Source organism: Metopolophium dirhodum, chromosome 2 (assembly GCF_019925205.1).
Source record: "Metopolophium dirhodum isolate CAU chromosome 2, ASM1992520v1, whole genome shotgun sequence".
In the NCBI taxonomy this organism is placed as follows: Eukaryota; Metazoa; Arthropoda; class Insecta; order Hemiptera; family Aphididae; genus Metopolophium; species Metopolophium dirhodum.
The window spans coordinates 15,179,868-15,305,820 of NC_083561.1; the positions used below are offsets into that span (position 1 = coordinate 15,179,868).

General features: G+C 28.6%; 5 protein-coding genes and 1 long non-coding RNA gene across 10 annotated transcripts; all 6 read left to right on the forward strand.

Moving 5' to 3' along the window:
- The first annotated feature begins 19,159 nt into the window (after positions 1-19,159).
- LOC132939624 (keratin, type II cytoskeletal 1-like) lies at positions 19,160-27,707 on the forward strand. The gene is made up of 3 exons (XM_061006895.1): positions 19,160-19,309; positions 24,329-25,007; positions 26,963-27,707. The coding sequence occupies exons 1-2, from the start codon at positions 19,298-19,300 to the stop codon at positions 24,965-24,967; spliced, it is 651 nt and encodes a 216-aa protein (XP_060862878.1). The 5' UTR covers positions 19,160-19,297; the 3' UTR covers positions 24,968-25,007; positions 26,963-27,707.
- A 21,706-nt stretch (positions 27,708-49,413) lies between these two features.
- Positions 49,414-59,092, forward strand: LOC132939254 (vacuolar protein-sorting-associated protein 36-like). Its single transcript, XM_061006331.1, has 3 exons — positions 49,414-49,680; positions 50,776-50,976; positions 57,868-59,092. The coding sequence occupies exons 1-3, from the start codon at positions 49,660-49,662 to the stop codon at positions 58,306-58,308; spliced, it is 663 nt and encodes a 220-aa protein (XP_060862314.1). The 5' UTR covers positions 49,414-49,659; the 3' UTR covers positions 58,309-59,092.
- Positions 59,093-67,238: 8,146 nt separating this feature from the next.
- Positions 67,239-81,066, forward strand: LOC132939633 (neprilysin-2-like). Of its 2 annotated transcripts, XM_061006907.1 has the most exons (19): positions 67,239-67,328; positions 70,124-70,184; positions 70,601-70,698; positions 70,951-71,001; positions 72,114-72,275; positions 72,345-72,434; positions 72,508-72,745; positions 72,810-72,990; positions 73,254-73,352; positions 73,425-73,590; positions 73,674-73,746; positions 73,821-73,908; positions 73,985-74,155; positions 74,239-74,345; positions 74,448-74,506; positions 75,087-75,135; positions 76,101-76,299; positions 76,379-76,549; positions 79,953-81,065. In XM_061006907.1, exons 1-19 carry the CDS (start codon positions 67,325-67,327, stop codon positions 80,124-80,126), a joined length of 2,241 nt encoding a protein of 746 aa, XP_060862890.1. In that variant the 5' UTR covers positions 67,239-67,324; the 3' UTR covers positions 80,127-81,065. The 2 variants fall into 2 exon arrangements, with proteins under 2 accessions (XP_060862890.1, XP_060862892.1); XM_061006909.1 differs by lacking the exons at positions 67,239-67,328; positions 70,601-70,698 and having other exon boundaries at positions 68,025-70,184; positions 79,953-81,066.
- Positions 81,067-87,083: 6,017 nt separating this feature from the next.
- LOC132937979 (uncharacterized) lies at positions 87,084-88,150 on the forward strand. The gene is made up of 3 exons (XR_009663861.1): positions 87,084-87,222; positions 87,391-87,611; positions 87,699-88,150. It is a non-coding gene; the product is annotated as an uncharacterized LOC132937979 (long non-coding RNA).
- A 5,928-nt stretch (positions 88,151-94,078) lies between these two features.
- LOC132939312 (neprilysin-1-like) lies at positions 94,079-108,680 on the forward strand. Of its 4 annotated transcripts, none has more exons than XM_061006403.1 (18): positions 94,079-94,262; positions 100,563-100,638; positions 101,217-101,323; positions 101,848-101,907; positions 102,025-102,186; positions 102,277-102,360; positions 102,448-102,685; positions 102,751-103,003; positions 103,075-103,191; positions 104,928-105,072; positions 105,848-106,062; positions 106,123-106,299; positions 106,371-106,480; positions 106,539-106,597; positions 106,677-106,725; positions 106,790-106,988; positions 107,741-107,905; positions 107,996-108,680. In XM_061006403.1, exons 1-18 carry the CDS (start codon positions 94,259-94,261, stop codon positions 108,170-108,172), a joined length of 2,397 nt encoding a protein of 798 aa, XP_060862386.1. In that variant the 5' UTR covers positions 94,079-94,258; the 3' UTR covers positions 108,173-108,680. The 4 variants fall into 4 exon arrangements, with proteins under 4 accessions (XP_060862386.1, XP_060862388.1, XP_060862387.1 ...); XM_061006405.1 differs by having other exon boundaries at positions 101,288-101,323; XM_061006404.1 differs by lacking the exon at positions 94,079-94,262 and adding an exon at positions 100,371-100,416.
- An 8,874-nt stretch (positions 108,681-117,554) lies between these two features.
- On the forward strand, positions 117,555-124,608 carry LOC132938707 (uncharacterized). The gene is made up of 5 exons (XM_061005701.1): positions 117,555-117,845; positions 122,155-122,332; positions 122,446-122,537; positions 122,633-122,794; positions 124,118-124,608. The coding sequence occupies exons 1-5, from the start codon at positions 117,780-117,782 to the stop codon at positions 124,358-124,360; spliced, it is 741 nt and encodes a 246-aa protein (XP_060861684.1). The 5' UTR covers positions 117,555-117,779; the 3' UTR covers positions 124,361-124,608.
- Positions 124,609-125,953: the final 1,345 nt, after the last annotated feature.

A 125,953-nucleotide genomic window follows, 5' to 3' on the forward strand; every position in this document is an offset into this window, starting at 1 on the left:
TCCAACGGCGCTAAAATATAAATCACGAGTGACACAGTCACGCCATGTACATTTTGTACATCATAAAAAAGGATAATCAATGCCTAAACTAAAAGCATAGGCATTATAGACAATAATTATAGTTGAACTATCTATATTTATTTTTAAAAAAAAAGTGAAGTATAGCTAAACAAATGAGTTATTTTTCAATATCTATCTAGTACTCACATAAATTATAGGTTATACACAGTAAAGTTCATGATGAAATAATAATTAATAAAAGAAAATAGAAATATAACTTACTCAATTTTAGATTCTGAGTGAAACGATGAATGTATTGATTTTACAATGATGTGTGTTGTTTTAATTTTTGTTGTTGTTTCTGTCATCACCTTTTAGGACAGTAAAAATGCTTGGATTTTCTTCAACAGTATTTTTTGTGATAGGAAAGTGAATCTAGTTGGTAATTTGTGGGGTCAAAAGTAAAAAGTATTTTTCAAAAGCGCCGTGAAAAACAAAAGAAAAATTAAGGAAAAATGGGAATTTTTACGCAAAATCTGGTGCAACTATTAAACAAATGACCGCAGGTTTATGAAATTTTGACTGAATGTTTATATTTAAATTGTCTATACACCATATCATTTTCCAAATATTTTGGCTTATTTTGAGCTGTTTACGGACATTTTCAGATTTGATTTTTTTTAGTTTTTTTTTCTATAAATATCAATAAAATTTTATTTGTTGGGTAAAAAAAGCGTGAAAAATTAATGCAAAGCTCCTGATATATTGTTATAATAGCAGTTGAAAAATATTAAAAATACATGGGCACAATTTTTTTTATAAGCATTTAAAGTTCGGATTTCAACAACATTTATCAAATTTTAATTTTAATAATTATTTTGTAGTTATAGCTAAGGATTGAAAATTTATATAAAGCTTCCACGTAAATAGGTTATAATATATAAATTACTTTATTCATAATAATGTCATCAAAAATATTTAAGAAGATACAAATCATTGAATTTGTTATGATTTATTTTCTTATTTTTTAACATATCAATAGTTATTGCGCAATAACAAACCTTACACATTATTTTTTTTGTAATGTTAAGATAGTTAAATGTTATTATTGTTAAAGATAATTATTGTATTATATTTACAATATATACACGATATACAGGGATATCTCACTATGATTGTCCCCGTCAATCGCTTTTTTTAAATTAATAAGTTGTAAATATGAATTTGAAAAATGATAGATGCAAAATATTTTTATCTTTACTAGTTTTTGGAATACTTAAAGTCAAAATTCATTAGGTAATTAAAATATTTTATTCATGTTTATTAAAGGTCTGTAGAGATGGCTACTTACAGAGCTAATGAATGTAAATATTTTATAAGTAACTGTATATTAATTCCTATTCAGTATTCAAATAGTTGGTATATAGGTAATGTAAGTTTTAAATTGTACGGGTACCTAGATCATGATCTGTTGGTAAGTACTGGGTATATAAATATATAATATATTAATATTAGACATACTAGGACAGACATGGGTAGAAATTTTGTTTAAAAATAATTTAAAATTTTCTAATATTTTTTTACCTTATAATTTTTTTTAGTTATATAGGAATATAGGTTCCATTATTATCTGCATTGGTATAAATAAAAATTGATTTTTAAAAAATGACCTGATTGGTCATGTTTTTTGACGATATGTCAATGAATAATAATATTTTTTTTTGTTATTATTTGTTTGTGTAAAGATTTATTAATTAACAATAAAAATAAATTAGTTTATAATTCATCTCATGTGTTACAGATCTATACCATCATATACATACAAAGTTATATTCGTGTGAATAACTTGCATTATAATTCAATGTTCTAATCAACTATGGATATAATTTATTCTAAAATTTGAATTCGTTATATTCCACACTGTTCGCCTATTCGATTGCGATAAGTCATTTTTAAAATACAATTGCTATTGGAATTAATTTCACAAATCATAGTATCGTAGTATTATTCTTATGTATACTTTACTGTACATTTTTATCGATACTATATTATTAATTAAATATGAAATTTACGTATTTAATAACTTATTTTTTATAACTTTTTAATAACTATCAATATTATTATAATATTATACGAAGACCGTGTAAAAATGTTAGATTATATTAAATATAAATATAAATATAATATGTGGTTTGTTCCAGTGTTGGGAAAGTTCCTTTTAAAAAGGAACTCGTTCCCGTTCCTCGTTCCTACTGTAAGAAAGGAACTCGTTCCCGTTCCTCTTTCCTGTCCCGAAAAAAGAACGCGTTCCCGTTCCTTTTTAAAAAGGAACGCGTTCCCGTTCCTTCATGTTCCTTTTTTTGCAATTTGAGTGGTGGTCAATGGTGTATTTTGCGAACAATTTTTAAGTCAGAAATAATCGAACCGAGAGAGTTAACCGATTATTTCTGACTTAAAAATTTTTCGCAAAAAACACCATTGACCACCACTGAAATCGGTTAACTCACTCCTTTCTAGGAGCACCGATTTTTAACAAAAATGATTTGTCTTAGATTTTTTTTGTTATAATTCAAAAGTTGTATAGCGTAGACTTGAAACTTTATATATATACATTCATATTGCATAATTGCATAATATTATACATGTATATTACTATAGTAGTATAGTATACAGTGTATAGTGTGTACTATACACGATACACCACACATAGAGACATGCTATAGGTTATAGGCTTATAGCCCATAGGAGTATAGGACATAGTATGATACAACAATCTGTTTTTTTTTTAATTCAATTTATTTGAAAAAATATTTTTATACTGACATTTTGTTTTGTTTGAGAAGAACTAATTTGGCGCGCGGAACCGGAAACGACCTGGAACACGACACGCAGTCGACCGACGGCGTCGCGGCTCAGTTTTGGCGCGGAAACACACTATATGCGCTTCATAAAATATACTGTGGCACTCAACGTGTTAAAATTTTTTCATTATTTGAGGAACGGAAATTTTCGTTCAAGTTCCTTCAAAATAGGAACTCGTTCCCGTTCCTCGTTCCTATATTTTAAATGGAACGCGTTCCGAGCTTCGTTCCTATAAAAGGAACGCGTTCCAGGAACGCGTTCCTCAAGGAACGCGTTCCTTCCCAACACTGGTTTGTTCATATAAATAGTATGATATAGATACCTATATTATTCAAAAATGAAGTATATAATATAATCATATTTAATTATTTTCTAGTTATTTTTACGAAGGTATTATATTATTAAGGTCCAAGTAAAATTTGTCAGTCCTTAGAAATTATCAGTTATTATTGAGCTATTCATTTGAAAACGCAAATTGTTTTCGTCAAGGCATATCTGTTGCAAACATTTATCGGCGTGTAATAAGTATAAAAAATCAAACCAAAATAAATTCTGATCTCAAACATATAATATTTGCATGGTTCTTCAAGTAAAATTACTTTTTTTTCCCTACAGACCATAAGCAACAGTACCTGCTTAAACAATTACCGCAATATTTTAATATCGTGACTACCCGCATTACGGATACTTGTATGATTAAGTCAATGCGTATAATATAATAGTCGTTAGTTATTATACACAGTGTTAAAATGTGTTGACTTGAAATAATTAATATATATTATTGTGTTTTCTCGTTTGTTATAACTATAAGCCATCCAGTCAATTTTGGACATCGGCGTCCTTTAATTATTATCGTATAATAATATCTAAAATTATACCGACTGTAACGCGTCAGCCGATGGACGGGTTATATTAATGTTGTTATCTAACCGTTTAATATTAATATATTATTAATTATATATTTCATACGCGTCCGATTTAGAAAAGTGACAGTATTTCAGCTACAAACAAACACCACGAAGAGGTTCTACCTTTTTTATTCGAAAAATGTGTTCAGAAATTCAGAGTCGTTTTCTTTATTACCTCCTCCAGATTTTTCTAAATCCTGTTTACGAATGTATAACGACTAAAATGATACATAAAAAAACGAAAATGAAGTAACTCGCAATTTTTTTTTTTTAATTCTAGTAACGAAATAATATATGGTATAACAAAACATTATAAGCGCCGGGAAAAACAACATAAAAATTAAGAAAAAAGGGAATTTTTACGCAAAATTTATTTATAAGCATTTAAAGTTCAAATCTTGACAAAATACGGAAAAATCACGAAAATTAGCAAATTATTTTGAATTGAGTATTCATAAAAATTTTTCTTTTTTAATCTAAGATTTGAAAATAGAATACAAGATTCCTCATAAGTTTGTCTACCTATACAAAAAAAAAAAATGTCTACACACAAATCAAATTAAATTTTTATGAGTGTTTGAAGTTTATATTTTGACAAGATTGGATATTCACTCATGTAGCGATATTGTTATTTTGTTGTAATTCTAAAACGAATAACTTTAATCAAGGGCGTCCGCAGGAATTTGTCAAGGGGAGGGCAAAATATTTTCTTTTTTACATTTTTTGTCTCACTATCCTATTAGTTATAAAGTATTTTTGTGGCATATTTTCTTTCATATAGACAAGGAATGTAAAAATATTTATGAATTATACGTACGTATAGTTAGTTAAAACTTAATCTTGCAGCATTAATTGTAATTAATTGTTATGTAATTTTAAATTATCAAATACATTTTTTTTTAATAGACAAAATGTTACCGTTGGTTTTATAATTTTATGTAATTTATAAAATTTAATATTTCTAGCTTATTCAGTCATTGATACTACAAACTTGAAAAGTTGTAGCTATTGTAGGTGGTATGCCATCTATGAACTTTTAATTTTTTTATCAAAAAAGAAAAAACTTGATTGACACTGCAGTATTGGCGTATTGCACTTAGTCCCACTACTACATCTAATAATCTATAAAAGCAACGTTCTTATTTCTGACTCTGAATCGAGTGTAATAAAATTCACTCTGTAGAAAAAAAGAAAATGTTTTTATTTTTAATTTAAAAATAGTTTATTTTATGATATTTTATATTAAAACGGTAATGATTGAGGTTGGGATTATAATGAACTTTGCATTGTTTTTCCAATTCAAGCGATACTCGTTTTATAACATACCTACATTGAATTTTTTGACGATTTTAAATTTAAGGCCATTTTTTGCATTTAAAGATTTTTAGAACATTTTGAAGTTAATTCTAAATTTAAATTTAAAATTTTATTTTAAAATTTGCACATGTTTTTATATGGTTTTATAGTAAATATATGATCTAAAGTTTAAACATATAGCTACAGAAAAAAAAAATTAATTTTCAGATTAAATAAGAAGTCTAAATGATAAGTTCTATCTATTAAACTTTTTTACAATCATTTAAAAGTTTAAAATGTATATAAGAATTTATATCTTTAATATTAAAAAGGTGGGTAAGTGGATATCGCTCTGCTGTACAGTAGGTTGCAAGTGGGTCACTATAATGGATGGTATTAAATTTGAATTCAATGATATAATATCATTGTATAAGAAAAACGATTCTGAGCGAAAACGGTCAGTCAGCCTATGATATTACCAAGTATATTTGATGATATTATTGTGAATTAAGTAATTTATATATTACCTATTTATGTGGAGCCTTGTTTTCAATTTTCAATCCTTAGCTGTAAAAGTTGAACATTTTATAAATTTTTAACTAGGTACAAAATAATTATAAAATTATAAATTTGATAAATTATGTCGAAATTTGAACTTTAAATGCTTATAAAAATATATTGTATCTATGTATTTTTAATATTTTTCAACTGCTATTGTAACAATATATCAGGAGCCTTGCATTAAATTTTCACGCTTTTATACCCAACAAATACAATTTTAATGATATTTATATAAAAAAAAACTAAAAAAATTGAAAATAGACAATGTCCGTAAACAGCTCAAAAAGTGTTAAATTATTTTAAAAATTTTACCGTGTATAGAAAATGCTAATATAAACGTTTAGTCAAAATGTCATGTACCTATACGGTCATTTGTTTTAGAGTTACACCAAAAACCAAAATCGATTTTCTCGTAAACAGATTTTGCGTAAAAATTCCCGTTTTTCCTTGATTTTTCTTTTGTTTTTCACGTCGCGTTCGAAAACTACTGAGACATTTTTACTTTTGACCCCCCTAAAGTACCAACTAGATTCACTTTCCTATCAGAAAAGTTACTGTTTTGAAGAAAATCCAAGCACTTTTACTGACCTAAAAAGTGATAACAGACACACACAAAAAAAAAAAAAAAACACACATCATTGTAAAATCAATACATTCATCACTTCGCTCAGAATCTTAAATAAAAATAATTTAGTCCACTATTTAGAATTGTTAGGTCAGTTTTAGTTTTTTTAAAACATTAAAATCATCAATGATAATATATGAAAATCAACCCAGAAAAAGCCAAGGGAGGGGCAACTACCCTTACTTGCCCCCCCTGCGGACGCCCTTGACTAACATTGTACGCAGACAGCAATTTTTTGATTTATAATATTATTATAACATTGTAATAACGAATAATATTAGTATAACGTTATTATAATACTATTATAATATTATCATTACAAAATACTGTCTGGTACCAAGATAATACATTACAAAAGATTTTGTAAATGAACTGCCGTTGCTTCTATGTAACAAGATTCAATGCAGATTGTAAAATAATACTAAATATTACAAATATTATTTAGTTATAACTAGAATAATTAGTATAATATTAATATTATAGTATTATTTTTAATTTAACTAGTTGTTTATTACATTGAACTAGGTTTAAACTGTTTTGAATGCATAAATATTGCATTATACATAATTATAATGATATAAGTTATAATGTGTATATTGTTTACACATATTTTAACGTTTAAGTATAACTCTGGACGCTAGTAAGAATTTAAGTATTTAACTTTGACTTTGAAAAACAAATAAACTACGATGCACTATATAATTAGTATACCCGCACGCATATACAATTGATATTATAATATTATGTTGGCTATAGTAAATAAATATAAGTGTAATACCTACGGTGCTGGCTAAAAACGAGACTTTATTGTTTTGTATGCGTAAATGTTTAACCGAATAGAATTTATTTGTTTATTTATAACGGAATATTTTCAACAGTGAATTGTTTTAAATGTATCCAATAATTATTAGTTTTATTATTTTGGTTTTTTTGATTTTTTTGAATTTTAGATTGAATATTGAGTGTTTAAACTTAAAAGTAAAGTTATAAATTAATTTAATTGTTTTTCCTCTACTTGAACCAATCAACATTCAACACTGCAGCCCGTACGAAAGTTGTAGAAGTAATTCGCAAGAAATTCCTGCAACGTCGTCGGTACCGAAAATAAGAAAAGGTTGTACGGAAGTCCTTATCTCTCTCCCATCTCGCTGGTTATGATTAGAAAATGCATGAGTGAGAATTTTAATTTTTAATTTTTTACGCATTATTAGTAGTTCTCAAAGGGAATGAAATTAATAATAATGCACTAATGATTTAAAAATATTTCATAATAATTCACATAAATGAAAATAGTGGGTGACGAGGATAGTATTTTAAATGTTATAATTAGGGCTCGGAAGTTGTAGGACTGTAGGAGTTGTATATTATTCTATATTATGCTCTCGATTTATAGAATACTAAGCTAAAAAAAATCGAAGCTTTACAATGGTCAGTTTAAAAATTGAATATGGAAAATGCATATTTCGTCAATTTTAGGGGAAAACTGCATATTTCTAGATCCCTTATGCATTTTATATATTTTAAAAAAAATTATCGATCTTTCTCTTTTTTAAGCTGTGTATTTTAATAATAATATTGAATGGGTATTATATAACTCCATATTAATGTAGTTAGGTATTTATTGTTATCACCTCAATCGACTATTCATTTAAGTTTTAACGAAAACTGTGCGATACGCTTTTAATCTCTATCGCACCTATATTCCGATGTACTATCTTTTCGAATATATTTTTTTAACTATTTTTTTCAATTCAATAAAATGTCAAAATGCCATACAGTTTTTCGCCATATTTTAAATATTATAAATTTATTTTTTCAAATTTTACATTTTTATTAGTACAATTTAGTAACAACAGAAAATGGCTTTTTTGGAGTTTAAAATTGCTATCAATCTATTTTGAATATTTGACATTTTTTTCATGCAATTACAATTTTTTTGTACATATTTCATGAATTTTTTTCATTTTTTAGCTCCTATAGCTTCCGATCACCATAGTTATAACTCGCATAACTTATAATATAAATATTTGTACAGATAAGTCTGGTAAGTAACTTACAAGAGTTTAAGTGCAAATGAAGTGTCAATTTAATTTATTTAAAATTACTTGAATGGTTTATATATTTATTGCCACTATTCTAACGTTGGTTTATTGTTACTGTTACATTTTTCACCAATATCCATATGGGAGTATTAGAAAAAGTAAAGTTCCTAATAATGAACCCTTGTAACTTATAACTGTATGGGTGTTGGCAGAAAATATTAACAGTAAGTACCTATTGAAATAAATTATTTTGAATAATAATTCACTAGTGCGTGCGTTTAATAATTTAAATAATTAAAGCCTTAACATATTTCCTATTGATTTAAAATTAAATCCTCAAATTCGCCATACAAAAAAAAAAACTCAAGCTGCATCAGCGAATTCCATAATGTTCCACCCAATCATGTGGGCAGACTTTTGCTAATGTTACCATCATTACATTATTATTTTTCTAATTATTGTCAACCGTGACGGTCCTTCGTCAAAACACATACCTATTAAACAATTCTTATATAGATACAATAAAAACAAAAACGTATCCACCATTGGTCATTAACAGTAAATTACTTTGTGGTGAAAGTGTGGATAAAATTGACGCTTTATTTGTACGTGTGGATTAGGCCTTAACGGGGATACCACAATAAAAAAAAACGCGCCATGTATAATACCTCATGCATTTAAACGGACTTCATTATTCCAATGTTGTCGTTTTTCGCAAAGGTGGTGTGGAAATTTATACACAACTACCTGTTGAATAAAGGAATTACGAGGATAATAAGGATAATACTGGAGTCTATAAAGTCCCCTTAAAATTACCGTCACCATCAGTTACGACGTTTATACCTATGTTGGGACAATATTATTCTCTCATATAGTTCAATATAATATAATATGTGATTGGCTCTTTCCAGACCTAAACGCCGTACCTTGAGTGGTTTATGGGGAATGTGGAGCTGAAAACTTTTGGTTTCTATTGTTCCGAATCAAATGTATGTGGATGATTATAATAATAATTTTTACATTTTAGAGGCATAATGGAGGAAGGACTCCACACGTCCATACTTCTAAAGTCAAAATACCACAGGAACCTAGAACAGACACAATTCAGTATATTATGTACATTTATTTTAGTAGAAAATTCAAATTTGCATCATTCATAAATTAGAATTTTATATTTTTATGTATGATTTAGTTTTATTTTTTCAATAGTTTACCTACATACAATAATTATACTATAAAGTATAAACTATTAATCTGCCAAAAATGAATGATTTTATAGTTTTTGGGGTTCTATATGGTAAAACGGTACTAAAGTTCCGCTGTCCGTCCGTCCGTCTGTCACATATTTTTAATTTTAATTTAAAATATTAATAATTATGACAAACAAGTAATTCCTTTGGAATCACATTTAGAGACCTTAATCCAATTTGTATGAATGACATTAATGATTTTTTGGTATAAACGAATGATATTTCAAGATTTTTTTTCTGAAGTTATACATTTATACATTAAATAAATTATTTTTGAAAATAAAACATATTGCTTGTTTTTTGTATAGATTGTCTAAATCAATTACTTTTAACATTTTAAATAAATCACACGAAAGGAAGGTTTTTAGCTTGTTCAATTTAATTTTTATTAAGTTCTTCTATCTAATTGATAAGCTAGTTTTTAAGCTGGAATTCACCCCAAGCTATTATGCCGTATTGGATTAGTGATTGCGCCATTGCAAAATATGTTATTCTGATATAGTTTTTATTTGGTATATTTTTTGCTTTAATGAAAAAGTATGCTGGCTGTCTTATTTTAATATTAAGTTTTCTATATGAATATTCCATTTTAAATTTTGGTCTATTGTTATGCCAAGGTATTTAATGAAAGGGTGTTTAATTAATTTTTGACAGGTGCATATGTTGTGGTGTTTCAATTTGTATAGTAAAAATGTATAGTAATCTCATTTTTCCGTGGTGCGGTTCTTGTTCTTATGTCATTAGAAAAAGCTATATATTTTAAAAGTGTATAATATTATGTTATTAAAATACAAAATATTATGTTCATTATGAAATCGTTTAATATTGGCTGCGGTCTAACAGAAATATATATTATTATTTTTATCGGAGGACATGGGAAAATATTATTATAAGTACCTATATATCAATCGAACGTCCGACCCTGCTCCATTTTTCTATGCGTGCGGACTGTGTCGTCGTTATTATGATTATTTTTTCATCATCACTACCATCGCTTTTATTATTATCCTTTATCATTGCGCTCTCCTGCACGTCTACTGTGCAAAGACTTGCATAGCCGTGTAGGTAGTCGTAGGTATATGAAGTGTGGGTATACAGTTATAATTGCGTCGAAAAGTCCTAAACTCATACACACACACACACACACACACACACACACACACAAACACACTATATAATATCAATTATTATTATAAATGTATTAAATATTTTATAGGCACAGCAATTATGTACAGCTGGATATAAGTGTAGGCACAAGACGCGTCAACGTAGATATTTCAATGTTTTTCGTTCGACCGCGCGCGCAATAAATAATTTTTTTCCACTTAGCATAATAATTATTATGTACATACCTGCATTATACACGCGAACGTCCTTTCGATATTATGTGCAAGGACGCCAATTATTTACACGTACACAATGCGTTCATTGTTATCGTATAATAAGTACGCTCGTATATAATATAGCGGTACTAAATCCGAAATTATATTGCTTTGGGGAGTCACGTTTTCATTTCGTTTGTTAAATTTTTTTTTTATTTCAAATTTCGGATTACAAACGTTTTTCTTATCATACGCATTGTAGCTGGAAATACGAAACATCATATAGGAACGCTGATAATAATAATAATACCCAATAATAATAACGACGACTTTGTGCAACGCCGAGCCGTCAGTATTGTGACAATCCTATCGTCAGCGGGGCCGTGAGTCGTGACCGACTATCAAAATATAAACGCTGTAGATCCTAGGGAACCTGTAAAATATTATTAACAGTGCTGCAGTACTCCAATTACCGCAGAGAGCTGCTGCAGAAGAGTGCGGAACGCGTTCGCCAATGATATTACGATGGCATTGTGTAACAATTTTATTGCCCTTGTGTAGTAGTAGTATTGAAACAGTTTGGAGCGTGTGATACTTATAAGTATGCATCATAATATTGAACATAATATGCAGACAGTATTTGCAAGAAGTTCACCAAGCATAATATACTATATATAATATTTTAAATCCATTAATTACGTTAATTATGTATTTATTTTAATTTCGATTTTTTTTTTTTTAATCTTCAAGGCACTTTACTTAAATATCATATTTCAAATATTTCTACATTTCTTATGCTATTGTGATGAGTAATAAGGGATCTGTGACGGTGATGCAAACTTATTTTTCTCTTATGTAAACCACTCTTTTAATCAGAAAGTCTTTTCAAATATTGATGTTTTTAAATCGAAATTTAACCAAGTAGGTGAATTATAACAAACTCGTGTCAAAAGGTTATAACTTTTACATTAAGTTCGATCAACAAATTTAGGTGATTGCACCTTTGTTCTTTGATGAATTTTAACTCTGTATAATTCGTCTAACGAGAAAATCGGTACTCGTGTAGACGTGTAGTATGTTAATATGTTACCTAACGCTACTTCGTTGGTGTAGTATTCTACCTACTGTAAAATGCTACTTGGCAAAAAACTTGATTGGTGTTTACCATATTTTACCTAGGTACTGATTATTTCTTAATACGTAATAACAATACATTAAACTAAAATTTACCTACTTAATGTATTGCTGACGATCATCAAGTGTTTTAATTTTTAATACGTTATAAATTTATTGTTATGTTCTTACGTTATCCCACAAAACTTCAAATTAATAAACTGTCGCATTGGACCACCACCATTCCTATTTTAGTTGAAAAATATTTTGCTTAATACAGCGAGCTAAAATGACACAACACAGACTAAAACAATATAATATCTAAAAATAAATTAATCGTTGGGCTTGGTACATATTTACAAGTTATCACGATGGCTATTTAGCTATATTATAGTATTGTATCACTATTATAATATGTCGTTTATCTTAATAACTCAAGTCACAGGTACATTCCCGTAATAAAATGAAATATATTTAAGAGTAACAATTGACAGGTAGGTATGTCGTATTTTCCGGTAGGTAGCATACTGCACGAATACCAAAAAAATCTAAAAGTAACACTTTTTCAAAACAGTATTTGAGGTGGTGAATGATGCCACTGCCGCAAATAGGGGAGGGGGTGGCTGGGGGTGCTGAGCACCGTCAAGGGGCCTCAGTTTATAGAAATTGAGGCCTCGACATTTTTAGAGTTTTTTTTAGACATTTGTAGTGTGTACATTTGACAGTAGGCAGTAAATACAAAAGACATAAGGTAAAATAAAGTATATAGTGTTAAAACCACAAAGTAACAAAAACAAGTTCAGTTATATGGGCTGGTTCCTACGGATCACGTAGAAACAATAGAGTACAAAAACTTATATCTATGATTATATTATGCAAATGGCAAGTGCAGGGGCCCCATAACATTTTCTGAACCATGGCCCCACAAAACCTAAATTATGGTACTGACGTATTAAACTATAATATTATAATATATACCTAATAAATCGACCAGGTGCAATGCAATGTGACAATTATTATAGGCTCTTTGTCGGCAGAGTATAATATATACTTATTATAATATAATATATTTAACGAAAATATTATATTATTATACTATACACGTAGCTCAGTCAGTGGCGTATACATAAATTCTGTATGAGGAGGGAGGTAAGATATATGGAAAAAACCTAACTTATTATCTATTATTCATTCAAACGATGTACTTATGAGTTATGTTATTAATTTAGGAACGTCGAAAATATATATACCTGGATATTTTAGAAACTATAGGCAGTAATACATATTTAAAAATTAATATTATACATGTGTTGGCACTTGGCGGTCATCACAAACTTCCGATTTATATTGTCTAATGTACTTACTACTAAGTGTTAGTATAGAATATAATATTATGTATATAAATAATAAAACACTTATTAGGGAGGTACTTTGTTGTGTATGTGTACCCAGTGCCGTGCTAACTCTCATTGGTGCCCCAGGGCAATAATATTTGGCGCCCCTAATAAACATATATTATAGCATACATTTGCCGCCCTTTAAAATGTTACAAGTTTGGCCGCCCTAGAGCACTGCCCCATTTGCCACCCCCTTAGCACGGCTCTGTGTCTACCTATATAAGTCACAGAAACTGCTTATTGAAATATCTGATTTACATATAATAATTAGTGATTACACTAAACCTATATTTGGTCGACTGTTAGTTATAATAGGTATATCCTTGTCTTATATAGTTATATAACATTGTAATCGCTCCATCTTAACTTGTCATACAATATATATACATATATAGTATGTATATATAACAATAATTATCTATTGAGAAAAAACATTTAAGTACATGTTAATAGTGTATAATATATTATAAGACGTGTATAATTATGTATAAAAAAAATATTATAATATAGTCTATAATGAATACTAAGAAGAATGACCATTGACCATGTTTTAATGATTGGAGAATTTAAGTCTTATTATATTATATAATATAATATGTGTTGCATGTAACCGTCATATTACAATTACCTACCTAAATATGTTCTAACTATTTCTGGAAATAATATTATACCAATATTATAAACATTTTGTAATAATTTTAATTATATTTCGTCATTAGATAGTTATACATAAAACTTGAAATGTAACAATACGGATAAACAGGCAAACTAGCCATTTATCACAATATTATGATAACCTTTACTTAATATATTTCCATCCACAGACGTAAAAAAACAAATTAATCGAAAACGTGCAAGCATGTGGATAACCGCTCTACTGTAAAGTAGATTTCCAGTGTACTTCGTCATTGAATTTGTCACTGTAATGGATGTGTTAAAAACTTAAATTTGATTCTGATAATAAATGATTATCATATTATACTCTCAGTCTAATAATCAGCCTATATTACATTCTAGGAATATCATATTATTTATTATTATACAATTTTATCTTACTTTTAGTAAATATCTCCTGAGTACTTCGCACAACAATTTCCTCTCTGAGGGTTCCGACCTCGTGACACAATACAATCACCCCTTAAAATGTAATAACTGTAATTTAAAATATTAAAAACAAAATATGTGTAAGATAAAATATTATACAAATCATTTATATATAATAGATAAATTATAAATGTAGTTACTTATACCAGTTTATATCGTATATTATTGTAATTCAATTTTGAGTCAATACTGATATAACATAGATCACTTTGTAGTATGATTTATTGTATAAATAGGCAAAGGCAATCACTTAAAATCGATCTAAATATTTTGAAAATGTAATTGTGTATAGTAAAATATAAATCCTTACGAATAATAACAAAATTGATTTTGTCAAAAAGTAGTTGTACGTAAAATATTTACATTTTAGATTCTGAGCGGAGCGATGAATGTATATGTATTGATTTTACAATGATGTGTGTTTTTTGTGTCTTTCATCACCTTTTAGGACAGTAAAAATACTTAGATTTTCTTCAACAGCACCTTTTCTAATACAATGCTCTAAATATATTGTTACAAAAGCAGATGAAAAATATTAAAAATACATAGTCACAATTTTTTTTTATAAGCATTTAAAGTTCGAATTTTGACAAAATACGTAAGAATAACGAAAATGTGTAAATTATTTTGAGTTAGAAATTCATAAAAATGTTTCTTTTTTTAATCTAAGATTTTAAAATTTAACACAAGTTTCCTCAAAAGTTTGTCTACTTTTATCAAAAAATAAATGTCTATAAGAATGTCAAATTAAATTTTTATGAGCGTTTGAAGTTCAAATTTTTACAACATTGGATATTCGCTCGATTTCTCATGTATCGATTTTAGTTGTAATACGAATAACCGTAACTACTTGAAATTTACACCTAATGTTCATTTTATCAAATCCCTATACTTGATAAAATTTTCAAAATATTTTGACTTGTTTTGACCTGTTTACGGACATTTAAAATTTTTTTTAGTGTTTTTTTTTCTATAAATATCAATAAAATTTTATTTGTTGTGTCAAAAAGCGTGAAAAAATAATACAAGGTTCCTGATATATTGTTACAATTGCAGTTAAAAAATATTAAAAATATTAAAAATACCTAAGCACACATTTTTTTTATAATCATTAAAAGTTCGAATTTCGACAACATTTAAAAACAATTTTGTAGCTTAAATATTATGAAATTTATAACAACAGATGAATATATATTCTAATAAATAATACAATTATTGCTATTATTTATATCAGTTATCACTATTATTATAGTAATTTTTTATTACTTATTAATAGATACTATGTGAGTGCGTTACACAAATCACAAAGTAAAATTTTATCAACTTTTGTTTACCACTCAAAATGTTACGTGACTCTTAGTTGTAATTGATTATTATTTATGTTACGTGTCATCAATTTTTGGCGGCTGTCTCTGTATTGTTATTAGCTGCCACCAAACTAAATTGTTATTTGTGATTATATTTTGATTATTTCGATAGCAGTTTTACTTTTTCTGTTTTATACCAAGAAATTAGTATAAGGTAGACGTTCCCAAACTTTTTATGGTACGGCCTGTTTTGGAAATTTTTTAAATTGTTGCGACCTATAATATACTAATGACCGTTTTAGATTTTGAAGTGAGCAATGATGTTTCTTTGTTTTTATTTTTATTTTATTTTTTGTGCCTGTGTAGGTACAAGGCAAGTAGTCAAAATAATGCTTCAATTTTCAACTTCAGTATCTTTTCCGGTGCAAAAGTGAATCTAGTTGGTGCTTCTGAAAGGTCAATATATAAGTATATATATATATCAGTTGTTTTCAAAAGCGTCAGGAAAAACAAAAAAAAAACGAAATTTTTACGCAAAATCAGTTTTCGACAAAATGGTTATTTGTGTAACTATTTATTACAGTAAAAAAATTTGAAAAGTAATACAAGCCACAAGGTTCCTCATAAGTTGTTGCAAGTGGAAATTAAAAAAATTTTTTTTTTTATATCTAAGATTTGAAAATGTAATATAATGCTCCGCACGCATTGTTACAATATTAGTTTAAAAATATTAAAAATACATAGGCGAGATTTTTTTTTATAAGCATTTAAAGTTCCAATTTTGAATCAAGATTGAAAATCTTATCAGATTGAAAATGTACAAATTATTTTGTAGTTAAACATTTTATAAATTGTTCAACTTTTATAGCTAAGGATTTAAAAATTAAAACATGGTTTCACGTTAGTAGTTTTTTATGTAAACAAAAAAAATTAAAAAATATATTAACACAGTTTTTTTAATATAGTTAGCTTAAGTTAAAATTTGAACGAAATTAGGTACATATTAAATAACCAAGAATAACTATTTTAGTTATTTTCTTATAATTTAAAAATATTATTCGCGGGTACTTGAAACTTCTTAAGTATAATATTATACTTATACAAATATGATAATATGCAAATAATATTAATTCAACTTACTGGCCACCATATTAATAATAACAATATAAATATAATATCAAATATCCTAGGCTGATAAACCGTCTCCGTCTCAGAATCGTTTTTCTTATATAACGATATATTATATAATTTAGTTCAAATTTAACACCATCTATTACAGTGAAACCCACTTGAAATCTATACTGTACAGCATACCGTCACTTACTTACCAGCTTTTCTTTGTTGTTTCATTGATGATTGATATCTTTAAAATAACTTCTATTAGTGCAGCGTGGTGGTGACACGTCACTCCGTCATTTGCAAGTGGTTACACTCGTAATCTTCATGGTTAATGATAAAATAATTCAATAATCAGATAGGTATGGGAACTTACAAAATTGCATTCATACCAAAGTAATAAAATATGACGTATAGTATAATTACACGGAAAATAGTTTGGGAATCTTTAGTAGAAGCATTGAGTATATACACTCAATGGTATAAGGTATCATTCATAACAAGTTACAGCCATTTTAACCCAATTTATTTTTACGTAAATTCTACATTTTTTACTTATTAAACACTCTGGTAATCAATACATTTATAAAGCTGAATAAATGTTCAAATATCCATGTAAAATTGGAAATAATATGTAATTTAAGTTTGTTCGTACGTAAGTTTAACGTACCCTTGCAGTAGTTAGGGGAGATTGGCTTAATATGACATATTAGGGTAATATGACACATTGATGTTTTGATTAGAATTATTGAAATTTACAAATCAAATCCGTTTTAAATACGTGACATATAACCTCCTACCTACGATTGTATACAGTGACCACAGGTTTTGACCTTATCAGAGAATTTGATAACAAAAATGTGTTTTGTGTCATATCAACTTTTTTTTTTAATCATTTTTAAAAATTAGTTTTAAAATATAACTTTATGTTCCTTCAATTTTTTTTATTCAAAGTTGAACATAAAAAGGCAAACTACACTACAATAATTTTATAAATAAGCTTATTATAATACTTTTGCCATAAAAACTTTGAAAAAAACTTGTATGATATCAGGCAAAATGACATAGCAGTGTTTATTATTATATTATTTTCATATTTATATTATAACATTAATTATGTAAAAATATATTTCTAAAGTATTGTTATTTATAATAAAAAAAATTGATTAAACTATTAAATTGCAAACATTTTATAATTTATTGCCATTGCCAAGTATACAATGGTTGCTTATACAAATTACATAGTGGGTACATTTAAAAAAAAGTAAATTAAAATTATTTGTTTGTATTAAATGTACCTAAAATTACTGTCAATTAGACTTCAGAAATATGCGTATAATATAAATAAAAATATGCTGCCCAAGTTTAAGCCCATGTGTTAATTAACATTATTTTTTTAAATTAAAAAGTGGTATGTCATATTAAGCCAGTCTCTCCTACTATCATAATACTGGCCACGTATGTTATCGGAAGTTGGAAGTTTTGAGTTGGAAAATCAGTAATCAAGGTAAACAAAGTTAGGTAATTAGTTAATCATGTATCAAAAACCTTAAAAACTGTTCAATTACATCTAATTAATCATCGACAATGCATCGATACATAACGATACTTGCTCTATACACGAATTGTCTGTTGTTTTATAAATTTATTAAATTTATTCGTTGAATAGAAAACCTTTTATGAATTAACTAATTTTTCTTCTTAAGAATTACCTAGATGTAATTACCTACCTACTGACAAAATTTGATCACAATTTGTACGTGATGCTCAACACCCCAAACAAATTTCAATGGGTGTTCAAACAACTGTGCTGCCACTGGGTGTCTACGTGACAACATACATTACCCCTTCAGTACGTGTCTACATGGCGCCTATGAATTAATAACAACGGCTAAATTCCGTACGATTTGTTACTATTTATTAAACTTGTATGGTGACATTTTTTCGTTAATTTATTTTATTCGTGCGTGCGCTATGCAAACCGGTAAACCACGGGCAATGCCACGCTACAGGACAAAACATGACGTATAAACATGATAGGATATATATTTTATATTGTTGTACACGGGAACAGAAATGGAATACGTAAAATCATAAATATTTACAATCTAACCTATGGGTGGGAAATAATTTCGTATAGGTACCTGCGTATATGGGTGTATGTATCGTATATATTATTATTATTATGTGTATCGCTTCTGCATTTCTGCCAAGGCGCGATCGTTGTTTCGCACGTGGTGGGGCCACGGCTTCTGTTTTCTCGTATAAATAAACCTCTTGAGCCGTCCGTTGGTTATAGGTACGCTGTTTACGCCAAAGGGTTGTACACGTGTGTATTGTTCGTTTTTAAATCTCAGCTGCACAGTGTTTTCCGTCCTAATTAAAAAAAACGCGATGAATCACGCGGTAAGTAACCGATTTATTAGACGAATATTATTCTGTTAATATACATATTATTATTATTGTTATTGTTGTTATTATTGTTATGATAAATAGTTATTATATTCACCTTACACCTCCAACGTACATCGGTATATAAGCAAAAACAGTTTATTCGCTATTGACACAGTGAGATATTATAGCCACGAATTCACCACATTTCGTTTATTAACAGACAGCAGTTATACTGTTATTATAGTAATCAATAATCGTGTGCAGGGCCCCCGCAAGGGATGTACTGTCTTAGAGGCCCGTTGAAATGTATTTGTAATTTTTGAAAATTTTATGGGAATACTTATTTTATAGTAATTTTGTTATTTTAACCATTTATTACCTAGACATCGTGTATAGGACACCCATATCGCTTTAATGGCTTGTATTTTTTTGAAAGTTTTGTATTGGGCCCTCAAAACATTTAGTACAGGGACCCAAAATTTGATGTGGGGGCCTGATCGTGTGTAAATATTGTGTATATAATATACTACAATAGTACTTCCTATATTATGATCTGTAGATATACACATTTTGAATATTTTAATGACGAATTGGTACAATGTTGGTAGTAATGGATTATTCAAAATATTTGATGTTCTACCAAACCCAAAAATACAAAGCATTTCATTCTGTAGGAAGGTATAGGTAATAAGTATCATTGTAAAGTTTCATTGGTGACTTAATTTGATAAACTTAACTTTGTAAAAAAAAAAACACACAAACACAACCACACTTACTCTATCGAATATAATATAATACTCATAAAAAATTTAAAAAAAGTATATATTATGAATATATGATTGCTTTTTTTCATGCAATATAGTTTACTTTAATTATTATTTCCGCGTTAAAAATAAAATAAGAAAATAGTTATTTTACAAACATTTGACTGAAATCCATCAATATAATATTTCAATAGGAATTAGACAAAATAAAGATAAATTCTTAAAATCAGCAGAATTAATTTCACCATATTAATTTTCAAGTATCAAACAAACATTTAACATTTAACATTTAAAAAATGATTATCATAATTATTAATTAACTTAATATTCTCTAACAAAGAAATACTGCACCTACACTGAGAAAATCTTGTTTGGAGACCCAGGGTAAACTATATATTGCATAATAAATAATAGATTTACCAAACAGAAATAATGAAGTAAAATAAAAGTTTTTTTTTTATCATACATAATTAATTTTATACTCCCAGATTAGCACAATCATTGTTTTGAGGTGCAATGTAAATAATATTATCTATGGATCTTAGAGAAGAAAAACCGGTTTTCTGTCAACAGTAGCTAGGTCGTTATTAATTTAAAGGTGTACTGTTATTGCTCTATTGTTAAGCCAAAACACGTCTATCAAAATAGTATTTTAATTAAAATTTTATGATTAATTAATTGCACATGCACGATGAGCTACCGTAATAACGTCATTCCATTAATTTTATTTTGAATTTTCGCACAACATCTTATTAACTGAGCGAATTCATATTGTGTTAATCAACCGGCTATTATTTTAAAGATAAAAAAGGAATTTTACCAATTTAATTTAGTATTTATTTAATAAAACATCTAGTAAATTACGCCTGTACCTAGCTACTGCGTATAATATATCATAGCCCATAGGTATACAATACTTTTTAATTCGATTAAATAGAATTTATTAAAATATATAATTTATCTATTTGAAAAGCTTGAATGATTTTACAATAAGCAATTTTTTTAAATAAATTGTTTGATATATATATTATTGTTTATTTCGAAAAAAAAAATGTTAAAAATGTGTTCCTACACTATTATTACCAAATACTTAATACATATTATATGAAGTATAAACAATCATGGTTTTTCGAGGGTGGATTAACACACTGATAATGAGTGATTAAAAATACTACATAGAGTATATAGATGGCAGAGAAGAAATTTCTGCATGCATTACTCTGCATAGTAAATATTAGTCTAGTGATGATACATCAACGAGATCACTTACTAAATGTAAAATATTACATTATTGTAGCTAAAATAGTAATTGTTATCGACTTTCTTTTTTGTATATTATTATATTGTTAAGATAAAGATAAACACTCGCGCTTTCAAAAATTATCCAAAACACGTCATGTTTTTTAGACAAAGTATTTGAATATACCTATTTATACTCACATAATATCATATTTTTTAAACTTACCGTCGAAGATATTGCTCATGTTTTTAGTTTTTTGTTGTTGTTGTAATAAACATAATCGAATAATATTGTTTAATATGTATAAAACACATCGTACTATACCCATAAAAATATTTTTTGCTATGTACTATTTCGGTCACAAAACGTTACACCGAATATCATATTATTATACTATTGTTATTATCTGCATTTTTATGATTAATATTAAGCGCGTACGCATAAACGAGGAATCTGTTGCGTGCGCCTAAATCCGATGTCCGAAATATAATACCTAGATATACTACGTGATTCCTTGTCGCAACCATAATATACATAATTCGGGTGTGAAACTTGGTTGGTGTCCAAGAAGCGTTTGCATGTTACGATTCGGTCATCAGGAAATCGGTTACACAACGTCAATTTAGATTAGTATTCATCGCCGGAATCGCACATACTTTTACTACGAAAATTCCATACGGTTTCATTTCTCTAAATTATAATAATATTATACCTAATAATAATAATATTGTATCGGTCTTGCACACTTATATAGGTATATATAGCTCGATATTTTTTTCCAGACACACGATTGTACATAATATTATGGAATTGTTCGACACATAATTTTATTATTATACTATCGAACTCCGGACCACATATACGACATACGTATAAATTATAATATGGCGTGACGGTGTCTATAATAGTATTTTGCATAAACAAATGTTATATAACACGCTCTATGGCTGCGCGGGACTGGAATGTTCGCGTAGGTCAATGCCATTTATTGAGCAATATCGATTTTTCTACGAATACTAATACAATAATAAAATGTATTAATATTTGAGTTTTAAAATAAAACGATCGAAAAAATGTTGTATTTCGTAATATTGACTAAATCTGATAACCTACATCAATATTATACTGATATTTTAGCCGCCATCCGGAGACATTTTAAAGTGCCAGTATAAAAATATATAACAATATAATATAAAATTACAATTCGTACCTAAACTACATTATATACCTAACCGATATTGGCTTCTTACAAATGATGACAGGCGGGAAAAACGTGTTAAAAAACTACATCATAAATAATATTTTCTTCTAATAAAGATCTACGTATTTTGACTATATATTTGATATACATAGTAAGCGTATAACGGCATACCAATGTATCATAAAGAAGTTTACATAATGTTTGCAATATTACGAAACTACAAAATAAAGAAATACCATATTTATTATATAAATCTCAATTGAAGACAAACAATTAAGGCGCCTGATTTTTTATGAATGATGGTAATATTTTACAGGCCACATTAAACTCCGTTTATCGATATTTTAATCTCAAACTTTATAAGGTGTCTTAAAAAATAAGACAATTTTAAGCTTTTTTTCACAAATTATTACATGTATACTAGTACTTGAAATAAATTTAAAAAATAGGATTTCAATGCGGCTTGTAGGATGCCTTCTTCTCTCAGATAAAAAATACCTAGAATATCCGATAATTCGGTAAAGCCTTAGAATTTTTCTTGTGAAGTTATTTTTGTTAATATAATACACTATATGAACCCCTTTTCAAAAAGTATCGGGTAGTACATTAGTAGAAGAGTATTATAAAATTAAGGTGTCAACTAAAAAATAAAATATAATTTTTCAATTTTATAGAATTGCGGAAAATTTAAAACAACTAATTCCTATTGGCCCCTCAAGTATTCTAAGGTTGCACGACATACAACAATACGATACATTTAGTTTGCTTGTTAAAGTGTTAATTATAGTCAAAATGAAAAAAACTAATTTTGCCATAACAATATGTTAAAACGTTACATACGTTATATATTATAAATAAAACAGAGAAGTCACATTGCTATATATCATAGGCTTTGAGTGTATCTCGTTATTAAGTAGTTCACTGTAACGGATGTGTTGAATTTGAGTTCATAAATCATTGCATAGGTACGAAATATGATTCAGAGTGGGACAATATTTTGTCAGCTACAATTAGTAATTTATTATGGATATTATACTTAGTTATTGTTAACTACTTAGAATTACTATTAGTAATTTATTTTCTATTAGAAATATGGTAGGTTGAACTAATTTTTGTTAAAAACAAATTGCATATTATACTATATAAAATATAACGTCATATACTATTACTTAGCTGTTACCTTATATAAATCAATACCAACTTACCGTAAAACTATAGGTTCACGGTAAATCTAAAATTTTTCTAAATATTTTGAAAATGTCATTGTATGTATAAATAATAATATCAAAAAGTTTTAAGTTCCAACGATTAATATATTTTGAATAATTACAACAAAATAATTAAAATCGTTTTTGTTAACATTTTAACTTCAAATATCCCTAAAAAAACCTCTGCATCTTATATTTTTTAATTATTTTAAATTTCTAAAACAGCAACTTATGAGGAACCTTTTAGGTATGTATTATAAGTATTCAATTATTAACAACTAAAATTGAAAATGCTGTTACATATTCCACTACAAAATAATTTGCGTGATTTTTTCGAGCTTTGTTAAAATGTATAAATATAAAATTATACAGATACTTAATTTTTTTTGACTTTATCTTGCTTTGTTTTAAATTTTTGTATAGGTAATATCATTGGTTATAAATACTTTTATTAGTTTATTTAAATAATTTTATAGACGGCGTATTGTATAGGCAATTCAAGTACAGTTCCGTTGCATACGTTTAATATAAGGATACAACTAATATTAAAATATTATTTTATCTGATAATAATTTATTATTGTGTTATTATGTGATACTCACTGCCGGAATATTTCAGATTGCTTTGTTGTTGGCCGTTTCGGTGACGTTGGCCACGTGCACCACCGAGTCGTCGATCGACAAGTCTCGGGCCGGCGACAAGGACCACAAGGCGGACGGCAAGCAGAAACGCGGCGCATGGGGCCTGGGATACGGCGGTGGCGGTGGATTCTACGACGAGGGCCTGAGCTACGGCACGCTTGGTGGTTACGGGCTGGGTAGCGCCATCGGGGCCGGTTACGGAGGGTATGGTTACGGAGGGGCCAGTTACGGCGGCTATGGTTATGCACCACGCCACTACCCCACGCACGTGCACACTGCCACTACAATTACCAAGAGCGTGCCTGTACCACAACCATACCCGGTGACCGTCGAGAAGCACGTCCCGTATCCGGTGGCCGCACCGTACCCGGTCGAGGTGCCAAGACCGTACCCGGTGGCCGTGCCCAAGCCGTATCCCGTGTCTGTCGATAGGCCTTACCCCGTGCACGTGGACAGGCCGTACCCGGTGCCCGTGCCCCAGCCGTATGCCGTACCACTAATCAAGCACGTCGGCGTCCCAGTACCACACCCATACCCGGTCGCGGTCCGCCGGCCGTATCCCGCCCTGCCTTTACCCTACCACAAGCCGCTGTATTCCGATCACGACCTGTGGTGAACAGAGCCGTCCAGTTACTTGCACTCCGTTTGTTGTATATGTGAGTATAAAACCACATCCATAATGGAATGGGGAAAGGGGGGAGGCCTAGAACCTGTCTAAAAGCCAAAGCTCACACCACACATGTATACATCCATTTAACGTAAAACACACATATTTCAGAAGATACTAACATTTGTGAAAATATTTCTCCAACATAATTTTAACTTGTTGCCAAAAATACATAAGGTATTTTCATATCCCAAAGCAGAATATTATTCGGAGTATTTCGATATAAAAAAATATAGACAAGTAGTTTCTTAAAATATTATAAGTATTGAAATTTATGACGACCGGAGTAGTTGACTATAGCATTTTTCGTTTAGCTAAAATTTAAATACTCATAACCTATTATCTACTCATCCAAATTCGATTTTTATGTATCAAAGTACCCAAAAAAACATTATGGCTCAAAAAAAGAATTAAAACTGCATTTTGTTACATAACGATAAAAATATATATAGTATAAAAAAATATTATTTGATTAAATAATAATATAGTAGGTAAAGTAAATAATTGTTAAGCGACTTACGTTAAATTGATCACTCCGTATACTTGGTACACATGAGTAAGTGGTAAAACCGCATGAATAATAAAAACAATTAAATATATTTTGCATCCTACGCAATTTTAACCTACAAAACGACTGACGAAAATATCTTCGTCGCAAAATGTCGATATGATATTATTCCAATAGTCGTAAAATAATAAGCGCCGAATTTGTTAATGTATTAATTATGTAGACACTATTATTATTACGTCAATTACAACGCTTGGTGATGATGTAAATAATATATTGTGATTCGTCGCCCATCGTCATAATAAATTCACAGTATGTACCATTCGTCCATTTCCTTTTTTAGTGTCCTCCGTAAAGTACGACACATAATTATTGTGCCACGGAGTAGTGTGAAAATGTAAATGTGTAGCCAATAGACATTGCAAGTTCCCAAAAAGAGTTCATAACTTTGCCACTCGATTACGGCTCGACAGGCCTTGAAATTAAAGTAAAATTTCCCAATTTTTATAATAGGTATTTTTTTTATTTCAATTTAATAAAAATGTTATATTTATTATAATTTTATGATTTTATATCATTTCACAGCATCGATCTAATTGTGTCCTGTTATTTTTTTTATTTTTATTTTATTTTAGTTTCAGTTTTAAATACCACTTTTACATTTATTTTCTTATATAATATTGACATATTGTTATATTATTTTCAATTTTGATTAGCTAGATTTGAACTAATAAATTAGTATAATCATTCTATATTGCTTTATATTTCAAAAAATAACATATTAGGTACCTAGCAATGTATCATCGGACCTGTTGGCTGTTGAATAATTTTAGATTTTAATTTGATTTAAAATCAATCTATTTACAAAAATTATAAAACGATTAATACTTTGATAATATTACGTATTATATCGATTAAAATTGTTTTCAATTTCAATATGAACTTTGAATAATATCATTCACAAACATTTTCGATTTTAATATTACTTTTGATTCTTTAAAATATTGTAAATGATTTTTAGTCCTCGCCCGCCCTACCTATATGTTTGACTAAACATAAAATAATATATATATATAGAATACAAATAAAACGTGTGCAAACTGCAAATGACTTCTCATCAATAATATATAATATAGCTGCCCGTCATCCTATCTATATTATGTACGTTCGCATGGTAAAAAGTGAATATATTAATATAAACGCTTAGGCATACACAATACACCTACCTAACCTATTCGTCTATAATATTCTCGGGTCCAGTATAATCTATATTATACACAGAGTAGCCGGCTTGAAAATATAAACCAGATGCTCGGCTACCGTAGAGCAATCAATTTGTGTTCTGTTTATATCGTGTCTTTGGTGATTTATATTATTTTATTTACTGTGCGATATTTATATTATACAACTGTTAAGTTATACATCATACGTTTCAGATACGCGTCTACACACGTCATCTACGAAATTGGCGCCTTATTGCCATATGTACCTACACAATATGCCATTGGACTTAAATACGCATGTGGATGTTCAGATCATTAACCGCGTACGACTACCATTCATATTATAATATATTATTATATTGTACACATATAACACATCGCGTACACTATTCCCACACACTGACCACGTATATGGTAACATCAGACGTCGGAATACACCGGTGCACCCCACACATTTTCTTTCTGGATTTTTTCTTTTCATCCAAAATACGTGTGTGTCTTAAAGTGGTAAACGCGTAGTGTCATATGGTATTATAGACTGTACCTATAATATTATTATACAATTATACAAAAATGTCGTTTTTTCATTCAAATTTTTATACTATGAATTGTGATTTATAATACGCGAATCTATACAATAATTTTATGTTATGTTATTAGTAAGATATTAGTTATTATAGTCATTACCGTACAGTATGAAAACACCGATGCAGTATGTAAACGAAAAACCGAAATCATATATTTTGTGACGAGCATTATTTCAAAATGTAAAACCATACCGATTATTATAATTTAATTACTATCGTATTTTACTATTATATTGTGTTATTACCGTTTGAGAAATGTTTTCACATCTGTAATAAAATGTTTTTATTTGTTATGTTAATTTATTATTCACGTGAACTGCGTACATATTTTATTTAAATAAAATACATGTCCACTGCAATGCTACTTGTAATGAATTATTACTTGTTTCTCAGACTCGCAGCCTCTAACTAAAACACATTCAGAACAAAAATAACTCGTTTGTGCTTCTGAATAAATATTTTTATTATTACAGCACTATATATAGGTAATATTAAGGTTTACATAATTTTATTGGTTACCACACATTACACAACTACGTTTTTCTACGAATTTTTCACTCCATGCATAGGTAACATTGAATGATAGTATTATAACATGTGATTAGTTATTGTTTTTTTTTTGAAACGATTAAAATAGTCAAAAGAAATTAATTATAATATTTTGAAGGATGAAAATACCATTCAAATTTAAAATAACAAAGTTGTCATACTGACAAAATATGTAAAATCGTATATTTATATATACCTATAATAGACGACAAATTCTCAGAAAACATTACTTATGTGGTTTAAAAAAATATGAGGTTTATATTATGTAATATAGTTACATTATTCGAGTTAGACATTGACAAATAATGACCAAAACCGAAATTTTTAGAATAGAATTTATTTAATATATAATTTAAAAATGTATCAAATATTATAAAATATGTGGTGGGATCTGATAAAAGATACAAAAGCCAAAAACAATGAATACTAAAATAAAATATATTTTAAAATATAGCTTAAATTTCAATACGAATTGAGAGATCGGTAGGATATATTTTATGTGTATAATATTATACGATGTCACTCAATTCAAATTAGCTGTACCACCAGATAAATTAAATTCAAACATAGTTTACCAACTTATCTATTGTTATTTCAATAAAACCATAATATCATGTAAATACAAATTACAAATTCCAAGTAACGGCAATGTTCAATGAGAAAATTTCTAAATATTCATGCGCAGACGTAATATATATTGTACACACATGACATATTTATGTCCCTAATTGAATGTACACCCACCTAAAACAGTCGTCAATAACGACCATGAAAATATTCGTGTCTGGATAGCTAAGAAAAGTGGCTGGCAACATATTACACTCTGCACATTTCGGAAACATGACGTCATCGGCATAAACGATTACGCATAGTATTTAAGTGTACATAATATATACAGGATGAATCATCGACTATGCTCTCCCCCATCGTTTCCTTAAGTAATATATTTATTTAAATTCTGATTTTTGGATATTTAAAATATACTCAAATATCATTATTTCAAATTCTTGATTTTTTTTTTTTTGTACCACTTAAGGAGTGTCCTTTACATATAATACAATCTTCTGTTTTTCAAATAATATATATATCCCATTCACCTTTGTACTGTTTAATATTCAGTTGATAATTTTTTTGAAATATTTATGTAACCTAATTAAAAATTCGAATGAGAAGTCCTTATTAGTTATTATAATTTTGATATTAAGTCTTTAAAAATGGATTTACAAAAATATATAAAAATAGATGAAATATTATATGAAAATAGTTAAACTATAAAATAAAATAAAAAAGCACTTGAAAATAATTAGTAAGTATTTGGTTTTTAATACAGATACGTACCTACTATGAGAGTAATAAAATATGTATTTGAGTACCAACTTGAAAATTATTTTAACAGTTTTACTAAATACTTTTACTTTATTACTTAACATAACTGTCTATGTGTATAGGTATAACTACCTAACAAAACCAACTAACTTTGTAATTAACTTATTTAATGAATTATTTTTAATTGTGGCGATAAATGGTACACAGAATTTTTTTTATTGTATTAAGACGTATTTTGTTAGTTATGTGTAGCTTTTTTAAGTATCGACTATCGTATTAACTCTGTGATCATGATCGTAGATCTACTTAAAAGATTTTAATAACGTTTAAATGGTAGGCACCTCACAGTATAACTCCTTTATTGACAAAAAAAAAAAATAAAAACTTAAATTTGAATATTTTTAGCGATATTACATAATGACTTTTAATCAGACAATATAAGGTATAGATGCATTTTCATTTTTAAAATCAGCCTTGTGAATTTATACAATAACAATGTGTGTTGCTTATGATCTGACAGAAAGAAAATCGTGATTCAACTGGTCAACTAAAGAAATTTCGACTCCTAAAGGTTAGGTTAGGTTAGGTGATCATAGGAACACAATTACCTCGATTAAACCAGTCGATAATAAGCTAAAACTATTATTTTGAATGCTTGAGTTGGCCATTTTTAAATCGTTCTATTGAATCTATAAATTATAATACATATTATTATTATTATAGTTATACATCGTGCTGGAACTTCACAAGTAAAAGTAAAACATAATAAAATAGTAGTCGGTAATCTACGGGAACGATAAATTCATAGTAATATATTTTTCAATGGAAAATGAATGAGAGAATTTGTTGTAGAGTAATCATGTGTTGTAAGTGTAAACAATAATAAATCATAAATATTATTGTGCAATATTGGAATGAATAGTTCACTGCAATAAGTATAATCTTATATATAGTTGTGTAAATATTATTATTGTAAAAAAAATAATAATAGTAAAAGGAGTTGAAAATACGTCTTCAAATGTGACACCGCACAAGGGCAAGGTCAATTTTCAAAAGGCAAAGAAATATAGATAGTGCGTTAACTGATAATAATATTATATTTATATATATTTATCTATATTTATATTATATTAATTTGATTATTAGTCATTACCTACCTAATTGATATCATTGCAGTAAAACAAAACAACCGATCCCACTAGAAAACCAATGACAATACATGGACATGATACTCTGGTCTCTGAGTGTGATGTTTTGTATAACTATCTATATTATAGATTCTATAATGTAATAGATATAGATTATAACTAATTTATAATGACTATATTATAGACTATATAGAGTAGGTAATCACAACTATCTAATGTATAAAAGCAGCATGATAACGGTGTCTTTTTTTTTTTGGGTAACCCACGGCAACATAGGCCATTGGGTGTGGGGGAGGGCACTGTAGGTTTTTATATTGGGTAGGTTGGTACACGTGTGTGTTGTGTTTTGGCAGAATTTCTAATGGGGCACCCGTAGGTTTCTGCCGTGCCCCGGGTGGGGGGATGGCGGCACTTGTTCCCCGGAAACCGTGACTTGCACGGAGAAAAATGCCGTCCGGTGGTTGAGGATCGAACTCGGACCGGCTGTGCCGAATCCGTCGCGTTAGACCGCTCGGCCACCTCGTCCCCCCCGTCTTACCTTTTGTTTTTGAGCTGCGGCGACTCATTTTATAATAATAAAAACTGTTGTGTATATAGAGTGATTATTTTATTAGTTTACCTCATAAGTTTTTTGGAAATTGTATTTTACTATTTTGTATCTAATTTAAAGTTATTAAAAACAGTGGATTTCAAAAAAAAAAATATTTATTTTTATTATTTTTTTAAACTTTTCAACATTTTGATCAAATTATATTAATGACAAGTCAACAGAATATTTTTATTGAGAATTTAAAATGGAATAAGTATAGTTAATTAGTTATATTGTACTGTATATACAGAAACAGATTTTTAATTATATTTTTTATTACCTATATAACTATTTTGTCTCCATAAATAATAATTGGCTCAAAAATTGAATACTTTCAAAATTAATAATAATGTAACCTTAACGAAGTGCACAATTAATTACTCTATTTATGCACTAACAATGTACTACCGATTATATCATTTTTAACATAATAATATACGATGATATTATACTCGTAGAACGTGAAAGTGAGCAATTATATTTTTTTTATTTATTAAAAGAATAGTCAGATACGTTTACATGTTTATATTATGATCATTAACCATATACCTATTGACTATACTTAATTGTTAAGGACTATTTTATCTGTTTCATAAAATTCAAAAATTTAAATTATATTCTACTAATTTAAAATATTATATTATTTATTTAGGTTTTCTAATTTGTCGTATTGTTTTGTGTGAAACTATTATTAGGTACTGTATTTTAATTTTTAAAGCTAACAAAACATTTATTGGCTTGAAAACGTTTAGTTTAGTTTGATTAAATATATTTTAAATCTATTGAGCTTATTAAAGTGATAACAAAACAATGTTGTAAAAATGTTCACGAAGTTGGCCCCCAACTATGTTTAATCGACATCAGACCAATTTAAACATCTAGTAACCTTTTAGAAACTAATTGTAACATAGGTACATCAAACAATTTGTAACCAAACAGTTTCCGAGAAAACTCAATTTCTATTTCGGGGGCTAACTTTATGCAGCCCCCAACCTTTTCCTACTGTTGTAAACCGATGTTTTCATCCGATGTCAAAATTACAACCTGGGAGAAGTAAAAAAATTATTTTTGATTCAGTGTCGTCCTTGATAGGTAGTCAAATACGACAAAAGAATCGGTTAAGGAGTTCTCTATTAGAACTGAAGTACTCCATACGAATTAACATTTAACACACGCGTTAACGATAGATAAAGAAGCAACCGAAGCTAATATAATAGCACACACGGTGCATAATAAGTTAATAACACACATTACCCATAACCCAGGAACACACACATAACGTGTTTTCCAATAAATTTATAAAAAATGAATTTAAATTATTAACTGACAGTGGTTCTGAAATGAACATAATTAAAATATCAAGTTTAAAACTGGAACATAATCAAATGAAAAAGAAAAAAAATATTAAAGGTATTCAGGCAAGTCTAGTAGAAACAGTAGGATCGGTAGTAATTCCGATTTATATTAAACAACAACCTTTTGTGGTTAAATTCGATATTGTACAAGATAATTTCCCAATACCCGAAGCAGGTATAATAGGCATGCAAATAATAATGCATTAATTATTCTACCGAGAAGTAATTGTGTATTAGAGCCGATGAAAAAATCGATCATGAAATAATAACGATAAAGAAATACGAAATCAATGAAGACGTAATTATAGCTATTTCAAGCCTAATTGTATGAGTCCGGTCAAAGGTGATAACATAATTAGTAATGTCATAAATATAGCTGAAAATTTTTTTATAATTGAACTATATTAACAACGAGTAATTTTAAATGGGAACTATACAATGATAATGTTTTTATTGCTAGCGAAGAGAATAAATTGTTTAATAAAATCAAAATGATTTAAGAAACTATTTATACAAACATCTTGATGAAGAGAAACGCGATAATATATTAGATCTATGAAGTCGGTTTTCAGATTTATTTTTCTTTGAAGGTGACCGATTAAGTGCTACTGATATAGTTACGTATGCAATCAATACACCTAGGTGCGCTAAACCGGTTACAAATTAGTTTATGTTGGTTACAATTAGTTTCTAAAAGGTTACTAAATTTGAGAATAGGTCCGGATTCTATAGGAAAAAATCGGGGGCTACGTAAATTTTGCCTCCCCACAAAGGAAATTGACTTTTCTCAGAAACTGTTTGGTTACAAATTGTTTGATGTCGGTTACAATTAGTTACTTAAAGGTAACTAAATGTTGAAATTGGTCTGATGTCGATTGAACATAGTCGAGAAGCCAACTTTGTGAACGTGTTTTAAATACTTACAAATATTTATATAACATTAATAATATATTTTTGTTCACACGGTATTTTCATAATATATTTTACCGTTCCTGAAACGAAGCCAAAAAGAGTCATAAACTCATGACCCTACAACACTGTAAGTTAATATCTGTGAAAAATAGTTAAAATTTTTGCTCCCAGAATACTGATGCACCATAACATAATGTCTTAAATCTATATTATAGATTTAAACTAATTATAATTCTATTTGTTTATTATATATTTTATATTCTGAGTGGAGTGAATGCCAATGAAGTGGGTGTTTTTTGTGTATGTTATGGATCAGATATGGAGCAGATTATTTTCTTATAAATTCAACATCGATGGTAATTTATGGTAGAAAGTTATTTGATCTAGTCGGGAATAACATTGTGGTTAGGTTAGGTTTAAAGTCGAAAAATGCACAGTTATTTTATTAAAATCGGTAAAACTATTTAAAAACCATGGAAAATGGGAAAATTTATGCAACACCACTATGTAGTCGTCTAAATTTATTTTGATTTTACTTGTAACTCAAAAAGAAAAAATCGTATAGACTTGATATCTGTAAAAAAATCTTAAATTAGCATAATATTTCAAACACGATGACATTTTCAAAACATTGTTGATATTTTTGAACTATTGTCTATTTATAATATACATCACTTCGTTTTCAATTTATGGTGACAGAATTATTAGTTCCCCGGTCGAAAAGCTTGACATAATTAGTCCTTAAAATAGTTAAAATATTTGGGATAATTAGTCACAGTTTTAATTCATAAAAACTTGAAATTCTTCATAAAAATTCACCCAAATATGTACAAATTATTTTGTAGTTTAACATTCGTAAATGTATGAATGTTTATACTTAATACGTTTTTGTAAGCGTTTAAAGTTCATATTTTATTAAAAATTGATACCTACCTAAACAACAAAAAAAAACAAGTTTTCCTTGATAGATTTTTGTTTTTTTACTATAATTCAAAAAATAAATAAATACAACTTAAAGATTTGGAGTTCTTCACCATTACTTATATAATTTGTTTACACAGTAAATATTTAAGCTAATTTTAAGCTATTTATAGTTTATACAATTAATACCAATATAGTTATACTTATTATCATGATGTTCTACTGTTCGTCGGTAATGACTTATTAGCTATATAATAATATGTGTTATTTTTATATAAATCAGTCAAACATACTGAGTCAAGAAAATAATCATAATAATATAAAATAAACTCTCCTTAAAAATAGGCGCTGATACAATAGCGTCTTCTTCGCCCAGTAACTTTTTTCGTATACAATTTATTTAATATTTTTTTTTCAATTTAATACATCTAAAATGGATTTTTTTTGCTATTACCTGATTTTTGAAAATAGTGATTTGTGCACAATGACCAGGTACACTAGTTGAAACTTATTCTAGATCAGAGTAACTTTACTATTTTTTTTTCTATGTTCTTTTTTCACCAACATTTTGAAATTAAAATATTATTATGTTGATTTTAAAAGTAGGTTCAATTAAATTATTTTCAGTAAATCTCGCAAGTTCAATCCCGTGTAAAAGGGTTTACTTATAATTTATAACACACCGAGTGTTCTACAGTACACAGTGACAAAGTCTTTTGAATTTACACTTAAATTACATTTTATTTACTAAATACTAAAAAATGCACTGAGTGCATGGCAACGCGTATAAAGCCATAATTAAAGTAGCTGGAAATTATGAATACACTAATAAGCAAATAAATCAACAGTCAATTTGGTTGTCGGATATATATAAAGAGTATAATATAATCGTATACGTATTTATGCGTGAGACATACACACGTTGAAAACTTAAATTGATATTACACAACCAGAATAGCGTATTACGTAATTGTTGAAATAGGTACATGACTATACTTACTACGAATGATGTCGAACACATTGTGAAAAAAAAACTGTAACATATTTTGCTATTGATGATAATAGAAGTATAAAAATCGGGATAATTAAATTTCTACGTAAGTTATAAACTGGTTTTTTAATGCGATAGCTAACGAAACTTTTAATGATAAAAAAAACATATGTACCGTCTCGCGCGGTTCGCTGGTGCACAAGTCTATGTTTTAGTCATCGAATGTTATAAAATAATGAGACACACACACACTTATAACTGTTTGAAGTGTATGTAATCATATTTAACTATGAGAAAAAAAACAGCTAAACCTAACCTACTGCGCTGTAACCCAAAAGCATATTATGTGTATCGATGTAAGTTCCGTAAAACTGTATTGATGGCTAGTAATATATTTGTAATATTTAAACCGGATAATTTCGATTCAAAATATATAATATAATATCAATGCGCTATTATATTATATTGTTATGATGTAATTAATAACAACATGTAACGCCCGAGAATTAAAAAACCAGACTACTAAACAAACACGTTTTCTATTATAATATTAATATTGATTTTAAAAATACCTCAATACAATATTACACAAATACATAGACATCTTATATATATATAATATAATACCTTACAATGTACAGACTACAGAAAGTTTTCATTTTGTTTATCACCAATTATTTACAGATGAAAATGTTTTTTTTTTAATAGGTATAGACTATATAGGTACCTAATATTATTATGTGCTCGTATAACGCGGCAATATAATTTTCCCTAAGATGCATATATTATAAATATTATAATTATAATACATAATTTTAATCTATGGATCATGTTAGCCATATCTATATGTTCGAAATAATTGTTGGTCTTATATAAATCTGCTACGTAGGTAGGTATATAATCCAGAAGCAAAATATTAAATTGCATCATATAACCAACATTGTGTTAACAATTTTAACCGTATTTAACAATTAGTGAACACAAAAATGTAAAATTATTCAATAAATCGACTTGTTTATACCTCTTAAACACATTGATCCTCGATTATTATGACCATATAAGGAAATTAATTTATTTTGTTTTCATCAATCTTTATTTTGCTTTGACGACTTGCAGTCTTTAGCGGTATACATACACCGGTGTTGGGAATCATCTAGATAAAACTATTTCATTAATTATTATTTTATTTAGATAAAAATAATTAAATCATCTAATTATCTCATTTAGATAAATGAAATGGTTATCTGTGGTAATTTATCTAAATAAAATAAAATAATATAAAATAGCCAATAATTTACGAGAACTGAGTAGTTATTCCAAATTCCAATATTATTATAGTTAAAAAAAGAAATGTTTACTGAAATATTGTCAGTTTTATTTTGTTATTTAATTTTTATTCAAGTTGTATTAAAAATTTAAATTGTATATTATTTTAGTTGAGAAATGACATTAAGGATTTATTAATTAACAAATATTATCTAATTAGTAATTACTAATAAATTACATTATTTATAATATAATTTTAAAAAAATTATCTATTATTTTATCTAGATAAAAAAATGATGTTATATTTTATCTTATCTAGATAAATTTTGAATGAATTATCTGTTATCTTATCCAGATGATTTTTTGGTTATCTTTTCCCAGCATTGCATACTACATACATTTATACCATTATTGTAAATCGTAATTAAATATTTATATTGTAAACAAATTAGACATAATAATATGAATAAAAATTATAAAATTGCTCTGCTGTATAGGTAGTGGATTTCGACTTTCGATTGTACCACATCATTGCGAGTATAACGCTGTAATGTATAATATATTAAATTTGAATTCGATGATACATCGTTTTACATCAAAACTATTCTGAGTGTAAACGGTGTATTTTTGAGGAAACTTATTCTAATTATCTAGTAACATGGTATATATAAATTTAACTAATATAGGTACCTATACCCAGTAATTAAGATAGTTATGCAACGACAATCGTAATATTTATATAATGAGAATATTGTAGATATTTCCATTTTTATAGCACTTTTATCTATAATTTATCAAATATTATGAATTTAGATCCTTTTCAAAATCGGTGTATTGAATTACTTATATATATTCACTGGGTGGAGACTTAGACTGCCAAGACTTTCCTTAGTATGATGATTAATTTTTAGTATACAAGTTATAAGTAGGTACTTGTTATACCATATTTGTTTTGGTTTTGACTTTATTTTTATTTTATATTTTCTGGATAAAAATAGGTTTTTAAAAAAATTATAAAATACTATAGTATAATATTTAGGAATGCCAAAAAATAAAAAGTATGAGAAAATCAGTGCCTATTGATTTAGAACTTTGCGCTGTTGGTACATACTATTACATATTATAATAAAATTATAATTAGTCATAATATCAGAGGTAGTATCATATTATTTATTTTACGATGATAGTATTATGATATTTACATAATATTGTAGCCTATATTAGGCTATTGTGAAGATCATTTCAACTTTCAAATAGGGTAAATCTATTATTACATAAAATAACTATTAAAAGCCGAGAAATTACATAATTTAAATAACCTCTTTCAGTACTCACACAAGTAAAATATTTAGGTCATCAATATTTAAGTATCACATATTATTATATTCATTGAATGGAAATATGGATTGTGCAAGATTATAAAACAATCGTTACTGTTTTACTGGTTCGTAATAAGTACGAAAATATATAGACAAAACAATATAGATCGTATACCAACGTATTATTACATTAATAATTGTTATTAGCAAATTGTGTATTCTGTATTTTTTTACTTTATACTCGATGTTAAGAAATATACTTGACGCATAATTTTAAATGGATTTATTAATAATTTCCCTGACAAAATAATTGACGTTTTATGATTCAATTATTTAAATTAGATACACATAACATATTATATTAATAGATAGTATTATAATACTGCAGTTTTAGCAGCTGCCAAATTCTTTAAACTGGTATTTAAGTTCTTTAAAACAAAACGTATAAAAGCTTACTTGAAAAAAATGCAAGTGTCTATTGGCACTAAGACCTTGGTTCTAAACGTACTGTAACATTTTAACAATACTACTTATAGGTCTTAGACTATTACTAAAACTATTATTTTTTAACTTCATATTTGAAATGTTTACATATGAATACTCGCTTGTTTTTAATTCAAATCAAAAAATAGGTAAGGAGGTACCTATAAGTAAAAATGTGTTATCGATTCATTTTTTTAAAAAAAAGTAATATTATGATATTTATAATATATAAAATTTATTGAAGATATTGAAATATAATATATTTAGGTATATTATGAGTTCCCTTGGAGCTATATTTTTACATAACTGTAACAGTTTTTTGCATGGTGGGATATAATATTCATAGTATAACTTTAAAAGCGATTTAATCATAATATTGTAATAAAATAAAATGATCAACTGTTATTGAATAAGTATTGTCAAGTTTTTAAATTGATGTATAATATGTATTCGTTACAATCGTTAATAAATAAATGTCGGTTATTATTCTTATGTTAAAAATATTCCAGAGACACAGAAAAAGCAGGTACGTCATACCCAGGGTTGGGAGTTTATAGTATTTAAAATTACATAAATAATAGATATAATATTACCTTAAATATCGTTAAGTATGCGCTAGAAATCGGCAATAAAAACAATAAAATATGCAAAAAAAGGAAATTTATTAATTAATAATTAGTTTTATATTACACTAACAAAATTGCTAAATATCACTACCTAAATATCCGCTAAAAATATGCAAAATAAAGCGGAAATTTATTAATTTATAGTTTTACACTTTTACCCCAACAAAATCAGCAGATAACAAAAGTTTAAAATTTGAAACAAATAATATGAAATTATGAACGGCACGGCGGCGTCGCTCACGTAGCATCAGCATTCAGCGCGGCAACGTAATCGGTCCATTTACTTAATCTATACAATATTTAGTATTTACTATGACAATTCGATTGACAATAATGTAAATTATGACCAATTTTGATTCAAAATCAGGTAAAAATGCAAAACATCTTAAAATGTCCAACTAAAATCTAAAAAAATCGCAAAATAAAATTTTTATTTCGAGTTTTCTGTATCATGAAACACATTCTTAGCTTCCTCTGTTATTTCTTAATCATCCCATAAGAAATATGCAAATGCTATAAAATCCCAACCCTGGTCATACCAATTGTTCATATAATAATTTACTATCAGTTATCACCAATCTAGAAGTCCGAGAACCCGTGGTCAAGTTGTTCGATGTCTAGAGGTGAAAAAATTGTTGGCATTATATTTATACAATGTTTATACTATGCTTTGTAAATCGTCAAAAAAAAAAAAATCGAAAATAATTGTAGATAGCAACGACGCCAATTCTAAAAATGGTAATAGTCATAAAATAGTAAATAAAAATAACTCAACATATTATAGAAATTCATTTAGTAGAACATTTTTTTATTTACCCGAAGTAATCTACGTACAGTATGTTTTAGAAAGTGTCAACAACGTGGTTTTTTCATTACTCCCGCCCATCTCTAAAAACGTCTATTTTTAAAATTAAAATACAGAATATTATTATAGTGTGTCTAGAAAGTTTGAAACACTAAATGCGTGTTAAGGATGATATTATTATATAGATCATAGAATATCGTGCAATGAATAAATATCACAACATCCAATAATAATAATAATAATAACTGTATATAACTATATCTATAAGTACTTAGTACATAAGTAAATAATACACTTTTTCACATAATATATTATTATTATAGTATTATTAAAATGTGATACCAATACAGATTTAGAGTTTCTTTTTTCTGTTTTTTTTTTTATCAAGAATTGCATAAATAATTTTCAAAATAAGTTTAAATTACTTACGTATAATACCTTTTATCTTTTAATAAACAATTTATACATTCTGATTGGCAAGTCATTGTCACTATATAAGCTTAAAATATTTTATATTTGGTACCGAATAAACTTTTTAAAACTCACAAGTATACTTATAGCTAAGTTATAACTTATAACTACTATAATAATATGAACAACGAGCTTCAAAACTATTTTACACTATACCTACATTATATTCGTAGGTACCTATTTACAATATCAATATAATTAAACGCTATATAGAGTATATACATGGATTTGAATCAAAATTGAAAATACCTGGATATGAACTGGAACTTTTAAAATATTGGAACTGAAACCTTACTGGAACCTTTTTTCGATTTTCTTAGGAACCTTAACAGGAACCAGTACTGATATTTATTGGTAGAGAATTTTTTGGATTTTTCGGTTTCAATATTGTTTGGCTATTAATTTATTTATTTAGGTAATAATAATTGGTTCATTGAATTTGGCTGTAGATGTACACATGGATTTATAGTTATCTATTTCTATAATCTATAAAAGTTCCAGAAAATGATAAAATATGAGCAGTTATTACAATTTTATTACCTATTTACATTTTCACCCCCAAGTCAAAGGGTTTCCACAATGGTGAGCCTCCCTTTTCAGATTAGGTCACAGACTCCGCGGAGACTTGACTCGCAGCTATAGTATTAGTCAATCAAAGATCTGGGAATTGTATACAACAGGGAGTGGTACCTTTAGGTTTTTATTGTTCCAATTACAGTCTCGACACGTAGTTATTTCATTATAGGGTTCTGGTTCCAGTTCCGGGTTTTACAGTTCTAAACAAAAATTATAATTGTTTTTCAAAGCACTTAAACACGTTTTATAGCCAATAAATTAAGTATAAAATGGATTCTAATCAGTACCTAATTCATATTAATATCTTTTCAATAATAGAACATTTCATTTACCTCCCTAACAACCACGACCGGTATACCTATATAAACATCTAGAACACACTCAATTTCCTGACTGGCACCTTAAATTATAATTATATTATTGTATTTATTGTGTATCATTTATATACTATATTATATATTATATAACAGGATATTAATATAACTATATAGTACGAAATAGAATCATTCATATTCGATTAACTCATCATTGTATTCAAGTAAAATAAAACTCGTGAAGAATTATTATTATAATATATTACCTTAAAAAATTCGTATCGCAATTATTTAGTAGAATCGATTAGAGGTATTAATGATACCAGATATAGACCATAGTAATAAAAAAAAAATAGTGTTTTATTTGTTATACCATGGGGTCGCATCATTATGCAATTATTGTACGGTTGATTTAGCTTAGGTCGCTTTTACATTTTAATGAATCCATAAATGCGTAGTTTTAAAAAAAAATTTTTTTCGATGTTTAATTGTTTTGTCATGGCATTTTCTTTTCTTTAGAGGGTGCAACAGCTATTAAGCTCTCCCTAAACTAAATACACCTACCACGCAACTACAACTCCAGCATCGGAAATAGACGTTCGTGATCGCTTAACGGTTGAGGGCGAATTGTACGTGATCTTGTTTCACTTTTTATGTTGACCTAACAGTGTGGTAACTGAACGAGTTCAAAACGTGACATTCGCCGTAATGTGACTAAGCATTGGTGCGCACGACAAATAAATTATTGCTTTCTTCTGCGGGTCTACGGGTCAGAATACTTGTACGTCATGATAACAATATTATATACTTACCCGAAAATTCAGATTTTTGATTTGTCCACAAAATAATACGACCGTGGTCCATGGCGTGGTAATATTTTTGGTGATTGCCAACACAGGACCAACCATAGACCGATTAACTCAGAGTTAATAGGTCTGTGGGACCACCAACAGTAACGAAACGGACGGTTGTTTATAGGTGACTCAGTTATTACTTCACCGGCCCGTTTAAAATATATTATGCTCGAATAAAAATACAATAATGTGGTTATGATATATTACACTTTTATAATAACATATTACAAAGTATAATAATGTGTGTGTGTGTGTGTGGTGTGTGTGTGAACGGAAAGGATCTGGTGTCCGAGTAAAGCGGAATCCATTGATATCACAACCAGCAGCTTAGACAATGTCATTCAACTATACAATGTGTTTTAGGTTATGCATAATTACGTAATTATAATAATATAAATTAGTATAATGACACATGCAGTTGCCGCGCAAAGATTATACGCAGTTCTAAGAATTCACTTAAATATTTTGACTACGTATTGGGTAGTTATACTAATTACTATATAGTAGCCATGGAGATTTACAACAAATCCAACTCGGTGGCGATGGTTACAATTTACTTGTTTTTAATTAAAAAATTATTTATTTGCAAATAGGTTTCCTATCGATTAAAAAAAAAAAAAAAAACTAAAAACAAAATGAGTCAATGATGAGTGATGAGACCAAACGATCAGACGCATTAGAAATTAGAAATTAATAAATAGTGTATAAATAAAAATATAATTCATACTAAGTGTGTTATATTCTGTTAACATGAAAATTCATTAATATATAAAAAAATATACATTTCTTCTTGTAGTTTCTAAACATTTATTATAAGCAACATCTGTTTAAATCATCGAGTATTAAACTATGTATAACAGTTATTCGTGTATTTATTGGCTAAATATTTTAAAACATCTGTACAACACTCGATAAAGATTTTAAACAAATTATAAAAATAATATTTTTTATTAGGATTTATATAATTTTATTACTTTTTTTATTAAACTCTAAAACGTCTTAAGTCTTAACTTATATTCAACGATTGATTAAAATATTTTTTTATTTATTTAAAATTGTACTCAACCTATACAACCAACAACGTTTTTAATGTCAAGTTTAACAAATCAAGTTCTTTAACTTCAATAGGTATATAAATCTTGATATACCTATGATATATCTCATGTATTCGGATTGTTATATGTTACATTATAAAAAACTAACGATAATATAAACAAAAAAATAAATAAATATTACTCGGGTTGTTAGCAATTATTGTAAGTATTGACGTGCATTTTCAAATTAACCGAAGAATCGGATTCAATTGTATGGATAAAACAATAATAAATGTCACTGAACATTATGGCAAAGAGCCAACGATGATGCATTAGGTATGCATGTGGTATAAAGTATATAGTTGTAAAGTGTCAACGTTGTCAACACGTAAGGGCAATATATTAACGTAATGCCTGTTTAATAGTGATTGATTATGATAGTAAATTAATTTAAGTATAATAGCTATATGGATAATCGTTATTACTTATTAGTGACAATAACTAGCGATAAACTGAGTCAAATATCAACGTTGAAACTAGATATACTAACTTTACAAACTAAACAACTCTCCAAAAAATATGCATTGTATTAGAGCAATATATCATACAAATCAATAATTATAATAAACTGCAATGCTAGAGTTGTATGAATACGTTAATTTTATATATAATAGGAAATAAGTACTTAAATAATTTGGTGCATGTCATCGTTTTTAAGCCCTAATAACCCTGTCGTAATTCTGTCACTTGAAGTGTACCTACCCAGAGTATTTACTTATAGTGTGTAGATAAAATATAGGTCACATGGAACTTTTGGATCATTATTTTTGCTGTTAATGTAAAACCACTTACATTCCTAGCGTTGGCCAGAATCCAAAAATAATCTTTTTCAAGCAAATTTAAATTACGAATCCGAGGTATGAATTGTATTTATGTAATGAAATGTTTTATTTATATTTTATTACAGGTAGGTATCTTTTATAGTTTTGTTATGCCCACAAATTTGTCAACATATATGTTATATATAACTAACATAAATGGTATTTTAACCATGATCGTTATCATCAGACAATAATATTGTAATATTATTCAAACAACCAAGACAGCTGATCTTATAATAATATGGCGTATTGTAATTTGTATAAATTAACTTTCTGGTAATAGAATCTACATGCTGTTTAAATATATAATTCTAAATTAAAGTTAAGTAATAATTTTTGTTATTAAATCGTTACATAATATTTTTCACATGCGTTTTATAACAACAAAATAAAAAATATTGTTATTAGCATACGAGTTCCGAGATGATTATAAATCGATTAAAATTGAAGGACAATATTGTTAGTCCTTTTTCTCATATGTAGTCAGATAGATAAAAATATCATCCAAAACAAGATTATTTTACTAACGATGACGTACGTACATGAATATTTATTTAGTATATGATAGTTTATTCATATTATGGAAGCGATGTTACATTAGTTTATTGTGTATTATACAATATAGAATAGAATTGGAAAGTAGGTTGAAAAATATAACAGGAACTATTCATCTGATTTCAATGTGGTTTTACATATTATTATGAATCAGTAGCTAAAGATATTTATAAATCGAAATATACTTTCCACTTGAAATAAATCAACTCATCAATAAACTACAGACCAATGGGTTCCATAGTATTATGTATTACTAAAATGTATTACAAAATGTCTTACTGCAATGTGTGCTGCAGACAATCATCTGTAGCCCATTCAGCTCCAGTTTTTCCTAAATGGCTCTTATTGAAAAAGGTTTTACGAAAGTCAAACCGGTAAATTCCTAAACGAATCCGGTTTTTACAACACAAATTCCTTCCCACTTCATATATACTTAGGTTTACGTCTGTCTCAAAAAAAGTGAGGTTTAAAATGGGTTGGTATTTTTTTAAGGTTGTATTTTAGTAAACTATACATTTAAATAAAAAAATCATATATTGTGAATTAAATGTTATTAATATTATATTATGTTTTGGCGTTAAAAAATAGAAAAAAAATGTATGCAAATGCATGTAAAAATATAATAAAATTATACATTGAGTAAATTGTTGAGGCACAATTTGTTTTATAATACAAACTTTATTTCATTCGATGAGAATTCATCAATGGTGTTTCCAATATGAGCTCCTGATTTTTTTTTTGTTTAGGTGTATAATTGGCATGGTGTTTACATGACTTCGAGCTTTAATTAGCGTCTCAGATTGTATTTCAGTCAGTATGTCAATAACTTAAAAATATTTTGACGAGCAATATTGAGTGTGGTGTTGAATTTTCTGTGGAACGATACACAGCCATTTGTGGTCAAAGATAGTACACCGGTACTACAGTATACCGCGGTATATCGACCCAAATCGTTATACCGTTATTACTGTTAGCCGTTTGGGAATTTACTTGTTCGTAAGACCTTTTTCAACGGGAGCCGTTTGGGAATGAGCAAACAAAGAATGGGAGTCGTTTATGGGATGTGTCGACTGTCGAAGTATTTATTACACATTTGATTAGATACCTATAACTTATGTCGTCCTACACTGTAATAAGTGGGTAGGTACATAATATTAACAGTTTAATTAAAAATAAAATTTAAAAAAATGCTTACTAAAATATTATGGAAAAAATAAGCTGGGTAAGCTTAACTGAAACCGGATGTAGAACATAAAAACATTCTTTTCACTTCGCCTACCTTGGTGCGGGATGATGTTTTGAAATATTTAATTATTTTAAAATGAAGTAATCATTACGATAATCGAAGAACCATTCTGAGCAGATAGGTTGAAAAAAGCGTACTTGCTGTTATTGCATCGACATCTGTTAATCGTTATCGGTAATTGTATGTAACTTATAGGTTATATAGGTCAGGTTACAACGAAAATAATCTACTTTTTTATACCTCTATGGTTAGACTTGGACGCTTGGTTGGTTTTATGCTTTTAATTTTTGATAAAATTGCATTTCCAACGTTATTATTTCCAAACTTTTTTATAAACAAGTTTTGATTTCCATGCGAAAAATGTGTAATACAACTTTTGTACGACGTTGAAATTTCGATTCAGATGAATTATTGTTAACGAATTGTATTAGATACAAACTTACAAGATTTAAAAACGTTTGACTTGGATTCAAAAATTATCCTGTAATATATTATATTATATTCTGCACTTTTATTTATGGTGATTAACCCAATAACTTTATTACGTTTAATAATGTGTGTTGATAACGAATCAAATTAAATGTTGTTTTAAGTAATATTAAAATATATAGATATGCGTTTAAAAGTGGCAAATCACGTTTGAACCAGTTGACTAATTAATATTTGAACCACATATTGAAATGCAACCGGTTTGGACCAATTATTTATACATTTACTATAGGTAGGTAATAAAGTTGTTAATTTTATAGCACATATTATATTAATCGGTGCCACCCTAAACCACAGCATATTATAATATTAGGTGGCATATACTGGTAGATTTTAGTAGAAATTGTGTAGTTTTACACAAACGTCCATTATTTGGAGGTGTCCGTTAGGGGAGGTTCCACTGTATTATAATATATACGAATACGTTTTAGTCATGAAGCGGACGGTGAAGACCATTTTTGTTAAGGCCGATGACCATTGGTAAATATCGTGGTTAGTCACGCGCTGCGAGTATACCGCATAACCGTTCATAATAAATATGGACGAGGGTCGCAACGGCCGAAGTTATCTTGGTTAGGTTAGGGCGATAGGCTTATTATAGAACCTCATCGTGAAATTTTCACACAACGCGTAAGGCCAAAAATGAATATTTTTGACAATGTTGTAAAATTAAAGCCACGTAATAACCACGGACAAGGATCCCGCTGACTATTTTGCTTGTCGTAAGTATACTCACGGTAATCAAGTATCCACGATATTTTTTCATCGGTCAATTTTATAAATGGTCTTTGCTGCCGTTTTCTTCAAGACCGTGTCGAACATCTAATTCTCAACCACACAGCGTTTTTCCAAACTTATATATCCACATCATAATAACAACGTGTTAATAAAACATTCAAAATTACGCACTTGGGTGTATTACTACCTGAAAATATACTGCTTCCATAATCACAAGCGTGTCACGCGGGCAACGCCGGGGGGCGGGATGGCAATAATTTAATATAATCGAACGTTTCCCGACTGACTCACAGACTGATCAACGTAGATCCTAAATAATGATAACTCGAGGCTTGTAATTTACACAGTACCTTCGTACCTCCATATAAGTGTGAACTAAGATAGCATCTTCCAAAATTCGTATTTTAAAGTGGCGCTTGCACAAGTATTTTGAGATTCTAGATGATCGATGGAAATTTTTAAGTTTTAAACATCATACACCAACCATCCAATAAACGAATTGAACAAATTTTGAATTATATATAGAGTTGGAACAATTAGGTTTTAACGGGCAACGAAGTGAACGGGATCAGCTAGTATAATATAAATATTATATTGTCTTCGATTAATTTATATAATGGTGACATGAATCTAGGTAAACAATTGTAAACCAAAAATTCCCACAAAAATAATGGCCAATACGTCAAATAGTTCGATTATTAAATGACCAACAGGTAAAATAGTCCAATTATAAAATTGTATCCATATTACATGGGCATTTCTACTTTATTTGGCCATTTTATTTATGGACATTTTTACTAACCTTATTATTTTCGTGGACAATTTTTTCATGAACATTTTTTCACATATTATACCAGGTGCACATGATATGCATAGACGTAGCGTGATGGATTTATATAGGGGGCTACAGTCTATTATATTTCTGGTACACAACATATATTCTAAAAATTTAACTGAAAATAAATACGAAATGGGGGGCTAAACAAAATTCCAGGGGGCTATGGCCTTAGACCCCTCCTATTCTACACCTATGATGATATACGCCTGTTTAAACTTTAGTTATAGATAACATAAACGAAATAACGCTGTTAGTGTACCAATTAAATAGCAGCGCAACTGATTGAAAGATGTCAGTATTATGAAGATTGAAATCAAAGATGAACATCAAAGTACATCTGGGTACGATTCTAACGCAAGTGTGTCTGTCTTACAGACATGCGCTCTGAATAACTCATTACGCATGCGTCTTTTATACGATTTCTTTAATTAGTAAAACAATATTTGTATTTATTAAACATAGTATAGTATGCATGTGTTTATAAGTGCATACTACATGCCGGCTGTATATATAATATTAGGTATACATAGATTCATAAAATTAATAAAATTATAAAGTATTAAAACATAATTGAATAATTTGATTCAAGATCACAACTTATAATGCCCAATTAGATAATATGTTAAAAATAAAAATTATAAAATATTATGCACCCCCGAGAATATTTGATCGGTATCCACTGATGGTTCGAAGTATTGTGATCGCGAAGTCGATTATAACTATATTATAGGAATACCACGTAATATTATTTGGTCTAAACAGGTCCCTGAAATATCCAAAACAATTTTTTTTAATGCTCTCTTTTAACAGATCGTTATGTTCCAAGGATCATAGGTAAAAAACCAGGTTCTGTTTAACTATCCAATTTAATGTTTTCAGTATCCATCTGAAGCGGACGAGATCACGGAAAAAATATGAGCAATATAATATTATAACATCGTTCGATAACTAACGCCATATCATAATAATAATAATATAATAACTATCAAGAAAGATGACATCTTAACGTACAGTGGGGAGCTGAAGCGCACAATTTTGACGCAGCTGCGTCAACTTTTCAAAGGGGGTGGTGCCACCCCGTGACTGTGGCGTAAAATTACATGCTAAAGTATGACCTCTTGGCTCTTTTGATCACATTTTATTTACATCATAACTTTGTTATAAGTAAAAATAGGATGGCGGTGGTGGTGGTAAGTACTTGATTATTATGAAAATGCATCATTTAAAATTGAAGTTCAGTCCGCCACTGTTAACGTATAATATATTATACGAAATTATTACCATCTAAACAATATTTATAATCTCGTGACTTCTATCGTGTGTGGTGTGTGCAGCGGTGGACCGAGTTATAACAGGTTATGATGATGATGGAGATGATGGAGATGATGCATATTGATGATGATGATGATGATGATGATGACGAAAACTAATTGGTTCTCCAAGACTCGGCGACCGATGGTAATATGTATATATTGCGTAACAGAGCAGTTCTAGGTCGCCAGCCAGTCGAGTGAAAAATAGTGAAATGATCAGCGGAAGGCGGCGGCGACGTCCATACTGCAGCTCAAGTTCACGATTATGCCCCCTTCGAGTGGAAGGAAACATTACATCGCAACACTGCCGGGTCCGGCGGGCGGCGGCGGCGGCGTCGTGTACCAGCTATACCGTTGGCGGTTGTGCATCCCGAAGTTATCGCACCGCCGTGACGTAACCGCGGTCGTGGTGGCGGCTGCGAACCGGGGGAAGCGCCGACCGACCGCCGTACGGTCCCCGCGTATAAAAACCGCGGGCCAACGCTGTTCCGGCGTCAAAACTTCACCTCTCACCGGCGCACTTATACCCGATCGCTTCGCACACGCACACCAAACCCGCACAGATCGCGTCGTTTCTGTCGTCGTCTACTCCACCGATATCTGCACAGTACACGCACGACTGCAGCCGCACCGAGAAGAACGTGACGACGATCGCTGACCACCGGTGGTGACATATATTTATATATATACATACAGACAGACAGACAACTCCGTGACCATAACCATGGTCGGCACAAGACACTTGGTGAGTACGCGCGATTTGGCCGGACGATATGGATCACGCGTGGTATAGATTTACTGGTAGTAGGTAATTAATATAAAGTAGAAGTGGCGGGTTTCGAGCAATGTCCGATAGCATCTATTTAGGTATATCGAGCACAAACTGATTCAAAACAGTTGCTGTTCAAACCCAACGAATATAACGACTGGAGTATAATTATTTTGTATGTATACATTTGTATACAGTCGAGTCTTGATAACTCGAATCTCACGGGGAATAAAAATAAATCACGCCAACTATGCCGCCGTTAATATAAAGCGGAAATATTTCTAAAGACTATTATGAATCGTAGTAATAATGCGTAAGTGCCACTTAATCGTGTATATGAATGTGTGTGTATATAATATATTATCACCATTCATATCCACGTGTCGGTAACTTAAAAAATTCCAGTCATTCGCCCCACCACCGAAAAACGAGTTAAATACTCATAAACTGAGATGTACAGCATTTCAGTAGTATAATCGACTATCGTTACGCACTGTGACTGGTGCAGATTGCCGGCGAATTAACATAATTGGAAAATTTGCCATGTCTCGACAAGCATATTGGATTGGGTTGAGTTGGGTTAACTAATCGGCTGAGGTTAAAATATCTGGGCTATAAATACATCATCAATGTTTCGCAACGTCTAAGGCCAAACATAATTTAATACGTGCTTGGACGCAATAATTCAGAATTTGTCACAACTCATAACCTTTTATCAGTATTTAGTAAATCGATTTCAAACAAACTCAAATTATGTTACTTTAATGTTAGGTTTAAATAGTGCAGGTAGATAAACATAACTGTATAATTAAATCAGTATTTCGTTAGCAAAAAAGTAATTTTGTTATAGCAATAATTTTTACTCGTGTCACTATACTACTACCCAACACTGCGTGACTTCACGCAGACATATTACATATTATATATACCAACATATACCACCCGTCTACTAATACTCAACCAACTAGTCGTTATCTAACCAACCTGACTAAAAGTTGCCCCGACGCTGTATACCATGGATGTCGTTATATGCTGGCTAAAGTAGTATTATAATACGTTTTGGGGCCACAGGTGTTTTTGGCCGTGTACGCCCTATACGCGCAATCGTCAGCCGCCTATCCAGTCTACCAAGAAGACGACCACTACGACGGACATGACCACGGACACCACCACGGTATACCACCGGCCACGTCGTACGCTACCATATCGACGACGCACGTCAAAGTGCAACACCCACAGGCGGCGCCCACGAAGTACGCGACACCATACAAAGTAAGTACCTCAAACTGACATTATACGTATCTATACCAATCTTCTATATCACCGATAAAAGGGATTTTTTGTGCGGGGTATGCAATATGCATGTAAGTGATCCACAACCAAGTATATCGCACTGGTGGTTTTGAAATTTGGTTCATAGATTTTTCTATAAACCTGATGATGTTGAGGCAAAATTCTGAAATTTGGCATTTTAAAAAAGGGCTTCACTGGGATTTGTTGGCTCACGAAAAACGAATATTTTTTTGTTTGTATGGGGAGTACCATTGGTTACGGAATATAAAATAGTTAATTTGATATAATTTTAGTCCCTTCGGGTGGCACTACCGAGTGCCCTCCCTAGTCAGTCTCGCTATGTAAATAATATCTTAAATTAAAATTACTTATTGTACAGATGTTGTATAGATTGTAATTAAATATATTTTTAATAAAAAAGTCCTATATTTTATACTTGGTCAAAACCACCCAAATTACTGTGTTACAAATATGCGTACATTTAACGGAGTTTATGTAAGTCCTCTGTAGACATTATTTCAATTGTCGCGGACAACGCCGTGCAGGATCAGCAGCTATAGCATAAGATAAAACAAAAAAATATTTAAAAACACGACATATTTCGATGAGATGAGCAGGCGTAAGCTATTATATAACCAAACCCGTTCTTCGACTTAAATATTAAATCGTTATTCCATTAAAATAATATTGTATTATGTATAATACCTATTATATATTATAGGACTTTGCGTACCTACCATATTTCGAGACGCACGACTACGAATAATTGTTATTTTATATTAGACAATAGACGGTAGTGTAAAAATATTACATTTCTCGGCATCATATAATATAACGTGTTGGTATTATAAAATACCCTGTTATAATAATATGTATAATATGTATAGGTATATGATATCATTAATGCGATGCGATTTTGTAATGCTTATAAAATATATATTTAATAATTATTATTAAGTCGTCTCTATATACGGCGGCCGCGGAACCCCGTCGGCGTGTGTGTTTACGAAGTAGGAAGTCTAAAACCTATATACGACGCGTGTATATCCGCCGCACACACACACACACACACACACACACACACACACAAATATATATATAGGTACAATATACGTCGCGTCGTGTATATTATATTCTAGCGCAACGGAACGGACGCCTTTCTCCTGGGAGTTGCGTAAGTTCGGCGGCGCGACGAGACGCAAAGTCGTTAAACCCGCCACCGCGTTACGATTGTTTTTTTTCCAACTCGTTCACTTTCCAAGTTCGAAAAAGCGGGCGGTCAGTGCATGGAGGTTCCACCGTTATTGCCTCGGAGGTTCGGTAATCTCGATCGTATATAATATTATTATTAAATTATTTACACGCCGCACATCGGATGATTATTATTTTTAATAACCATCTAAACATAAATAATACCAAGCCGTGCATGGGCAGAAATATTGTTCGGGTTGCTAATATTATACCAATAAAGTATTAGATTTGTATAGGTATTCAGTGGCGAGTAGGTACAACAGCAACAAAGAAATAGGTTCGACAGTATTTCCGTGGGCGTTAAAGTCCTCCTATATGATATAACTATATAGCTTTTCAGTAGTTTTCACCTATGTAGATATGATATAAAAAAGTAGGTCAGCGCATTTCGGTGGTGGATGTTTGTCCATCGTCCCTTAGGGCCTCGGACAGGATAGTGTAATTTTACTGTATTCGATAAAAAACGATTCTGAGCAGACGAGGGAATCTTTTTTATTTAATTTTATTCGTCTCTATGGTGATAAACAAAGCGTTTTAACTTTTAAGAACAGCTTAAGAACGATTTATATGGACAGGTAATTTATATGATTATAATTAGGAAATATCATAAAAATAAAACAAAATATAAAATAAAACAAAAAGCTCATAGTCGCTCAAATTTTTTGAAAATTTTACCATGTCTAAGTAAGGCTAATATAAATAAACAACCCAAATTTAAAGTTTTTAACCGAATTACAACAAAAAAACTCCCAAAATTTAAATGTCTATAAATAGCTAAAAAATGGCTAAAATTTTCCGAACTTTAATCCTTAAGAAAAACAAAAGCCAAAATACAACAAAAAATAACTCTTGTCATTTTTCATTGAAGCAATATTTCTGGTAGAAAACGTCGTCCGTAATTATTTAATATTATAAAATCGTGAAATCATACGTTTTTTCTTCTTTAACCGCTTTTATTTCGAGTAGCGTTTCGAAAATTGAAAAATGACCTTTTTAAAGTACCAGCTCAAGAATATTACCTTTTAGAAAAAATGCTATACTTGATACTTTTGAGTAAGTTTAGAGGGAGAAAAAGTGTTTATAAAATAAAAAAAAAAAATAAACATAATTGTAAAACCATTACATACTTCGCTCAGAATCTAATATCATACCATTGCACATAAATGGCGCACCACTCGTTCTGGTCCCTCGAATTGTGTCTCACTCTTGTCTTAATATACAGATTAATATGAATTGGGTCTCAAGTTAAATTATTAAACATATTTTTTTAGTGGTTTCAAAACTAAATTATTTTCATAGAAAATATTAAGTATTTTTTTTTATTCGTTAACCCGCCGCCACTTTAGGTCATTGGGTGGTTTTTAAACTGTTGGGGAAGGAACAGTAGGTGTAAACACGTGTGTGTAGTTTTAGCAGATTTTTCAAGTGGGCACCCGTAGGTATCTGCCATGACCGGGTAGGGGATGGTGGCACTTGTTCTCCGGACACCGTTACTTGCCCGAAGAAAAATGCCACCCGTGGACCAAGGTTTCAACCAGGGCCGGTGTGCGTCACAACCGACGCCTTAGTCCACTCGACCACTCCGTCCCCCATATTTAGTATTACTAATGCTTAAAAGTTAGGTAATAATATTTAATTGAATATTTCATATACACATAAAAAGTATTATATTTTGTATAGTTTTTAGTGGTTTGCATGCTGAATAAAAATATTATCGATTAGACGGACTTCCCAACCGATAATAAACTATAGTATATGCTTACACCACAGTGTCTGAAATTATTTCATATATTATATTGACTGCGTTACTTTGATTAGTAGCCATATGACTTACATATGCTATTGTGTAGTATTATTGTCCTGTGTTTAATTTAAAAAAAAAACGCGTAATTGGGTGTCACTTTGCTGTACAATAAGGTTAGAAGTGAGTCACTGTAATGGATGGTGTTAAATTTGAATTCGATGATATAATATGAACGTATACAAAAAACGATTCTGAGTAGAGATGGTTTGTCAGTTAGGATATTTTATATTATATTTATACTGTTATTATTAATACGGTAGCTGGTAAGTTGAATTAATATTATTTGCATATTACCATATTTGTATATAATAACATACTTAAGAAGTTTTAGGTAAACGCGAATATTTTTAAATTATAAGAAAATAACTAAAATCGTTATTCTTGGTTATTTAATATGTAGGTAATTTCATCCAAATTTGAACTTAAAACAACTATAAAAATCTATGTTTATATATTCTTCAGATTTCTTGGTTATAGTATAAACTACTTACGTGAAACATTGTTTTAAATATTATCAATCTATACAAATTGAACATTTCATACATTTATAACTAAAAAAATTTGCATATGTATTTTTAAACTGATATTGTAAAAATGAGGGAGGAGCCTTGCATGACATTTAAAGGGTTTTGATCCAATGAATACAATTTTATTGACATTTATAGAAAATAAAACAAAAAAATTCAAAATATAAAATCTACGTAAACAGCTTAAAACGAGTCTACATATGTTGAAAATGTTATCAACTATAGAAAATTATAAAATAAACATACAGTGTAAATTTTAAGTATCTACGAGCGATTATTCGTTTTTGAATTACTAATTTACAAATCTATTGGAAAATATACTGATGTTGAAAATCCAACCATTGTTTCGACTATTTTTCGTGTATACAGACACAAAATAAAAATAAAATTAAAAAAAACACATCATTGTAAAAACATTACATTCATATATCTATTCAGAATCTAAAATACATTAAATAGTAAATTATTTGTCAAATGCAAATTTTATTTTACAATAGGTATAATTTTAGGAATCACTTACGAATTAATTAACGTAATTCATTAAAAAAGGTTCGGTTATCTGACTTGGTACGCAAGTCGTGTGCACCCTATATACGTTAGCGTATACTGTGGTGTATAACGAAATATGTTATCAAGTTATATACGTTAGGTTATTTTAGTTATCACGAAATATGTTACCTATACACTATACAGTCAACAGGTCTCTAACTGTGTATGTTCATTTCAATAAGTTCTTTTAAAGTCAGATTTTAGTAAATTATTTATTCGATGATCATAGTTTAAGCGCATTGTTCACTTAATTTTTTTAAATTATAAGGATATTTTAAATTAAAAATAAAATTATCTCCCGATATTCCAACATTTTATTCTAAAAATATTTAAATGTATATAAAATAAACATTTGCATTGGTTGTGCAGTGTGCACTTCTGCATATTGTGTGCAACAACATTAAACTAAATAATGTTTTTGAACTTAAAATTAATTTAGAAACTTGACAGTAATAATTTGTGAAAATAAAATTTTAAAAAAACCTTTTAACCGTGTCAAACACAGTGGGGCAACTATATATAGCGTGCTATCAAACATTGTGACAGTGACGAGCGTATATAAGTGTAATATGTTTATTGTTATAGTGTGCACATTTCGATTCAACTTTATTGTTGTCAGAAAGCAATTATTTCTTTAGCTAATGACTTCCCATTACACACCTCTCTAGACTATAATATTCTATAATTTATATTATAATAGGTTCGTCAAACAAACTGGTTACGCGGACGATTACGTACAAAATCTGTTAATAAAATTGTCGCTCGATCTGTAATATAAAAAATTATAATACAGTAATACACAATATCGTTGACTGGATAATAACTTTCGATTTAGAGCTCCAGGCTATCTAATAAACAGTGGCACTTGATAAACATTTTGTATTTATATGAAAAGTTTTTTTTTTTTTTTTTGAAACTCGTCGACAGTTTAATTATAGCTCATTTCGGTCCTAGTAATAATAATAATAACCACCAGCACATCAAATTATGTGTAATTAGAAATAATATGTGTTTTATATTATTTCAAATCATGATTTATACCAAACTTACGAGGGACCTTGTATTAGGTATATGTTCAAGGTTTTTTTAGTCGTAAACAAACATGTAGGTATAATACATAAATCGAAAAAAAACGCAAAAAAGTCCTATATTTCATGTATCTATAAATAGCACAAAAAGTTTTTTGCTAAATTGTTTTTAAAACTATACCAACTACCTATACAACTATACCCATACAAAGTCTAGTACATGCATAGATAATAAAAAAAATGAATAGGACCATTGAACTCTATATAACTCTATATGATTATCATATATAGTTGAACGGATAGATCATAACGTCTTGTCGGTGATGAATGAAATTATACGAATTGAGGCTAGTTTAGATGACCAAGACAGAGAAACCTAAAACTAATAATAATTAAAGAAAAAAATATTCATCTCTATACGCTCTCTGTTCGTCACTATGAATTTTTGCTCCAATTATTGAGTTGCGGTTAAACAAAAGTAGGTACAATTCCATTTTGTCGTGTGACTTAATTTTTTTTAGTAATATTTATTAGGTACTATAATAAAACGTTTAAATGTACCTAGGTACACAATGTTATCTTAATAGTAGCAGTTCACTAAAGTTCCGATAAAATTGTGTACGGTAAAGAGAAATAACCAACTGAGTAATGTTTTTCTGACGAATTACAATTTTTGCATATGATTTTGCACAACTTGTGCAGACTGTGGTACAATAATTGAATAATCACGTACTTAATTATATCGTAATAAAAATCCCTACTAACAAAAAATAATAAAAATGCACACTTATCGCTATTCCTCAACATTGTTAATCAAACATTTGTGGAGTTGTAAGGAAGGGCAATGTTATGAACACTTTGTAAGACACTGAAGCATTTGAATAATTTATAAAACGTGTACATAATAATATATGCACACACAAAAAAAACACACATCATTGTAAAATAAATACACTGATCGCTCTGCTCAGAATCTAAAACATTATTTAGCATATTTTTAAACTGCATAATATTTTTAATTATTTAAATTAGTAGCCCCGCAATAACATTCTATGTAAATAATTCCCACTTAAAAATACATTTATATAATATTATATCTTATATTTAAGTAATTATTTTTAAACTTTCAAAAAAAATTAACTATTTAAAAATTCAATATTATAAAATTATGATTTAAACTACATGCATATATATTATAAATAATTGTAATTCAATTATAATTAATTAATAGTTAATTAAACAAAAAAAATATATCTCTGAAAAATGTCTTTCAAATGTCAATAATTTATTGAAAATTTGGCTTAGGAATGTAAATTAAATAAATTGAGAACGGCCAGGTCGCGATACGTGTTATACCGTCTTCACTTTAGATAAAATGCGATTATTATTGTACTTCTAATCACAACTTTTATAATATATTAGAGGTTGAAGTTTTGATATTATTACGTGGGATATTTTAATTTCGGTAAACTTTTTCGGGGATATTTTTGATTCGGGTTAATTTATTGTTCGGGGATATTTCGTCTTGTCGTCGTGTGTGTCAGCACACAAAAACAGCGGACGCGCATGTAGGACATGACTACAGAAGCAATATTATGATGATTTGTGCAGGATTAAGTCGTGTAACTTCGTAATTAAAATATGGAACACAATTGTACTTGTGTACTTAAACTACCTACCTATTAATGTTTGGATGTTTGTTTTTCCGCAGCATGAGTATCTGACGCAACCGCAGATGGCATACAAGTACATATCACTGCCGTCGGCCGTTGCTCTGCAACAGTCGGGCAAATTCGAAGAGCCGTCCACGTCGGGTTACAAGTACCTGGCCGCGTCACCCACGTATAAGTACGTACAACCACCGGCGGTGACCACCGAACCAGAGGCCGCGGAGGAGCCAACCAACTCCTTGAAGTACGCGCTCAAATACGAACAGAATTCGTTCAAGCAGGAACAGGAACAGCAGCAACAGTTGCAGCAGCAATTCCAGCAGCAAGAGTACGAACAGCCGGCTGTACAGTACAAGTACATAGCCGTGCCGTCGTACAAGTACGTGCAACAAGTGCCCGCAGAACCAGAATACGGTCAGCACCACCAGCAGCAGCAGCAACAGGCTGCTGTTTCGTACGACTACACCGATGACAAGCAATAATAAACTATAATATAGTATAGGACATAGGTAATTACAGCGGCGATTATCATTTAAGGTCCCAATGCCTTAGGCAACGGTGTATTGAACTTAAAAATTGGCAGAGGTGACCGTTTTTTATTACTAATGTTACCACTTGAAATCGCTAAACATATTAGCTTTAAGTATCAGCTGCAGTTTGTACTTTTACGAGCCTCAGCATCCGGCAATACAAGATAATAATATGACACTCCCTTAAAAAACACTTTAGTGTTAGTCACCTCTCAAATACCTCCTTCGTAACGCTGTTGCCCAAACTCGCCTGCAATATAACCACGTTGCTCGCCATTTTAGCCCACCACTTCGATCTACACTCTTACTCTTACATTTAACTTTTGTGAGTGATAATTTGAAAAAAATATATAATCTTACGTTTGACGTTTAATAGTATGCGTTACGTTTTACGTTTGTTGCTTAACCGCACAGGGACTATCTATATTTCTCCATCTTTCTCTCTGTGTTGTCCATTAAATTACGCCAATGATTATAATAATATGTTAGGTATATATGGTTATATTATTGTTATTTTTTTACCATGTTTACCATTTTTGCCATGTTTGCCGTGTTGTACACGTCTCTCTGAAACAAATGTAGAGGTTTAATCGCTTCTTATATTATATAATACAAATACGATTACTTATTTTTGTACTTTAATTAGGTATAATATAATTATTTTTTAATATATATATATAAATATATTATATTTGCATATGTTTATAATATAATATACGCAGTACTTCCGTTTATATATTTTATGTTTATATGTGTTCCATTATTCTAATGATAAGCTACAGTTACACAAAAGCGAGATCGTGTTGATTAGATAATTTATTAGGAATATCAATCCTAATAACCTATCATGCAGCTAAATACCTATATCTATTAAACTCTTAAATTTTACTTAAATTTTATTTTGAAACTACCTTCGGTAGCGCTACTCTGTTATATAGGTACAGCGAGTTGTGGATAAAATAGTGCCTTGTATACAGAGGCTAGTACAAGGGGATGGAGACTTAAGTCTCCTCCTTTGGGGAACTTAAATTTATAATATTCAATTTTTTTAATATATTTAGAAATTGTGGCTAATCTCTTTTATCTTACTTATCTAAAGCTTTTTCACATGTTAAAAAGGTAATTTATGTTATTGCAAAGAAGAGAGACAATATTTTCTTGCCAAGTTTGAAATATATTTTAAAAATGCTTTTGATTCAAATTGGTGAAGAAAATATAAGAATACTTTATTTACGTGGTCATTTAATAGGACGTTATATTATTGAAACAACCAATCTTATAGAATGGTATAGAAATATAGAATAACTATTTATTTTTTTTACCTCTCATCAATTATTTTGTATCTGGTCTTAAAACAACATTTAACGAAAAATTCGGTGAAGTTATACCTTTAGAACCTTTCATACCAACATAAATCTATAAATATTATGAATTCAGTAGCAGCAATGGTATATTATTGTAAAGATTGCAATGGTTCAAACATGGACGTAAAATCTAAAATATATTTTGGAAAATTAATGGTACAAACTTATTAAACTATAGATATAGTGCTTGTAACTCTAAAACATTGCGATTAATTTTTTCCAAAACTAAAATAACTATACCAGTCACCATAACTAATGCTGAATTATCATGTTCGTCATTGAAACAATTATACTAGATCATTCACTATGTTTCTGGAGCGTTTGTGTATATCGGCAGTTTTAAATATTAGTTTTAGCTTTACGACATTATGACTAATACTTATATATATATTTGTCCACCTCCCCTCCCCTCATTTTCATTCCTAGATCCGCTCCTATGTTCTATTTTGCAAACAATCGATTGTGTCCATATAATATTATTATAACATAAATTATATATTATTTTTTAACAGTCAGCTATAAAAAAAACCACACGTGATTAATTAATTAAATATTTTCGAGATGTAAAATATTTAATCTTGATTGGACCAAAATTGATCGTCAGAACAAAAGATAAAACACGTTTATTTGATGAACACGCACAATTAAATCTATATATATATAAATTAATTGCTGTTCGTTAGTCTCGCTAAAACTCGAGAATGGCCGGACCGATTTGAATGAATTTTTTTGTATGCGTTTGGGTGACGCCTCGAATGGTTTAGATTCTTAAATCATCCCCCCTAGGTCCAACCAGAGGATGTGCTCAAACGGGGATTTAGAGATTTACGGTTGAAGTTGTTGTTTATAAATGGTTTCCATGGGTTTTAAAACTATTATAATAATAATTATTGGTTGCCGTGAAATCAGTGTATTCATTCAATGCATTTAATTTTTTTGTACGCTGTGTTTTGATATTATATGTATCGGTGGTTAATCCACCGTAGGTGGAATTAATTAAAACCGACAAACTTTGTATAACTTTGATACTTAAGAGTTAAATCATACACTTACGTACAAACAGCACGGGGTCCGCGATCTACCTGCGGTAGATTGCCTACCTAATAATATACTGCTGCGAATAAGAATTTTTATTCCGGGCAACAGAAAAGTTAAGATGAATCAAGAACATCATACATCGAAAATTAAATAAGGCATTGAACAAAGTTTGAGTCATATACAGTTTGTACATTTAACGGCTAACGAAGTGTACGGGATCACCTAGTAACTGAAATATTCAGAAACTATGTATTCTTGTGATTTATAGTCGGTCTATAATATGATAGTATTATCTAGTAATAGTAAAATAATAAAAATCAATGTCATACCTATATTATTGTACAAGCATTTTATGAAAACGGTTTTGTGATAAAATCAGCAGCTTGCTGGTCTTAATTCTACTGTATAAAAAAACATCATGTAATTACAATAATAACTCATATTACATATATGCCCAAGTAAAATAAATTTCGTGTCGTTTCATTATATTCTTATAATTAATTACGAATAAAAATTATTATTTAACCATAATCATTTGGTAGATATGCAAGTTTATAGGCAAAAAACTCGTAATAATTTAGGTGTATATTATTAGTTATAATTTATACAGCCATTATAATTGCATTATTATATATAAGACGTAGGTATATTCATTTGTATTTTCTACAGCATTGATAAAAGTATAAAAAATAATTGACTATTGTGTGTTCATTAACCAAACAATAAAACATGCGGTTTTTAAATTTTTGCGTATAAACGTGTGGTTTGTAACAATGACCCTCGTCATTTTTGTTTCTTGTTAACCAAGTTTTAGATATTTTTGTGACGATTTGGGACATTCGTATAACATTTATGAACAATTAACTAAAAAAAAAACAAACAATAACGTCTTGAACGCGCTAAAACCTTCATTGCTTATAATATTATTTTGATCAAATGAAATGTTTTTTTTTACTAGTCGTGACTAATTGACACTCATTTTAACCTTATTTCAATTTAGCATAGCCTTATGGTTTATTTTTATTCAAGTCGAAACAAAATCATGTTTTACTGGATGTACACGGGGAATGACGTTAGTTTTCAATAGTACCTACAAATATTGTTTATTGTCAATGGTCCAATAATTGATGTCTGCAGTCGCAAACACGGTAACTTCAATAAACGGTAGGTACGTCATGATACTATTATTGTATCTGGTGAAATCCAAACAGTAGCCGTTCAATGACTCACAATTATTTTTTAATATAATATAATATCTTAACCTTGTAAATGGACAGATTCCATCGAGAAACTTGTTCTAGGGTTGTCTGACTACGAATAACTGCAAATTAGCAAGTAGGTGATAGTGTGGTGAGTGGGTGAATGGTGGTCAGAGGAAAAACCGGTCATACAGTTAATCTCAAAGATTAAGATTGATAAAATCCGTTGTATCATGCAGCAGATTTCTTATTATATAAGACGTTATTATTGTTTCCATCATATTATGTTTACAACTGATAACAGAATTTTTTGTTTTCCTTGTTTCAAAGTTGACGTTGTCACAATTGCACTTAAAAAAAAAAAAAAAGGTGGGCAAGTGGGTGTCCCTTTGCTGTAGTGTAGGTCACTGCAGTGGATGGTGTTAAATTTGAATTAAATGATATAATATCATTGTATGAGAAAAACGATTCTGAGCGAAAACGGTCAGGTAGCCTATGATATTACTAAGTATATTTGATGATATAATTGTGAATAAAGTAATTTGTACATAGCCTATTTGCGTGGAACCTTGTTTTAAATTTTCCATCCTTAGCTATAAAAGTCGAACATTTTATAAATTTTTAACTACAAAATAATTATTAAATTATAAATTTCATAAATTTTGTCGAAATTTGAACTTAAAATGCTTATAAAAAAAATTTTGCCTATGTATTTTTAATATTTTTCAACTGCTATTGTAACAATAATATGTCAATATATCAGGAGCCTCGCATTACATTTTCACGCTTTTTTACCCAACAAATAAAATTTTATTGATATGCTTATGTAGAAAAAAAAAACTAAAACAATTAAAATAAAATATAAAAATCTCAAATTCAATTATTTTGTAGCTTATACGTTTTAATAGTTAACCTATGGGTACGTATTGTCCCTGCAATTGTATGGTATTTATTGAAGCCGATTTGGTCAGGCCGTTTGTTACGCATGCGTCAGAAATGAAAAAGATAGCCCCGGGACGGGGTAACATAATCGCGGTAATGTTTTGCGCATTTTAAGTGGTGACATCGGGGCTGAACAATAGTTATTATAAGACTTATTATAATATCTATGGACCGAACGGGCCGACCAAATCGGTTTCAATATTTTAAATCACAGACCTATCCAGTATGTATTATCTAAGGTTATCATAATAATTTATTAATGATATTATGAGTAGTGTATAGTCAATAATATTATGATTTGGGGGCACTAGCGTTGCCTATTATCAAAACCATTAATATATTTTAATATTGTAGCAATAGTCATTAGTTAGCATAATATAATAATATGTAACGTTGCTACTGTGTGCATTGGTATAGGCATCGGTCAGTGGCGTGTTGAACTCATTTTTGGTGAGGACCAAAAATGTATACAAGGTACCCACCCACCCACCACCATTGATGTTTTTTTGTCAAATTATGCGTACATTTGTAACGATTTGTATAATAGGATATGATATTTCTGCAGTATACCTAGTCACCTAGGTGGCTCAAGTATTTTGTGGCAGGGGGACCACCCACCAACCAAAAATTTGATGGAGCAATTGCTCCAAAATAATACCTTCGACACGCCACTGGCATCGGTAGTTAATATACGTGAAATTTGCATATTTATTAAATAAAGTTATAGAAAATTGAATCGAATGATATATTATAATGTTAAAATGTCAATGATTTGCTACGATAGGTATCATTAACATTATTCATTAAAACTATGAATTAAATGAAACTACATTTTAGTTATTATTACTCGGTAAAATAATTATAATAAAATAATATGCACTCGATTGTCTAGTAAACAATAATAATAATTACAATACCATGGTTAAACCTGGTATTTAAATTCTTAAAACTTAAGCCGGATTCACAGCTGCGTCGCGTGTCATCGTGTCGTGTCGATCAAATCGTATTGTGATTGCCGATTGGATATTACTTTTTTGGTATCCTGTAGTAACCAAGTAGCAACCAAGTATACCAAGAATTTACTACAGCTCAACATTTAAACCATATTGGTTATCAGTCGTAACCATATAATAACCAAGCCATCGCACGATACGACACACGACGTAGCTGTGAATGCGTCTTCATAGTTAACTAGACAAGTTATTGAAAGTTCATAATTATTACCGTATAATAAAGCTTCCATACTATATTGTTTAATATGTAATTTATTATTGTTATTTATAATTTATCAATATTTTGTGACTTTGATTTTGTAGTTATGTACAATAAATAAAAATCTTTCATAAAATATGAACTTAATCAAAAATATTTTACTGTAATACTGACTATTATATTTCCATGTAAGTCACGTGATGGTATGCGACGAATAATGTTTTTTGCAACTGATACAATATTAGCTACAATATCTGATAATTAAATAATAATTTGATCAAATATACTTAAGAAGTTCTGAACCATTATTTTATATAAGCCAGCTAGAATGTAGAAGCTTGTTTTGTTGATGACTTAATGTCGATTTATCCAGATGATGTTATGCTATAGTTATGTTTTAGTATTACTATTTTATGAACACATATCTATATTATACTTATTTATTATAGGAAATATTAGTAGAATCAAATTTTCGTTTATTATTCAGGCTTCAGAATCGTTATATTATTTGCAAAGCTGGGCAGTAACTAGTTAAAAAGTTAAAAGTTAGTAACTAAGTTATTTTCCTACGATGAGATAAAAAAAAACGTTTATAAGTAAGTTAAAGGTATTTAAAAAAAAAAAAGTAACTTAACTTTTAACTTAACTTAGTTACTCAAATTCAGTAACTTTTTAAAACTAACTTTAACTTGGCTTAGTTATTTTTTATTTTAGGATAACTTAACTTTAACTAGTTAAAAAAATTGGTTAACTTGTCCAGCTTTGATTATTTGTGCCTATCAAGTTGCACACCATAGTTTAAAGCATTACATTTTAAAGTTTTTATTTTTAGTAACAGATATACTGTTACAGTTATCATAATAGTGTATTTCTTATTATGAACTATTACTCACATAGTCGCGTCACATCCATCGGTGAGTAGACCAATCAGATATATTTTACGATATTTAATAATTGTATATTCATTGTTGTTGATGATGAAATAAAGTTATTATTATTTTATAAGGTTATTTAAATTTTAAAGCATTGTATTTAAAAATAAAAAGTTTAAACTACTGAAATTTAAATTCCCAAAATGTAAGGGTTGAACAAAAGAAACCCATCGACCGCAAAAAATGTAATCAATTTATACGGTTCAAAACAAACCACATAAAGGATTTTAGGATTTTAAGGTTCCACGCATAAACCACGCCCTATAATTAAAATATAATACGTCTATGTAAGCAAACCATTTAGTTTTTTTACAATACATATCATCATTTTTATCCTTTAGTTATTTTTAAATTACCTGTTGTTAATCTATAATAGTATACACGTTTATACACATTTCTAGTTGAAACTTGAAAATCTAAAAATGTATATTGCTCCAAGAAGTGTTGACAAAATCAAAAAAAACAGCGTTGTTAAATGAATATTTTTATATTTTTAAATATAATATTTTTCCTTGTAAGATGATGGTTGTTTTTTACTTATATATTTACTTAATTAATTCGATAACATTTATTTTTTAGATATAAATGTTCTAAAATAGTTTTTTTTTAACTATATTAATATGACGTGTAATGCGTATAATATATGAATGTATAATATATTATAAATATATCATTTAGTGTATTATAATTTTAATATGGTATTTTGAATACCTATACTTATCTTATGCTCGCAGAAATATAAGCTGGAGAGGGGCAAAGTAGTTAGTAATTGCCCTACCATATTTTTCTGTTATAGGTCCATAACATAGGTATTGTGAAGAGTTTAAAAAAAAATTTAAATTGTGATAATAGTGATAAAATTTGTCGATTCGCATACTCTTCTTGTTAGTCGTAGATATAGGTTAAAAAATATGGTTTTATTTTAAATTTTATTTTAAATACTTACCTCAACAATGGCACTCACATAAATATAAAGAGGGGAGGGGGACAAAGTAGTTAATAATTCCTCTACCGAAATTATTGTTGGTTTAGGTTCATAATAACATAAAATTAAGTGTATGAAAAAAATTATAATTGGAACGAGTGGTGAATATATTTGTTGATTCGTAAACTATCTGTCCTATAGCTGTGGGTCAAAAAAAAACCATCTTATATATTACGGCATTATATATTTGTTTTGATTTTTTTTTACAAATAAAAGACATGTCACGTCATGAATAGCTATAGGTACTACGAGAAGATATAACGGAAGTTCCTAGCCCGCAGGCTGCGCCCTTGTGTCTAGAACAAAAAAAATAGAAGAGTTAGACCACATTAGAAACCAACACACATAATGCCGCAATAGTGCAATGTAGGTACCTATACTTGTATACAAGTCCACAAGGTAAAATAAAAATATTCTTATTCTTTGTACATCACAATTCACAACTATAATAGATATCATGAATTTTATTTGATATGGTACTAAAATATAATATATAATAACGCTCCAGCACTCAAAAATGATAATATAATATAATTATAACTTTATAAAAGTATAAGAAAATAAATATAAATTAAAAAAATCATATATTACATATACATACTATTAATAATATAATATATTTCTATAATTATATTTAAATTAAACATTATATTATAACTATGATTACGTAGATATATTATAACAATTGGCTATCAAAAGGTTTCCATTAACTGGTTAAAGACAACATTATATTATTGGTTGTGAAAAAATATTTCTATCTTAAAATAACTGTGCAATAAGAAAATAATATATAATATTAGTATTTTCATGTTCTCGTTTTTATTTTAACAAAAAAACTATGATAATTGTATTAAATGTATCCAATATAAATTTATATTTGTTAAATTTTAATTATAAAAGTTGGAATTCCGTAGGAGATTAGAATTAAACATTGTGATAATGCAACTCCAGAAGGACCTCAACAAATTAACTAATTAATTCGTTTTATTGCAAATTACCTATAATATTTTTTAAATATAATTTTCAGCACGATAATCCCTATATTTTTTGTTTATACCTTTACTTAAATATAATTATGTGTCGAAATAGTTTTCTTTTGTAGAACTACATTAATATACCTATAAACATTAAAATTTCTCATCAACCTTGGCTATATTCAAGGGCTACCCAACACAATGTACTCCGTTGCGTTGAATAGCGTTCAGTCGTTCGCACTCATTCAATCCAAACGCATAATAATTATACCTAACTCTAAACAGCTCAACATTACCGTGGTTTTTATTTTTTACTTCAATTATGGGTTAGTACATAAATTTATAAAACTATCTTGATAGTATAGTTATAACATACGTATAATATATTACTTGTGTAGGTATACTAGTTAATAATTTAATATTAAAAAATATATTTTTTAGTTGGCATGTTGATATTTTTAAGCATTTTAAGAATTATAATTCAACCGTATTATCTCAATTATAAACATGAGCTTTAGATTTTTATTACACTAAGTATTTAAAGAAAATTATAAAATTTAACTAAATATTAAAAGTAGGTTGGTAGTAGGTTTGAAATGTTTATAGTTAGGTAAAAGTGTAAAATAGTCATACGCAATGCGATTGAAAAATTACGTTATTCTTACTTATGTAAGTATAATATTATTGATGTAAGTACCTAATAGTATTGAATAAACCTCAATTAACAGAAAAATTTAACGTTTTTAAATCAATAATTTATAAATTTAAACGCATTTCAAGTTAATTACTTGTATAATCTATCCATATTATATATGTAAATAAATATACAATATAGGTACATAATAATATTGTAATATTTAGATTAAAAAATAGCCTGTCGTCAAGTATAAAATTTTGATAATAAATGTAGATACATACATTTTAATAGCGTAAAATTATAATGTTTTAATATTATCGCATTATTATCATTACTATTATTAAATATTATTATTTAAAATACATTTAGTACCAACGCATATTTAAAATACTTAAATAAACACAACTGTGTATGATAACTTGATTAATTTAAACTTCAAATTCTATTTAGTAGGATTTCACCACATGGTTAGTAGGTTGAATTTCACTTTTAACCGACAGATTTGAATATAACACGGCAGATACACGAGACCATCGAATAACCTATTTTTTTTTATCAGCTATTACAGCAAGGTTATGATTTTTTTTTTAATTTGACTGTTCATTCGTAACATTGATCATTTTTAAAAATATTTCATATTAATACCCATTTGCGGTAATGGTACATGATCGTATTATGGACTGTAGGCCGCATTCTAAGGGTTTTAGATGTACCTACAACTACTAGATGTAACAACATGTAATATTGTTTAATAATAAAATACCTACGTCATTAAATACTTGTTGGATTTCATAATCCTCTTATGGTCATTTTATTAATGTACATCTGTAATTATGTAAATAATAATAGGCTAGGAAGGTACTTATGACTGTTGAAGTAATCGGTAGCAATTTAGAAACGATATAAATATATACTTAATTATAATATAAAGTTAATTGTACATGATGCATCGTACTACAATATTGAATATATTATAAAGACAGAGTTCTTCGTTGTATCTAAATTATGTATGTAATTATAAAATAATTTGCAGATACAAATATGTATAATTTCCGAATAGATTAATAAATTGCTTCTAAAAATATGTATTAAATTAAATCCTTTTTGAAAGAAAAATAAATATGAATACAGTTTTGTCAAATGATTAACAGCAATATTATAAAGTACCCGGCACTTATAATGACTAAACCTCACAGAAACAGAAGAACAAAACACATTTTTACTTTATTTGGGACACACGGGCATAATTATATATCAAAGAAAACAAATGATCATTAATGAACGCAAAAAAACGCACTTCGTGTTAAGTCTATAATAGTGTAGAGGTTCTACGAATATGCTTCCTCTCAGTATATATGCACTAGTTATAACGCATAAGTTACAATAATCATAATAATTATCATCAAATTATCTGATAAAGATTTACATTTTTTAATGAATAGAACTCAAGGAATACAGGAATCAGGTAAATTATTCAGTAAAATACATTTTTTTTTTAATAAACAAGTTTAGAAAAAATAGTAAATTGGTACAATATTACAAAAAAATTATATAATATATTTATTAATTTCCACTTGGTTAGTAACTGAAATGCATGTATAGTTATATACTTACACAAGACAGTACTCGTTCTAAATAACGACTTGAATAATTATTTTCATTAAAAGATTCATATTATTATAATAAATATTAAATAATAATCCATAGATATTTGTAAGTTTATCCATACATTGTATTATATTAAAATAAATCCAGTGATATAGAAATAATATAGAATATACTGATATTCATAAAGAAAAACAGTGAAATATATTTGTCTTGTACAAGTAAATAATGTTATTTGACCGTTGAAAATAAATACAATCTTAAAATCATTAATGCATCCATTTAGAAAGGCGCTTACAAGATCATTTACAAAAATTACAAGACAAGGGTAGCATTTTAATGAATGTTCAGCAAAATCAATCGACAATACGAAATTAGTCAATATTTTTGATACATTATGATTAAAAATACATTCTTGATTGGATGTTAGTTAATTTTTGAAGTACTAATTAACCAAATGAGTGAAATCCTAAAAAAAAATATGAGCATAGACAATATAATATGATATATGATATAATATTAATCTCGTGAAAATCAATACTTACCTAACCAAATAAGTTATATGCATAAATATAATTAAAGACCACAGCTGGATATTGTATAATAATAATTATTGATGATTTGAAAGTCATTAGTTTTATCTATAAGTATTAGTATAGGTATCAGGTATCTGTATAATATGTATGTTTACAGACAATAATAAAACTGTAAGAGATAAAAAAAAATTACGCTTGAGTGTGTAGGACGTGGGTACTTTTATATTATTAATGTTTGCCCCATTCTTCCAAACTCCAAAGAAAAAAAAAGAAAAAATTTACCGCTTGAAATTAAATTAAAGATATTTGAACTAATAAATAAAACGTGAATTAATATGTAAAGGTTTTCAAGAACACCTCGAAGGTAAAAGAGTTTCATCCTTCACAATTTCTCAAAATGGAAAGTAAGTAAAACATTAGTTATTTATTACTATTGTTAAATAATTACCAAAAAATTGTTAATATTCAATTTATATTTTAAAAACTACACCACTTACTTACATATTCTTAGGTACACTTCTTTATTGAAGAATGTGCATTATTATAAGGAACTATGTATCTATGTTATATTTATTATTGTCACATGAATCGACAAAAAATCCTAATGTGTTTATATAATTCTAAATTATAAAATTGAGTTTAATTCATTTATAGTGTTGGGACTATAACATAATATTATAATATAGGTACCTAGTTCATTATAAATATAAAACAAAATGTTACATTACATATTATTTACATGTTTCATACATGTACAATAATAATATACATTTAACTCATGATAATTAGTTTATTTTTTGAATTTATCGTTTTTATTTAGTGCCATTTTCAAAAAGAATTATAGCAAAAAAAAAATTTCCATCAGCATATTAACAGTAATTGCTTTGCTCCTCGCAGCAATTTTAATTTATTATTCTTGTAAGTCATGCACAAATATAGTATTAAATATTTGGTTTGCTAACGACCTTGATATTTTTTTTTTATATAGGTACCTAATAGATCATAAAGAATTTTATATATTTAAAATATTTATGATATTTTTAAAAAGATAAGAATTATTATTTATCAAAAAAAAAATGGTTTATTATGTGCTTACCAAATATTTCTATTCTGTAATACCAAACAGTAGTTTACGTCAATTAATTAATTTTTATTTTTAATTTGTCTTAGATTTTGGGGCACAGTTTACGGTCTGCAACACAAAATCATGTTTACAATCTTGTAAGTCATAACATAAAATGATTACAATTACAATTACATCTATCAGGACAATTTACTTTTTATTTTAGATTCTGAAGGCTCCAAATATATCATTACGGTGATATTTAAAAAATATTAAAAATTCATAGTCGCAATTTTTTGATTAGAATTTCAAATATTTAAAAATACGTACAAATTACGAAAATGTGCAAATTATTTTAGGGCAGAAATTCAAAAAAATTTTCTTTTTAAACTAAGATTTGAAAATGTAATACAAGATTCCTCATAAGATTGTCACCTAGGTATATCAAAAATTTTTATGAGCGTTTCAAGTTCATATTTTTATAAGATTGGATATTCTCTTATTTTGTTGTAATTCAATAACGAATTACTGTAAATACATGAATATTTCACTGAATATTTATATTTTCATTTTCTATACACCATACAATTTTAAAAATATGTTGACTCGTTTTAAACTGTTTACGGACATTTTCAATTTTTAATTTTTTAGTTTTTTTAATTATTTGTTAGGCCATAAAGCGTGATAATTTAATACAAGGCTTCTGATATACTGCTGCGATATCAGGTTAAAAATATTAAAAATACATAGCCTCAATTTTTTTTATGAGCGTTTAAATTTCGAATTTTGACGAAATTTATCAAATTGAAAATTTACCAATTATTCAGTAGTTAAAAATTTATAAAATGTTGAACTTTTATATTTAAGGATTGATAGATGAAAACAAGGTTCCACGTAAATAGGTTATATATAAATTACTTTATTCCCTATAATATAATCAAATATACTTGGTAATATCATAGGCTGACTGACCATTTTCACTCAGAATCGTTTTTCTTATACAATGATACTATATCATTGAATTCAAATTTAACACCATCCATTAAAGTGACCCACTTGTAACCTACTGTACAGCAGAGCGACACCCACATTCATTTTTGCATCCCCCCCCCCCCCCACCAACCATTCGAGCTAAGTATTGACTATGGTAATAGGTGATGCATACGCTTCGTTAATTACTAATTAATTTAACTAATTAGCTATAGTAGCTATTAAAATAATTTCCAATAATATTTTATACTGATAATGCATTTTAATATTTTTTATTCAGCCGTATCGTTAATAAATTGTATGAATGAAACTGTCGAACCATGCGAAGATTTTTATGAATTTGCTTGTGGTATGTTTGAAACCAACTACCCTTACTATTCAAATTCAAATGAAAATAGCTGGGTAACAATAATGTCGTTAAAAATAAAACACAGAGTGAAAAGTAAGTGAGCTACGGACAGTCTTCACTATAGTGTTAATTAAAACTAAACGTATACATATTTTCCACTAGAATTTCTCAACAAAGAAAATGAAATATTCGAACCAAATGCAGTTCACAAAGCTAGGAAGTTTTACCAAGCTTGTATAAATTCTACTAAAGGTATCAGCGTCAAGCTCTGCATTTTTTTTTTTAGACAAAGCCATATAGTAATTCATATAATTTGTTCGTACAGATCAAGCTTCAAGCAATTATGATCCTTTATGGAAAGTTTGGGAAAAAGTCGGTCTAAACACAGAATACCTAAATGATTCAGTTCCATTGGAAATCGAAACAATTTTAGCAAGAGTTAAATTATATTTTAATCTGGATATTTTTTTTGAAATGTATGCTGACGACGATCCTAGGAATTCATCATCACATTCACTTTTAACTATTACTCAAAATTGGGAATCAAATAAGTACAAAAGAAGGTAATATCGAGATGGAATTAAAAATAATTAATAATAATAATAATAATTTAAACTTCTTATTTAGAAACAATATGAAAACAAATAAAGTTGATATCGACGACTCTTTGCCAAAATTTACCGAATACTTTAATTTATTGGTTGAAAAATTATTAAATCGTAATCAACCATATCTAAGGAAGCTTAAAGTTGAAGATCTCACGAACACGACCAATGAATTAGTAGAATTTGAGGAAGAATTTTCACAAGTAATTTAATAACGAAATTTTACATTCACGTTAAATAACGCTACTTTATAGAATTAATATTTTATTATAGGCACTATTCATACTTTATTTTTATAATTCAAATAGTGTATGAAAATAAATATTAAAATAGGTACAAATATTGGATTAAGGTAATAAGTTTCTTACGATTATAAAAAAATACTCGGCATATATATTTAATTAAAAATTGTTTTTGTTTATGTTTTTAAATAAATTAAAACATATTATTTTTTTAACTACTTAAGGTTCAACGAAATACATTTAGTTTAAAAAATGACATTCCTGAAATAGTTACACTAGGAGAATTTCAAAATTTTACAGATACAGCAGGAGAGACATTTAAGGTAACTAAGCAAATTGTCAATAAAATATATATATTTTTAAATAAAACTTTTTGTTGTTGAAAAAATGTTTAGTTTAATTGGACGTTGTATCTGAGAGAGTTAACTCGTGATATCCAACCAAAAATTTATGAAATATTGTCATCAGAAAATGCTGATAGTTATGAACTTTTAGTAACCAACAGAGATTTTTTAAATGACGCGTTTAAATTATTATCTCAAACACCAACAATAATTTTAAGTAATAAATAATAATTAATTTGACAATATTAGTTTATGGTACATGTGTGTGTTGGATAATATTATAATTAAAAAATTGTTTAGAAATGTCAATACTAACTCAAGTGTTAACTATTTTGGATATTCATTTTCCTTCTGGAGAGAAATTTAATTCCGAGTAAGTTAAACTTTGTTTATCCCCATCAATCACCAATTTCCATTAACCTAAATATTTTTTTCCATTTATTTTAGACATTGTTTTTCGTTGACTAGTGAATTTTTTGGAATGGTCACCGGGTATTCTATGATAAACACGTTAGACAACTCTTCTAAAGTTGCAGCAAGTATATTTAAAATAATAAATAAATTAAGCTACAGTTTAAAAAAATAAATATTTATTGTGAAATTTGTTTTAGTTAACCGAAATGACTGATAATATAAAATGGGCTTTACGTAAAATGGTTAACGAAGCGAGTTGGATGGACGATGAAACGAAAAATGCTACTTTACGAAAACTAGCCAATACGAAAACTTTTTTCGGATACCCAGACAATTACGAAAATATAATAAACAATTTACTCGAAAATGTAAGAACGTTTGAATTATTTTTGATTAATTGAAATTTTTGCAGTTATAGGTACGTAATAAACTATCTAATATATTATTTCAGTTGACAGTTACGGACAATCACATAGAGAATATATTATCGATTTCGATGTTTAGCACGGCGAGTGATTGGAAATATTTAACGGAAGATAGAGATTGGGAAAATCAAACGTAAGATTTATATTTTGTGTTAAACGTGGGAATTAAAAAACTCGATAATAAAATATATTATTATGTATGTTAACATTCTGACGATATAATATTATTTTCTAGGTGGGCAGTAACTCCGGATGAAGTAAATGCGTACTGTTATAATTCAATGAATGCATTTTGTAAGTTTAAGAACAATATTATCAACTGAGATTATATTCCGGAAATCTTTTTATTTGTTGTCTAGTTCCTCTTATAAAAATTTGGTATGCACTTTGCATAATACTGTAATAATTTATGTTCGTCATAACCGAAGTAGTAATATGAAACTCGTTAAGATAAACACTAAAGTATGTGTGTTTTCTCTCGTTAGTTTTTTTTTCAATAATTTTATTCAAACGTGTAATAGAGACATTTTTAAATTGTAGATAATATTTTGCACATTGTAAGACTAGCTTAAACACGAAAAAGACAGATAAGGTTCATACCTTTGAATTCAATCAAAATATCAATAACTTACTCTAATATCAAAAACAACAAAACCATATCAATTACCTAGACAAAGATTAAATATTACCTATGTAATTTTATATCATAATAAATAATATAATTAATAGGTATAAGGAGATTACTAATCCATTTTACGCGTAAAATTGAGACAACAAATAATATTGACTACGGATTAATTACGTCAGCTAAAGTACACATTTTAAGTCTATTATTTCAGTAGATTAATATTAATATCGTATTAATGAATTCCAGTCATGCCAGCGGCAATATTACAAGCTCCGTTATTCAACAACGGCGTACAGTGAGTGGACTCTTTAAATACATAATACGATTCCCGGAAATCTACCCCCCCCCCCCTGGACATTTGACTAGCTTGTGTTTTATGTAGTACGGTCTAGGATATTTGACTCCCCAGGAGGACATTTTGCAAAAAAAACCCCTCCCTAAACACTCCAAATAAAATTTGAAGAAATTAAAATTTTTCTGCATCATACCGACCAGATCATTAGGTTCTTTTGTATGCAAATGTCTCCGATGTCTCCGACCAGAATAATACAAAGTACCTACTAAGTTGTTTATAGGAAGAAGTATTACAACTAATAATAATACACCTGTAGGTAATTATTGAAGTGTGGAACTATACATTTAAAATAAAAAATTCTAATATTTATGTATTTATTGAAGTAACTGACTTATGAGTGTATCATGAGCTACAACATTAATAACTATTCAACATGTAACAATAAAAAAGTATGTACATTGTACAAATATTGTACAATACATATAATACAGCTCACAATAAATAAAATGATCGGACAAACTAATGTAATAGCTTAGTAAATAACCCATATATTATCAATACACACTATTTGGGAGAGGAGGAGTTCGGGGGGGGGGGGGGGGGGTGATAATCATCCCCAATTTTAAAATTAGCACACTCGAGTATATGTCACTTTTGGAAAGTCATTTTATATTATGGCAGGAGTAATTTCCTTGAGGACTAACTGAAAAAACAAGAAATTTCAGCACCCTCGTAGTTATGCCATTGAAATCGCGCCTGCAGTGCTAGTAGCAAAGACAATACATTTTTAGCTATAATTTTCATAGTGACGAAGGGGCGAATCAATAACGAAATTGTTAAGGGTCAAATGTCCACACCCACGACCTGCTGCAATGCCACCTGAACGAGGTCGATAGATTTAAAATATTCATACTGTATAAGTGTCATAATATCATCATTGTAACGCGTGCGTCTATTGTCAACAGGGCACTTAATTACGGAGCCACGGGCAGTACTATTGGACACGAACTATCTCACAACTACGACAATACCGGCAGGCTGTACAACGAGCTGGGAAACGTGGCACAGTGGTGGTCGAATAGGAGCTATGAAGAGTACACGAAAAGAGCGAGTTGCTTGATAAGTCACTACAACGACATCGACGTCGTCAGCCACAACAAGACCGTGCGTATATAGTACCTACTATACAATGTTATTGTTAATTTTCGCAAAAATATTATAACCACTATTGTTGTTTGTTTAGTTTGCAGTTAACGGTGTACTAACACTAGACGAAAACATTGCCGACATTGCCGGACTGAAAGAGGCGTATTATGCTTATCGGCGTTATGTAGACGTCCACGGACAAGAACCTAGATTGCCCGGTATGGAACGTTATAGTCATGAGCAATTGTTTTTCTTGGGATACGCCAACGTGAGTACCTTCCTCTATACAATATTATCATCTACTGTAAGTTGTGTTACATAATAATTTAGGTACGTTCGTGTACTAATAGTTGTCCAATGTTTTAAGTACCCGTTAAAATCATATTGCCATATAGTGTTACCTAGCCTATAGTGTTACCCAGGGGCGGATTTACACATAGGCCACCAAGGCACGTGCCTAGGGCGCAATATTTTTTGGGGCGCAATTTTTAGTTAATTTTTACTTTTTAGTTTTTCATAATTTCATAATTATATTTTATATTAATTTTTTTTTTGTATACAACTTGCATGAAACTGGAGAATGGCTCACGAAATCACGTCCCAGTAACGTTTTAATTTATAAGCTATAATAACCTTGCCGTTTGAGCTTAATCCTGCGACCGGTGCGCATTGTGAATGGCGCATGCGCAAAACGCCAGCCAAGGCAGTTAAATATACTGCCTCGGGCCACCGGGTATATTGTATATAGCCGCTCTACTAGCTAGGTGGGGGGCAGCTCGCACAGTGCTTAGCAAGTAAATTATTTGATATTAACTGAAATGACCCACCTCACCCCTCACCCGGCATCACAATAAGTGTGCGTGGGCGTGCGGCCACCAAACTAGTCTGTTCTTAGAATACTGGAGTTAATTCTGGAAATCAGATGTCTTGATAAAGTAATTAATAATAATAAACATTGCGATGACGCGCGACGCTGGCACTGTCGCCCGTCTCCTCCATATGTGTACAAATGTTTCTATGCAAAATTGTATTAATATTTATTTGTTTAGTTGGTATGTGTAAATATAAAAATACCTAAATACAATTTTTATAGTTTTGCTTTATTTCATGGAACATTACCCCCCCCCCCCCCCCCCGTGGGAGCACGCCAATGTACGGGGCGCTAGTGTTGTAATGCCTAGGGGCGGAAAAATAGCAAGTCCACCCCCTGGTGTTACCTATAGTGTGGCTAGTGGCTAGGACGTAGGTACGTGTTTACGTCAATTGGGGTAAACAAATTGTAGATACCCATACCTCTTATACTATACTTTTATTAGTATTTAACATAATTTTATTCGTGTTTGTTCGTTGTCTATGTGCAAATGTATTAATTAGGTACCTAATTAATAATTTTTCTTCATAACAACTGGAATATTCCCACAAAGTATTACCAGTAGGTTTATAGTAGCATTGGTTATGAATAATTATAATAATAATAATATTTTATCATTATTATTATTATTATTATTTTTTTTTTTTTTTTTATCAGTATAAACTATAATAGTTTAACAATAAAATTACAATATTGGTAGATACAGTGATACAATAAGTAATAATTGGTAATTAAACATAATGAGCATAATGATATAATAATAAATAAGATAATAACGTCAGATATAATATATAATAACAGAAATAATATTAGAAGTAGATGCTATAATTAATTGGTTATTAATATAGCGGAAAGAAAATAATTGATTATGGAGGTTAAATCGGATAGGAATTTTGAAAGAGCTAATTTTAAATTTGAATTTTGCGGATTAGTGTTCAGTTTTGAACCAGAAGTAGCAGCAGCATAAGATGGGATGGATTGAGAGGGGTCAATATGCGGGGGGGACTCGGGGAATAAGTTTTTTGAATGTGTGATAGTTTTTTTGGAGTTGGAAGACTTGATTTTGTGGCGATTTAGTATTGTTTGGTAGAACTGGCACCCCTTGAAGCTGGCCGTATGGTTTTCGGAACAGTGGACGCATTTAGCTGGACTGGAGTGGTCCTTGGTGCAGCTAACTGAATCATGTTTTGAGTGTGACCATAGTCTTGACAATTGAAACATTACGTATGTCGTTTTGTTAGGTTTTTCAATTACTACTTTTGTGTTTAGTAATGAAGTGATGTTGTAGATATGTTTATTATTAACATTGGGTTCGATGTCGACAAAAAATATTGGGAGAGGACGGTAATTTTTTTTTATATTGCGAACTTGCTTCACGACATTTTCCGACAATGCGAACGAAATTTCAGCACTGAGAGTTGAATGATGGAGGTTTCTGATAACGATTCTGAAAGGACGCTGACAGTGAGGACGAAAAGTATGGAAACTGGCGTTAGTTTCCATCAAATAATTTACCAATACATTGAAATTTTCGCGACCGTTGGGATGGAAGTGAGGTATGAAGGAGTGGACTTACATGTAAACCCCTTGGGGCCGACGGTCCTAATTAATACATCCTTGAATGCGGAAAAGTTATTGATGTTCTTAATGTATAAAAGTGGAGCCAAGGGCTCAGCCTGGTCAGAAGGGAGAGATGAAGGTACAACAGTGACTTCGCGGGAAGGTGGCGTCGCATCAAACACAGAGTCATCGTTAGTGTCGATTGAGGCGAGAACAGCGAAACGGTTTGGTGAGGTGAAAGTCTTGGTCTTTTTCCCATCGTGAAGAGGAGGATTTGAAGAAGTACTGGATAATATTCTTTTTGATGACGTAGGCGTACGAGGCGGACTTTTACCGGAACGAACCATAATATGATATACGTTGAAAACGAAAACGCAATTTATATAATTAAAATACAGACAACGGAGTGAACATAAAAGCGTGTGTTCATGGTGAACGTTATCGTCAGACTAATTATTATTATTATTATTATTATTATTATTATCCATAATCAATGGTGTAGTATAGGTACAACAGTCAACATGGCGTATGTAGGTATATATAATTATGTGAATTATGCCATCATCCTGCACCATTATATTTTTATCAAATGCGTGTCTATGTTACTGCAGATTGTCACCATTTTACGTTGAAATAATCATTAATAAAACTAATAAGGAAATTAGATAATCGAAAATAATTTTGAAAAAGCAATATTATATTAATAAAATAATTACGAAACGCTAATCATCATTTATAATATTAGCTTCATAGAATTCAATAGTTAAATAATTCACAGACCATATTTAAAATATTAGAAAAGCTATTCATTAAAATGTTATATTATTTGTTTACAGTTGTAGTCATAAAACTATTCATGTTTTGTTTAAGACGATCGTATTTAAAACTCTAGACGTCTACTAAAAAATTATTCAGTAGACTTTATTTACATTAATTAATATATTAATTATGAATAATTGATAAATTATTACTTATTTAAATATTATATTTAGTAGAAGTATAAGTAGGTAGGTAGGTCATAATATGTTATAATATGTATATTGGAAACATCTCTTCAATGATATTAAGTTCAAATTTTACTTATCTACTAAAACAATAAAGCCCAAATAAATATAATATAGATAATATATTAATACATAAATTGTTTTTTTATAAATAAACTATTATTGTTATTTTATTATACTATAATAAATTGCATTTTAAGATTTTATAGAAAAATAATGATTTTTATGTATTTTAGCAATATTGTTATTATGACGAGGGAGACAGCCAATTTGACAATTTTAACAGCCACAGTCCTAACATGGTTCGTGTACGGGGAGTCCTATCACTCTCACCAGAGTTTGCAAAAGCGTGGTCTTGTCCAATTGGTTCTCCAATGAATCCAAAAAAAGAAAAATGTCAAATTTGGTGATTCATTAAACGACATCATATTTTTTTAATTTTTTCAAATTGATTGTATATTTTATATATTTATTATTTACATAATAATATATTAGTATGTTAGTTAATATTTAACATATTTTATTGTTATATTAAAGATATAAGTTCCTTTGTATAAACTAAATGGTTTACCAACCTTATTTTTTGTACACAAATTATGTAAACAAAATACACTCGTTCAAGAATATTCATAATTTATACATTGAAAGAGTACAAAATATGTTTAGGAAAGATAACCAAATTTGAGCCATTGAAACCATTATGGATAAAAAATGTATAGAATGTAGATCACCTATATACAGATACAAAGAATGGATACATGTGAAGAATTACGTTTTTGTTTAATTGGAGATAACGGTTAAACTGGAGAAAAAGTAACAATATATTGTACATTTTTATTTTAATATTCTCTGACGGCCCACAATGAGATGATTGACAATTTTAGCGTGCCAAAAGTACTATTTTTAAAACTAAAAAATTATTGGTTTTTTTTTTATCAATAATTTATCTTAACAATATTCTGACACTAAAAATAAAATTTCAAAAGAATTAATTGACATACACCCGACTATATGGCTAATATATATTATTTGTATACTATTTGATTAATATTTTCAAACTTTTATATATTTTTTTTATATTACCTACCTGTTAATTTTCTCACTTAAAACAATAAAATATATTTATATTTTTTTTTTTGCAATTTCTATAATTTTTGAAATTTTAATTGTTTTAATGGTTTTTTGAATGATATAACGTAAATTTACGTTGTTTTACGAACTATTCAATACATACATATTGTAAAAGAAATGAATAGCTATTTAAAAATATGAGAATTTTTAACACTTAGTCTTAACAGTAGTTTTCAAAAATAGTTTTCTTTATAAATATAAGGTTTTATTGTTAAGACACGGTTTTTATATTATTAAATTGTCTCACTTAAAACGATAACATTTAATTTTTTATTTATACAGTTATTATATTGTCTTAAATGAATTTTTTTTTAATTAATTATTTATTTAAGTATTTGCTATATTATGTTCTTGAAATATTATAATATATAAGTGTTTCAATGGTTTTTGAACTTTGAAGGAATGATACTTAAATGTACGCAGTTTTACCAACCATTCAATATTTATGTTAAGGTGTATGACCGAAGTAGGAGAATGTTGATAGTCACCAGTGATTGTTGACCTTGACATTCACCAAAATCTTAGTGAATGTCGCCAAAATGGTCTTTACGCGTTCTGGCGTTCTGGCGTTCATGTATTCGTTGATTGTTGACATTTCCAATTAGTGTTTGGTAAATGTTGACCGCACTTGGAGCACGATGTACACTAAAAGGTATTTTTGTATTATTTTGTAGAGTATAATTTTGTAGAGTATAATTTTGTAGACATTATCGCTCAGTCACAAACTACAGACTATGCAATTTTGTGGACCGGCTGTCCGGCACGTCCTGCTGTTATTAATTGTATCGCATGAGATAATCTGATTCGTTTGCTGGATGTACCTTTGTCAGTATCGACTCGTATACCAAAGTGATCGCAACAGTGTTAAGTGGAATATTAAAGCAAATAATATTTTAATTGATTAAGCTTAAAAATGGATAAAAATATAAAAGGCATTTTTTAAGAAAAATCTAGTGTACTTTTAGTAAAAAAATGGAAAGATAATTGTTTTTATTTAAACACTGAAAAATATAGTAAAGATGTAAGTACTAAGTATCATTCTTCCAATTTAAATACCTTAAAAAACAATTAAAACGTCAATATAATATAGCAAATACTAAAAAAAAATTAATTAGAATAAAAATATAATATGGCATTATTACATGTAGGACAATATAATAACTGTAAAAAAAAATATATTTTTTATCGTTTTAAGTGAGAAAATTAAAAAATGTAAAAATGCATAAAAAGTATAAAATATTAATAAAATAATATAATATACATATTATATTCTATACAAACAGCTCTATAAGTCGGGCGAATGTCAATTAATTCTTTTGAAATTATATTTTTAGCGTCAGAATATTGTTAAGATAAATAATTGATAAAATACCAATAATTTTTATTTTTAAAAATAGTACTTTGGCACGCTAAAATTGTCATTTATCCCACTGTGCGGAGTGGAAATAAGCCACTGGCAATAGTTAGATAACAATGAATTTGCATCGAGACAATATCGCACCCGTTAGTTTGGTAGGTCACTGCCGTAAAGGTTGGTATTTGTAAGGGAGGCGTTAAGATTACCATCGTAATTTGAATCAGACTAACCCCATCACGGCCATTAGGGTGAATCCTCCAATGACACATATTTTTATTACTCCTTCTTACTACTTTTGTAGATTTCGACTGAAAGAGTTGATCACTGAATGTTTAATAATAATATGTAGGTATATTAGTTGTTACGTATGTCTCGTATGTTACAATACTGTCGACTGTTTGAAGTCAATACGAAGATTTTGATTTAATTTTTGTATCATAAAGTTTGTAAGATAAATTTTAATTATGGATGGTTTGACGCGTAATACAATCAAATAATTATTTAAGTATTGTTTTATGTTAGTTACATGGGAATATTAAACAAAAAGGCACTTTTTCTAGAAAGACAACATTTTTTTTGTTCTCTATAGTTGTGTGTAATCCGTGTACCTATGTCTATGTGAGAAAACTACATGGTTTATAATAGTAGGTACTTTATACAACATAATATAGCTTAGTATGACAATATATCGATTTAGACTGATAACATAATGTGTAACATATAATTGCCTTTAATATTAAATTGGTAATACGGTAGTAGTAGTATATTCCAACGACCTTATTATAGAAGTATAACTAATTTTAGCTACTATTTGCATCTTTGCCAAAAAACATGGATTAGATATAACACAAAACATTTTGCACACTTATAAGTAATCTCTCATATAATTCGAGTTGAATAGAATTGAATAGTTCGAATAGGACTTATTAGTTACCTATTCGGCGTGTAATATTATGTAGAATGTGCACGTTATGGATATTTGTGTATATAATAGTAATAATATGTTATTCTGTGTAAAAAAAAATAAACATTATTATAATATAATACATAATACAGCGACAGGTATTTTAAAAGTGAATATCTATTATTTCCAACCAATAAAACACACACATACATTTTTAAACATTTTAGATTCTGAGCGGAGCGAGGAATGTAATGGTTGTACAATGATGTTTATTTCTTTTTTATTCTGTAAACACTTTTTCTCCCTCTAAACTTGCTCAAAAGTATCAATTATAGCATCTTTTCTGAAAGGTAATGTAATTGAGCTGGTACTTTAAAGAGGTCATTTTTCGATTTTCGAAACGCTACTCGAAATAAAAGCGGTTAAAAGAGAAAACGTTAAATTGAGCTATTTATAGACATTTTATTTTGGGAGTTTTTTTGTTGTAATTCGGTTAAAAACTTGAAATTTGGGTTGTTTGCTTATATTAGCCTCACTTAGACATGGTAAAATTTTCAAAACATTTGAGCGACTTATGAGCTTTTTCTTTTCTTTTATATTTTATTTTATTTTTATGATATTTCCTAATTATAATCATATAAATTTCCTGTTTATATAAATCGGTCTTAAGCTGTTCTTAAAACGCTTTGTTTATCACCATAGAAACGAATAAAATTAAATAAAAAAGATTCCCTCGTCCGCTCAGAATCGTTTTTGATCGAATGCAATCATTGCATTCAAATTGAATACAGTAAAATTACACTATCCTGTCCAAGACCCGAAGTTATGGATGGCCAAACATCCACCACAGAAATGCGCTAACCTACTTTTTAAATTTAAATTTAGATATATAATAGTATATTTTACGAAGGTGGTAGGCTACCTACAGTCATATTAAGTACAAAATGTTAAAATCATACCTTTTATGTTGTCTCGGTCTTACAAATGGACAACATAGCAAAATAATGCTAGATTTGTGTTCAGAAATTCCGAATTTGTGTTGTTAGCTTTATTATAAGAGTGGATTTACATAATATGATCAAAATTAAAGTTAAACAAATTAAATGTATTCTCTCGTTAGGTTTGCACGGTATTTTAAATTTTAAACATTTTTACATACTCATAACACTCTTAAAAATTATAATATCCTAAAAACCCAGAGAGAATAATACAAAGTCGAGTTTCGTATATTTAAGTTTGATAATAGGTCAACTCACATTATTAAGCTATTAACATTAATTAGTAAATAACAACAAAAAGTGGAACTGCTGAACGTACATTTTTATGCATTAGTACTAGTTAGTAGGACGAAGACAACACATGCAGGTATGACGTCATCTTAAAGTTTAAAAACAATTGATATCTACAAGTAACAACTCTATTAAAAAGTATAATATTATATTTTACGAAGTGTTCACTGTTTATGTTAGATAACTAACGATATTATCGTTTCTGCCCATCCAAAACATGAAAACTGTATCATTTATCATTCGTTATAGTAAAAGTTTTGATTTTAGCTTAAGTCACGTTCAAAAAATTATAAAATACAATATTTGATGATACCTATATCTACCTCTCATTACATTCTTATTTACATATTATGTGTGTACAACATTTACTTATCGTTCATAACCACTAAACTGAAAACAAATAGTCACGAGATAATAGAAAATATTAAGAATATTTATTCGGTAAGTAAATTGCTGGTAGAATTGATTGATTTTATATTAAAAACTAAATATGAATTACAATTTACAATATTACTTAAATTTAAAACAAATCAATAGAACCTGTAAAATATAAATATAATTTCTAACACTGAGTAGGCAATAGGCATTACTTATTACCACAACATTATAAGTTTAAATTAAAATTAAAATAATAAATAAACGCAATAGTATTGAATGTAATTACACCGAAGTCACAATTTAATATTTAAAATTCAACGATAATTGGAGCAAACCTGCTAGAACTCATACAAGATGCACCTCAACATCAGTAATTTATATTCAAAAGAAAAAAAATGTTTTCTTTTATATTCTATTGTTTAAATTAATCTTGTTAAAGTCATAGGTACCTCTAAATTTAACTATGTAATCATTACAAATTTAACTATAATTATAATTTATATCTATTGTAAGTTATCTCATTCAACAAATATTCCAAACGTTTATTTCTTATCAATAAGTTTACCTATATGATATCACAGTGAGTATAAATAATAAAGTAAGTCAGTAAAAAAAACTTAAATATAATGTGTCAATAAATTATTCTGTTGGCAAATAATTTTTACATTATGTACCAGTTATATGCAGATATCTACAGTTTATATACATTATACCTACAGTTTAATTTTTAAAACAACCCACAAGTCTATAAAATATTGGAATTTTTATCGCCAATAACCTATAAGTAATATTTGTTTTAACTGAATAAAAAAAAAAAATTGGTTGTACTATACTAAAAAAACTCCATCCTTATACATTAAGAGAGTTTCTAATTTTTATATGAGCTGAACAAGGAATATAACGGGTTTGTAATGACGTGTGGTTTTTTTGCACCTAATGACACTTTTTGGAACTGAAAAATTGCTTCAACCTTAACATTGATTTAATTTGGTTGGTACTTATAATATTATTTTACAATAACGACATTTTAAGATGTTAGTTGTAACTTGTAATTTATAAAAACTTTTTCTAAATTTTTAAATTTGGATATTTTATCCGTGAATATTTTCTTTATGGTTATTTAGACCGATAACCCATTACAGTCAGTATAGATAATAATTTAAAAAAAAACTTAAATAATATTTTTTTAATCATATTATTCTATGTAGTGGCCGCCATCCCATGGTCTGTGTGTTTTTTCAGTAACACTTATACTTAATATTTGGTTGGTGGATATGTAATTGGAATTGGGGTGATTAATAATTATTTATAATACAATCACTCATTATGTATAATATATATTATGGTGTAACATAATTTGAAAAAAAATCAGAAAGGAAAAGAGATTGTAAATAATTTTCTAGACATGTTATATAATATTCTAAATATTTGAACTAATTGTATTACAATTTATATCACGACCTTATTCTCACCATTCAATGATGAGAGATGTAGTAAATTAACCTTTGAGTTTTAGGTGTGCAATGTTTTTGGCAATAATCATTAATTAGTTCAACCTAATAAATTAAGAAAATACCAATAAATAATAATTATATAAATATAATATAACATTATAATTCAGAGATCCTGATCCAGCCGTCTCGCCCATTATTATTTTTTCTTATAGAATGATTTATCATTGAATTTTGAATTTAACTTACCCATTGGCTATTACGGTGAATTACTCAATTACTCAATTACGAGGTATATAATATTATACTCGCAACCTATTATAGTGCACTGTGAGTTCCCTGATTTATTTTTTCAAAATAGTTTTATATTGAATAAAATTAAAAACGCAACGTAGACATATTTTATTTTATAAAATCATTTTTTATTATATTTTATTAATCTGCGAACCTTAGTAAAATAAAAATATTATGCAGCCAATAGCTTTGACAATGTTCTTTTATTTATAAGACACGCAGTAAAATACTATATTATGTCACGTTTGCAGAAACAATTTAAATAAATGAATTGTATAGCTCAACATTCAAAAAGTTGTGATAGATATTAGATCAAATATAAAATACAACAATTCGAAAACAAGAATTAAAAATCAAATAATATAAAATATATAGGTATGTTAGCCTAACCTAACCGAACCTATAGCTGGTAAATCAGTAAAAACGTTGGAAATTATAATATAAAGTAAGGTTGTCGTTAAAATTGGGAATCTAGCTTCACAATGAATTATAATTTATAATCATATATAAATATAATATAGGTATATGATATTATTATAGGTAAATATGTGAAGACAAATTATGTGACATTATGACCAGGACTGTGATAACGGGTACAATACGATTGTGTATACGCTGCTTATCGGCCATAACTTTTTCAACCTTTTTCACGACACGATTGGGTCGGGATAGTCGAATTGCACTTATTACGTAAAAAGAAAGGTAAACGGACACTTTGTTCTATATATTGTTTGAGTTGCATACCACGGACATTTTGTACGGAGAAAACAAATTGATAAAAATCGATCGCGGACACTTTCCACGATATAAATAAACCGGGAAATATATTTTATAAGATAAGATAAAATATTTAATTGCTCAAAACTTTAGATCGCGTATCCACGATCAGTATGAGACATGAGTTTGGTGACCCAGTACACCTCATACGCAACCCATACAATAAACAGTATGAACCAAACTACTAAACTTAATCCAAAATTTTTAATTATGGATATGAGTATACCATTTTAAGAATAAATATATAAAATATTTGTTGGAAGTGTTCAAAAGTGACTTGTACGGGTAAAGTTACTACAAGCCGTCATGAGCCGGTGAGTTATATGTTATAAATCATATTATTTTCATAAGATAATAACATCAGAATATTTTTCATATACTTGTATATGTTTATATCTTAGTATATATTATTTACAAAATTTACTGATCATAACCACGATCCGAGTGATACATACAATATTGAAGCCGAAAAACCTTGCACTCATAAAAGCTGAGCTATTAATAGTAAAGAATCGACAAATCAAATTCTTCTGTCTGTAACTCTTGAAAATATATCTTTAGTATATTATAGTGTGTAATGTCTTATGTTTTATGTGTAGGCTTATACTGCACATTTTAATTATTATTGTTAATTGAAACAATTAAGTCGTAAAATTAGATACTCTTTAATACAATTTTATTGTTTCTCTATTATAATTAATAATTGTGTGTTGTGCATATATTAAAAATTCACGAAGCCTGTAGGTACACAGCACGAATTTTATCATGACTATTATTATTATTATTATTATTATTATTATTATTTATGTCTGTTAACTACGTGTGTTTTGTAATAAAAATGATGTGATATGTATACATTTTTTTTTACCTCATATAGTACAAACTGTCCGCCATATACATTTTATTATTACCTGAAATAGTACAAAGTGTCCACCTTATTGACTGTTGTTACTACCTAAAATAGTACAAACTGTCCGCTTTATTGACTGTTGTTACTACCTAAAATAGTACAAACTGTCTGTGGTTTTAGTTTTTTCCAGGTGACAACCAAAAAGAAATGGTCGAATTGCACTTGGGTTCAAAAAAGGTAATGGCCGTACTGCACTCGTTCAAAAAAAAGAGTTAAAATTTCAGGTCACTATGGACGTTTACTTTTATTATTATAATTATATTTGACGATTTAAAACAATAATAAATATATTATTACTACAAAAATTATGAAAATTAGTTTTAAAAAATGAGTTATGATAATATTTGATGATTTAATATATGTTATATTTATATGTATACATAATATTATATTAGCATAATGGATAATGGTATGTACTATGTATAAAACAATCATTTTTAACTACGTCATTAATTGAAATCATTGTCAGTCCTAAGCCTGTAAGTGGGAAGGGAAATGAGTGTATTACAAACGTTTAACCCCTTCAAATGCATGATATTTTTGTTGAAATACCTTTTTTGAGCCCAAGTGCAGTTCGACCACTACCTCCTAATTTTTACCCGAGTGAAGTTCGACTAAAATAAGTTCAATTTGACCATACCCGATTAGGTACGTTATTTTTGTGCAACGTTGTCACGCTGGGAAATTACATATAGGCAAAACTAGAAACGATATGAAATGATTATCGCGATTCGAGAAATCAAAGTTCACACTATACTTATAACCGCTGTAGATTTTATTGATTGACCGACGAACTTTTTGATCGAGTGGTAGAATAAAATAAATGGAAAACTTGGAAAATGAAACAATAAAAAAAATAATTACGTTGGAACTAAAGACTTGGCATTAGTTGGTACGAACAAAATATATCGGTTTATACGACAACGAAAAGACGGGCAAATTAATTAATGGTTGTACACACACAGGACATGTTATGTCAATTAATTATCAGACAGAGACAGTTCAAAAATATTATTAATGTTGGGTGAGCACAATCATATCTTAAATACAATGGAAAAAATCCAACAACAAATTTTACGAGAAAATTGTAAACGCAAAGCAAATGACTCAATTTAAATTGGGCCATAAAAAATAACCACATCTCAGCTGATGGCAACAGATTTTGAAGTGTCACACTTAGATATTAAATCCATAAGAAAATCCATGTACGATAAAAGACAGAAAATTTATCCTCCTTTCCAGATTCATTGACCTGTGCTATATTTCAGTTGAGAAAAATGAAAGAAAGTTATGGGCTTAAATTCAAAAATTTGTTTTTAGATTCTGAGCGGAGCGAGGAAGCTAGTGGTGTTACAATGGTGTTTATTTTTTTTTCTATCCTGTATACAAAATATCTACTAGAAGTAGTGCTTCATTTCAACATATGGTACCTTATCTTTCAGCAAATTGGATCAAGATGGTACTTTAGAGAGGTAATTTTTTGATTTTCTCAATAGTTATTTAATGCCACAAGAAAAACCTCCGACAAATTACAAAAAACCGCTAAAAATATGATTTTAATTTAAAACGCTTTGTTTATCAGTTTATCACCATAGAAACGAATAAAAAATAATAATACCTATTACAATATAAATTCAACTTACAGGGTATAATAAATAATAACAATATCCAGACTGACAAACCACCTCCGCTCAGAATCGTTTTTCTTATACAATGATATTATATCATTGAAATCAAGTTGAATACAATCTTTTATATATTGACCCACATTGTGACCTACTGTACAGCAGAGCAACATTCACTTTCCCACTTTTTAAAATTTAAATTCAAAAATTAAAAATTTGTTCACGCGCCAGACGATTTGCAATTTAATTGAATTACAACGAAGAAAAATATTAATATATTGTTACAGTGTGAAGATGTATTTGTAGATGGTACGTTTGAATATACACCCAAGTACTTTATGCAACTTTATACGATACACGGATTAAAAAACAGTTATTAATTACCTTTGGTTTATTTTTAATTGATAAATGCAAAGAAACTTATATTCAAATGTGTACGTATTTAATTAAATTAAGCTCAAAATATTCATCTGAAATGCTAAATATAAAACAATTGCATGTTGATTTTGAAGTTGCTACTCGTGAGGCTGCAAAAACGGTGTTTCCCGAAATAAAGACTATTGGGTGTCGATTCCATTTAGGCCAAGCCATAAAAAATAAATTAATCATTCTTAATAAACTATTTTATTGATTAGATACAAAACCACAACACTTTATGAGCATCATATATTAATGACGACAAATTGGGCCAGTGGTTAAAATCGTTTTTTGGACTACCATTTCTACCATTCGAACTAGTCAAAGTTCCATTCAACTTATGAGTTCGTGTCCAAATTAAACTGAAGGTCATATATTTACTGATTATATTTTAAAGACGTATATTGAACCTGGCTGTTTGTAAAAATATGGATCTATCTGATTTGAAACGGATTAAAGCTTTTATTAAAATATATTATGACCCGTATAAAATTGACAAAAATATTATGATGTATTTGTCTAATAAATTGGCTCTATTTACCAAAAAAACACCTATTTTAATTTTTTTTTTGATAGTGTTTAATATTTATGTTAATTGGTAATATTTATAAATTATTGTAATGACGATTTTTAGATGGTTTTATATGTATTAAATAATGATCAGTAATTGTATTGAATTATTATTATTGTATTAATTATATTATTTATTATGTTACAATTTCAATATGTAGATTTTGCTGGTATTTTTGGTAAGTGTAAAATTCTGGGTGGTGTGTTGGATTTATATTTGTTACTGGTAGATAGACCGGTTTTAAAGTAATTTAAATAAGACGTGGCTGCAGTATGATAGTGTACTCTAGTCTTGTAGTAGCTTTATAGTAACTTTATACCCAAGTACGGGTTATTATTAATATTTAATATATTATCCTCTTTGTCTATAGTTAGATTTTTTGAAACTTTTCTAAAACGTATAGCAAACTTTTGAAAACAGAAAAATATATAATTATAAATTTGGCAACGTTGCATACGAAATCGTGTCGTTTTAACGGGTTTCAATTGTTATACAGCAAACATATGCAGTTGTTGCGTTCTCCATAAGGTAAATCGTACGCAATCGGTTTTACCCGTAATAACATGGAGATTTTCAACACACTAAATAAAAATCACATAATCAATCAATTCACTGCAACAAATAATGGTATAGGTTCAAGTGGAAAAAAATGTAATACAAATAAAGATGCATGAGGTTAGCATCATTAAAACGTTTAATAGTTATTCATTTATTTATTACATGTAATAAATTAAATGCATTTAATATAGTTTCCAGAATTGTTGCATACTAAAATATATTATATTATTATGTTAATTTTATGAAAATATTGCATAATGTATATACCTAGGCGCCCACAGTATTATCTTCGAGGGGCAGTTGTAGTATCAGTCACTCAATAGAAAGGAGGTATTAATAATAAACATACGATAAACTGCAATGATAATTTATTTTAATCATTATTTTAATTATTCCAATCACGAATCTAATGACATAGAACTATTAGCTTTGATTGTATATGATTGTTTGATTAGTATATTTTTACTACTATATGCTATTAAGTATTCAACGGTTATACCACTTATACATAATCTAATAGATAATTTAATAGTTAACGATATTCACCATTATCAAGACACATCAATGAACACATGGAGTGATCCTGAAAGATATTAGGGGAGGGGGCTTAATTAACCTACAGCGTAATCCAACATAGCCCCCCCCCCACCTCCAACAAATTTACCAATACAAACATTTTTAACAAAAACGTTACATAAAAAAATGAATTATTTAATAATTATAAATTAAATATATTAATATTATTTATTGTGTTAACTGTAAATTATAATGCATTTACTAGAATTTCCGATCCCTGAATTTATAATATTCAGTAAAATTGTAACATAATATAGTAGGTATAACTACTTTAATATAATATTTTTTTTATTGAAAAGGTTATTATTTTATCAGTAGAAATGTACAATTTCTCTCCAATTTACTCCGACAGTCCGCTAATCATCTATGTCATCTATGCCATCTATGGTTGTATTAGTAATAATTAATAATTAGCGTGGATATAGTTCTGAGCTTAGAGTTGGACGTAAAATATTATTCAATAATCATTATTGATTAAGAATATTTTTATTTTGTTATAAAAAAAATATGCACATAATTACTAAAAACATTAATTTTAAAATATTGTTTTGAGGAAGCTTAACCCTGTATTACTCCCCTCTTTGGTCTTCACCTATGATTTTATAACATAAAATTCAGTTTCTAAAAAATTACACATTAAACAACATATGTTTCCATATACTCATTGACAGCGGCAGACTATGAAAAAAAATTAGGCCCGGGAAAACTATACTACAAGCCATTAAATTTGTAAGGTGTATAGAACATGTTGGCATGTTGCTCTCAAATTAGTAGGTATAATTACTAAACATAATAACTAATATTTTCCATTTAGTAAAACACAATATAATATTAGGTACAAATAAAATGCACATCATTTTTTTAAAGTTGTCAATGCCTCTAATTTATTATTGTTTGTATGAATAGCACGCTACCAGACACGGCCCACAGGGATAACTTATAATAATAGTCCGCCACTGACCATTGAATATAATATATTCAACTATATTTAACTTATAGTGATGATTATTTTAGGTATAATAGGAACAAAATAATTAACCTGTTATTCGCGTTATTTTACATAAAAATAAAATTTCAAGTATAAGATACCTATTAATATCATCATTCTTCTCGTAATATATAATAATATAATATACTCCAAACACTGTTTTATATTTATCAGAAACTATACCTACATGCAATAATAAATTATAAAATACTATTACTCACCTAAGTTTTTATAGTAAGTACCTATATAAGTATTATCTTTTATTAAAAGGACATTACAATTTTAAAAAAACCGTAACATATAATGGTATAATTATTGTGGTAACCAGATGTACTTTTTTTGATTGTATTGGCATGTGGCCCTTATATAACAATAGTACATGCAATTGTATTTATTTTTTTAATTTTTTTTTGGAAATATCAACCTTATACCTATTATTATTTTTCATATTTTAATTATTACATAATGAACCACTACTACAGTTGTTCACTAAATTTAGATATACATAATATTATACATATTATTACGGGAAAGCGGTAATAAAATTGAACAGTTGGTTTTTTTTAGAATTTTATATCTGATCACCATAAGCGTGTAATGCATACGGTAAGTATTACACTATGACTCCATAAAATGGATTATAACTTATAAGTCATAAGGTATAGCTCATAAGTCGTAACAATATGTTATATCAGTATATATATTATATATTTTATACAGTGAACCTGTAAATGTACAATCGCCGTCCGATTGTTACCGGTAGATGAACTTTTATTATATTATAATTCGTATAATACGACGCGTCGATTATATTATCGTCGTCCCTAATGGGCACACCACATGGCAGCGTAAAAAACCAATTTCGCGCTCACCTACGTGTACGAACAATACTCTATATTAATATATTATTATGAGTTTCTGCCAGAATCAGCAGACCATGTGACGAATAAAAGACGATGTCTCGTCGTGTTATGTTATATTATTATTATTATTATTATTATGCTCTCCGCTCGCATCCTACCACGGTGCATATGATTGTGCCACATGTTTGTTGGCAGAACTGTCAACATGAAAGCGAAACATAAATCCATATAAAGCCGGCGTAAAAAAAGACCGCAACATGTATGCTGGCTGGGCGTTTCAGTTAGACGAAGGCCGACGGATAGTCAGCACGCGATCGCGACGACCAGTGCCGGCCAGCTGTACCGCGCCCGCTGCAGCAGAACACCGTTCGACGGTTCCACACAACAATCGTCGTATTCGTGTACGCAAAGGGGAGGGTCACGTAGAAGGACAAATATAATTAAACAGCCAAAATGAGTAAGTGCATTGTGTATACTATATATTCTTCGTAAAAATAAAATACAAAAAACGCCGCTAGTATAAAAAAAGCAATAATAAAATATATAATTAAATAATTCAACAAATGGTCGGGTTTTGAAACCAAATTTATGTTCAACAATACCGCTATTCGTACTTTATCTCACAGTATCCTCTCTGGACCACTCCGTGTAAGGTATAATGACTTGAATAGGCCGATATACATTTTAGATTCTGAGCGGAACGATTTTTAACTTCAGTATCTTGTTCGATGGGTAAGTGAATCTAGTTGGTGCGATGAAGAGGTCAAAATTTAAAATTAGTAGCTTTCAAAATTGCTAGGAAAACAAAAAAAAAAATTAAGGTAAAACGGGAATTTTTACACAAAATCGATTTTGGTTTTTGGTGTAACTCTAAAACAAAACATGACCGTTGATACATGACATTTTCACTGAATGTTTTTATTAGAAATTTCTATACGCCATAAAATGTTAAAAATATGATTTTGAGATGTTTACACTGTTTACAGACAATTTCAGTTTCCAATTTTTTTAGTTTTTTTTTCTATGAATAATACAATTTTATTTGATAAAATAAAAAGCGTGAAAATTGAATACAAGTCTCCTGATATATTGTTACAATAACAGTTGAAAAATATTAAAAATACATAAGCACAATTTTTGTTTACAAGCATTTAATGTTCAAGTTTTTATAAAATTGATAAAATATTCAACTTTTGTAGCTAAAGTTTGAAAATTTTAAACAAGGTTCCACGTAAATAGCTAATATTATATAATTTTGGATTCTGAGTGGAACGATGAATGTATTGATTTTACAATGATGTGTGTTTTTTTATTTATTTTTTATTTTTGTGTCTGTCATCACCTTTTAGGACAGTAAAAGTGCTTGGATTTTCTTCAACAGTAACTTTTCTGATAGGAAAGTGAATCTAGTTAGTAGGTACTTGGGGGGGTCAAAAGTAAAAATTCGCAGTAGTTTTCAAAAGCGACGTGAAAAACAAAAGAAAAATTAAGGAAAAACGGGAATTTTTACGCAAAGTCTGTTTTCGAGAAAATCGATTTTGGTTTTTGGTGTAACTCTAAAACAAATGACCGTAGGGACATGAAATTTTGACTGAATGTTTATAATTGCATTTCCTGTACACCATAACATTTTCCAAATATTTTTATTTTGAGCTGTTTACGGACATTGTCAATTTCCATTTTTTTTAGTTTTTTTTTCTATAAATATCAATAAATTTTATCTGTTCAGTAAAAAAGCTTGAAAATTTAATAGAAGGCTCTTAAAAAAAATGAAAAAAAATGAAAAAAATTAAAAACCCTTAGTCACAGTTTTTATTTATAAGCATTTAAAGTTCAAATCTTAACAAAATACGGAAAAATCACGAAAATTAGCAAATTATTTTGAGTTGAGAATTCATAAAAATTTTTCTTTTTAAATCTAATATTTGAACAAATCTTAAAAAATTAAATTTTTATGAGCCTTTGAAATTCATATTTTTACAACATTTGATATTCACTCGATATCTCATGTAACAATTTTCTTATTTTGTTGTAATTCAAAAACGCATGACTGTAGATACTTATTTCACTGGATGTTTGTATTAGCATTTTCTATACACGATACAATTTTGAAAATAATTTGATACTTTTTGAGCTGTTTACGGACATTGTCTGTTTTCAATTTTTTTAGTTTTTTTTTTCTATAAATATCATTAAAATTTTATTTGTTGGGTAGAAAAGTGTGCAAATTTAATGCAAGGCTCCTGATATATATTGTTACAATAGCAGTTGAATAATATTGAAAATATATAGGCACAATTTTTTTTATAAGCATTTAAAGTTCAAATTTTGACAAAATTTATCAAATTTAAAATGTAATAATTATTTTGTAGTTAAAAATGTATAAAATGTTCAACTTTTGTAGCTGAGGATTAAAAATTTAAAACAAGGTTCCACGTAAATAGGTTATATATCAATTACTTTATTCACAATAATATCATCAAATATACTTGGTAATATCATAGGCTGATGGACCGTTTTCGCTCAGAATCGTTTTTCTTATACAATGATATTATATCATTGAATTCAAATTTAAAACCAACCGTTACAGTTACCCACTTTTAACCTACTGTACAGCAGAGCGACACCCACTTGTTAATTTTCTTTTTTTTTATAACATCATGAATGATATTGTCATTAACAAAATATATATTTAAACGTTACTGTATGTACTAAATTAAGTAAGTCATTCTGTAAAATAATAAATAATATAGGTACAAGGTCACGTAAAAACTTTTTACAAATTAAAAATATTTGAGGATCCCCAAAAATACAACTGTTGTAGATAACCTACTACAAATAAATAGTATTCATTTGATTTAATTTCCATATTCTTTTAGTTCTTTTATATATTTTATTTATTACGTGTGTTTTACTGTAGTTATTTTGTAGTAGGTATACATATTGTTCATTAGGTAAATACCGATGGGTAATCTTGTCGAAAACACTTATATTGACGAGTGTAAATAGGTAGGCATGTGAGTACCACTTTGCTGTATAGTAGGTGTCAGTGAGTCACTGCAATGAAAGTGTTAAATTTGAATTCAATAATAAATCATTGCATACGAAAAACGATCCTGAGCGAAGACGATCTGCAGTCAGTATATATTACTAGTACTAAGTATATTTTTCGATATTATTGCTATTAAAGTAATTTATTTTTTATTAGTAATATGGTTGAATTAATTTTTGCCAAAACATTGCATTTGAAAATTTTGTTATGTCTATAAAATATAAAAGTATATACTTTAAACGTTTCAAGTGCTCATGAATAATATTTTTAAATTACAAGATAATAAGTAAAATCGTTATTCTTAGCTTAAATATCTAATTCCGTCAAAATTTTAACTTAAAATGTCTAAAAAAACTGTATTTATATATTTATTGGTTATAGTATAGACTGGTTATGAAAAATTGTCAATCCTTAAGTATAAACATTGGAAAATATTTTGTATATTTTAATCTACACAGTGTTTTTCAATAGTTAATAATTTTAACGAATTTTGCCAAAATTAAACTTAAATGTATATAAAAAAAAGTTGTGCATATTATGTATTTTTAATATTTTTGAATTTCTAAAAAAACAATTTATGGGGAATCTTATATTACATTTTCAAACTTTTTGGCAGAGCGGAGCATTTTTTATCGACATTTAAAGAAAAAATCTATAAAAATGTAATTTTCAAATGTCTATAAATAGCTTAAGAAGCGTCCAAATATTTTGAAAATAATATAAAATGCAGAAAATGCTAATATAAATATTTGGTGAAAATTTAAAATGTCTACTGTTATTCGTTTTTGACTTAAACTAAAAAAACAATATATATATTTTGTCATAACTGGTTTTGCGTAAAAATTCACGTTTATTCTTACTTTTTTTCCCCTAAAATTGAAAAATACTGCGAATTTTAAATTTTAATTTCTCAAAAGTACTCTCTAGATCCAATTATTATTAGAAACTACCTTTAAAGTTGAAAATTTGAAACATTTTGTTAACTACAAAAAAAACAACTCATCATTGTATGGATCATCGCTCCCAATATATTAATTAAGGTATTACCTATCTATGAAATTACCATGTATTGCTGTATAACTTAAAAAAGTATTCGTATAATCATATTGTATACATTGTACTTGTTTTAAAGTAGGTATCTACAGCATCGCTCCACTCAGAATCTAAAATTTTAATTTTAATAATAAATATTATCATTTATAGCAAAAATGTTATTTTACAAAATATGCAAGTTTCAATCTTATCTAAATAAACATTTGAAGTGTTATCTAAATCTTCTCAAGATAAAATTTAAATTAATTAATATATGTTGCCTTGTCTTAGTTAATGTTTGCGTTATCTTTGTACAATACTGGTTACAACACGGTACTATCTTGCGCTGAGATTAGCAGAGTAAAAACAAAGTAAAATTCCATTCAATTTGATTTTGGTACCTATATATCTTATAAGACATCAAATATAGTATAGTTAAGTATTAAAACTTCGAATTTTACTTTTTAGTAAGATATGTTACGCATATTTATTTTATTACCATGTTAGTCTTACCAATATATACTATATAATATTGAAAATAGTAAATGCAGAGTGGGGAGGGTATTAACTAGCGATAATGATCCCTCCCGGGTCTGAATTCAAACCGATTATATTGCCCCTATTTCCTGCGCAGAGGTGGCCGAAGCGAGACGAGTTCCCTATCCCGGTATCTGGATTCTGTCCATCATTTTTACTCTATACGTTAGGCATTATGTTATTGTATCATTTTTTATGCATATAACGTAAATACAACGAAACACCAATAAACAAAACGCAGCTATAAACATTGTGCTGAGATCATCAACTCGAAAACGTAAACAGACTATAAATAATAATTAGGTATACCAATATATTATTATAATATACTCAATACTGTCTAGGCACCCAAGGCCGAAGCTGTAGAAACAAATTTTCGGGTGGGGTCTAAATCTAAATCATATATTTTCATAATATAAGGAACCAACAAAAAAAAAAAAATTATAATAATAACTATCTAAATAAGGGTTTTTATGCATTTTATGCATTCTTTCAAAATGAAAGATATATTTGGAAAATATCCGAATTTAAATGTAATTACATTAATGCAGCGTTTCCCAAACTGTGGTCCGCATGTATGCCTAAGGAAGTCCGCGAATTATCATTATTTATAATTGTTAGGTTAGGTTATTTTTATCAAGGGGTTTGCAATAATTTTCATTTTACTCCAAGCACAGAGATATATTATAACTCCGTATATTATGTTAAGAAGAAATTGAATCGATGGCAACTATCGATTATTTCTCTACCGTTTTTGCCCCACCTGCGAATGGTGACAGACTTCAAATACAACAAAACGTTTGTAGGTATTATATTATATATTATATGACTCTAATAAGCCACATTATACGATCACACTATAGAGGAAAACTATATTACTCGATGAAATTAAAAATAACTGACAACTTTATTATACTTATACTCAATAATATTATCTATGCTTAAGGCATACAGTATTATATATTTTATTGTATTAACTGCTGTTATTTTCACCACTTCTAGCGAATTGGTTAAATCCTTTTAAATTGAAAATTTATAATTTATAGCAATTGTAAACAATAAATATTATAAAAGGTTTTAAATATAACAAAAATAAAATGTTGGACAGTCTACGTCAAAATTCGTGAAAATAATTTTTGTTGCATATTTTTTAGTATCATAGTACTAAATAACTCTCTCCTCAGTCCTCTTGATGATTTGTCAAACACTATTACTAATAAGTTTTATTTTGGTAAACTTATTATTTTATTAAATATTCATGTTTATGAAACATGACCATAAAATATGTTATTATGTTTTTATCATCAACACCATATTAAATTGAGTATGCAAAATAACATTTTTAAAATCGAAGTGTTTTTTGAAGCATATGAACATTAAATTTACGTACAATTATAAAAAAAATAATAAATCTCGGTAGAGAATAAAAGTGATATTTTTGGTATCAAATATGTTTCATTATTTGTTGAATAGCTCCATTGTTCTTTTCAAGTAAAATGTCTTTTAAAAAATAAACTATAACTAGACTGCACGTTTCACATATTGCAGGTTATAGTAATGTACTAGTTTGTGTTAAATCTAAAATGTAAAATAGATTATTGCATTTGAAAAATTTTAACGTATTGTAAGTTATTCAAATTTTAACTCGTGTGCGTCATTCATTACATATTTCTTACATTTTAATAATAATAAGTCATTTGCATGCTAACATATTTTAGTGTTTATATTAAAAAATTCGTATAAAGTATTCGTTGATATTATCATGACTTGATTTATACTCATTATTTGATTTGTGAGTCCATGTACAACTGGTGTAGGTAAGTGATGTAATACAAATATTTGTAAACTTCCTAGTGCGACAATCTTGGGTAGTATTAGGCACTATTTCAAGGTTGTGCGAATGAAATAATGTTTTCAATCAAATAAAAAGGTAAATCAATCGTCATTTACAGTTCTATCGTGAAGGTTCAGTTTGGTTAAAATAAATTAGGTACAGATATAAATTTTTTTCTAGAAATTAAAAAGATTTATAAAAATAACCATACTGCAATGATCTATAAACAATAACTCAAAATTATTTTTAAAAAAACGTTTAGTGTGAACAATTAACCAAAATATGTGTTTTAAATTCAACAGGTGATGACGAAGATTTACCGACGACTAAACTAAAAGGCGAAGGAATTAATGATGCCGAATCGGGCTATTCGAAAATGTAAGTGGATAATATTTAATTTATCTATCTGTATCAATAGTCATACTATTATTGAACACTATCAAATGGACAACTTATAAAATACATTTATTTATCTCAAAAAATAATATTCTTTCCGAGATTTTAAGTAGTTTATCAAAGTTATATATTTAATAAATCATTTTTATTTTCTTAGACAAACCAAATATACACTCAACCATCTAATATTATATTTATCAAACTCATATTGATTAGATACGTTATTAAGTTTTAATTTATAATTAGATTTATATTAAGATTTCAGTCAATCAATCAATAATCATAGACCATAGTTTTTCCATTGTAAAATATTTCTATAGTCTATAGCTATTCTCAAAGGAAAAGACTTCAAGGTTAATAAATCGTAGCTTACTATAGAACAAAATAAATAGTAAGACATACCTAGATATAACCTCGAAAATGTAATTCCGTTGATATCTGTGTCAAGGTAACGTAAAAATCATCCTTGTACCCTCAAAAAATATAAGAAAAAAATAGAAACAACTTAATTAAATAAGGGCTAGGATATTTTATCTCAAATTGATCTGATCGAAAAACAGGTTCAAAAACAAAATGGAAAGCCGAAGAACCTTCTACATAGTTTTAACATTACTAATATTCATATTTGCAGTGCTCGTAATAGCTGTTATCGGACTATCGTTTGCCTGTAAGTATTGAATTATTTATAAATAATGTACCTAACTATAAAATTGAAACATAATATTATAGTTCGTTATAATTTTAATCTAGAAATATACATATTTTTAAAATGGCTGATTGACGTGCTTAAGTCCACATTATTGTTTAACTGTGAAAATATTAAAATATATATTATATCATACTTTATACTTAATTTATTCGTTTGGTATTAAATTAGGAGATTCAATCTACAAAATACGATTTGTTTTTAATATTATTAAATAATTAAGTACTCGATAAAAATTAGTCGTATTGATATAATTTTTTTCGTCACATTATGTTTCGCTTTCATTTTTTCTTTAATTTATTGGATATAACATTGCGAGATCATAAATTGTATTAACTGATAAAACGAATTACAGTGTTATACCCCGCGATAGCCATAAAATATACATATATATAGCTAAATACTCAAAAATTGATTCAATGTACGAATTACCTATTTTGCCGATAAACTATTAAATATTTTGGTTATTTTTCTTTTTTTGTCAGACCTAACGAGGACGGAAGACCAAAGACGGACATGTACAACAGAAGACTGCTTAAGATCTGGTTAGTTATTATATTACAATTTAATTTAATTTAATTTAATTAATTATTAATATAATGGATTAGTATAAGCATCTATAATATCCTAAAATGAATGTTATATACTTTGTTTTAATATAGCTGCAGCATTAGTTGAGTCAATGAATAAATCTGTAGATCCATGTGAAGACTTTTATCAATTTGCTTGTGGAAATTTCGCAAAATGGCATAAAATACCAAAAACAGCTACTTCAAATGATCGGTTTTCCGAAGTACATGCTACAGTGTTAGTACTTATTAGAGGTATGAATTCGTCCTTTAACTAAGGTATACACTTTGGGGTGCATTTCACTATAGGTACTAACTTTTAATGTTATATGAACGTGTTTTTAGATTTTTTGGAAAGAGATGAAGATGACACTGAAAATTATTCCGTATCGAAGTCTAGAATTTTGTATCGCTCTTGCATGGCAACAGGTATGTTAGCTTCTTATATGGTAATAACAGATATTATTTAATCAAATATGTGAGACATGCCTTATCAAATATTGTTTTCATATTTAGATAAAACGAACACAGACGGGATTAAGCAATTAGTTCAGATTTTAGACAAAATTGGTTTATCGGACACGGGGCTTTCTACTAAGATAAAATCATCAAGTTTCTCGGCAATGTTAGCTAGATTAAAAAAGTCAATCAACTTAGACTATTTGTTCACAACAAATGTTGAGCCGGATACGAAAAATCGGACAGATAATCGAATTAGTCTGAGTAAACCAAAAGATACAAATATATTTCCAGTGTAAGAATTTACACTTTTTTGTTATACCACTATGTTATTAAAATAATAATTTTTAAATTGTCTAGTCATAAATTAACAGAACACATGAAAAAAATGAGTTCAAGGAAAATGCGTGAAACACTAGAATCTGAAGAAGAAGTAGGCAACACAAGTAAAGAATATGCAGAAGGAATTGGTTATCTAAAATCGTATGCAAAATATTTCCAAAGCGCTTGGACGGAGATTAATAAACTGCAATCAAATAATTTTGATACTAATTATCAATCTATTGGAATTAAAATATCACAACTATTGACTTTTATGAATGAACATTCAAAAGTAGTTAAACAATTTACAATTGTATTGTATTATTTTTGTATTTTAATGACATGGGTGAAAATTTATTGTAGATAAAAGAAACAGTATATGACAATGATACCGAACTTCCATCACTTATGACTGTTGATGAATTTCAAAATTATACAAATAATATTACACGGAATTTCACTAAATCAAACGAGCAAATTGTAAGTAATTACTGATTTTTTATTATATTGTTACCACACACGACTTCATAAATTATAAGAATTCTACAAATATTTCCGCTATCGGACAATATTATAAGAATTATAGTAATAAATTCAACAGAAAAAAATAATATTTATTCAGTAAATAGTTACAATATTAATCGATGAATTTTTAAATAAACTGAATCATCATTTACGTAGCCACAATGCTACATGTATATTTAATACAAAATATACTGTACAATTTCTACTTAAGGGGTAACTGTCAGAAACTTACTATTGGCATTTTTCATTTTTTTAGTATGGACGATTTTTCGTTTTAATAATCTGGAATGTTGTACATTTAAAAATCAATAATCAACTAAATCAGTAAAATATTTTAAGATTTCCTATGAAGTTAAATAATTATTAAACTTTTATAAAGTTAAACAAATCTACGATTTTAAAGATGAAGTTAGGTTAAAATGCACCATTTCCAACCAAAAGGTAGTACAGTTTGAATAAACTGGTGAACATAAGGTACATTATGGAAAAATTATGGATATTATTTTCCAATACGTAGGTTCTATTTTCAAATATAAGTTTTTAATTTTTGAAAAATAAAGGTCAAGTGTGAGCCACTTTATATCAACATATTATAAGGGTTAAATCCTAGAATCTCTTAGAATCGATTGATACATTTTCTTATTGAAAATGGTCCAGTAGTTTTTACCCTATAGAAGACAAATAGGGAAACTTTAATTTATATTTTATGTGTGTATAGGTATTAGATACAAGATACTATACTAGTGATAACTGATAACCATGTTCAAGCAAGATTTGGTATCATAAATATTTAAATTGTTTATTAATAATCATAATTAAAATGATCTATTTAAAAGTGAGGACGATTACCGACAATTAAAAATAGATCATTTTAATTATGATTATTAATAAACAATTTAAATATTTATGATACCAAATCTTGCTTGAACATGGTTATCAGTTATCACTAGTATAGTATCTTGTATCTAATACCTATACACACATAAATTATAAATTAAAGTTTCCCTATTTGTCCTCTATAGGGTAAAAACTACTGGACCATTTTCAATAAGAAAATGTATCAATCGATTCTTAGAGATTCTAGGAATTACAATTTCAATTAATAATACTTACCTAAATAAAATAATAAACATTTCAAGCATAACATTTGAAATAGTACCACGTTTTGTGCTATTGAAACCTTGTAATCATTAACATGAAAAATACTGAATAGTGCGTTATGCTGTAACGTAGAAATAGTATCTTTTGGAAAAAAACATTGGCAATGATTCGTTTTGTTCCGACTTTAATAATTATATCATGGTTTAACACGGAAAATTGAACGTTTTGGAGAATATTTAAATTCTTTAACTTACAAAGGTTCATTCATTGAAAATAGTACGTTTTGATCTAACTGCTATTTTTGTTATAATTGTTTATACTGAAAATAATCATTTTTTCATTTGTTCTGTGACACTCATCGATTCCCCGCTATGTGTATAGTATGATTTGACGACTAACTCAATTTCCCTAAAAATGCCAATAGTACGTTTTGGATTGTCACACTCAACCCTCACTTACCGATCAAAAGAACACAACATATTAATATAATATTATAATTAGTTGTGGTATCTACCTGTGAATACTTAATTATGATTAATTTAATTGTAAATAAATACTAATAAAATACATTTTAAACAAAAATGGCGTAGATTGATTGGAGGGAATACTTTTCAATTCTATTTATGGACGTGGAGAATGTAACATTGAATTTCGAAACTGAATTAATTCAAGTATCTAATATTGAATATTTTGAAGCTCTATTCGAATTAATCAGTATACATAAAAACCAAGCAAGTAAGTACGAATGAAGTAATAATAATTGGTTTTTATGCGGATATAACTTATACAGTATAAAATATTTGAGGGCCGATTTCGCACGGTAATCAATAGCAGTCACTAAAGTGCGCTGTGGTCAACGAATCCTCACCAACGCGTAACCACGTGTTCAACCGCAACCCCCACAAAATGCTAATAGCCAAAGTCCAATAAACATTTATATTTATCTTTATAAATTTATTTATATATATATATATATATATTTCTTCTGTACGTCTGAACCACACCGAATTTTTCCTAAAAGGCTGGACCGATTATGATGAAATTTTTTGTTTTCCTTTAAAAAAGAATATTGGTTTAATGTTAATAGACTCAAAAACTACTGGACCATTTGCAATAAAAGTTTTATCAATAGAATCCTTGAAACTTGGAAGGTGTTTAAAGCTATTTTTTTTAATCCTGTAGGTAGCTAAAGGGTAGAACACACATGATAATTTTCAGCTTAAGAAAATAAAATTATTTTTGATTACCTATCTAAATGGTTACTTATTATATTACTATTATAATTGGAAGAAATATGGTATATACATATTTTATTACAAAAATAAAAATCTTTGGCCGGGCATCATCGGGTGGGATTATGGGACAGCTGGTATAAATTATATTTATATATATTATAAAGTATTCAAATTTGTTATGGTCAAATATTGTGAGCTTTAATTTACCTACCAATTATTAATAGTATAAAAATATGTAGTTAATTATATATTTTTATATGTATAAATAATTTCAGTCATCAATACATGGTGGGAAGTGGTTGTCACTCTTATGCCATACACTTCAAACGAGATGCGGTACATACAAGATAGATTCTACTTCGAAACAACCGGTTTAGAAAATAATCCTTCCAGATCACTCTATTGTGCAAGTGCTGTAAACTCGATGATGGGAATGGCTGTTTCACGTTTATTATTAGAAATAGAACCATTACATAATAATATGAAGATGGTATTGAACTTAAAAATATTAAACTGTTGAAATGCAAATAATAGCGATGTATTTTTTTAGGTGGCTGAGATGATCAAATATATTCATTGGGCGTTCGAAAAAATAGTCAAAGAGTTAGATTGGATGGATGATACGACCAAAAATAGGACACTAAACAAGGCACAGCAAATGCAAACGTTAATTGGTTTTCCTGAATTCATAAATGACTCGTATCAGCTAGATGATTACTACTATGAAGTACCTATTTCATACAGTACCTATTGGCTATTTTATATAATATTTGAACGATTATTTTGAATATTGTTTAGTTTGAAGTAATAGAAAATGACTATTTTGCCAACGTTATACTTTATGTTCAACAAGACTTGAACAACTCTTTGGTAGGACTTAGGCAATCAAATAATTACACAATAAACTCGTGAGTAAAAACTTTTAATTTATAATAATATATAACTATAAAATTTATATTTTTATAGTTGGGCATCAGATCCTTTAGAAGTTAATGCGTACAATTGGATCCAAGCAAATTCAATAAGTAACTGATACAATTTTATAAATGATACTTAATTAAATTTAATAATTACTTAAACCAAAGTATTATTGATATGTTATAGCCGTTCCAGCCGGTATATTACGATTTCCTTTCTTTGGACATGATTTGCAGTATGTTGATGTTTTATTATTAAAGATAAATTAATGTACTAATTAGTGATTATATTCATTTAAGGGTGCTCAACTATGGTTTTCTTGGTTCCATACTGGGCCATGAACTTACACATGGTTTTGACAACACTGGCCGAAAGTTTGATTCCGATGGGAATGAGAATATGTGGTGGACTAATCACACTATAAAGGAGTATGAAAAACGTAGCGAATGTTTCATTCATCATTATGAATCATATTTAGTACCTGGAATCGAAGAAAAGGTATTTTTAAAATTGTTTTATCATATGGCTGCAAAGTTAAAACTAGTTAATACGCTCTTTTCTTCAACAGTTTTCATTAAATAGATAATTATAACTATAACAGTCTAACCATTAAATACCTAAATATTATATATTTATAAATGTGTTCTGTAAACGATTACTACTAATACTACAAAATTTATTGTGTTCAGTATACATAAAAATTAAATGCATGATAATATCGTAATTATGAGATCAATCGTAGATTGTCCCCATTCGGCTTTCTCAAATTTCAATATTTACAACTTGATAATATTATTTTAAGATATTAATTGGTTCGGGTTATATTTCAACTCCAAATCTAGCTCAGTCGTCAGTAATGAATGCCTGTAATATTTACTATTTTTTTCAGTTTCTCATTTGATGATGAAAGAATAAATCTTTTTTAGTTTTAATGTTCTATATATTATAATGAAATTTAACTATTTAAGTACCTAAATATAATATAGTTAAAATATTAATAGTTAGAAAATAAATTAAATAAAATGATGTATGGTTTTAGTGTTTTACTATGTAATAGGATTTTAGAACGATAAATAAATTATTAACTTTTATTACTCAATTATAAATGATAAGTAAAACATTTTGTAAAAGGAATACAAAAATCCTTATATCTGTATGCATAGTCAATTTATGTGACACACAAATTAAAATAAAATTGTAGTTTACAATAAATTTAAAAAAATCAACTATTTACCAATATACAATTTTAGATAAGTGGTAAAATGACATTGGATGAAAATATTGCTGACAATGGTGGATTGAGAGAAGCGCTTTTGGCATATAGAAAATTTGTTAAAGAATTCGGTGAAGAACCTAAACTACCTGGATTTGAACAGTACAGTAATGAACAAATGTATTATTTAGCTTTTGCAAATGTAAGTAAATGGCACCTATTTATAAAACATAAAAAATATATTTTTTTCGTGCATGTTATTCATCACGTAATTTCATATAATTTTTATTAGAATTGGTGTGAAGCAACAACACGTGAATCGTTATCGAAAAGCTTATTAGACGAGCACAGTCCAAATAACATACGAGTGTTAGCAGGACTGACCAATTCAGATGAATTTAGCGAAGTATGGAAATGTAAAAAAGGTTCAAAAATGCACCCACAGAATGATAAATGTAAGATATGGTAATAGTTAAAAGCACCACATTGTTTTTATTTATTATATTACCATACAACTAACAAATGTCTTAGAAACATGAATTACCTATACATTATTATTATTGTTATTATTATTGTACAATATTATAAGCTTGCCATTAGCACACTGTACTTACCAAATAATTTGATTTGTATGAAAGAGTTTTGTTAAGTCATTATGTTATTAATATATTTTTTTAATTGCTTAGCTTTAGTCTTTAGAAGATACTTATGGTTATCTACCTACTAATCTATATGAATGTATATTGTGATAACTGATAACTAACAAAGGTTTTAAAAACCACATATTTTGTCATAATTTATTATTGTATTAAATGATCTTTTTAAGAATACATTTATAACCGTATTCAAAAAATTACAATAGAAAGTCAACCTATTATAAACGGACAACGATTGTACCTACCTATACTCTTTAGTCTTTATTATAGAATCATTGTAAATAGGTATAAATAATTATAATATACATAATTCACACTGCAGACTTCGTACAAATAATGTATCTACCTATGTATCTTTTGTTTTTAAGATACTTAAGGTTTAATTGATTTAGATTATATAAGTGTATCTTGGTAGTCGCAACCCTAAAATCCAATCCCTACGTAAACCCCTGCAGGTCAGGCCGATAAAGTAATAGGATTGAGACATAAAAACTATAATGATTTTAAAACGCTGCAATCGCGATGAGCTAGCGTGAATGTGTGTTGTGTATGAGCACGGGTATTTACGTAAGAATTCAATATTTTATGTTTTATCGTTAATTAGGGGCCTAATCTATTCCGTGCTTATTATTATGATCGTTTAGAATCTAAATTTTAGACTAAAGGTTTAATATAGGTAAGTATAAAGTATTTAGTTCAACTAAAAGTTCCTACCTTGCTCTTCGTCGCGCTCGTCTAATTTGTTGTTAGCAAATTTAAGAATGGTGGTAGTACCAATTATAGGTACAGTACACTGCTTTCTTTGATCAATCCTGTGCTCGTTATCTTGAACCAATGGTCATCTGGTTCGGATATTGTAGTCGTGATTTAAAAACCTGGTCATATTAATAATTTGTTTGATAGAGAATCTAGGCTAAGATATCTAATAAGTGCGATGGTAAGTATACGAGGAGGAGCGAACTGTCCGTAAGTGTTGGTGTGCCTTTATGTTTAAACGAATCTAGTCAACTACCAAGTACAAATAGTACCTACCGATGATATGTTATATGTCGGTACCTATAATTGCTGTAAATATATACAAAATAATTGAATACCTAGTAAGTAATAATCAAGACAATCTTAAGGAACAAAACTAAAAATATAAGCTACTCACGCACAATCTGGTATCCCAACAGTTTAAAAGTCTAAAATGGGACGGAATGGTAGGTAGTGCATACTACAGAGACTTTAATGATAATTATGCAGTGGTTTTCCTTATGGATGTAAAAAAATTTAAATGTATATGAAATAATTGCTCACTCATAATGTAGGCAATTAATAATATAGTTTATGTACTGATATATCGATATATACCTATATTATATTTGAGCTAAAATCAAATCACTAAGTAAAACAATATTAAATAGGCATTATTTTAGTAATATAGGCTGACAGACGGTCTTCGCTCAGAATCGTGTGAATCCTGTGATTGTATCTTTAAAATACCAAAACTGGCAAAATTAGAAGGTATTATATTTGAATATGTTCAGGGGCGCCATTTCAGTTTTAAAATAGGGCTGCCAAATTTTTTACCAGGCCACATTTTTCTACCACCAGGCTACAGTTATAAGTTATAACTGTAGCCTGTATAAGTTATAATTGTTATAACTTATAACAATGAAAATTGAAATGTAGCCATGTTGGAGTTATTTCTCACCTTACTATTAGGGATGAAAAATAATTAATATTTTAAGTTTTAACACTGAAAAAAGTATAATATCATTGTTCATTAATATAAATGTTTTTCCTATATCTTTAATATCTAAGTATATCTATGTATATCTCCTTATTTATAAAATATTTTTATCTTATAATAATTATTTTAATTAATTCAATTTAACTGATGCATCGGGCATCGGCGCCAGCATGAAATTAAGGCAGGCCAAAATGATACGGCGAAAAATAGGGCCGCCAATGTATACCCTGCGATACCCCAAATGGTGCGCCTGAATATGTCAACTGTAAAATCGTCGTGAAACACCACTATGCATCAGCTAAAAACCAAGATGACAAATACAGTTGGCTAATACAGTTGACTAATAGCAGTTGGCATATTATATCCAAGATATAAATCTATTTTAAGCGTTAAACTGTATAAAAAAACAGTTATTTATAGAAGTATTTAGAGACAAATTAAGTTAATCCATATATTTTTTTCTAATTTAAATAATTCATGTCAATTAATTTTCCCTAATTCTAATGGATATACAAGAAGTGTCACAGGCACTACAGTAATTTATTTCACCAACAATTTTGGTCTAAAATACCTAACCTATGTAGTAAACCGCCGGAACGCTTTACTATATTACAATAAATATCATGAGTATATTTCAAAACCATGATATTATTATAAGATAGGACAAATTAGGTAAAAGGCAGTCTCTCGCCATGCCGACGTGATACTTTTTATTACAAAATTATCATACTAGAAATATCAAATACTCGTATGCGTCAACAACACCTTTCATCGGTTCTAATAATCGAGATGGATGTTTGCGACTTAAAGAAGTACCCATGTACAAAACAACACTTTTATTATTCCTGTTCTACAAATCACTCGAAACTTCGAATATGACCAAGAACGGGATAACAACAACATCTGCGTCGGTGCCTTTGATCCACCTCCTAGGTCTCTATCGTGTACCATTACCCTATGTCCTAGCTGGTTTGCACGCACGCGGGGAAAAACAAAATAGCTTGTATTTGGCCACATGCGGGCAACGCATTGCGTGCAGAACAAGCATGGTCAGTATATAAAAGGCTCGCACTCGCCCGCACTAGCTAGGACATTACGTGAGCTAAGGTAGATTCTGTATATATACAGGACTCTTTCCATAGCATAATCGGAGTTAGTCGAACTAACACACTTGTACCACTTAGTTGGTGGTCGTGGATCAAGTCATCCAAAGTCCATTCCCACTGGGGATTTCTCAGTATTTTTTAAACAGTGTAACTTATTTCTTGGGCAGAGACTTTTCGCTCTGTCCACAAATGTATCTAATTTTAATAAGTGTTAATAAACATAACCTTATAATATTTAAAACTTGTGTCTCTCTTGACTCATTTAAACCTCTCATTCGTCTCGATCTGATCCACATCGCTAATACCGACCGTCTGCACGACGTAGAACTCAAATTTAATAAACGTTAGTGATGGATCACTACATTTAACACAACCCGTTTTCTATAGTTGAGAATAAATTATCACCGTAACATCAACATCCATGCATGACGCCACGACGCCAAGACTAGTGAAGACGACGACAAGGAAGATGTCCCAAATCCATTCGCGAATAACCACACATAATGATATTCTATACTATTAATTGAACTTCTTATAGATATTTTCAATTCAAATTTGAACGAAAAATAATGATGTTAGTAATTATTTTTAATTTAAAAATATGAGTCGTTGGTACTAGAACCTTTTAAATTTTTTAGCAAATTCAGCTTACTATATTATTATAGTAAAATAAATTACTTTAATAGGAATAATTTCATACTTGGTAATAATATAATGCATTTATATCATTGAATTAAAATTAAACACATACATTATACTTTAATAATTTATTTTATTTTGTTGTTATTGCGTATGGGTAAATGCATATTTTAGTATTTTAGACAAATTAAGAACATAATATATGATATAATTATTATACTATATATGGATAAGAATTTGGAAAATGTTGATGTTAAATTGTTAAATATAATAAAATACATACACAAATCTGAATAAAAATATTTTTAGCCGAATTTCTGAGGTCAACCAATGTATAATATTAATATTATCGTTTGAGAAATTCAGTATCTCTAAGATAACATGGTGACACATGCAGGGTTGTAGGAAGTAAACTTCAGTCGTCCGTCATAATTTATCGCATGCTTTGGTTGATTATTGTACAATTCAATTTTTAAATTTTCCCGTGAATATTATAATTTAGCTAGGTATAGGTTCCATATTTTATATAATACTACATTAATTCAGAATATATCTTAAGTGCATATTATTTGGTTTTTTTTTAATATGTGCATATATATCTTGAGTTTTTTGAGTACTAGAAGTCCTTAGCCCTAATTATTATATGTATATTAGGTAGATAGGTCTACTAAGCTACTTATTCAAAATCTGTTAAGTATATTGACACATATATACGATAGAGGAAAACTATTACTCGTTGGAATTAAATATAACTGTCAACTATTTTATTTACTTTATTATAATTAAACTTTATAGGTAGTATTATTTATAAGACTATACATGAACAATGCAATATTAACCACTGTTATTTTCACCGAATATTTCTAAAACAATTTCTTTGGTAAAATAATGATAAGTGTATAGGTACGTATTTTTAAATTAAACTATGAAATCTAATTAATTTTACTGTTGAACTGAGTCTTTCCAATATTTATAAAATACCATAGGTACCACTCACTCTCATTCATCGCTATATCTCAAAAACTACAAAATGTACGAACCTGAAATTTGGAATAGTAATTCCTCTAATAGGTACCTACGTTAAATGTGCAATAAGAAAACATTTTCTGATATACGCATTTTAAAGAGGTGGTCAAACAGCTATTAAAGGCATCTTGAGATTCACGGTGAAAATTGAAACTTTTTTTGTACCTATATAAATGGTTGCCATTGGTTTCTCGGACAGATAAGGTACAAGCATACATGAAATTGGCACGCTTATGGCCTCGAATAAAGAAACTATATCTTAAAACCAAACGCAGGTGCTTATATAGGTACTCAAAGAATATTGAATGTAATTTGACGGAAATCTCACAAATTGTTATAAGAGCGTCGTCCCGCGGAGTTGACAATACTATATACTATATAGGGTGTGACTTACCGCCCGGACGCAATATGTGCTCTTTCACGTACCGCTCCACGTTTTTCCGCCGTTTCGTCTGGTGTCCCTAGGCCGAGGTGCGGGGGCGGGATTCTGCTGGCCGTTATTCCCGTCGGCGGCCGCAGCAACAGAACAGACGTCCGGTCTGTTTGATACCTATCCACGGCGTGGATGTGGTGCGTCTGTCTGTTGCTGGACCCCCCGGAACAGTAGACATAATCGTGCAGTCCAGACATCCCGTATCCCCGCTCTTCCCCGAAATGCCGCCGGCCGCGTCCCGATGTCCGCCTGTTCGTCTCCGGTCTTCGCTTCGGCGCCGAGATGTGTGTTTTTTTTGCGTATGTGTAGATATACGTTTTATATAGGTATATTATAATGATTCGATCTCCAACTTTAATAGTCATTTCTGATAACAAATTGAATTAAGTTGGTTCATAATTATTGAAAAATTATTCTATGTCTTCGCTCTGTTTTTTCGAGCATAATATTATTACCAACTATCATTTATCCATAATATCTACAGCTAGAAATTGGAAGGAATACAGTTCAATCATTTCGTGTGATACTAAATATTTTATCATTCATATTTGATAATCCTATCACCAGAGGAAATGGACTTTAGGTTTCCCAATTATTTTTATATTTTATTTTTATTTTGATGGCCTTTTGAGCGTGTGTAACTGCTATAAGTAAAGTATTATTATATTATACGAACACCCAAAGCAGTATACCAATAATACCATAATTACGTACCTATACATATATTATATAAGACCTATGTATATATAGTCAACGGTAAAATGTATATCTCATGAAAATTGTATAGGTACAATATGACTGCATACGATTGGTGGAGCTACTATTTTTTGTCACGAGTGCGACACGACCGGACTGAAATATGGGCAACTATCTCAGTTTCGGAAAAATCATCGTTGTACGAAATAATATTATTATTATAATAAACTAGCTGATACCGTGGACTACGTTGCCCGTTAAATGTATCGATTCTATATGACTCAAACTTTGTTCAATTCGTTATTTAATTTTCGGGGTATGGTGTTCAAAACTTATCTTAACTTTTCCGTTGTCCTGAATAAAAATTCTGATTCGTGAAAGTTATACCAAGTTTGTCGTTTTTACTTAATTCCACCTGTGATAGATTAATATAATCAATTTATACAAAATCCTATCCTAACATAACCGTACAAAAATCCGATGAATAAAAAAAAACAAATTTAACCCTTTGTAAATTAACCTATCTTTTTCCCAGAGGTATAATCTACCCACAAACATTGATTTATATATATATCTAACTATATAAATACAGATACTATAACTATACAGACTAAACTCTGGAACTATTTATCATATCTTCTTGTATATTATATTATATAAATATATGTATATTGATAAAAAATAATAATACAAATCAACAAACATGCCTGATTAACCAATAGCAACCTAAAATTTTCGTTCACATTAACCTTCTCCGTGAAATACTCTTTCGTTTAAAAAAAAAATTAAGTAGTTCCAGAGTTCAGCCTGTACAGAAATTTTCATTTCACGTTTTTATAGTTTGACATTATATTATAATTTATATTTAAAAAGTAAAGCAAATAGTTATTATTATTATTAAAAACCCATGGCAACCATTTTTATAAACAAAAATTTCCATCTGAAATCTCAAAATTCGTTTTAACATCCTTCGGTTGATCATCTCCCTTTTAAAATCAGCCTATCTTTTAAGTTCGGCCAAATTACACACATTGTAAAAATTTCATCAAGATCGGTCCAGTAGTTTCGGAGTTTAATCAGGACAAAGACGTGACACGGGATTTTTCTATACAAGATTTAACAAGTGGTCCGAAAGTCGCATGCATGCAATTTGCGTTGCAGCGATGCGTGCAGCGGACAAGACTTTACGAAACTCAACGCCCAAACTCAATTAAAATTATATTTATAATTATTTGCGGGAAATGGGTTTGGCGTCTTATTCATTAAGATTGGAGGCCTCGGAACGGCAACGCAACATTTTTATGTTTAAGGGGTCGTACGTCAGACCCAGCTACCTTTAATTTACCAGAATTTTAATTAGTTTTTTGTGTCGAAATTGTCTTCTGTTATGGGACACAAGTGCACAAAACGCGGCGCTCCGGAAAAGTTGAAAGCTGAGAATTTTCAGACCAAACCGTCCTCGAACAATTTACAATTATTATTTCATTAAAAAATATCATCGCGTGGATTTTTTTTTTCTATAAGTGCTAGATTTGCTAGATTTTGCTAGGGCCCCTGACTTTTATAAATCTACAAACAAACATGCCGGTGCCATCTTTGTAGGTGCACCGGCACATTGTTCGAATCAAAAAAAAAATCATACCTATTTGTTCAGCTGAATTTGCTAGACATTGCTAGGGTGTTTTTGAACTTTGCTAGGACCCTTGCTGCCCTTGGGGGAGGTTCCAAATTTGGCATCAGCACCGGCACTTTGTTCGATTCCAAAAAAAATAATGCCAAATTAATCAGCCTAATTTGCTAGATTTTGCTAGGGCTTCTGCTGGCCTTGGGGAGGTTCCAAATTTGGCTACAGCACCGGCACTTTTTTCGATTCCAAAAATAATAATGCTGCAAAATTTAGCAGCCGAATTCGCTAGGGTGTTTTTGGATTTTGCTTAGGCCCTAATCTCTGATTTTGTATTTTATTTCAAATAACTGTATTAAAAAATTTGTAAAAAATGCTTTTTATCTTGTATTTTTTTAGACATATAATAAAGTTTTAGAATAAAATATTGAAAAACAGAGATCGATGCAGGCTGTAGAATATTTCCCTCTAGCAATTAAAAAAAAAATATGAAATTTGGTTGATTCTACAAGGCGGTATCGTTATTTCCACACAGTGAATTTTTGAGGACAAAATGGCATCGGCATCGGGCACCTTAAAATAGTATTATAATTATTTTAATAAATGTATACGCCAATATAGGTGCCAGCTGGGTCATGAAGTCCACCAGTCTGGTCGCGGAGTCCGGATCCTGAAACCTAAGCCGTCGACTGATGCACCACCGTAATTTGCAATTTCCTATATTTTCATAACTTGCTTGTAAGTCCCCGGGCCTGGCCACCTGACAGATACGTACACACCAGCAGTCGCTGAGGAGAGTCTGTCAGGTCGCGGGGACATAATATCAATGTTATATATCACAACATTGATATTATTGTCGTTTTATTTCAATAAACGATGGGATCCATGGGAGAAGTAATGCTAACGCGGTTCCTCCCTCTGGCTCTCGATGCCACGAAAAAAAAAATGTACCTATATAGGTATAATCAATAATAATTAATAATGGATTTGAAAAATATACAGGCCGAGAATCTTAACGCTGACCGATCGAACATATTGTAGAACGTACTCGCCATGGCTAGTATAATAATAACAACGCTGTATACCCGTCGTCTGGGAAATATTTGAATTTATCGGTGACAGCTTGGGACAATACTGTAATTTTGTGTTCAATATTTGCAATTCCGAGTCCACACATCACACATCACGTACTATACAGGATGTAACAGAAAGAACTGACCAAAAAAAAAAAATTATACTACTTAAACGCATGACAAAAATTCATAAAATTATATGATTAGTAAATAGTTTAAGAAATATTAATACAAAAAATAAATATTATTATAACCCATGTTAGCTAATTTCCAAAAATAATATTTTTTAAAAAGTTTTCAACCACCTCCCTAAGCTTATTGTGTCTTGTCTGGTGTTTTTTTTTTCTTTTGCCTCTGTTATAATTTATCGGGTTGGTTTACTGATATTGTTATTGCTTGGACACTCTGTACCACAAACTTTGTTGAATGTAAAAATGTAATTTTTTTTTAAATGTTTTTGTTTGTATTTTAATCAAAAAAATTCACCTAGTGTGTAACCAGCTTAAATGTTATATGTTTTCATAAATTAGTTTGAAATATTTAACTTTTGTTACGCTATAATGAATTTGAAATTGTTTACAAAAATACGATAGTGTGTCCTTTTTTTTTTGATAAGAAGTATATATATTTTTTTTATTTCAACAGAATAAAACGTATTGATGTTTTTGGTCACGTGTGCGTATATAGTAGTTACATATACATATACATCAGTTATCATATTTTGTATGTATAGCTATGCATACCATAATCAGCTCTTTTAAAAAATCATGTCTACACAATATATATATATTTTATAATATTTTTATCACAAACGAGTTGGCGGTACCACACTGTATATGACTACAATCAATGTTTTCTCGGTTATTTGTTTCATCATTATTAAATTAGTTGTTTCCCAATCGTGTTAGTGCGTGTACTTACGGTGTACGAATAATTACAAATAATACACGCGTAGCAACACATTTAACTTTTAAGCTATATAATAATAATCTAAAATTCTATAACAAAAAAATATATTTATCATTTGCTAATTTTGTAAGTTCTTTTCCGTTAATAATCATTTTAAGTTGTGGTATTTTGTTAATATTATGAAGACTTGCTTCGGATGTTGTTCACTACACCATGGCGTCACTGCGATTGCCCTTATAAACATTGTAAGAACTTTAAGACATATAATTTATTAATTTGTTATGCACCTGTAGAATGTCTGAATGTGAATACATTTAATATATGCATTTTAAAATCATAAACGCTGGTATTAGTTATTATCCACTGACACTAATTAGTTAAGATTCATATGTAAATAACGATTCTAATCATATTTTATATTAAGTACATAGATTATATCATATTTTTATTCTTCATGTTTTTACTGTTTATTACAGTTATAGTAGGTATAGGTGCAGTAGGCGAGTTGATTCCCGAGTCCTACTTAAAGTATTAGTTGATTCCCGGGTCATTATATGTCACGGTATACTGGTAATCTCAATACCTGCAGATACAAATTTTTAAAAACAATATGTTATACATTTTCACCAAATTACTAAATTTTTTTAATAATAATTTTTTAACCAAAAATTGAATGGTTTAAAAATATGAAAAAACTAAAAGAACAACATTTTTGAGAAACGTATTTGACTAAATATTGAAAATAATATATAATGACCCGGGAATCAACTCGTACGCAGCCGGTATAGGTACCTACCAATATTATTTTTCAATTTTTTTAGCATTATTTAATCTATATAATTAATAGTTATAAGAACTGTATTAATATAATCAAAATATATATATTATTATGTAATTTACATGGAAATTTAAAATTTAAATTTACCTTATATAACGTTAACCTCAGGATGAACAGGTTGTCTTTTAAAACATTTGCTTGTATCAAATCATCCATTTAAGTGAATACACTTATTATTTCGAAAAGTTTTAACTGTTTTGAAAATATTTCTTTTATATAACTAAGTCATTACAAAAGATCATTTTCGGAAAAAAATTATTTTTAATTATTTGGTACTTTTTTGAATGACAGCATACATTTTAGATTTTGAGCGGAGCGAGGAATGTAATGGTTTTACAATGATGATTATTTCTTTTATATTCTGTAAACACTTTTTCTCCCTCTAAACTTGCTCAAAAGTATCAAGTATAGCATTTTTTCTGAAAGGTAATGTTCTTGAGCTGGTACATTAGAGAGGTCATTTTTCGATTTTCGAAACGCTACTCGATATAAAAACGGTTAAAGGAGAAAAAACGTACGATTTCACGATTTTATAATATTAAATAATTACGGACGACGTTTTCTACCAGAAATATTGCTTCAAATGAAAACAAGAGATATTTTTTGTTGCATTTTAGATTTTGTTTTTTACGGTTTAAAGTTCGGAAAATTTTTGCCATTTTCGAGCTATTTATAGACATTTTAATTTTGGGAGTTTTTTTGTTGTAATTCGGTTAAAAACATTCGTAAAAACTTGAAATTTGGGTTGTTTACTTATATTATTCATACCTAGACATCGTAAAATTTTTAAAATATTTGAGCAACTTATGAGCTTTTTCTTTTATTTTATATTTTTTTTCAATTTTATGATATTTCCTAATTATAAATTATAATTATAATTATATAAATCACCTATTTATATAAATCGTTCTTAAGCTATTCTTAAAACGCTTTGTCTATCACCATAGAGACGAATGAAATTAAATAAAAAAGAGTCCGCTCAGAATCGTTTTTTATGGAATGCAATCATTGCATTCAAATCGAATACAGTAAAATTACACTATCCTGTCCGAAGCCCGAATGATGGACAAACATCCACCGCCGAAATGCGCTGACCTACAATTTAATTTCATATTCCTAAACAGAATATTATTTAGAATAGGTATATATAGACTGTAGACATTTAATTGTGGCCTGTATATTAATATTATCATTAGTATTATTTACCTAAGATAAATCATTGATTGTATGTCCTTCTCTCGCGTATACCTAATAACTAATAATATTAATTTTATTATTTTAAATGCTATATACTTATTTACCTAACATGACTTAAACCACAGGTTGAATAATAGTTCTTTTGAAACATTCGTATATATGATATATCAGATGATCGATTTAAGTGTATACACTTATCACTTTGAAAAGGTTAAACTGTTTTAAAAATATTTCTTATTCAACTGTCATTACAAAAGAAAATTTTCGGAAAAAATTTATATTTTTTATCGTAATTAATTATTAAAAAATTATGAGGATAAAAAATAGTAAAAATATAATTTTTCACAAAAAGTTGAATCTTTTAGAAACTTAATTGTATCACCCTGTATGTTAATATTATTATTATTATTATTTACCCAAGATAAATCATATGAATGTTCTTTTCGCGTATATACCTAATAACTAATAATATTAAAATTATTAATTTAACTGCTATATACTTATTTGATTAGAGTATTTACAAGCTGACGAGATAATAAAACAAAATATACAACTTTGCACCTGCATCTTGCGTGCCTGTATAGCTGTATCTTATATCAATAATCCTAAAAATATCCGAGTTTTATTACATACTAACTAACCCTGTGCACTTCGTTGCCCTTAAAAAAATGACAACCCTTTAAAAAATTGTGACTGTTCAAATCCTTTTGGATGTAACTCGCAGTAGTAAGTGCAATTCAGCCACCCTGGTAGGCAATCCGACTACGTCGGATCGCGGACATTTACGACAGCATATCAAGTAGATATGTATATCTAATATATAAAATATCGTGCCACAGTGTTTGTTATTGAACTCATCTGAAACGGCTTGACCGAAACTAAAAAATGTTCCACTTAATGGAATACTTTCGGTTACCAATTGTTTCCCATCAATTTTTTGAGTGTACTGTTGATAAAGAACCACTTTTAAAGTTAAATATCAATTGTAACTATATGTCTATATAATATTTTTATATTTGATTTACTTATTATTTCAAAATATATTATGTCGGTAGTTGGTAGGTAGAAAATATTTAGATGAAGCTCATGCTTTTCATACAGTACTTGGTACTGAGTTAGAAGCACCAAATTTTAGTTGTTGCAGTATGTTTTAATTATGAGCAAAAGAGCCAAACACCATCTTCCTCTTTTGTTTAACATTATCACAAATCATTGGAAAACTATACCAATGATTATACCACTAAATAGTCATGGTGAAACTTATTTACTCGATGATGGTTTGAGTCAAAAATATGACCAGATTTAATAAAATATTGAGAATTACTCTTAATACTATCAAGATCAAATATGCGACCATAATCGAGTAAATAAGTTTCACCATAACTATTAGTGGTATAATTATTGGTATAGTTTTCCACTGATTTGTGATTATGTTAAACAAAAGAGGATGATGGTGTTTGGATCTTTTTTTCGGCACATTTGTTCGACTCTTTCAGCCAGCTCATCTCGATCATAGTCTTGCTTCCGTTGCAATTCGCGATTGAATTCATCATGCGTGGGCTTCTAACATGAGTAGCTGAGGGAATGGTCAAACGACCAATGTTGGCCGCGTAACGATAGCATCAGGCAAGTGGATGTACACATCGACTGATTGAGACGCTACATTAATATTCAAATTAAAAAAAAATAATAATAAATAAATATTAATCTCAACTTCTATAACCCATAGCAACGGTTAATAAACAAAAATTTCTATCGTAAATCTCAAAACTCCTGTTTGAGCTCCTACCGTGGGTGATCAATTTCCTTTTCAAATTAGCCTATGACACTCACAAATAATGTGGCTTTCTATTATTGAAAGAATTTTCGAAATCGGTTCAGTAGTTCCAGAGATTACCCTCAACAACGGTAACTAACAACTCCTCTTTATATAATAGTATAGATTACATTGTGCATCATATTATTTATCATATTCATGTTATGTAATAAAAAATTAATTTTTAAATAAATTTAAACAAATCATTATTCGATGCTAACAAAATAAATCTAAAACAAAATAATAAATATTATTGTGTCATACCTATTTCAGTGGGGACACCAAAATGATTAAATGTTATCATGGAACGCTGGTGCCTGTATAATATTTATACATTTGATATCAATGTGTCAGATGCCATAAGTATGTGTTAAATAGAGGATCATATTTTAACTTACCCATACTAAAATATAAATGTACCTACCTATTGTATATAAATTCAATTTGTGTGTATGGCCTTTTCGAAATAATTGTACTATGTACAAACATGAAGTATATATACATGTTATACAAATTATGTTATAGTTATGCATACAATAACAAATAGCATGCCTATTGCAATAGATACAAACGATTATTTAATAAAAAAAAACCTTTAACTTTGTGTATCTGGATTTAATGACGTACCTATAAGTATTTAGTTCAAATGAATATCAATAAGATATTTATATTAAAGTAACGAAATTCTTCATTACTATTACAGGTTTGGAATATTACGGAAGCGTTAAAACACATTTATCACCGTGTTGAAGAGTATGAACGATTTAAGTGGATTATCAATTCAAATGGCAGTACTTCGGTTTCTCCCGATGACAACAGCACTGCAGAATATGAGTCTTCTGACTACTTTTCTGATATCGAAAGAATACCTGTCATGAGTGGTAAATGTTTAATACCTAACCAATAACATATTTTAAATTTTAATCCATGCTTTACACGTCATATTTAACAAAATATTGTCTTCTCGGCTAACTATTTTTCAAATTGGATTCAGGAATATATATGGACTACGTGTTCATAATTACAGTCAGTTGGGTCGTTTTGGAATTCATCTCGAATTGCTGTCTCAAGCAATCCACCTTTAAAGTAATAAACAAAATATTATTATAATACCTACCAAACATATAATATTAAAACGTATAATATAATAATTCTTTCGTGTTCGCTCGTTATTTTTGTAGCGTGCTCCTCAAAAAATCTACCTGTGGCTAGTAATTTATTACGCGAATTTGTTGTTTATGGTATTGCATTTGGTCTATTATACAATGTTGATGACGACAAATTCAATTCTAGTATACACATTATTTTCACGGACAAAACAACATTTTGGACATTTTTTCGTGGTATGCATAGTATATCAACAAATTGATCAAATTGGTTATAATAATTCAGAGACTTTAATAATAACAATACAATTAATATTATAACTTATATGTATAAATACTAGTCAGTCTATTAAAATTGAAAAAAAATAATACGGATATTATTGTATTTTAATTTTTATATTTTCCAATTTTACTAAGGAAATTATACATTTTAATATTCTGAAATAGCTATAAAAATAAAATTAACATTTTTGAACTTTTGAACCAAGTAATTGCACAATATTTATGAATTATTTAAAGCTGCAATTACAAATTAACATACATTTAATAATATCATTGTAGCCCTTGGAAAACCACTCAATAGCAAAATTATCCAACATAATATTTCAGTCACTATTAAATATTAATACATTTTTAAATAAATTAAAAGAATTTTATGATGTGTTAAAAATAAAATGGTTGAATGAAAAAATCTAATTGATGTGAATAATTATTAACTACCATCAATGCGTTATAAAATACCTTCTATTGTGTGTTATAAACTTAAAATAAATATAATATTATAGGTAAATATCTATAAATGTCTTAAACAGCAGAAAAGTTTATTTTAAAATTGAAATACCTCCTAAACAAAATCTATGCAATGTAATGAAATGTATTATGTATAATGTATCGATGTATGTATAGTATTGTCAATTTTTAGGTGCAAATCAAAACATTTAGTACAATATTTATTATTGCACTGTAATCGGTGTGAATTTAAAACATATTTATGAATGGTATGCAGCAATTTGTACCTAATGATAATATTATAATATTAGTATAATTAAACTACACAACTATTATTATAAAAAAATAATATTTGTGTAATGTTATCAAAATAATATTACCATTACACAATTTCTGTACCGTATAGTAAGTACTAGGTACCAGTACTATCATATAAATTCATATAAATAATATTTGGGCATAGAATTGTATACTCAACTAACCTATTTTTAAATATGCAGACGCTGTTATGCCAATTAGTGCCTATTTTTTAAATTCTATTATTTTTTAAATTATTATCTATTATTATAAATTTTCACTAATTTTACAAAATTATAAAAATTGTGTTGAAATCATTGTTTACACAATTTTAAACAAATTGATTGATTTTCAGTTAAATTTTTACTTAGGTAGTAATAACAATTTTCCAGCACAGTGACGAATATATATTTTATCTCATTGAAACTCTCATTGAAATGAAATATTCATTTATTGCAATATAAAATTATTCATTACTTTAAACATTATGTATGCTAAATGTTTATTGATTTTGTGTTATGATTATTGTTTTAGAAATTGATATACATAGCTATTATAAGTCTTGAGATCGCTATAATCCAATCGTACTATATTTCTGAAAAAAAAAATATGCTAAATGACATCATACAACTCAAATGGAAATACGTATCACGAGGAAAAATGGTATCGAAAGGTGTCGATTATTCTTCGTCGTCAGCTTTCAATGAAAGAATATCTGGTCAAACCCAAGAAGGATCTAGAATACCGCCGTACATAACCAATATCATACAGAATTAACTGTACTATCACGTTTTCAACATAGCTCCATGCTCAACAATTAAAATTGACAAAAATGCATATTATCATGTTGCATTTTAAAAACAATTTAAATTTATTGGTTTTAAAAATTTGTCAGTTTCATTTTTTAAATGTAAATTTGTAAATGATATTATTCCATATTATATATCCTCAATTAAATACATGATAGTATGTAATAACTTTCTAACTATATTAAATTAAGTACTCGAGTTTTGAGTCCATCCAACTATCCAAATATGTTTTTACTGACCTAATATTTAACCAAAACCTTAAATCATTATTCCTTTATAATACATTATATCAATATGTGCATTTTTATTAAAATAATTATAATTATAATATTTATAATATATCAAAAAATAATACAATACCATCGACTTAATGATATACTAGTTGATTTTACGGTTAAATTGTAACAATCACGTATTGTTTGTACTTGCATGCATTACGATTTATTAAAATATTAAATAAGTACCTATAAGCTATTCGCTATTGGATGGGGAGAATAAAAGTTTGTAGAAAATGAAGCATTAAAACCTTCTACAAGTAATTGGTCCGATCGTCGTCAGCCGTCGTAATTCTCTGGTCGTACTTGTCGAGTTCCTTTCACTTCAATACCTTCTTGGCTGTCTGTTGATGTTCAGTTGTAGACGGTTTGAAGTGTTGAAGAAGAGTCTCTTTGCTTTGCTTTGCTTGTATGACTGCCCCGAAGGAGCATTTATACTATACCAGGCGTTTTGCCTATGCTAGTGGTTTGAATTTTTGATGAACAAATAAAATTTTATTGATATTTATAGAAAAAAAAAATAAAATAAGCGGATAAGTGGATGTCACTCAGCTGTACAGAAGGTTATAAGTGGGTAAATGTATAATGGATTGTATTAAACTTGAATTAAATGATATAATATCTTTGTATAAGAAAAATGATTCTAAGCGGAGACGGTTTGTTAATCTGGATTTTTATATTCTTATTATTTATTATAGCCTGTAAGTTGAATTAATATTATAATATTATAATTTTTTATTCGTTTCTATGGTGATAAACAAAACGTTGGAAATTAAAATTCCATTTTTAGTGGTTTTTTGTAATTTGTCGGTGGTTTTTCCCATGGCATTAAATAATTATTGAGAAAATCGAAAAATGACCTGTTTAAAGTACCATCTTTCTCGAATTTTCTAAAAGATAAGATACTATATGTTGAAATCGAAGCACTCCTTCTAGTAGAAAATTTGTATACAGGATAAAAAAAAATAAACACCATTTTAAAATCACTAGCTTACTGAAAATGTCCGTAAACAGCTCAAAACAAATCAAAATTTTTTGAAAATTTTATTGTGTTTAGAAAATGCATATAAACAACCAGTGAAAATTTCATTTATTTAAGATAATTTGTTTCAGAGTTAAAAATTACTATTTTTCCTTAATTTTTGTTTTGTTTTTCCCTGCGCTTTTGAAAACTATTGAGAATAAACCAATGCAACGAGATTCACTATTGAAGTTATACAAAGCAATTTTACGGTCCCAAACAGTGATCACAGACACAACAATTTTTTAAAAAAACACACATCATT

Coding starts and splice junctions, on each gene's coding strand:
- LOC132939254 (XM_061006331.1), top strand. CDS start 49,660: ATGGTCGGCACAAGACACTTG. Junction 49,681..50,775: donor TGGTCGGCACAAGACACTTG/GTGAGTACGCGC, acceptor TTGGGGCCACAG/GTGTTTTTGGCCGTGTACGC. Junction 50,977..57,867: donor AGTACGCGACACCATACAAA/GTAAGTACCTCA, acceptor GTTTTTCCGCAG/CATGAGTATCTGACGCAACC.
- LOC132939633 (XM_061006907.1), top strand. Junction 70,185..70,600: donor ACAATTTCTCAAAATGGAAA/GTAAGTAAAACA, acceptor GTTTTTATTTAG/TGCCATTTTCAAAAAGAATT. Junction 73,591..73,673: donor AACACCAACAATAATTTTAA/GTAATAAATAAT, acceptor AAAATTGTTTAG/AAATGTCAATACTAACTCAA.
- LOC132939312 (XM_061006403.1), top strand. Junction 101,908..102,024: donor AGAAGACTGCTTAAGATCTG/GTTAGTTATTAT, acceptor GTTTTAATATAG/CTGCAGCATTAGTTGAGTCA. Junction 103,004..103,074: donor TTATGAATGAACATTCAAAA/GTAGTTAAACAA, acceptor AATTTATTGTAG/ATAAAAGAAACAGTATATGA.
- LOC132938707 (XM_061005701.1), top strand. CDS start 117,780: ATGAAGACTTGCTTCGGATGTTGTTCACTACACCATGGCGTCACTGCG. Junction 117,846..122,154: donor CGATTGCCCTTATAAACATT/GTAAGAACTTTA, acceptor TTACTATTACAG/GTTTGGAATATTACGGAAGC. Junction 122,538..122,632: donor TCAAGCAATCCACCTTTAAA/GTAATAAACAAA, acceptor TTATTTTTGTAG/CGTGCTCCTCAAAAAATCTA.